Source organism: Lontra canadensis, unplaced genomic scaffold (assembly GCF_010015895.1).
Source record: "Lontra canadensis isolate GAN:19392208 unplaced genomic scaffold, GSC_riverotter_1.0 scaffold91, whole genome shotgun sequence".
Classification (NCBI taxonomy): Eukaryota; Metazoa; Chordata; class Mammalia; order Carnivora; family Mustelidae; genus Lontra; species Lontra canadensis.
In genome coordinates this window covers 3,549,326-3,693,504 of record NW_022631085.1, presented here as the reverse complement: position 1 = coordinate 3,693,504, position 144,179 = coordinate 3,549,326, and the positions used below count along the sequence as shown (strand labels likewise).

Genomic DNA, 144,179 nt, shown 5'->3' with positions numbered 1-144,179 from the left:
GCACAAGCCAGAAGAGGGGCAGAGGGAGAGGGAGAAGCAGACTCCCCATTGAGCAGGGAGCCCCCATGTGGGGCTCCTTTCCAGGACCTTGGGATCATGACCCAAGCAGAAGGCAGATGCTTAACCAACCATCCAGGCACCCTAAATTTTTAAAATGTTAAACATTTTACAAAAAGTTTGGAAGGCAGAGAAGAAAAGTCACTGATCGTCCTGCTATCTGAACATTGTGAATTCTCTTATAATTTATATATAACTCATTTATATATAAATATAGATCTTTCTGCTATCTCTTTGGTACTCTGCTATTTTCACTTCATATTTATCATTCCTTTAAGATTTATCTAGTTTTATTTTTTAAATTCTATTTATTTTTTTAAAAGATTTATCTCGTTTTAGAATGGAGGTCATGTTGTTGTCACTGCCAGGTCAGAAGGGACATAATGAACGAGAGGTACTGTGGGTACTTCGCATATGAGAAGAGAAAACTTGAACTGTTACAGTTTTCTTTCTACTGAGTCTTGCAAATTTCCTGTGGTGTGTGTTTTTACAACTAGGTATGAGTATTCTCCAAGAAAAGGATGACATATTTTTGGACCTGAAACAGAAATTCTGGAATACGTACAAGGTAAGACAGACTTTGGAAAGGCAACCAAAATCTTTTAGTGTATTTGTAACATTAGATACATTTTAAGAAAACTAATTTTTTTTGAAGATTTTATTTATTTGAGAGAGAGAGAGAGCAGGAGAGAGGGGAGAGTGAGAGGGAGAAGCAGACTCCCTGCTGAGCCAGGAGCCCAATGTGGGACTCAATCCTGGGACTTCAGGATCATAACCTGAGCCAAAGGCAGTCGCTTAACCAACTGAACCACCCAGGTGCCCTTTAAGAACTATTCTCAAGGGTTCCAATTGGTTGGCAAAAGGGTATAGTATTTTGACAAAGAGATCTTAAATTTGTTTTGAGAGAGAAATGAGAAGAAGCTTTAAGAGTGTCTCTAAGTTAGGAGCTTCTATACACGGGTGTCTCTGGGTTTTGGTCAATATTCGCGATGATGCCTGTTTTTTAAATTTACTCTTGTTAGTGACTACAGTTTATTTAGTGAATTTTGAAGCCAAAGAGGCTACTGCAAAATAGGAAAAGCAGAATGTGAGTGATGAATGGAATCGGTCCGGAGCCAATGTTCCCAGGTGTCCATTCTGCTGAGTCCTTGTGAAGGATACCGTTCCCCAAGATTACTTCTAGGCTTAAAGCAAGTCACCTGTTGTACTGTTTGCTCAGGGAAAATATTCACACCCCAGTCCAACAAATATTTATTACCTTATTCAATGGAGATTTATTGAGCAGTATCCGTGAGGCCTGCCAAAAGCAGGGATGCCTTCCATCTCTCGCCAACAGGAAGCTTGATTTTTACTAATCCCAATGAAGTGAAGTTTCAGGATTGTAGAATATATAGACTGGCCTTGGGCTTTGCACGTACTTAATTCCCTATCGGAAGCCGTGCCAAGCCACACCTGCTATTTATTGCCTGTACTCCTTCTGGAATTTTCTATTGACACTGAGCCCCAGCATCAGCATCGTCCGCTTGATGGTTGCAGGGAGATGACAGGGAGTGTGGCGGCCACATGCTCAGGATGGTCCTGTTCCTCCTTTTAAGGGGAAAGAGTATTCAGAACTTGTTACTTCTCCTTGGGCAGAAATTGTGAGCCTGTTGCATCATCTGAATGCGATTTTCTTCGGCTCTATTTTGGAAAAAGGAACATGTTTTCCCACTATGTCATGGATCCTGTGGAGGTGTATACATTTAACATTTAAGAAAAGAGCAAGCGAGCAGAATTGGGGAAGAAAGAGGCTTTAAATGGGGATTTGCAGATGCTTCAAATTCTCCTCCTTTAATGAAGACACATGGGCCATCCTTGTTGGGTGTTGGACGTCATGCTAAGGATCCTCGATGTCAGCAATAGTGGCAAGAGAAACCAGCTGGAGTGTTATGGTAACCAAGTTCACATAAGACACAGGGAATGGGAATAGGGATAATTGGAGAGCTATTGAGGAGGTAGAATTGGTAGCTCTGGGTGAATGGTGTTCGGGGTAATGGGCAAGGACCATCTAGGATGACCCACAGGCTTTTGACTTGAGTCACTCCATGAGTGGTGACTCAATACTTGAGAGAGGACATAGTGAGCCAATTGGAAAAAGAAAGATAGTTGATTTCAGTTTGAGAAATGCTGAATTCTAGATGCCTTTAGAATATACAAAGGGAGGGCCACCTGGGTGGCTCAGTCGGTTAAGCATCTGCCTTTGGGTCAGGTCATAATCTCAGGGTCCTGGGATTGAGTCCCGCATCGGGCTCCCTGCTCAGTGGAGTCTGCTTCCCCCTCTCCCTTTGCCGGCTGCTCCCTCTTGCTTGTGTTCCTCTCAAATAAATAAATAAATCTGGAAAAAAAAAAAAAAGAATATCCAATGGAGATTTCCAGGTGCACAGAGGATAACCCAGAGCTAGGGATATTAGATATGGGAGAAGCTGGGTTAAAACCAGGCTCTCAAGTCAACTTGATCAATGAAACCAAGAGCATGAATGGTAGGAGTCGGAAGACAAGAAGCATCCAAAAAGAATCTGTCACTAAAGGCTTTCTTGTAGCCCAAAGGATATGTGAGTAAGAGGAGAACTGGTTTTTGTTGTTTTTTTTTTTTTGGTGGCTAAGGAGTCAACCCCCTGCCCAATCCACATTCTTTGGATGAAGGTAGAAAGGACACTGCCTAGTTTATCTGTTGCTGACATGTAGGTACTATTTGAGATTTTGGTTGATTTGGTGGTTTTTTGTTGTTGTTGTTGTTTTGTGTTTTGCAGATGGCATGCCATTTCTGTCTCTTTCCACAAGCTAGGGTAGGGGGGCTCAGGAATATTACCTCTTAGAAATTTATCTGATTATTACATTCATCTCTTTCATCGTTTTTTGAAAACTTTAATTTGGAAATAATTTCAAACTGATGGAAACGTAACATGAATAGTTCAAAGAATACCCTTTACCCATAGTCACTCACGGTTAACGTTTTGCCCATTATTACTTTCTGGCCAGATCCATCTACATCCATTCATCTTTCTGTCTGTTTCCCGGAAGCATTTGAGACTAAGTTTGAGACACAGAATTAACCTTTACCCTAGGACATTTAAGTATCTATTTTCTAAGCATCGATTTTCTAAGAATAAATAGTTCTCTAGGAAACTCCAGCAATTAGCAACTTCAGTACATTTAACAATGGAAGTGAGCCTTTTATCTCATTCACCTTCTTTCTGCCAGGTTTGTCAATCGACTATCTGATGGCCTTTATAGCATTTCTTTTAACTTTTAAAGATTTTTTTAAAATTTTTATTTATTTGACAGAGAGAGATCACAAGTAGGCAGAGGCAGGCAGAGAGAGAGGGGGGAGCAGGCTCCCCGCTGAGCAGAGAGCCCGATGTGGGGCTCGATCCCAGGACCCTGAGATGATGACCCGAGCTGAAGGCAGAGGCTCAACCCACTGAGCCACCAGGCGCCCCTCTTTTTCCATTTAGTACAGGATCCAATCTAGGGTCAGGTAGTGCGTTTAGTTGCTGGGTCTCTTTAGTCTCCACTAATTGGGAACTTTTCCTCAGCCTTCTCTTACCTATTACAATACTAATATTTTTGAAGAATGCAGTTCTGCTCCCCCTCCCCCAAACAACAACAACCAACAAAACAGCAGCAACAACAAATCATTCCCTTTTGGGGGGTATTTTGTAATACACAAGAATGTCAGTTAAATTTATTCTATAGTAAGAAATAATAGAATATATTATTTGCCTTAAATCTTTTTTTAACAAGAAAAAAAAATCAAACATTTTAGATAAAATAGAGTCACCTATGGCTCTTACTGCCTGAAATAGTATAAGATATTATTACTTTTTAAAAAGATTTTATTTAGGGCGCCTGGGTGGCTCAGTTGGTTAAGGATCTGCCTTCGGCTCAGGTCATGATCCTGGAGTCCCAGAATCGAGTCCCACATTGGGGGGGGGGGGTCCCTGCTCAGCAGGGAGTCTGCTTCTCTCTCTGACCCTCTCCCCTCTCATGCTCTCTCTCTCACTCTAAGTAAATAAATAAAATCGTTTAAAAAAAAAGATTTTATTTATTTATCAGAGAGAGAGAGGGGAGAGAGGGGGAGGGGCAGAGGGAGAGGGAGAGGGAGAACCAGACTCCCCACTGAGCAGGGAGCCCCGAGATGGGCTCGATCCCAGGACCCTGAGATCGTGACCTGAGCCGAAGGCAGACACTTAAGTGATGAACCACCCAGACACCCAAGTAGAACATATTATTAACAAATCATTTCATGAAGAATGACAAATTTAAAACTTGATCGATGATCCTTTTATAAACATAAACCCGTAGCATATGTTGTGATTTTGAAAGCGGCTGTTTAACAGAAATGGTGCTGATTCTGGACGCCTTTTCATTCTGGACCTGTGACTATGACTCCTATAATCGCCTCACACCTCCAAGCTCTTTGCACTGCTCCCACCCTCTCCTATTGGAGGGACTTTAAGGAGTCTGATGTAATCGGCTTAGTCTGAAATACAATCTCACCTCCGGGTTTTATCTGCCTGGTATTTCTTAATCTTCTGCATTGCTTCTTTGTGATTAAAAGGCATACTAATTGAGTTTTTCTGTATTCCAGAGTGGTCTGATGTACTGGCCTTTTGTGCAGGTGAGTTTCCAACTACTCAGAATGCTAACTAATGGGGGCGCCTGGGTGGCTCAGTCACTGTCTGCCTTCAGTTCAGGGCATAATCCCAGGGTCCTGGGATCCAGCCCTGCATCGGGCTCCCTGCTCGGTGGGAAACCTGCTTCTCCCTTTCCCACTCCCCCTGCTGTGTTCCCTCTCTCACTGTCAAATAAATAAATAAAATCTTTTAAAGAAAATTTTTTAAAAAATGCTAACTGATGGCAGAGGTGGACATGGAGCTCTAGAACACTCTTTCTTTCTGTTACAGCTGACCAACTTCAGCCTGGTTCCTGTTCACTGGAGGACGGCTTACACGGGACTCTGTGGTTTTCTGTGGGCCACCTTCCTTTGCTTTTCACAACAGAGCGGTGATGGCACATTCAAGTCGGCTTTTGCCTTCCTTCATGTAAAGGAGGCCAGTGCCCTTGAAAGGCCCCCCAAGGAATGAGAAGCCAAGGACTCCCTAGCAATGCCGATTTCCTCCATTCCTTCCTTCTCTCTTCCTTCTTTCCCTCCTCCCTCCCTCCCTCCCTCCCTTCCTCCCTTCTGCCCATGCAGTGGCTTGCCTACAGATAAGAGTCTACTTACCAGTTCCATGCCCCATTTTGGAGAATGACTCTCACAGAGACCCCATTGTTTCATTATCCATGAGTACTTAAAATTTTATCCAAACCTTTTTTTTCCCCCCATTCTGGTCTGAAAGCCTCACTTCTCTAATATTTTTAGTCCTCTAACTCTTTGGTTAATACTGGTAACAGTGACGTCATGGCACTTTGCAGTTACTCTGATTTCTATGCTTATATTTTAATGCTGATTGATTTAAAGAACCTGTTTTGATCATTTACACTTCACATCTAAAATCTCAGGTTACCCCCCACCCCCAACACATACTTTTGGGTCAGTTTAACTTTTATATCAAAAGTAGTCCTTAGAGAAAATTTCTATTTACATAGAGCTCAATCGAGGAGAAGACTTCAGTCAAATTTTTTTCTCTCGAAATACTTTATATAATAATTTATGGTTATACTGATGGTCAGTTCTGTAAGTGCATTTTATACTGTCAAAAAACGGTATCTGATTGGTGTGTCCCATATGGAATGTATTTTTCAGAGATCTTCTACTTTTGTAATTTCTTAGTTAAGTGCTTTTTAATGTGTTCTAATTTTGAGCCTATTCAGTTGACTGAAGGACCCCATTTTACTAGACAATAAGAAATTTACAAAATTTCTGGCTTCTTAAAGACACATATTGAATGAAGTTTCTAAGAAAATGAACAATTTTTCTTCCTCTGGAAGGAAAAACTCTACTCCATAGATTTCCAGGGGAAAGAGTTACCCCAAATTTCACACTGAGATTCTATTTTTTAAAAAATCAATGCTTTCCAGGAGTACCTGTGGCTCAGGTGGTTGGGCATCCGTTTCTTGATCTTGGCCCAGGTCTTACTCGCTCAGTCATGAGTTTGAGCCCCAAGCTGGGCTCCACGATGGGCACCGAGCCTACTTAAAAAACAAACAAACAATGCTTTCCAATAAATCGTTATCAGTAATCTTTAAGCTAGACATGAGAAACTGGATCCAGACTTTCAGATTTACTCAGTTTGTCTAACCTCAAAACCAGTGGATCTAAAAATGATAGGACTATCTCAAGAAGTTTCAGCAAACTTCACCTAAGAATTGTACCACAATGCTGCTGCTTCCGGTGAAGTCTTTTTTTTTTTTTTTTTTTTTTTTAAGATTTTGTTTATTTGACAGACAGAGATCACAAGTAGGCAGAGAGGCAGGCAGAGAGAGAGGAGGAAGCAGGCTCCCCACTGCGCAGAGAGCCCAATGTGGGACTCGATCCCAGGACGCTGAGACAATGACCTGAGCTGAAGGCAGAGGCCTTAACCCACTGAGCCACCCAGGTGCCCCTTCCAGTGAAATCTTGTACAAATTTTAAGGTGGGAAGCACTGAAATGTTAATAATACATTCATCTTGCGAATTTGTATTTAAGATTAATTGAGAACATACCCTTCAATTTTTTATGCACCTAATTCGTAATATAAATTAATGTAGGTTCTAAGTATCTCATGTCTCTGATTTATCTGAATTTAATCGGTATTAACCTATATTACCTTACTGGGACAATAGTAAGGAATTTTCTAGATAGCTTCTAAAATAATTTGTTACCTACACTGTTTTGAAAGTCACTAATGTCACGGAAAAGCGGTTCCATCATACTTAAGACAAATTCTGTCATTAGAAATTGCATCTTGAGTAACTATGCGAAAGTACTAACTGGCAATTTATTATATGAGCTTCAATATTACTTTTAGGATGGAAGAGCAGTGTTTGCATTTTGTGTCAAAGTCATTGGGAAAACGGACCTTGTTTATATTGTCGAGAGGAAGAAGGCTTATTGTTCATAAATGAGCACACCTTCATCCATCTCTACCTAAACCTGTGCTACTCTACGCTGTAGAGAATGTACAGCATGTGTTCTCCACATTTCTGCAAGTACGTACTTAGGATTTTTATGCAATAGTGCTTTTGTGTTTTTGTGGGTGAAATGGAAGGTATTCCAACGAATGCAATGTTTGTCTATTTTAAAAAGCTGCCAGTCTTGGTATAATATACTCTGAACCTTCCTGGGTTTGCCACTGAGCAGGTGGCCCCTACCCTTCCTCCAGATTTTCCTATTTTGTTAAGTGTCTTTAACTTGGTTGTGTGTTGTTTCACCAGGTTCTTCTGGCCCCTGTGCTTGCTCAGGCAAAGGGAAAAACCCATTATTCATTGCCCTTGACAGAGTGGAGGCAGACTGGATTTTCAATTTCCAGTATGTGTGGAAAACAAAAGGGAAATTTGAAAGGGGAATCTGAGAAATGTCGAAAGCATTTAAAAAATTTTGAACATTTTTTAAAAATTTAAATTAAATTTTAAATTCAATTTAAAATTTAATTTCTATGAACATAGAATGTATTATTGGCTTCAGAGGTAGAGGTCAGTGATTCGTCAGTCTTTTATGACACCAATGCTCCTCCCATCATGTGCCCTCCTTCATGTCCATCGCCTGTTACCCCCTCTTCTCACCCCACTCCTGTCCAGCAACCCCCAGTTTGTTTACTACGATTCAGAGTCTCTTTTGATATGTCTCCCTCTGATTTCATCTTGTTTTATTTTTTTTTCTCTTCCCCTAGATCCTCTGTTTCAAAAGCATTTAAAAAAAAAAAAGCTTATAAGATACTGAATTCTGATCCTCCTGTAAGTTAGCTTGAACTCAGGGATCACAAATCCTGCCATAGGTCCAGGCTTTTGGACTAGCTACCCTGTGGCTCAAATAGCGTCTCCCAGCATTCCTTTTTTCTGACTACCTGATTGTCACTGATTGTCACCACTGACCACCACCACCAGGGAAGCTGTCTCCTTGGCCCTGCTACCATTAAAATTAAGAGTGCTCCCATCCCATCTTATTGGATGCCTGGTTTCCATCTCCAGGCCCAGAAATGGGCCTCTTACTTAGATAAATCAGAAACGATGTCTCAACTGAAGGGAGAGCTTTCTGTCCACACAAATGGATGTGACCATTGTTATCATCCACCAGTATAACCGTAACCATAACCATGATGATAACTGTGTGGAAAGAATCATGGCCTATTCCAAGAATTATGGACTAGAAGTAAAAAGATTAATAATCAAATTCTCAGGACATTTAGTTCAATTCATCATTCAGTGCTTGAGCAGTGCCTGTAACAAGTGGTCAATAGAAAAGCTTGGATATTACCCAAGCAAAGCCACCCAGCCGTAGGTTACTGGCATAAGCAGTGGGTGCTTTGAAATCATGCTGCCTTGGGTAATCAAGGAAGGCTTCCTGGAGGAGATGCCTTAAGCTGGGTCCTGAAAGGATGGAAAGTCACAAGACTAAAGGCCTGTAAATTGGAATGGGGATGAGGATCAGATGAGATGAGATGAGATCTTGAAAGAGAAAGCTGAGAAAAAGTCTGTAAGTTCTAACATAGAGGGACATTTCCATCGACCGTTCCTCAAGCTTGGGTAATGTAAATGGTCCTAGCCAGCTTACTTGTGTTTAAATATGATGTAACACCTGCAACTTTTCAGTCTTTTCATTTGTAGGAGAATTAATAAAAGTGATTCCCTTTTATCTATATCATGGTTGCTTGAGACAGAATTAGGGAATGTGAGAGTTTGTGTATGTTTAAAAATGTCCCGATACTGAGTTTGAGAAAAGCGTGCAAAAATATTTTTCTTGGAATCTGTGTAGTAGGTGATTTGGTAGACAAAGTAATTGATTATTTTTCCTAAAGATTTATTTATTTGTTTGAGAGAAGGGGGTGGGGAATGGGCAGAGGGAGAGAGGGAGAGAGACTCTCAAGCAGACTCCGTGCTGAGCACTGAGCCTGACTCAGGGGTTGATCTCAGGACACTGAGATCATGACCTGAGCCGAAATCAAGAGTCAGATGCTTAACTGAGCAATACAGGTGCCCCCCAAGTAATTAATTATTGACCCCCCTATACAGTCAGAGAATTTGGCCTTTGGGGAGGTCATACAAATGAGGGGATGCTTCAGGAAAACTTTTTCTCATTTGTATGGATGCTTTGGGGGCCAAAATAAAAACTGTTTCACGACCAGAAGGTATAAATACAGATAGGGTTCAAAGAGGGAAGAAGCATTTTCACATTCTAGGACTTCATTAATAATTATAATTTTGGTTCTTTAATACATTGAAGAAAAATATATTCCTTTCACAATAAAATCTGTAAAGAGATCTAACTTTGCCGTTTGAGGTTGTATCTAAATAGGGTCCCCAGATCAACTATATTAACCACAACCAACCAAATTAAAGGTAGGTAGTCTCTTCAGTTGAGGTACATTACCCAGAACTACAATTTCTAACTCATGTATCACTGCTTGATACTTTACTTGTTTACTGTCCTTCTTCTAAGGATTGTCATCCCTTAGACTTTGTTTGAAGCTCTCAAAAAATATTTTTCCCTGGGGCACCTGTGGGGCTCATTCATTGGGCATCTGCCTTCGGCTCAGATTCTGATCCCAGGGTCCTGGGATAAAGCCCCGCATCGGGCTCCCTGCTTGACGGGAAGCCTGCTTCTCCCTCTCCCACTCCCCATCCTTGTGTTCCCTCTCTCACTGTGTCTCTGTCAAATAAATAAATAAAATCTTTAAAAATATATGTATATATATATTTTTTTCCCTGTGTGGGCAATTTGCTTTTAATTCAGTGGCACTTTATGTGAATTTCTAGAGTATGTGCCAAAACAAATTCTATCCAGAACACACGCAACATATTCTGGAGGCAGCTTTCATTCGGAAATTAGGTTCATCTTCTGAAAGTATTAGAACGTTAGTAGATTTTTGTGTCTCAAGATTTAGACTTTGCATTGGCTTCCTTCAATCTACTTTACTGATAATGTTTGGAACCTAAAGGAACCAAATCACAGAAAATGCAATTCATTTTTTTTTAAAGGCTTTATTTATTTCTTTTGAGAGCGAGTGAGCAAAAGACCACAAACGGGGAGGAAGGGCAGACGGAGAGGGAGAGGGAGAAGCAGACTCCCGCTGAGCAGGGAGCCCAATGCAGGGCTCCATCCCAGGACCCCGAGATCATGACCTGAGCTGAAGGCAGATGCTCAACCGACTGAGCCACCCAGGCGCCCCAGAAAATGCAGTTTAAAAACGATTGAAAGGGGTGCTTGGCTGGCTCAGTCGGTTAAGCATCTGACTCTTGATCTCAGCTCAGGTCTTGATCTCAGGGTTCTGAGTTCAAACCCCACACTGGGCTCCACGCAGGGCATGGAGTCCACTTAAAAAAAAAATTGGAAATTTTCCTTTTAATACTGTTAATGGCCAATAAGTGAAAGGGGGAAATCTGGAGTTCAGAGATCAAGTGTGTGCTTGGAGTTTAAAGGTTAACAGGAAGAGCTGTGAACGGTAGCCAACCAAGGGGAACAGAAGAGAGTAATTAATAATTGAGTGACATTTTGGGTGTATGTCAGTTCAAAGCGTTTCTTTTCCCAGTTCCCTTCCCCTCCCTAAGTCTGTCTTTCCTTACATGAATCTTTTTTTTTAAGATGTTATTTATTTATTTGACAGACAGAGATCACAAGTAGGCAGAGAGGCAAGCAGAGAGAGAGAGAGAGAGGGAAGCAGAATCCCTGCTGAACAGAGCGCCTGATGTGGGGCTCGATCCCAGGACCCTGGGATCATGACCCGAACCGAAGGCAGAGGCTTTAACCCACTGAGCCACCCAGCTACCCCTCCTTACATGAATCTTAATTCATCCACATATTCTTCTTTCGAATGGCTACACCTTCGACCCCTGCCCCCAGCCATGACCACCACCCTAACCCTCCAGGAGAGAATAGGGCCATGACAGGGACCAGAGCACTGAAGCGATGTGGCAGCCTTGCTTTTTAGAGGGTCGTTTGCAGAGACCTCCTCTTTGGGAGAATTCTGAAATGAGCAAACATACGGAGGCAGCTTCTACTTGCAATTAGGCTCATCTTCTGAAAGTATTAGGAACTTAATGGATTCTTGCACGCCCCAAGACTTAGACCTTGCGTTGCCCATTTTCTTTTCAGAGCTGCTCTCTTTCCTCCAGGTGCCCTTTTCCCACAGTCTCTCGGGCTATAATGCTGTGTCTTCCAAATTAGCTCTCATTTCCTCTCTTTGCCTCTCAAAACTCCCATTCTCTTCATGTGGGTGATTTCGGCTGGATGTAGAGACGTCGATTATTAAACTCATTTGCTGAAATGTGGATGAGAGCCTTTCTAGCCGAGTTTTTTGTTTTTTAATTGGTCGCACAAATCTCGATGGAATTTCATGAACTGTTGCTGGGGTGGGAAGGGAAGAGGATGTATTTTTGGCAGAAGACTTGGTGATACACTTCCTGTTACGCTGTGCACTTCCCACCGGCTCAGAGCTGGCCGGACAATGATGCTATGAACTTTCCATAATGGGTGGCCGTGATCTATTTGCATATCTGTGTGTCCTACAGATCGTGGGCTTCCCGAGGGAAGGATGTATTTCTCATTTATATTTGTATCTGAAGTGTCCAGCACACAGCAGAAACTCAGTTAACAGTGTTGAATGAAGTTATGTAGTTTGTGGATTTCTCATCTGTTGTTTTTTGCTGGTGCTGAGAAATCTGCAGTGATCTCACCTTTTTTTTTTTTTTTTACAAGATGGCTATTTATTTATTTGAGAGAAAAAGAGAGGGAGTTGGGGGGAAGGGGGAGAGGGAGAGGGAGAAACAGACTCCCTGCTGAGCAGGGAGCCTGATGGAGGGGGTGTGTGCGGGGGGGTGGGGTTGATCCCAGGACCTTGGGATCGTGACCTGAGCCAAAGGCAGACACAGACTGAGTCACCCAGGTGCCCCCGGACTATTACCACTTTCATTTTCATCCCATTTGCAGGCAGCTCTCCTGTCTTAGGCTCAGCACAGCCTAGACCTTCAACCTGTTCCATCTGTAGGCTCAGACTTTCTGTTTTCTTCTGGATGCTTATGACTTGCGGGCTTTGGTTTCTCCATGCCCATCTTGCACATGTCCCCAGAAGGGCGTCTCTTCACATCTCTACAAGGCTGGATTGTCTTTGAGAATAGGTGGAATTATGGTAGTTGGACTCTCTCTAATTACTGAGATACCTTTTGTGGTGGTTAATTTTATGTGTCATCTTGACTGGGTCCAGGGAGTTCTAGATATTTGGTCGACCATTCTGGGGTGTTTCTCTGGGGGTGCTTTTGGATGAGGTTAGCATTTAAATCAACAGAATGAGTCACGCGGATTACTTTCCCTAATATGAGTAGGCCTCATTTCATCCATTAAAAGCCTAGGTAGAAGAAAAAAGGCTGATGTCCCCCAAGTAAGAAAAAAATTCTTCCTCCTGCCTGCCTTCAAACTGGGACGCTGGCTTTTCTCCTGCCTTTGGACTCAAATGGACACACAGGTCTTTCTGGGTTTCGAGGCTGCTGGCCTTCAGATAGGGACATGCCATCAGCTCTCCTAGTTCCCACGCCTTCAGACTCAGACTGGAACTAAACCATCAAGCTCTCCTGGGTCTCCAGCCTCCAAGTCACATGGTAGAGGAACTTGCCTCCATAGTCATGTGAACAAATTCCTTATAATAAAGCCATATGTACACACACACACACACACACACACACACACACATGTACATCCTATTGGTTCTCTTCCTGACCAATACCCCCTTGTCTATGTACATTAATATTCCATAGTTCGTGGTTCATGCATTGTGGTTGTCTGTGGCCCATGATCACCAGCTCGTAACTTACAGAATTACAATGAACATTACTTTCTGGGACCCCTGAAATCATACCGTGTAGGTGGTCACCCACCCTTCATCTGTAGCCTCTCTATTAGGACCACTAATTATATAATCTGAAAACAGAGGTTCGGCCAGATAACCAGATAATTGGCAAATAACTGACTACATACTCACTTAACTTCACAGTGGATGGAATGTGCGTGTTGTGAGTTGTGTCAATGTTGGGGGCGGAGAATGGATTCTAGTTAGACTGTAAGTCCTTTTGGCGCTCAGACCGTTAAGGGCTCCATGGGCTCCCTGCTCTCCCTCTGCCTGCCGCTCCCCCTGCTTGTGCTCATTCTCTCTCTCTCTCTGTCAAATAAATAATAAAAATCTTAAAAAAAAGTACAGCAAATGACTCTGCCTATATTGTGTTATTGGTGCTATGAATATTCTGGGAAATATGTAAAGGAAATGAGATTCACATCCTGTAATCTTCCCTAATCATCTTTATTGGTAATGTGAAATTTATGCCCTTCCTTTGGATTGGGATACAAGTTGTCCTTATCTGTTTATATGTGTTGTCTGTCACTGAATTCTTTCCAAACATTTGGCTTACTTCCACGTATGTATAGACATACATATTCTCACAGAGCTGAAAACTTAGAATTGAAATTTTTCCCAACTGGTTTCTCAAAAGCCATTCTTTTTGAGCATAAGTAAAAAAAAAAAAAAAATTGCAGTATTGGGGTGCCTGGGTGGCTCAGTGGATTAAAGCCTCTGCCTTTGGCTCAGGTCATGATCTCAGGGTCCTGGGATCGAGCCCCACATCGGGTTCTCTGCTCTGCAGGGAGCCTGCTTCCTCCTCTCTCTCTCTGCCTGCCTCTGCCTACTTGTGATCTCTGTCAAATAAATAAATAAAATCTTTTTTAAAAAATTGCAGTATTATGATTCCTCTTACTAATACTTGAACTTCAAGTTACTAAGGCTACTTTTTCCACCACCTAGTGCTGACATGGCTCCTTTGGTCTGCAGTCCGCTATTTTCTTCTTTTGTGATTTAAATTCTTTCCTACTGTCTTGATGGAAATAGATTTCCCTGCACACAGTCCAGGAGAATGTGTTCGTTCTCCACTGAGAATATGCATTTGAAAAATGTGTTGCATTGCTTTGGAGTTGAGTTCAGCAAACATTGGTATGACTGTCCTGTTTGTGAATGTGTATACTCACAGGCCTCCAAGGTCACATAGATCTTTTCTGTGGCTACTCTTGCCATATTTACTGTATCTTCATTTAAGTTTCCTTTCTGTTGTTTCACTATTAGAATCAAACTGTTGTGGGGGGCACCTGGGGGGGGCTCAGAAGGTTGAGCGTCTGACTCGTGGTTTTGGCTCAGGTCATCATCTCGTGGGTCCTGGGAACGAGTCCAGCATTGAGTCCAAGCTCGGCGGGGAGTCTGCTTGGAATTCTCTCCCTCTTGCCCTCCTCGAACGCACGTGTTCTCTCAAATAAATCAATAATTTTTTAAATAAATCAGTAAGTTTTTAAAAATATTTTATTTCTTTATTTGAGAGAGAGAGCAAGCAAGCAGGGGAAGCAGCAGGCAGAGGGAGAGGGAGAAGCAGGCTCCCCAGTGGGAAGGGGGGACTCATCATGCAAGCCTCGATCTTAGGCCCCTGGGATCGTGAACTGAACCGAAGGCAGCCACTTAACTGACTGAGCCATCCGGGTGCCCCAGCAAATAAATAATTATTTTTAAAAAAGAAACTGTTGTGGGTAGAAGAGAGAGACACACACAAAGAAACAGACTCTTAACTCTAGAGATCCCACTGATGGTTCAAGAGCTGTGGGTGAAACAAGAGACGGGGATTAAGGGGCGCACTTGTCCTGATGAGCACTGGGTGATGTATGGAAGTGCTGACTCACTATATCATACTCCTGAAACTAAAATTACACTGTATGTTAACTATCTGGAGTTAAAATAAAAAAAAAAAAACACAACAAAAACTGTTATGGGTATAATGGAAATAGTAAGCAGCTATCAGGAAGTGAACTTGGGAGTACCGGAGACAGAATTCCCTTCTCGGTATACAACGCTTGCCTTTTAATTCTAAAATGTAAACGGGGATTGATCATATGGAATTAAGTTACACATAAAGTTCAGGTTTGTTAAATTTTCGTGTATCATTCTATCTGAATATATTCTGTATAAGAGTTGTGAACTGAGGGGTGCCTGGGTGGCTCAGTGGGTTAAGCCTCTGCCTTCGGCTCAGGTCATGATCCCGGGGTCCTGGGATCAAGCCCCACATCGGGCTCTCTGCTCAGCAGGAAGCCTGCTTCCTCCTCTCTCTCTCTGCCTGCCTCTCTGCCTACTGTGATCTCTCTCTGTCTGTCAAATAAATAAATAAAATCTTTAAAAAAATAATTTTAAAAAAAGAGTTGTAAACTGAAAAATTGAAATAAAAACGACTAAACCAAAGTGAAAATATTCCCTGTTCACCTGATTTCTGTAATAGAAGACTTCCAAATTGAAGATCAGGAGAATGTTCTTAACAATAACAAAAAAATTGTGTCAGTATAGGCTCTTGTGCATTTTTGGCCAGTTTTCCTTTTTTGCTACTAAAGGAAAGTGGGGGAAAAATCAGTTTATGCTGGGGCTGAATGCCAGAAAAAAATGCTTTAATAATACTTAGATGTCTTAATAAAGAAACATGAAATATTATATTAATATACTGAACAGTAAGATAAAAACCCACCAGGCAGAAATTATCATCTGTCACATTTTTGCAGACTGTTTTTTACTCCATTATGATAAATAATAGGAAAATGAATCACGATTTCCAGGATTTTGGCCAATAACAAATTTGTGAGGATAGGGTTAGAGAATTTCCTGCAGGTGATGTGTGAAAATTTTGAATAGAATTAATGACTGCGAATGGTTTATTTTATCCTCTGGGAGAAATGATAAAAAGTGATATATACATCTTGAGTCATTTCTCAACGGTTTGGAGCAGTGATGCTTTCACCTGAAGAAATGAAAAGCTCACAAGGAAAACAAGAAACTATATAAAATAGTCAATTGTAAGGTGAAGACTAGAGGAGGCAATTTTTAACAGCAAACGCAGAGAAAGAATGATGAACGGTACTCGCCAATGTTGAAAGTGAAAAATAGACGATTCCTTTTTCCTCCCCTACACTCCCCCCTGCCGTAGACTGGTTTCTGTTTCTTCATGGTTCTATCAGAACGTCTGGCATTTGCTCATGAGTCCCCTCTTAGGATATTGTGTCTTTGCCTCTTTTTTTAAAAATCTGAATTCTGCTCATAAATCCACTTCCGGGGGTCGGGGCGGGGGGATGGCTAAGTTAGTCTTCATTCCTGTGCTGGCTTCAGTCAGTATAGGCTCAGAAGGCTCTCCCTGCTGTTTTTTCCCCCAGGGTTAGGGAAAATAGGGCTTGTGCACACAGGGTAAATTAGTGGGCTGGGCCACTTTGGAGCCACAGACATGTCCATCTTGCTGGAAGGCAAGCACGCAGGCAAAGAGAACCACCCTTGTAGATTCTGCTCACGGATCACCGCGGGTGTTGGCTTAGGCAATGATCTGCACCATCTTCCAACATGGGTCTAGCCCCTCCTTGCTGGTGAGGTCAGTGCTCACACTGAAGCCTTTCAGTGCTCATTCAACTCCTCTCCAGACACGGTCTCTCTGTTTCGAGCCCTCCTCAGACCTCTCTGCTCTGTCTCCCCGTTCCATTTCACTTCCATCTGCCTACCTCCCAGGGCATGGTAATCTGAGTCTCCACCGATTCTCTACAAATCTATTAATCAGTGCCAGAATTTACGCTCTGAGCCCTTTGGGACTCGACTTTTGATTCTCAGAGGTAAATTACTAGACCGTAAGGGATATTTGAAAGTCATCCTTCCATGATAAGTTTCCAAAGCCCGTTTTGAAATCCAGGAGCTAATGATTGATTGACTTCTGGGTCATCTCTGCTTTTTCACTGTGTCTTCCTTCCCGTGAGCTGCTGGGGGAAGGGAAGGGCCATGGACACCATACATGGTGGTGGGGAACTCAAAGCAATTCACTATAGCACCTACTACTCATTCATCCATCTATCCTTTTTTCTTTCTTTCTTTTTTTTTTTTTTTGTAATAGGCTCCAAGCCCAGCGTGGACCCCAAAGCAGGACTTGAACTCAGGACCCTGAGATTAAGACCTGAGATCAAGAGTTAGACACTTAGGGGTGCCTGAGTAGCTCAGCGGGTTAAAGCCTCTGCCTTTGGTTCAGTTCATGGTCCCAGGGTGCTGGGATCCAGCCCCACATCGGGCTCTCTGCTCAGCAGGGGTCCTGCTTCCCTTCCTCCCTCTCTGCCTGCCTCTCTGCCTACTTGTGATCTCTGTCAAAAAATAAAATAAAAATCTTTAAAAAAAAAAGAGTCAGACACTTAACTAACTGAGCTACCTAGGGACACTTTCCATTTATCTATTTATTTAACAAATAATTAGTGAACTGAGTACCTACCTACTCTTTGTTTTACAATCGGTGCTCAAAGCCCAGCCCCAGACACCTTGCCCTGAGGCCATCTCTGCCTGCTCTGACTATGCCTCTAGCTCTTCTCTTCTGATTCTCAGACCATGTACCACCCAACCCAATGCTTAATAGTACATTATTGTGTCTTTTAAGTCATCTCAATTATTTTCTTCTCCCAACAAAACTGAAGCTCATTGACGTTAAAGACTACATTTTAGATTTGTTCTGTATCCCTCCAACCCAGCGCCTTGCCCAATGGCGTCCAAGAAATATTGGTTGAGTTCTGTGTAAATGGGTACTGACACTGGCATTCCTTGCATTCATGCAGAGAAAGCTCCTGAAATTTGAGAAAATGGATTTCTTTGATTTTGCTAGCTAGTATAATAAATAATATGCCATTAAATCTCAAGCTGCTGGCTGGAGAAGGAAGAGGAGAGAAAGGCAAATGGTTCTCAGCTGGGGATGAGTTTGCCCTCCAGGTAGGGTTGTCAGATTTAGCAAATAAAAATAAAAAATACCCAACTAAATGTGAATTTTAGATAAACAATGAATAATTTTTTGGTCTAAATATGTCCCAAAGGTTGCATTTGGGGCATATGAATAAAAATGATTTGCTGTTTATCTGAAATGTATATTTAACTCTAAGTTCTGTGTTTTATATGGCAACAGAACACCTAGGGGTTATTTGGCAATGTTTGGAGATGTTTTGGGTCATCACGACCTGGGGATGGGGGGACGTGCTGTGGGCATCTAGTGGGTAGAGGCCATGGCTGCTGTCAGATGCCCTACATTTCATAGTTAGCTCCCACAACAGAGAATTATCCTGCCCCAAATGTCTATTGTATCACGTTGAGAAACTGTTCTACAGCATATAAAGAAACTAGTTCCAGGATATTTTGTCTTTGGGGCACTGTGAACATAGCGCTGAGGGTCTCTGGCCTTTTTAAGCGTTTATAGAAATGTTTGACACTTGGAATGTGTGGGTATAGACACACATATGCCTTTCAGGTATATCCATATACATATATGTAGACACACACAGAGGTACGGCTTCAAAATACAAAAACTCTCAGAAAATTAAAACGAATAAACTTATATGTCTTTAAAAAATAACATGTTTTGGGGCACTTGGGTGGCTCAGTTGGTTAAGCAGCTACCATCAGCTCAGGTTATGATCCTAAGATCCTAAGGTCCTGGGATGAGTCCCGCATCAGGCTCCTTGATCAGCAGGGAGCCTGCTTCTCCCTCTGCCTGCCGCTCCCCCTGCTTGTGCCCTCTCTGTCTCTGATAAATAAATATTTTTTTAAAAACAAAGAAGATTTTAAAAAATCATGTTTGCTAATCATCTGCAGCTCAAAGCACATAATTCTGGCATCTCTATTCTTTAAATGTATTTTTAATTTAAATTCAATTAATTAACATATAATGTATTATTCATTTCAGGCTATCATGTATATTAAATATGGGATGTGGGTGCATTTTAATACATTTAACAGTATGTAAGGTAAGCTTCTAAAAGATGGGGCGTCTGGGTGGCTCAGTCAGTTAAGCGACTGCCTTCAGCTCAGATCATGATCTCGGGGTACTGGAATCGAGCCCTGTGTCAGGCTCCCTGCTCACTGGGGAGTTGGCTTCTCCCTCTCCCTCTGCCCCTCTTCCCTGCTTGTGCTCTCTCTCTCCCTCAAATGAATAAATAAAATCTTTTTAAAAAATAGAACAAAAGAGAAAACATACTTCCATAAATAAATAAATAAATAAATAAGTAGGTAGGTAGGAGTCCAGGTTTTACGGAGGTTTAAAAATAGCTCTGCTGAAGTCCAAAATAGTGTTTCTGGGTTGGTACATGGAAGGAGAAGGATGAGGTTTCAAGATAGAGAGGATACCAGAATGTTAGGTCCACTTAAAGATTATAGCTGAAAGAGCCATAGATGACTGGTTTGAAAGCACAGGGTAATTAAGGACAGAAATTAGAGACAAAGGGGAAAAAAGAAAAAGCTTTTCTGGGGACCTCTGGCTGGCTCATTGGTAGAACAAGCAACTACTGATGTCAGGGTCATGAGTTCAAGCCCTGTATTGGGTGTGGAGTCTACGTAAAAGTAAAAGCTTTTCTGCATTACCACAAATAATAGGAAATAATTTGTAGTAAAGTGGCCCAAATCCTACCCTCCTTTCTAGTCATCCAATGGGTGAGCCATTTTACGTCACTCCCCCAAGAATTAACCCCTGCAATAGCTCTTCATCTCAAGCTGAAGAAAAGCCAAGATTCTCACAACAGTTCGGAGATCTAACTCCAAACCACACACCCTAGTGTCTTGTCCCTGTGACTTTTGTTCTATGTCTTTTATCTTTTCCTCACATTGTCCAGGAACATTTATCACCCTTATTGCTGTATAACAAATTTCCCCCAAATGTAATTCCAACAACTGACATTTTTCTTCTTTCATGGAATTTCTGTGGGTCAGAAATCTGGGATTGGTTTAGCTGGTGGCTCTGGTTCAGGGTCTCTCATGAGATTACAGTCAAACGTCAGCCGGAGCTGCAGTTCATGGACAACACTGACCAGCGCTAGAGGATCTGCTTCCCACCTCACTCTTTTTCACTGTTGGCTGGAGGCCTCAGTTCCTCATGGCATGTACTTCTCCACAGGGAGGCTCCCAACATGGCTTTCCTTAGAGTGTGAGACCCAAGAGAAAGAACACTAAAGAGAACGCCAACACATGCTATTTAGCTCTTAGTTGTCAAGACACACTTCCACTTCTGCCACACTCTATTCTATACTCTTCTAAATCCAGCTTTCAAGGGCATGAATACCAAGAGGAGGGATCACTGGGGGCCATCTTGGAAGCTGGATTCCATATGGTCTTTGCATGGGCTCTTCCCTATGATAACCTCATGGCCAATTCTCTCAGGTTTCTCAATTCTTTGCTCTGATGTATCTTCTCAATAAGGTCTTCTACTCCCACCACCCTGGTTAAAAGGGTCACCAGTCCCCGTTCCCCTTATACTCTCCCAATCCTTCTTACTCTGATCAACATTATTTTTCAATGGCACCTAACATCTTTTACTACAATATATAGGTTATTTATTTATTACATTTATGTTTGTTGTATGTCTTCACCATTCTCTTCCCTCAAGTTCCAGGTGGACAGGGGTTCTTTATCTATCGTGCCCACTGATGTATCTCAAGCTCCCAGAAAAACACCTGGCATATATTGGGTACTCAACAGATATATTTTTTTAAGATTTTATTTATGTATTTATTAGAGAGAGAGAGAGAGAGCACAAGCAGGTGGAGCAGCAGGCAGAGGGAGAGGGAGAAGCAGGCTCCCAGCTGAGCAGGGAACCTGACGTGGGGCTCAATCCCAGGACCCCAGGATCATGACCTGAGCTGACGAAAGCAGACGCTTAGCTGACTGAGCCACCCAGACACCCCACTCAATAGATATTTTTGACCAAATGAAAGAATAAAGAGCATAAGCAGAAACAGTTTATTTAAAAAATTTAGAATTTTCTGATGTCTCAGATAAATAAAGCATGTATCAGAGACTCTTTATCTCAAAAGGGAAACTGGAACTTAATCAAGTTTAGCCTTCCACAGGGTAGAAGATAGAAATGAGAGATAAATCAGAAGTCTTTTAATAGATGCATGCGGGTGAGAATGGACAATTCTGGCCCACAGAGTGCTTTTTATGGCACCCACAAGGTTGGAAGACTTGGAAGATTTCATATTAAAACTCTGGGTTTCTGGCATCTTCTGAAAAATGGGAAGATCTGGCCCCATGGTTGCTGTGGTCTCCATTAAGCGTTGTGCAATAGTATCTTTCCATTAGGAAGTTCACCATCGACTTCCACTCCTATGGTCTTACAACGTGCCCGATGTATTTATTTCCATCACCCACCTGGACACTGTACTGGGAGGGGGCGATTCCTGTTTCTGATGATACACTACATTGGTGACATTGGCCAGAAAAACCACACATTGAGCTTAGTTGATAAAGAACATAAGACAATGAAGGGACACAGTTCTGTGACAATATTTCCTGCATCTGTCCACTGGTGTAATGAGGGACCTATTGGTCAGAGATGGTCTAATTCCGTCTTGCTCACTATTTAGCACATGATATATTAATAGTGGTAACATTTGATGTGGTACAGTATGATTCAGATTTTCTATTCCATTTCTCATGGCAACAACAAATGTTTTCCTTCTGAGTCAGCATTACCTAGATGCTACTGCTGACCAAAATTAGACCATGTATTCTCAACCACATAAATATGAGCCGTTGAGGATTTTCTTAATATTGATGGCGTATGTGGGTCATATAATTAGCCTACGTTTATCGTTCTGTGATCTATGTTTGGCTGCTACAGAGCCAGAAGGGGAAATGCAAGAGCATTTTCTCTGTTATGCAAGCATCATTACATTATAATGAATAGGTAATTTAAAATTGGGCTGATGAGTCATATTACAGTAATCCAATATTTCCTTCGCAAAGTCCCTGAGGTTTATACAAGGAAATCTATTCTATTCTAATAACAACGGGGATGATGGAGCTTGTGCCTTTCAGCACCTCAGTCTTTATTTACTAGTTGTGTGAACCTGAGGACAGAGTTCAACCTTCTGTAGCCTCAATCTACTCACGATTAAATGAGATTAATGATGTGGAAGCTTGAAGGACAGTACCTGAACACAACAGGATCATTCCAGGTCAGTATATTTTTTAAAATAGAGATTGATTCTTAAGATTCACTAAATGATAGATGAGCCCTTCTCTTGAAATTTATTTCCCTGTGTAGTAGGGGATTACATATTGGGTGCACAGAGGATGGTTCTGGAATAGACACAAATGGGGAAAAGAAGGAGATTGATCTTTTTCCTTCCAGCTCTCAAGCCAGGCAAAAGGGACCATGACCCTTTATTTGGCATTTCTTTTCTGAATTGACAAAAAAATTATAGCAGACCCCTAAAACATGCACTGGAGTAAATCCCATTTTAAATCCCAGCCTATAATTCATCTGTATCCAGCTCACTTATCTTACTAATGCCATGAAGCAGCAAGAGTTTATGTTTTCACGTTCCCCCAAAGTCTTTCTTTTTCTTCTGGTTGAAATGATTCCTATAACTTTATCACTTTGTATTCCCCATTCCAATCGTGAACATTAACAAAGATTTAAGCTATGGCCCAGCTGCCCTAGGACGCACGAGGGAACTGAGGTAAGAGGAGGACCCTGTTCTCAATAGAGAGACTTATGAGCAAAACAGAGCTACCAGGTTGTTTGTTTGTTTGTTTAAGATTTATGTGTTTATTTGAGACAGAGAGAGAATGAGTGGGGGGACGCGCAGAGGGAGAGAATCCCCAGGCAGACTCCCTGATGAGCATGGAGCCCCATGCAGGGCTTGACCCCACAACACATGAGATCAGGACTGGAGAAAACAACCAAGTCCCACTCTCAATCCACTAAAGCCACCCAAGCACCCCTTAGAGCCACCAGTTATTGTGTGCCCACAGACTGCTGACAGGGCTCTGTGCTACACCTCAAGTACTAACAGCCAGTGGTGTAGTGAATAGTTACTAAACACTTCTCCAGCATTCACTCTCCACTCTCCCTCCCACTTTCTGTTCAGGATCCTCAGGGATGCTAAACCCAATTCGCAGGGGAGCACATGACCAGGGTTAAGCCAATCGGTGCACTTCCTGCCCCTGGTGAGTGAGTGGTTCAGAGATGGCCACGTGACCCACCGTGGTCCAATTAGAGTGAACTGCCTCCCTTTTGCTGGGAAAACCAGCACCAAGGCCTGTATGCTGTCGTTTTCTGGTTTGGGTGTTAATACTGGACGCCTGTAACTGCCGTGACCCTTTTATCAGCATGAAGGCAGGGCACATAAAGAAGCAGGTAGCACGGCAGGAATCTCAGACGAACAATGAGGATTTCATCATCTCCGGACCAGCCTATGCTGAAAGCCTACCCTATCTCCCGGCTTCTCTGTTACAGAAGCTGGTGGATCTTCGTTATTGTGTAAACCACCGTGAATTAGGTTTCCTGTGCCTTGAAGGAAAGCATCGCACATGATCTCATAGTAAATATCAGGCCCATTTTCAGAGCTGAGCAAACAAGAGTATTTGTCTCCATCACCATGCCAATACATAGCAGAACTATGATCTCTGTCAAAGTTCGACGGACTCCAAAATCCACGCTCTATGACTGTACGTCCCGCAATTTTAATGCAGTATAAGAGGCAGATGAAAAGTACAGTAGTGACAGAAAGGAAGGAAGGATCAACTCCCGTGTGTGCGTGGTGGGCGTGGAGATATTCCCGGAGGAGGAATGACGTGTTCAGAGGCATGCACAGAGTGACTGGCTCGTGACATACACCGAATCAGTGTTTTCTGTTTTATCTTCTTTTACGCTTCTGAAAAATACACATTGCTAGAGAATCCTAACCTGAGGGTCCCCATCTCTTCATGGGGCCTTGAAGACAACACAGGGAACTGAAAGTAAAGTTACCATTCTAAAGCAGAGTTGCACAGATTAATTCAAACATTCCTCCTTTACCATTCATAAGAGCTATGTCAGACTACGGTGGCTACCGCTTGCTGCTTGGTCTGCAAGTCCCGTTGTCCCTTTAATGTCACTTTGGTCTAGACCTTCTTTTGATCTCACTGCCACTGTTCATTGTTTGTCATGTAAAGCCTTGCTACTCAAAGTATGGTCCACAGACCAGCAGCCTCAACATCACGTAGGAACCTCTAAGACTCTCAGAACCTCATCTAAAACCATCTGGATCAGAATGTCCATTTTAGCCCATTAAACTTTGAGAAGCACTTTTGTATTTTACCGCTAGAGCCTCCCAAATGATGATCCCTGCCTCTTATTTTATGTCACCTCCACTCCCCACCCTATTTTCCTGGGAACCATCAAATGACATTTCAGAAATACCGACTATGCCTCTATGTTCCTTCCATGGTCCATTGTGGCCTTCTGGATAATCTCTACATTCCTTTGACCTAGGATGTGACTAGGTCACAAATGCGACTCTTTTCTGCCTGGGGAGTCTCATCTCTTGCTGGCCTTGACTCCTACCTATATGGCAGCTTAGTTGTGGAACAGCTCAGTGGTTGAACACACAGGCCTTCGGGTCATATAGACTTGGGTTCAATATCTGGCACCACCCGGGGTGACTTTGGAAATCTCACTTAACCTCACTGAGGCTGTCTTTGTCTGTTAAAAAGAAGGGGGGGAAAAGGCATGTGTGTGGGTATACAAGTAAAGCCAACTCACTGGCTTGTAACATGCATAGAACCCAGAACTCTGAGCCTGGCACAGAGCAAGCCCTCAATGGAGCAGCCATTTTGGTTTGGACTTCCCCAAACTCATTTGCATCTTTTTTGTATCTTTGCACTTGCTGTTCCAGCTGCCCAGAAATCTTTTGCTCTTCACTTGATCATTCCTATCCATACCTCAAAACCTAGCTCAGATGTCACCTCCTCCAGGAAGCCTCATTTGCCACCTTTGCCATCGAAATCAGTGCTTCTTGGCATTCGTGGCTTACCTCTATCATGACACTCTTCAGAGGTGCCGAATTACACAGGTATTTCTTTAATAAAATGGGAAATCATATATATTAACAAATGTAGCTTGTTTATAGACAGAACCTAACAAAACAGGGCATCCCCAGGGAAATAAATATACAAGGTCTTGGTTGAAATGTTTATGTTCCTTCTCATGAGGATGTCCCAGGATGCACTTTGTGACATACAGTTTTAAGAACCTTGTAACTGATATCCAACAAGAGGGTTCCTTGTTGAGAGAAGTGTGGGAAACACAGGGACAGGGTTACACAAAGCCAAATAGTTCTCAGAGCTTCTAAGTTGCTAATATTTGTAAAGAATCTCCAAGAAGGTGATACATTATGCACTGGCCAGCTGCCCTGGCCCACAGTTTCTGCCAACTACTGAACAATACTTCTTCATGGCTGAAACCTGGAATCTAGCACATTCTCTGGCACTGAATTCAGGCTCACAATTACTTGTTGGAAGAGTAAATATGAAATGTATATTGCATTGTCCCTGGGGAGACATCGCTGGAACTCAAATTAGTTCAACGGTAATAGAAACAGAGAGGAAGGGACAGGCTATTGGTTAACCAATGTCGAACCACTCAGGCTAATATCAGCAAGGTTTGTAGGTCGAAATACACATTTTCTGGCTTGAATGACTGGCTGGAAGAAAAATGTCATCTGCTGTGGCTGGTTTTGGAGAGAAGGGATTCGATGTGAGGTGCTTCTGGGACATTTAGTCTAGCGGAGCTGTCCAACAGAGTTGCTTATACACATCTGGAAATACAGATCTGTGAAACTGTGGCTCCTCTACTCACTTTGCTATTAGGTTTAGGTCAGCCTTTTTCTAGAGAGTACGTGACCTGCCTCGGGACTGATGGAAAATGGTAGAGAGTAGAACTGGGTCTGTACCTACACAGCCAGTGTGGACAGGATACAAGGATTTTGCTCCCTGGATGGAGCAGTATTGTAGAGCATCTGGGAATATCAGCCTCGTGTACAGATGGGGGCTCCCAATCATTCCACATGGAACCGTCAGGTGCACATAGAACAGCACAGAGCATTTGTGTTATGACGTGCCTGTGAGAGCTATACACAAATCAGGGAGTTTTTAATAGACTTCTCTTCCATTTACTTAGTTCATTCATTCACTCAACAAACATTTACTGAATACCTACTATGTGCCATTCTGTATTCCAGCTCTGACGATTTGCAAGTGAATAGAGCACAATTCTACTCCATGGATAGACTCATGTAAACATGTAAACTGTAATAAGCTGTAGTACACACTTTTTGTATAATTATTTTAAAAAGATTTTATCTATTTATTTATTTGACAGAGAGATGGAGAGTGGGGGAAGAGAGCGCATGGGTGGGGGAAAGGGCAGAGGGAGAAGGAGAGAGCAAGAGGCAGATTCCCGCTGAGCACAGGACCCAACCCTGGGCTCGATCCCAGGGCCCTGGGATCATGATCTGAGCCAAAGGCAGACACTTAACCGACTGAGCCACCAAGGCATCCCCATGTAGTACACAATTCTGGTGAGTATAACCTGGCAGGACATCTCTGGAGGACTGTTTAACAAAAGGCATCAGGTGCCCTTGACAATGTATATATCCTTTGACTCGGCAATTTCACGTTTAGGGACTCCTCCTAAGGACAGAAAGGATGTCTCCAGAGCTTTCGCTGCAAGACTGTTCTCACAGTTTTCTAGATCATTCCATGAAGTTGGGGATAACCTGAATTCCTCAAAACCAAAGAGATAGGTTACATCAATGATTCTGCAGGCAACGGGAATGCAATGGAGGATTAAGCACATGAGGGGCACTGAATGTGTGTGTGCTCCAGGGTAATTTTAGAAGCAGTGTGGAGAATGGTCTCTAGTCGGGGAAAAACAGAGAAGATGGTTTTTGCAAGAGTCTAAGTGAAAGACGACGCAGAAGTGAGCTAAAACAAGGCAGTGGGAATGGAGGGGACAGCTGGATTTGGGAGAGCTGTCCACGGTAGAATCAGTAGAATATGTTGACCAACTATGGTCGGGGGTAGACCACAGCACATTGGAGAGTGAGGTACTGAGGAAAAAATGTGAGATTTCTAATTCAGGTGGAGCAGGTTTGGGCAAAGACCTAAGGATCTGATCTTGAAAATGTTCACATCTTGAGGTTATAAACCTCTTTTCCTGGGCACTGCCATGGTAATTCCTTGAATGGAAAGGAAAGCTTTGAGAAGTGATGTGAAATGTGGGTAAGTGGCCTCTGGGACTGGCGGGCTGAGATTGAATGCAGGTCCTGCCTTTTACTGTAAGCAGTTTACTTACTTATTAATGAGGAATTCTCTGAGCAACAAGCCTCTATGTCACAGGATACTGTTTGGAGTATAGAGTTAAGTAGAGTAGGTCTTGGGGTGCCGGGGTGGCTCAGTGGGTTAAGGCCTCTGCCTTCGGCTCAGGTCATGATCCCGGGGTCCTGGGATCGAGCCCCGCATTGGGTTCCCTGATCAGAGGGAAGCCTGCCTGCTTCCCTCTCTCTCTCTCTCTGCCTGCCTCTCTGCCTACTTGTGATCTGTCAAATAACTAAATAAAATCTTAAAAAAAAAAGAAGAGTAGGTCTTGTAAAGTGCCCAGTTTGTAGTAACCAATCAATAAATGTCAGTTAAAAACAAAACAAAACAAAAGGGGTGCCTGGGTGGCTCAGTCAGTTAAGTGTCTGCCCTCAGCTGAGGTCATGATCCCAGGGTCCTGGGATCGAGTCCTGCATCAGGCTCCCTGCTCCGTTTCTCCCTCTGGCCCTCCCCTTCCCATGCTCTCTCTCTCAAATAAATAAATAAAATCTTTAAAAAGTATTAAACAAAACAAGAAACTAGAAAAGCGCCATAATACAGAGAGAGTCCCCATGCACCCTGGGGATTTTTCTCCGACTCCCTCCATACCCTACACAGGAACATAGCCTTGGCTTCTCTCATAATAACTTCATGTCTCAGCATGGCTGAAACACCTGATGCCCTCCCCTTGAGCATTTCGTGCAGAAGCACCAGTCCCAGCTCTCCAACAGATGCAGGATTTCAGGTCTTAAGTCTTGGGTCTATATTTCCTTAGCTTCTTTTCTCTCTCCTAAGCCTCCTTCAAGAGTGTGCTTGAAAGCACACAGTGTGCTTTCTGGAACTCTCTTTAACTCTGTTTGCTCCTCTAAATCCATTTCCCTTTTTTGTCAATTTTCCCAAGACGGCTGGGTATTTCCAAGAGGTGGCAGGGGCAGGGGTGGTGGAACCCGGGAGAGGAACAAGGGCTGCGGATGGAAATCAGAAGCCACTGGGGTCGAGGCCACCGCAGAGGATAGTTTTAAGTAGGAAGGGGTGAAGAATGAGAAGAGAAGAGCTAGAATGGGATCAAGACCGGAGAGGGATCACTGAAAGCGGTGAGCGATGGGGGCAAGAGCTCGTAATGGAGATGGAACCGTGGGGGCTGGAACCAGGATGAGCAGAAAAGAGGCGTTCTGGGAGGCAGGTGCGGTGGGCATTTAGAGTAGGGTCTGGTTTGCAAGGCTGTAATTTTTTTGGAGGGATCAAGTAGGATGAGGATTGAAACAAAGAGAATGGATATAACAAGAAATGGGGATCTTAAGCCATTTCAGTGGAATGGAGAGAGGCGACTTGCCCAAAGATTATGAACTGGTCAGCAGTGTAGCGAGGACCCCACATACACTAGAATGTTAGTACTGTCTCTTGTGTGTTTTGGAAACTAAGGATATGCTATTGCATTGTTCAGGAGACGAAACCTTAAACCCCAATCTCATACTTTTATGCTTAATCTGGTATTCACTTCTCCTTAAGCTGGGAGGAGGTCTGTCAACACATTTGGTCTATTGTACCCCATCTGTATTTATTTGAGATGCCTAACAAACACATCCAGATTTGCTTTATGGAAGCTTATGAGCTCCTAAGACATTGATCACAGGCTTTACAAACAGAGAACTGTGGGATTCCCAACTCTGCATGGAGAAAAGTATACAGTTCTGCTTTGGAACCAACCCTCCTGGGCCCCCAGCCCTAGGCAACCACTCACCTGCTTCCTTTCTCTACAGAGTTTCTATAGACGTGCTTCCTCTATAGACAGACATCCCAGGCCCTCCATATAAATGGAATCATGCAATACACATGTGGTCAGTTACGACTGGTATCTTTCACTTAGCATGGTGTTTTCAAGATTCACCCATGTTGTAGCATGCTATCGACACTTTTTATGGCCAAATACTATTTTACCTTAAGAACATGCCACATTTTATTTGTCCATCGTCGTTGACGGACTTTTCTGCTGTTTCTAGCTTTTGGGATCTCCAGAATCGTGCTGCTATGAACGTTGGTGCACACGTTTTTATATGGTCGTATTTTTTCATTTCCTGTGGGTGCATAGCCAGGATTGGAATTGCTGGGTCCTATGGTAACTGTGTTTACCCTTTTGAGAAAGTGCCAGGCTGACTTCCAAAGTGGCTTCTCCGGGGTACATATCCACCTGAGTCTGTTTTAACAGATCTCTGCTTTGTCTTGGAGACCTGAGTAAATGCCCTCAAGGTGAGAACTCTGACCCATCAGCCAGCACAATGTAGTAGTAGGAATAATAATACAAACAGCAAAGATGATGACAGTTGTTTTGGGGCCCTCCGATGTCACGACATGCATGTTCTCATTTTGCCATTGTGGCAGTCCCCCCGCACAGTGTCATTAGAGGCTGAGAGGTAAAGAAAGTGAAGCTCAGGGAAATGAAGTGGTATGTCACACAGGGTAACACAGCTGGCAGGTGGCAGATTCGGGGCTGGAACTCAGATATTCCAGATTTCAAAAGCCTGTGTTTTTGAACAACATGCTGTTCCGGATACGCTCGGGGTTGCGTCCATTTACAAATTGTTAACATGCCGAATAAAGGATCCAATTACCAAGATGATATTGCATTCTTTTCCCTTTCAATCAACCCAAATGACAGTTATACAAGTGTGTGGCACTGGCCCTTTGTAATCATCCAGCATCCCCTACGAGTCTGGCATTCCCAGAAGAGAGAGGCGCGGAGCCAGGATGGGAAGCCAGGGCTGGAAGAACCACTTAATAATTCCACGCAGATGGTTACTTCAGTCAGTTACCGACCTTGAAGCATTACCACCCTACACTAACACAAACAGACAGGGTTCTGGGCACGGCTGTGGCAGAGCTCCTTCTGTCCCCTAGGATTACGGAATTGTATTACTCACACATTTTTAGAAACAGAATTCATCCGCCTTTCAACGATGCGACAGCACGTGCTCAGTAGAGATGACTGGAGAATTCAGAAAATTAAAAAGGAAAAGGTTTCCCCCAACTTTCCACTCTTAGAAACAACTACTGTGAATATCATTGTGTATTTGCTCATAGTCTTTTTATTTTCCATGCATTAAAAACATTATTCTTTTTCTGATTATAAAAGTAACACCTATCCCTTCTGGGAACATTAGAGAATTCAAACAAAACATTATTTGTTATCTTGACGGTCCATAGGTAGTCACTCTTAATGCTTTGGTATATGTCATTTCAATGTTTTCTTTTGGGGCACCTGGGTGGGCTCAGTTGGTTAAGCATTTGCCTTCGGTTCAGGTCAGGATACCAGGGTCCCAGGATCGAGTCCCACCTTGGGCTCCCTGCTCAGTGGGGAGTCCACCTCTCCCTCTGCTCCTCTACCCACTTGTGCTTGCTCTCTCTCTCTCAAATAAATAAAATCTTCTTTTTAATTTTTTAAAAGATTTTTATTTATTTATTTGACAGAGAGAGATCACAAGTAGGCAGAGAGAGAGGGGAAGCAGGCTTCCCGCTGCGCAGAGAGCCCGATGTAGGACTCGATCCCAGGACCCTGAGATCATGACCTGAGCCGAAGTCAGAGGCTTAACCCACTGAGTCACCCAGGTGTCCCTCAAATAAATAAAATCTTAAAAAAAGTCTTGTTTTATTGGGTATGTATATATGTGAATGGATAACAAAATTGGATCACAGCATTTTTCATTTAATTTCTACTATTATCACTTTATGAAATACTTAATATGACTGAGATCACAGTGTACACTTGATCTTAACAAAAGATCAAAAACAATAGCCCATACTTTGCATTACACTGTGTTCTCTACTCCGTACTTTGCATTACACTGTGTTCTCTACTTTTCCTTCTTAAGTTTTGGTGAACATTGTGTTACACTGTTTCCCCGTGACATTTCAAACTCTTTGTAAACATAATTTTACATTAAGTACAGAATTTATTTAGCCATTTCCCTTTTGTAAGATACTAGACTTTTCCCACATTTTACAGAAATTATAAGAAACACCTTGTGCGTATTTTTCTTAATATTTCAAATATTTCTAGGGTAGATTCCTAGGAGTTGGATGATTGGATCTAAGAGGTCTGGCTATTTTTTCTTTTCTTGTTTTTTTTTTTTAATTATGACATTAATTTTAATTTAATTTAATACAGAAAATTAGAATAACATGACAAAGATCCCTGAACCTACTGACCATTTTGTCTTTAATTTTATTTATACACCCTTTTGTTTAGTTTCTTTAAAAAAATATTTCATCTATGTATTTGAGAGAGAGAAGGATTGTACACATGAGCAGGGGAGAAGCAGGATCCCTGATGAGCAGGAAACCCGTTGTGGGGCTCAATCCCAGGACCCTGAGATCCTGACCTAAGTGGAAGGCAGATGCTTAACTGACTGAGCCATCCAGGTGCCCCATTTAATTAGTTTTTAATACTGAAATATAATTTCCACACAGTAAAGGGCATTTATATTAAGTGATTTTCTCAATGAATATCCATCTTCACATATATATTATATCCATGTAAATCATATATTCGTGTATGTGTATACACACACACACACCCCACCATGTCATCAATCATTTCAGTACATTTCTAGTATTTTAACGAATTCCTCTTCTTGTGTATTGTTCAGTAGCCCCCTTAAAGTAGCCACCATTCTGACACTTATCACTATAGATAAATTTTGTCTGTTTTTGAAATTTACATGGACAGAATCATCCAGTATGTACTATTTTCCATCTGGTTTTCTTGGTTTAATATTAAGTCTTTACAGGTCATCCCTTTTTTGGTAGTAGTTTGGTCTATTCCATTGATGTGGCTATAATCCCCCGAAATATGTACATATTGTATCGTAAGTGTTAGTGAGGATGTGGAGAAATGAGACCCCTCCTACATTGCTGGAGGGAATGTAAAATGGCTCAATCACATGGAAAGCAGTGAGGCTGTTTCTCAAAAAGCTAAACATAGAATTACCATATAACCCAGCAATTCCAGTCTTAGGTACCTTAAAATAGGTACTCGAACAGGTATTTCTATGCTCATGGTCACGGCAGCACTACTCACCATAGCCAAAAGGTAGAAACCACACACGTCCATTGATGAATGGATAAACCAAAGGGGGCGTATTCATACATGGCGTGGCTGTCCAAAGGAGGGAAATATTGATTCATGCTATGGCATGGAGTACGCAAACAGTATGCAAAGAGCAAGAAGCTGGACACAAAATTCACAGAGTGTATGATTTCATTCATGTGAAATGCCCAGAACAGGTAAATTCATACAGAAAGAAAGGACTGGGGGTTGCCAGGAGCTGGAGGGAGAGGGAATATGGGGTCACTACTTAATGGCCGTGGAAGTTTCATGAAAGTGTAATGAAATGTTTTTTCTTAGTATTTTTCTTTAAGGTTTGTGTTTTGGGGTCTTAGCAAACATAAGCTTCTACTGCGAAAGAATAAAGATATTCTTCTATATGATCTTACAAATTTTAAAAATTTTGTTTTTTCTCATTCAGGTCTTTAATCTACGGGGAATTTTATATATGATATGTATCTATATGTTAGGAAGTCCAAGGTTGACTTTTTTTTTTTTTAGTTCTCCATTTGGTTAGGCAACTCATTTAGTGAAGAATCTATCCTTTCTGTACTCATTGGTAATGCCTCCTCTGTCATATACCAGCTTTCCATATATATGTGGGTCGATTTTGGGGCTCTTGATTTTCTTCATATGTCTTAAAGTTTTACAATAGGTTTTTAAAAAATATTTTACTTATTTGATACAATTCTTAAGCTTCATTTATTTTTCCTGTCTAACCAGACCAGGATCTCCCAAAGTGGAGATGACAGGCATCCTTGTTTTGTTCCTGACCTTAATGATCAGGCACAGAGAGTCAATAGTAAATGTCAAATGTTTGCTGTTGATTTTTTATAATGACTCTCTAGAAGGTTAAGTAAATGATCTTCTATTCTTAATTTGTTAAGAAAAAAAGACAGACATACATTTGCTGATTTTTTCAAATGTTTTTTTCTGTACCCATTAAGGTCATCCAACAGGTTTTTCTTTTAATCTGTTACTATGGCATAATCTATCAATAGATTTTCTGATTATGAGGTCATTTCTACATCTTTTAAATAAACCTCATTTGTTCACAATGTATTTTAACATTTAGAACATTTGTACCTGTGTTTATAGGTGAGCTCACTCTAGAATTATTTTACTGTGCCACTTTAATCTACGTTTGATATCAAGGTCATATACTATCCTCATAAAATGAGCTCTGAAATAATTTTTATGAAATAAGGATTATCTGTTATTTTGTTAAAGCTCACCTATAAGGGGCACGTGGGTGGCTCAGTGGGTTAAAGCCTCTGCTTTCGGTTCGGCTCAGGTCATGATCTCAGGGTCCTGGGATCGAGTCCCAAGTCGGTCTCTCTGCTCAGCAGGTAGCCTGCTTCCTCCTCTCTCTCTGCCTGCCTCTCTGTCTACTTGTGATCTCTGTCTGTCAAATAAATAAATAAAATATTTAAAACAATTTTTTTAAAAAAAGCTCATCTATAAAACTGTGTGGGCCTGATGCCTTTGTGGGACTAAGGAGGAAAATACATTTTTATATTAAGAATTCAGCTTTTGGGGTGCCTGAGTGGCTTAGTTGGTTAAGCAGCTGACTCTTGGTTTTGATCTCAGGGTCCTGGGATTGAGCCCTGAGTCAGATTCTGTGCTCAGTGGGCAGTTTGCTTGAGGATTGTCTCTCTCCTTCTCCCTCTCCCCACCCCACACTTGCTCTCTTTCGCTAAAATAGACAAATCTTAAAAAAAAAGAGAATTCAGTTTTTGAAACAATTATTGAATTTTTTTTAACTTCTTAAATACATTTTAGTAATTTACTTCTTAAAGAAAGTTATCTATTTCAACTGGGTTAAAAAAAACCTTCCTGTATTTGTATCATGTATCCCTTTTCATTCTTAATTTTACTCATGAGTGCCTATCCTGGTGGGTCTTGAGAAGTTTGCTTTTTTTTTTTTTTAATTTTTATTTATTTATTTGACAGGCAGTGATCACAAGTAGGCAGAGAGTCAGGCAGAGAGAGAGAGGTGGAAGCAGGCTCCCTGCTGAGCAGGGAGCCCAAAACAGGGCTCAATCCCAGGATCCTGGGATCAAGACCTGAGCCGAACTGAAAGCAGAGGCTTTAACCCACTGAGCCACCCAGGCACCCCGAGATGTTTGCTTTCTTTACTAGTAATATTCCCCCCAAGGAATGAGCTTTTGGTTTTATGAATCACCTCTACTGCTTCTTATTTTTCTGTTTTTTAAATTTATGCTCTTGTTATTATTTTTTCTACTTCACAGGTTTTTTTTTAAGATTCTATTTATTTATTTTAGAGAGAGAGAGTGGGGTGGAGGGGCAGGGGTATAGGGAGAGAGAGAGAAACTGAAGCAGACTTTGCATTTAGCATAGAACCTGATGCTGGCTTGATCTAATGAACCTGAGATGGTGATCTTGGCCAAAATTAAGAGTCAGACTTTAATCAACAGAGCCCGCAGGGCACCCCATCTGTTCTTTTTCATCAAAGTCTTTTTGAGTTGAACACTTAACCCATTTTTTTTTTTTTACCATTTTTAAGGGTATAGTCAGTGGTAGTATACTCATTCATTTGTATGCAGCCATCACCATTCATCCCCCAAATTATTTTCATCTTGTAAAACTACAAATCTCTACCCATTTAACAGTAACTCTCTATTCTTCCCTCCCCCAGCTCCTGGCAATCACCATTCTACTTTCTATCTCTATATTTTACTCCTCTCAATGGCTCATGTAATTGGAATCACATGGTATCTGTTTATGACTGGCTTATTTCCCTTAGCATCATGTCCTCAAGGTTTATCGGTGTTGTGACATATTGTAGAACGCCCTTCCTTTCTAAGGCCGAATAGTATTCCATGCTAGACCATGTTCTGCTTATCCATTCATCCTTACCCACTTATTTTTAGCCTTATTTTTTTTTTTTGGAGTCAGTTGGAATTTATTTTTTAACCAAATTCAATTACATATTATATATAATTTATTATAAATTAATAATAAATTATAACTTATTACAAGTTATATATAATTTATTACTTAATTATACATAATGTATAATTAAGTAATAAATTATATATAATATATTGTGTAATAATTATATACTATATTATATATACTAATATATACAATATACATATTATATATACTATATTATATATTTTTATTTATATTTATAAATAACTTTATTATATTTATTTTTTATTTTATTATAAATAAAAATATCTTATTTGTCATATTTATTTATATATAATATATATTTTTTCAGGGGTACAGCTCTGTGTTTCATCAGTCTTATACGATACCCAGTGCTCATTACAACACATAACCTCCCCAATGTCCATCACCAATTTTTTTTTACTGTAGGCACTGAAGGCTAAACATTTACTTCCACCAAAACTTAACAAGTTTTGATATATGGTACTTTCATGGTTATCAGCTCTAAACAGTTTATGATTTTCATTCTTATTTCCTTTTTCTCCCATTATCTATCTATCTATCTATCTATCTATCATTATTGATAATAACTTTTTTTTTTCCTAAGACTTATCCGCTCATTTTGAGAGAGACAAAGAGTGTGTCTGTTGGAGGAGAAGCAGAGGGAGAGAAGCCTCAAGCAGACTCCCTGCTGAGCACGTAGCCCAGTGTGGGGTTCGATCCCTTGACCCTGAGATCACAACCTAAGCTGAATCCAAGAGTTGGACACTCAACTGACTGAGCCACCCAGGTACCCCTATTGATAATGACTTTTTATGGACACTTACTACCAGTGGCTAAATACTTTTGTTAAACGACTAGGCCATGCAACACTTCCACAAGCTAAACGGATATAAAAATCACCCCAGATGACATCTTAAAAGCAACAACAACAAACAAACAACTCATATCCTCCAGCCTCCTTCCCACTCCTCCTGCCATAGAGAACACCGTATCACAGCAGTGTAAAAATCAGTACGATAAAGAGGCTATGTCCGGATTCAGTTGCTGACCAGGCCCCTTGGTAAGCGTGGGACTTGGAGCAAATCATCTTTTTGCATCTCAGTTTCATGCTCTGTAAAACAAGGCTGAGAAAAGAGGATCTGTTTCACAGTTATTAGGAAGTTTAGCACCCTGCCCTCATTCAATAAACTCTTCTTCATTTTTATCAATCTAGCTGCTGATTTTACTTTGTACTCCTAATGCTTCCATGCTGTGTTGCTAAGATAAACCTCTGAGTTTCTGGAAAGTAGAGATCCGTGATCCAAGCAGCTTTGTTATATTTGTGTCCAAAATATGTTCATGTCTCTCTCAAGTTCATGCAAACACCTAGGGAGTTGACACAGGGCATCGGGGTAACAAGACTGTCCCATTCCACATTCTAGTTACATGCAGAAGCAAAGCCCAGAGATTCTCACAAAAATGCACCCGACCAAGCTCAGAACCCCACAGATTCAGGACCACACTCAGGCTTCTGCACACTCCCCACCAAAGATGGATCCATCGCCCACAGCTAGAGAGGCGCTCACCAATCCCACTCAAAACCTAGCAGCCCGCTGACAGATCACAAAGCAGCGCAGTGTCCCGGCAAAGCATCACCACCGGCTTCAGCACAGGCGGGGGCTATGTTTTTACTTCTTTGGGTTGGTTCTATTTTAGTTGTTGTTTTTGTTGTTCTTCTTAGAGTTATCATCTGCCCCTCTTTCTCTCTACCCAACCCCCCAGCCCCTCTCGCCTCCAGTGCGCATGCGCCCCACATCCCTCCCCCCCGCCTGCTGGGTACCAGTCGGCGCTCCCCGGCCCTGACGGCGGAAGAGATGGAGCAGCGTCACGAGCGCCCGGCCCCTTAAAACGCTGCTGGCTGGAGCCGCCTCCCTCCCTGCAGCCCGCGGCAGGGATGGAGTAAAGGGGGACCCGTCGACCTGCCCGCGGGGATCAGCGATGGAGTTAAAGCAATCTCTGTCCACCCATCTGGAAACCGAGAAGCCTCTGAGGCGCTATGGGGCGGTGGAGGAGACGGCGTGGACAGCGGAGGGACTGGGGAGAAGTGAGTACTCGGTTGGAAGGTGGGGGGAACCGTTGCGGATCCGTGCGCTGGAGCCGGTGGTCGCAGGAGCGCAGGGATCGTGGGGGAGCGGACCAAGGGGAGCGCCCCCGCAGCGGGGCTTTCAGGGCTAGGGGGATGCGCAGCGCTGCGCAGCGACGCGCTCTTCCGTGAACCTTTTGTTAAGGGGGACCCTCCAGACTGGGCTTCGCCGGGAGGCTCGGGAAATCTCAAGGCAGCAAGCCGGGAGCCTGGGCTGGACTCAGTAGTCCCGGATCCGTAAGCTCGCAGCTGGTCTTGGAAAGTAAGGTCTTGCCCGCAGCCGAGAGAGGAGAGTCGGTTCTCCGCCTGGGGTGCGCTAGGACGCTGGAGCGGTCGGACCATCCTGGAAAGCGCCCACGTCCCTGGAGGGGGGAGTGTCCGCTGGGTTTCTGCCGTGTTTCTCCCCCGGCGCCGCGAGGTTTAGGGCACACCTGAAATCCCCAGCTTTTCTTCCCCCGCCTTCTCCTGGGTCGCGGGTGGGACGGAAAGGGTTAGGGGAAGGTTAACCCTGTGCGCACCCTTCTCCTTTCTCCCTTGACTCATTCAGTCTTTGGTTTGGGTATAATCCTAGAAGGCACTTCTGAAACGGGCCGACTTTATTTGCCGAGTCTGTCTACGGTATTTAGGTGTCCACAGTGTTTGCAGATAAACCAAGGATTTTTGTTTTTCATGAATAGGACGCAGAGGTTAAATATCCTGCTTTCGAGTATAGAGGCAGCCGCAAGGGCCCCACAGGGGCACCAGCCCTCCCTGCAAAGCCAGGGCTCTCTGTGGTGCCCCTGTCTTTTCACTGCTCCCCCTAGCACGCTGCCTCCTGCCGGGCTGGGAAGGGCCTTTCACCCTTCTCAAGGACCCTCAGCTTCCTGCCTTGGCTCTGGGTAACCGTGCTCATCTTCAATCGCAGAGCTACCTTGGATCAAAGTATTGAGTGTGCTCCTGTTTTGACTTGGTAGAAGACGGTGTGGGTCCATGCATGTGTGTGTGTGTGTGTGTGTGTGTGTGTGCGCGCGCGAGCGCGCACTCCTCCACACCTGTTATGACAAATTCAGAAAATCTTCCTAGAATGGCTCAACTGTATTCTGGTTCTCAAGGGTTCAAGTGGAAATCACAACCAAATGCCTTCATTCTGCACCTGGCACCCACAGTGCTCCCAACCTCTTTTCTTGCTCCTTTAAAAATCTGGGTCCTTCCTCCTCTTTCCTCCTTTCAAAACCCGTTGGCTTTGGTACTTTGGCGTGACACCAGGGCTGAGGGGCTCTGCCTCCTACAAGCTCAGAATAATCCCCACAATGGCTGCCTTTTATTGATAAGACGGACATGCACCAGCTCCTGTGCTAAGAACTTTAAAGGCATTATCTCATTCAGTGCCCACAGCTACCTCCCGGGTGAATTCTGTGACTCCCCATCCGCAGCTGGAAAAAGCATGGCTTGCTAGGAGCCGTGAAGGTGAAGTTTCAGAGTCAGGATTTGAACCCAGAGCCCCTCTCTGCTTTTAACGTGAAGGTTTATTGCTTTTACAGTTTCAGGAAGCTCTCTCAAATCTGTGTGAGTCTCTGAACACATACAAATACACGACCACCCTTTTGGTCTCTGGAGCCCCCAGTGGCCTTGAAAGAATGCTGGGTCCTTGCACAGTGGAAGCCGTGTTCAAATACGCTCTGGGTTTGAATGCTGGCTCTGCCCCTCGCTGCCTATGTGACTGACTCAAGGCACATTTCTAAGCCTTACTCTGCCTCTGTTCTCTGAAATGGGGATGGTAATAGGACCTACCTTATAGCTCCACTGCAAAAACTCAGTAAGAAGGTATATGTCGAGCTCAAGGTTTAAGAGCTCAGTACGTGTCAGCTGCTTCAATTATTTTATTACTACATCTGTAGAAGCAACAGATTCCATCCTTCCATCCTTTGCAAGGCACTGCATAAAGAACACTCTGGACTCAAACTGCCATGATGGTCAGTTCCCTAATCATTCTCTTACAGCTTTTTATTTTCTCACCATTTTGCTAGGACAGTTTTCACATGTACAGGAAAATCACACTGAACACCTAATGTAAAGCATTTTAGCTCCTGAAATTTTTATCCTTCTGAGTCTCGGGCTGCAAACCATTAAAAAGCCTAGTAGAAAGGCTTTCTCATCTTCTCTGTTCCAAACCATCAAAGACTCTGACTTTTGCTTCCTATTCACATACAAGACTACAGTTTCTGGTCTCCTTTTGCATGGATCCCCAAATCTGCTTTTTTCCCCTCCCAGTCGAACTTGAAATATTCTTAAGGCACCCATCCAGAGTCCCCCTTTTGAATCATAAATCTGCAGTTGTTACCTTTAGAAAGCTTTGATCTCTGGACTTTTGTCTGCAATCTGACCTTTTTTTTTTTTTTTAAGTCTTTTTTTTTTTCTTCTTAAAGATTTATTTATTTATTTGAGAAAGAGAGAGCATGAGCTGGAGGGGCAGAGGGAGAGGGAGAGAGAGAATTTCAAGCAGACTCCGTGCCCAGTGCAGATCCCCACGCAGGGCTCAGTCCCCAAACCCCGAGGTCATGCCTGAGCCGAAACCAACGGTCAGACACACAATCAGCTGAGCTACCCAGGCACCCCTTAAAAACAATTTTAAAAGGGGGGAAAAGATTGCAGAACTGGTCATTTTCAGGATAAGTTGTATGAACTATTATCTTCAATTTTAACTATAGTTTTTAGATGGAAGATACATTTCGTACAGCAAGAATGGAAGTTGTGAAATCTGGTTAAATGGGTCCAAACCGGTTCTAACACTTTGTTGCTCTGTCACCCTGGGAAATTGGTGAAACTCTCTGTGTGTCAGTTACCTCATCTGTAAAATGGGGATATGTTGGTTTGAGACGTTGGGAGCTTCTCCAAGGTGAAATTCAAAATTGAACCCCCACACATGGAGAGGAAGGAAGGAGAGACAGAGTCAGGATGTTCCAGAGAGACAGGTGACAGGTGTAATCAGCAAGGAAATTTATAGGTGGCCGCAAGGCAAGGAGATCTCCATACCTGCCCACCAGAATCTTAAATAGTTTCATGCAGGCCTGAATAGGGTTCAGTTATATATACTTCCAGAAGGTCCTGGCAACACCTTACTCTTTCAAGGCTGTGCCCTTGGAATAGCTCCCGCTGTGAAAATGCTTGTACATTTGAAGGACAGGGGAGGGAGTGCGGAGTCTGCAGTTGCTCCGGGGGCCAGTTCTTGGGTCAAATGGTGGTCATGTCCTCTCCATAACCTCCCCCAACAGGATGATAATCATAATGGTCACTTCAGGCTGTCAGGAGGTTTAATGGAATAATGTATAAAATGCATTTAGCACAGAGTCTGGCACACTGTAGGCGCTCAGTGCTATAAGGTTGTCGTGATAGGACATAAGCGGAAACTGCCCAACAGCATGGGAGAGGGTTATTCCAAGCTCACCAGTCAGTTCTTGCTTGTGTCCATTGCTTTGTAAATCGCAGGTAATGATTGTGTATACACCACGTTCCTCCTCATGGGAATGTATGGAGGAATAGCTTTTGAACCCTTGCAAACCACCTGGTATTTTCTCCTTTGAGAAGGATTCGAAGCAATTGCTTGCATCCACCTGAGACAGCATTTTGCCCCTAGCAGTGTGTTAGTTTGTTTTTGTTTTTTTTCTTTTTATTCAGTTGGAAAATGGATAGTGACATTTCGGTGTGGTTCGATGTATAAAAATATTGCTTTCAACCAACTGTAATTAATTGAGACAGACACAAAGACAAGGTGACTTTTGAAAAAGCATGGAGCTTTTTAAAAGCACAGTTGTCTGTGGTTGTAGCCATTTCACAATAGGTTTTCATGTCCCCTAAAGGGTGATCAAGATTTTGGACAGGGGAAATGTGGGGTGTGGGGGTGGGTGGGGTAGGCACTGGCACAGCGGGGAGGAAATGCCCTTAGAGGTAAAAGCATTGGCAAAAGGACAGAGGTAGAAATAAATGAGCTGAGAGTGGGGGACTGGAATAAAGCAGAGAGCTGAAACACCAGGGGAGGTGACGATTATTTAAAAGTCCAAGGGTGTGTGCTGACTAGCAAGCAGGTCATTCCACTGGCCAATGTTTCAGGTATTAACAGTGCGGGGCGGGGGGTGGAAATAACATGGATTGCCGGCGATCCACGTAATCAATTCTTGGCAAAGGTTTCATGTTCCTTTCATCTGTCTGATTAACTATGCTAATTTTATTATCTCAGTTTTATTTTGTTCTGCCATGATTTCTTTTTTCAAGTGTACAGACTAGTATGTGCACTTCATTAAAAAAACTGAAATTCATCTGAAATAGAAAAATAAAAAGTGAAAAATGACCTTAATCTGTTCCTCCTGCCCATTCCCCATGTATTCATTCAACAAATAGGTATTGAGTGCTTTGTGACTGCCAGAAAATGTTCTAGGGGCTTCGGTTACAGTGTTGAGCAAGGCAGACAAGGTTCCTGCCCACGGGGAGCTTCAGTTCAGGGAAGTGAAGGGGTCACATAATACACAGGCAAACAAATAATGTAGCTCAAATGGTGTTACATGGGAAATAATAGGGGAGGAATATTTCCCATCTGGTGGTCAGGAAATGCTTCTCTAAGAAGGTGACATTTTGCCAGTAAATGTCAGAGATCAAATGCAAAGGTCCTTGCCGTGTTAGAGGAAGAGACAGAAGGCTAAGGTGGCTGGCACCCAGTCAAGGAAGACAATGGAGATGAATCAGAGGGGAGCCTGACTGGGTAGGGACTTGTAGGTTGTGGTTACCAAAAAAGAAAAAAAGTACATATTTTATTCCTTTTATGGAGGAAGCTACGGCTGAGTGTTAAGCAGGAGACTAACATGAGCTGGGTTTTGTTTTTTAAAAGGTCACGTAAGCTCCTGGATAGAGAATAAGACCACAGGAGCAAGTGAGGGTCAATGTAATTATCCTTTGCTGTGGTCCTAATTTTTTCTTCATCAATCCCATTGATAAGTGGTAGGAATTTCCATGAGTGTGAAAGGTATGACAAGGGGTAGGGCAGCTCTGGCTGTCTGGTGGGAGACCAAGCTCTGGCTTAATATTGAGGAAATGTGACCATCTCTACTCTAGGCTGGATGGACAGCAAATGTGTAATTTATAGCAGGAACTATGTAGCAGGAATGCGAAGATTATGAACTTGATCGTTATCTAGTATGCACGTGGATCAAACCCAATTACTTATGTTTCTCTGTGTTCATACTGTTGTTTCATTGTTTTAAATTTATTTATTTGAGAGAGAGTGAGAGGGAGAGTAGGAGCAGGAGAGAGGGACAGAAGGAGAGGGAGAAGCAGGCTGCCCTTGGAGCAGGGAGCCCCATGATCATGACCTCAACCAAAGGCAGGTGCTTAACCCAGATGCCCCCGTTGTTTCATTTTTGCAAGCATTTCCTTCTTATGTGTTAATTGAAGAAAAAACTATTTGTGCCTCTTCTTGGTCTTTGATTAGTTATTAAAGACTTATTAATAATAATGGTAGTTAATGAGCTCTAGCTGTGAACTTGAGCTTATTAAATTCTCATAACAACCCTATTATGTCAGCTGAATTCTCACTCCCCTTTTACAGGTGGGGACATCAGGGCTTCAGGAGGTTGAGAAACTTGTTCAAGGTCCCAAAGCTGGTACGTGGCAGAACTCAAGACCCCTGCCACTCTAGCCGTCTGTGACTGTAAACGTTCCTCGCCTGTGTCTGTTATGCCTAGCATAGATGCTGCAGAGAATAAAAATGAGATAAGACACAGCCCCCTATCCTTAGGAAGCTTCCAGATTTGGGGAGCGTGGAGACACAGAAGTAAAGAACAGCATAATCTCTAATACCAGTAACAAGAAACGAATGTGAAATGAAGGGACAGGGGGAAGATGAGGAAAGAGAGCTCTGATCTTTCTTGGGGACCCCAGCGTGACAGCAAGGAGTGTCTGCACTGGGCCTGAAGGTTAAACAGGGTTTTGACAGGATATTAGTGGAGAGAAGGGCATTTCCGTGAGCTGCCCAGCCCCAGACAGAAGTGGGGATCCCTAAGGCCAGGGTCCATGCACTAGGGTCGTTTTTTGTTTTTTCCTGTTTCTTTCTCATTGGCTCTTGAGTCCTGGGACTCAGGTCTGTGTGGTTCACGGATGTCAATCTCTATTACCTGGATGAGCCTGCGAGTTGGAGACCAGCACTGGCAGATGCTAATCGTGTAGCCGCGCAGACCAGTGCTCACAAAGCTCCCACAGGGATGCTGCCCAAACGGTTCATTCATTCCTCCACTATTCACTTATGCAGCAGGCTTGAGCCCCTGTGGGGGTGCTAGCTTCAGAGGCAGACAGAGGAAAAAGACCCAGGCCCCACCCTTAAGGAGTTCTCAGGTTGTCTGTGTTCCAGGGCTCCTTCTGCTGCATTTTCGCCTCATCATCTGAGCCCAGTCACCTACCTTCCCTACACCTCAATTTCCTCCTCTGAGAAACAGGAGTGTACCGAATACCACTGAACTGTTCTGGGGTCTGGGAGAGAAAGTGGTTCTTAAAGCAGCCTGAAAAGATGAATAGTAATTCGGGCTCCTTGCTCAGCGGGAGCCTGCTTCTCTCTCTGCTTCTGCCTGCCACTCTGCCTGCTTGTGCTCTCTCCCTCTCTGACAAATAAATACATTAAAAAAAAAAAAAAGATGAACAGTATTTCATTAGTGATTGCAAGGAACAGCATCCCAGGCAGAGGGAACAGCATGTGTGAAGACACAGACTGAAGCAGCAGGACGTAGAAGTCTCACCACACTGAGACAAAACTTTCCTGCAGGGTCCAGGGGGGCACATAAGGACCAGATTCTTAGAATAAGTTTGAATGAATCAGAGTCAGACTTACTAATAATTACTTTTTTCTTAAAAATGTCTGTACAGGGGCGCCTGGGTGGCTCAGTGGGTTAAACCGCTCCCTTCGGCTCAGGTCGTGGTCTCAGGGTCCTGGGATCGAGCCCCGCATCGGGCTCTCTGCTCAGCAGGGAGCCTGCTTCCTCCTCTCTCTCTGCCTGCTTGTGATCTCTCTCCGTCAAATAAATAAATAAAAATCTTAAAAAAAAATGTCTGTACACATAGGGATGATTAAAAGAGAAAAAAACAATTATTCTAAGGGAAGTAGAAGGGAATGATTATAAAAACTAACCCACACAGAAACTTCCTACATGCCTGCTTCGTGGATGTGTTTATATACATCCTCTAGTTCACTCCTTACAAAACACCTTGTGATGTGAAGTACATGGAGATTATTTATTCCATTTTGAGGAAATTGGGACTCAGGGAGGTTAAGCAACTTGCCTAAGGTCACTCTGCCCATAGAGGGCAGAGCTGGAACTTGAACCCAAGCCTGAGTGACTGAGTCCTGCTCCCTTCTTGATGTCCTGGGAGTGGCTGGGGTTCCTATTCATTCAGACGGGTAAGGTCAGTTAGTGCTTTTAGTACAGCTTCGTGTTTCCTAGAACTGATTCTGAATTTTTGGGCAACAGAGGGGCCGATTAGGGCCGTGTTTGAGAGTGGAAGCGCTGCCTACATTTGAATCCTGGCTTGACCCCTCATAAGCTCTGTGGTCCTGGGCTGCTTCCTTAACCTCTCTGAAGTTTGGTCTTCTCCTCTATAAAATGGAGCTAATCACAGGACCTGCCTCATATGGTAACAGAGAAAATCCAAAGAGGAAGAGGAGTCATGAGGGCCGAGGTGGGTTGAACAGGGTCGCTACACTCAGCCAGAGTAATCATGCCAGGTGTCTGTAGCAGGACAAGGGACAGAGGTAGCATTTAGAAAGTAGCATTCAGAAAGACTTGTCTGGTAGTGGTTGCACCCTGGATGGAAGGGCAGGGAAGCTGGAGGGTTCTGGAAACATCTGGTCATGAGGTCACCTAGGCTGGGGTCTAAAGCAGAGGCAGTGGGCGGGGAGGAAGGGGTGAATCAGATATCCTAAAGGGAGAAGACATTAGTATTCGATTACAGGTAGGAGAGAAGGAGGGTCTCCCAAGAGCCACAGTGTGGTAGGGAGGGAATAACAGCTGGCATCTGTACTGCCCACTCTCACTTTCTTTTTTTTTTTTTTAAAGATTTTATTTATTGATTTGACAGAGAGAGATCACAAGTAGACAGAGAGGCAGGCAGAGAGAGAGAGAGGGAAGCAGGCTCCCTGCTGAGCAGAGAGCCCGATGCGGGACTCGATCCCAGGACCCTGAGATCATGACCTGAGCTGAAGGCATCGGCTTATAACCCACTGAGCCACCCAGGCGCCCCCACTCTCACTTTCAACAGGGCTCCCAGAGGTGTAGGCATTGTGTGTATGGGGAGAATAATGACCCCTTACATTCATATAGCACTTCCTAATTTATACTTTTCCTGTGTTTTCTCACTTTTTACAAGAAAGGGCTAAGAGCTAGAACTGTCATGTCCTTTGGGATGTGGGTTAACAGGTTAAGGACTCACCCCAGGGAAGGGGTACAGCCAGTAAGGACTGAGCAAGGACCTAATAGTCTAGGTGGTTTGCCTTAGACCAGGGTTTCCAGGTGCATTTTTGTTTGTATAACATACAACCAACTGCATTATAAATGGTATGTTTTTGGGGCACCTGGGGGGCTCTACTGGTTAAGCACTGGACTCTTTTCCATTTTTTTACTGAATTTTTTTTTAAGATTTTATTTATTTATTTGACAGAGAGAGATCACAAGTAGGCAGAGAGGCAGGCAGAGAGAGAGAGAGAGAGAGAAGCAGGCTCCCTGCTGAGCAGAGAGCCCGATGTGGGGCTCGATCCCAGGACCCCGAGATCACGACCCAAGCCAAAGGCAGCGGCTTAACCCACTGAGCCACCCAGGCGCCCCATTTTTACTGAATTTTTTTTAAGGTTTTATTTATTTATTGTCAGAGAGAGAGAGCACACACAAGCAGGGGGAGCGGCAGGCACTGGGAGAAGCAGGCTTCCCACTGAGCAGGTAGCCTGATGCAGGACTCGATCCCAGGACCCTGGGATCATCACCTGAGCTAAAGGCAGACACTTAACTGACTGAGCCACCCAGGTGTCCCAAGCATCTGACTCTTGATTTAGGCTCAGGTCATGATCTCAGGGTTGTGAGATGGATCCCTGCATCAGGCTCCTCACTGAGCATGGAGCCTGTTTGAGATTCTCTCTCTCTCTGTGTCTCTGCCCACCCCTTCCCCCACTCTCCTGCCTCTCTCTCAAAAAAAAAAAAAAAAGAAAGAAAAGAAAAACTCAAAACAACAACAACAAAAAAGCAAAGAAACCCAAATGGTAATAATTATGCCTAGATTCTGTAACATCAAAATTGCAAAATGATCACAGTTCTGTGCATTTATTTGAAATTCCTGAGTAGGTCAGTCATTCATTCACCCACTTGCCCATCTACCCATTCATTCCCTCATCCATTCAACAGCATATTTATTGCTGGCCTCTTATATGCCGATTATTGTGCTAAGCTCTTGAGCATATTTTATGGAGTAGCATTTTGAGTAAGATGTTTACAGTTCCTGCCTTCAAAGTGATTTAAGGTCTACTGGCAAAAATAGAATTACCATATGATCCAGAAATCCCACTTCTGGGTATATATTTGAAGGAAATGAAAACAAGATATTGAAGAGGTATCAGCACTCTCATGTTCACTGCAGCAATATTCCTAACAGCCAAGATATGGAAACAACCTACATGTCCACCAATGGATGAATGGATAAAGAAGATGTGGTGTGTGTCTCCAAAGCAGTATTATTCAACCAGGAGAAAGAAGGAAATCCTGCCATTTTCCCTTTGAGACAATGGATGGTCTTTGAGGGCATTAAGCTAAGTAAAATAAATCAGACAGAGAAAGACAAAGACTGCATGATCTCACTTATATGTGGAATCTAAAAAAAGAAAAAGAAGAAAAAGCCAAGTTCAGAGAAATGTAGTAGAGAAGCAGTTGCCAGAGGCTGGGGGATGAGGGAAAGAAAGCGGTTGGTAAAAAGGGTAAACTATCATTTATAAGAGGAGTAAGGGCAGAGGATCTAATGTGAAACCTAATGACTGCAGTTGATAACACCATATCCTATAATTAATTGAAATTTGCTAAGAATGGAACTTAGATGTTCTCTCTCTCTCTCTCTCACACACACACACACACACACACACACACACACACACACGAGATCAGTAGATCAGGTGATGATGGATATGTTAATCCCTAGATGATAGGAGTTCTTTCATACTGTATCTCCGTAACAAATCACCACAATGTCCACTTTAAAGATCTTACGATATCGTCAGTTAACCTCAACCAAGCTGAGAAAAGGGGGTCTACAGGGAGCAGTCCCTGTTTCCAGGGGTGCTGAACCAAAGGACCAAGAGATGAGGTTGTCCCTCTTAGTCCTTTGGAAACAGGATTCAGGTCAGTTGGGTGACCCAATGCGTTCTTCGTGAAATGCTGTCCAGAGATGAATTCAGTTGTTTTGCTAGATGTGTATTTCTGAAGCCCTTTGAGAAGATGAGTCCTAATGGGGTCAAACCACATTTTATGGGCACATCCAAGTGCAGGGATGTGATCCCGTCTTCTTGCGAGAACAATGATCGCAGAAAACCCTGGATGTCATTTGTCGCTGTTCAGTGCTGAAAGTGCAGCATCGACCACATTGGCCGGCACTTAGAAGCCTCCCATTCAATCAATCGTTGCCTAGTTAGGGGGCTGTTAATCCACAAAGACTGAGGTGCAAAGGATTTAATCATGTTTTGCAAACCTCTGAAATCATCAAACTAAAGAGTAAAGTTAGCTGGAATCTTGGTCTGAATCGTCTGCCTGTCCCCTAGTTTAGACAGTTTGCTCCCGAGGCTGTAGTTAGATGAGCAAGCGTCCTTGCTTTCCTGCTTCCAGGGAAAGAGGCAAGATTTTCAGATCAGATACAAAATAGCAGGAATAGGCACTGGTTACTGCCAACTGGCCCTGTACTAACAGTGTCACGACGGGCGTAGGCTTGGCTAGGTGCTTAACGTCTGAGTCACATCTCCTTGACAATTAGATGTCCACAGAGGCGGGCACGCCGCTCAGAGTCGCTCCCATCTTTTTGCAACCACAGAACCAAAACCCAGCATGGCCACATTAAATATACTGAGCCATTAAAAGGCCTTTTAATTTCATGCAGAGAACAGAGTCATCTTAGACGCCGCTGGTGGAACTGTTTGGAGTGTTCCAGGCTTTTTTGGAAAGCCACCGGATAACATCTATTAAAATTTAAAATGCTCAGATGCTTTGACCTAGCAGTTCCGACTCCTGGGACTCTGTCCAACAGAAATAAAAACACCAGCAAACGAAAACATATGTGCACAAAATTTTTTTAAAAATGGACACAAAATGAAGGCCCATCAGTAGCAGGATACATGAATAAATTGCTCATCTATTGTGCAATGTTCCAAAGCCATTAAAAAGGAAAAAAGGTAGAGGAAGACCAGTTGTCTTAGAAGTACGATTGGGGGAGGAAAAGGAGAGCCAGGAAAACCTGTATAACAGGATCTCATTTTTGTAAAACAAAATTCTCTATGTCTCTGTCTCTCTAGCACATACAATATATAGCATTTATGTGCATGCATCTGTGTGCGATTCTATTAGGAAGAGAAAAACACAGAAGGATGCATAGTAAGTTGATGCTATAGGCTACCTGGGGGTAGGGCTGGAGGCAGGGCTGATGTGAGGGAAGGAAGAGGAGGTGGGAGCCGTCAGCCAGGGAAAAAAGAAAATTAAACAGCTATTTCCCTGGCAATAAAAAAAAATCCTCTGATAATATTAACATACTTATCTATTTGTGCAAAGTTACACATAAGTGGGGTGAGGGAAGAAGCATCCTAACTTCAGAAAGGTTAAAATGTGCTGGGAAAGGTGGGTCCCAGAATTGAGAGAGAATTTCCTCGGACTTAATCCTCACCACAATCCTACAAAGATCAAGCAGTTTGTGCGTGTGTGTGTGTGTGTGTGTGTTATGTGTTTGTGTGTACAGATATATATCCAGGAGCTTAGAGATGGAAATCTTGCCTCATTAGTCAAGAGAGAAGGGATCTGAATCTCTAGACTTTCTGGTTAAGAAGTTCATACCTTTTCCTCTACGATTATTTGTAAATGTCCAAGCATATTAAATTCCATTGCAATTTCACATTTTTTAAAAAAGGAAAGGCGTCTGCAATAGTTTGTGGAGCTCTATTTTAAGAATCTGGGTCATCACAGGGTGGACCATGTTCCTTTAGATCTTCTCTCTTTGCACTTCCCAGTTTCCCCCTGGTGGTTCCCAGCGCTGAGAAATGAAACCACTCACTCCCTATAATCCTGGTCTCAGAGACAAATTTGGGAAACAGGCAATAATCAGGAGAGGCGGAGATCTAGAGGCTTTCCTCAACTCCTGTGTTGCTTCCTGGGTTTACTCTGCTCAGGATGCTGTAACAAAAGGCCACAAACTGGGGGGGGGGGTGTGTGGTTATGAAAAACAGAAATTTCTTGCTTATGGTTCCAGAAGCTAGATGTCCAAGGTCAGGGCATCTGCGGATTCCGTGCCTGCTGGGGACCTGCTTCACAGATTGTCTCATCGCTGCGTCCTCCCATGGCCGCAGGGAGTTCTCTAGGGTCTCCTTGATCAGGGCACTAATCCATTCATAATGACTTCACCCTCAAGACTTAATCACCTCTCAAAGGTCCCACCTCCAAATACCACCACCTTGAGGGTGAGATTTTTCACATATGAATTTGGAGGAGGGAGGGCAGAGACATTCTAGTATCCTCCTTAGTCCTGGAAGGAATTAAGACAGCTGGAAGCTGGAGATCTGTCCAGGCCCCCACTCTAGGGGTGAAATGCTTTTACCAGGTGGCCCTTAGAAAGTGGCCATCATTTGGACAAGGAACAAAAATGATTCCCATTTTGGTTCCATTTGGTTTTTGCATGCCCAGCACCCCAGGTGACGAGTTCTCCCACTGGGGTGTTTGCAGTGCTGTGTTCCTGCTGGAAACCAGCCGCCCACTGCAGCAGGGATCCGTCCATCTTCAACCTGTTGCAACAGACCTAGGGAAGGTGTCCCCAGAGCACGTCCTGCTGGTTAAATCCGGTGCAAACGCCATCTGCCATCCACCATCTATAAGAGCGGCTCAGCCCCGGCCCAGGACGGCCCCGGGCTGGGTTCCAAGAGCTAAGACGTCTGCTTTCCTAGGGATCGGTTCTGCATTAGAGCAGGGTTTTGTTATTTCCCAAATGCTTAGCCAGGACTGGTTTAGTTTTATGTGTCTTTCTTCTCTACTGAAATAGAGATTTTTTTTTTAAACTGAGATAAAACTCACATACCATAAAATGAATGCTGAACACTGAAGTGCACAAGTTAGCAGCACGTAGCACGTCCAATGTCTTGTGCAACCCCCGCCTCCAGCGACTTCCAAGAAAGCGTGTACCCATGCAGCAGTCCCTCCCCATGCACCCCTTCCCCTAGTCCCTGGCAACTGCTTTTTGTCTCTATGCAGTTACCTTTTCTGGATGCTTCAGATGAATGGAATGGGGCAGTGTGTAAGCTGGCTTCTTTCACTGAGTGTAGTGGTTTTTTAAAAAAGATTTTATTTATTTATTTGAGAGAGAGAGAGAGCACAAGCAGGGGGAGCAGGAGGCAAAGGGAGAGGAAGAAGCAGACTCCCGCTGAGCAGGGAGCCTGATGTCGGGCTCGATCCTAGGACCCTGAGATCATGACCTGAGCCGAAGGCAGATGCTTAACCTACTGAGCCACACCCCCTCATTAAACCTAATTACCTCCTTATAGGCCTTACCTCCAAATACAGTCACATGGGGGGTGCTAAAGCTTTAAAACAGGAATTTGGGGGGACAATTAAGTCCCTAACAACAGACTTATGATTTTTGATTGGACATCATGTTTTAGCATCATGAAGTCTTAGGGCTGGAGGGAAATTTGTGGAGTTCCTTTGTCCAGGATTTCTCAACCTTGGCCTTACTGACATTGACATTTGGGGCTGGATCACGCTGTACTGTGGGGGCTGTCCCAGGCACTGTAGGATGGCCAGCAACATTTCTGGCCTCTGCCCACTAGACGCCGAGTAGGACCACCCCCTGCACTCCTGCCCAACTGTGACAACAAAAAAACTGTCTCCCAACATTGCCAGATGTTCACTAGAGGGGAGGACTTGTCCCCAGTTGAGAGGCGCCGTTCAGATCTAATTCCTTTTTGATACAGACACCCTAATTTTGTGATGCAGAAGATTCCAAAGATTTTTCTACCCCATCTCTGCACTTTGGTCCCTAGGTTTCTGGCCTCTTTTTCTCCACATGCCTCACAGTTTTCCGTTCACATGCACAGAAAGTACTGTCGATAAAAACTGTATGGGCTGTGTTCAGGAGTAAGCCAAGAGAAACTCGATTATGAGCTCCCTAAATCCTAAAGAAATCTCCCCATGCAAAATGGATTCGATTTTCCTCAAGGCATTCCTCCTGAGAGGATTTCTATTCACTACAAATTGAAGTGAAGAAGAAATTGTTGCTTACACTGACAACAAAGAAAATGTTTCAGGGAGATAAACATCAACTCTTAACTCTGCTACCAAAATGAGGGGGATTTATGTCAGCCCAGAGAACATGGACTCGAAGTTTTCTCTGGAAAGCTCTGTCCAGGGACTGACCATTTTTTTTCTCTATTACTGCCCCGAAGAGTGCACAGACCATAATGAAAGGGACCAAGAAAACAGCACAATGGGTAACAGATGACATCTCCATTCTTGTGAACTGAAATGAGCCCTTGGTTTGGTGGGGTGGAGAGGAGATGGAACACATGGTTCTTTTAATATACCGGATGAATTTCTTTAGTGAAGACGTGTCCTGAGAAATCAAGTATTCCTGATGATTTGGGTGTCCTCTCCTCTTAAGAACGACTGTGTGGGGGCGCCTGGGTGGCTCAGTGGGTTAAAGCCTCTGCCTTTGGCTCGGGTCATGATCTCAGGGTCCTAGGATCAAGCCCCGCATTGGGCTCTCTGCTCAGCGGGGAGCCTGCCTCCCTTCCTCTCTCTCTGCCTGCCTCTCTGCCTACTTGTGATCTCTGTCTGTCAAACAAATAAATAAAATCTTAAAAAAAAAAAAAAAGAACGACTGTGTGTATGTATCTGCTTATTCAAGTGTTTATGGTTCTATTGCTTCTTTAGGGCATAAGACAAAAATTGTTATTTCTGGAGATAGCCTAGCTCTGTGTGATTCTCAGCTCTGACTGTACATTAGAATCCCTTGAGTAGCTTTTAGTACAGTTAGCCCACTTCCTCACCTCCCTTTTTTATAAAGATTTTATTTATTTACTTATTTACTTGAGAGAGAGAGTGAGAGTGTGTGTGTGTGTGTGTGCATGAGTGACGGTGGGGGGAGGCAGAAGGAGAGGGAGAGAGAAAATCTCAAGCAGACTCTGCGCTGAGTGCAGAGTCCAATGTGGGGCTTGATCTCACAACCCTGAGATCATGACCTGAGCTGAAATCAAGAGTAAGATGCTTAAACGACTGAGCCACTCAGGTGGCCCCCTCCCCACTCCCTTTTCAACGGACGAGATATCCCTGCCCCACAAGGACAGTGATTTTCCCAAATGCTCAACCTGCGCAGAAGCAGAACTTGAACCCATTTATCCTGTCTGTTCAAAAGGAGCTAAGTAAATAAGAGTTCCCTTCCTTTTTAAAATACTATTTTATTTTATTTATTTGAGAGAACGAGGAAGCATGAGCAGGGGTGAGGAACAACAGGAGAGGGAGAAGCACACTCCTGGCTGAGCACGAAGCCCCATGCAGAGCCTGATCTCAAGGCCCTAAGATTATGACCTGAGCCAAAGGCAGATGCTTAACGAGCTGAGCCACCCCAGGCGCCCCCAGAGTTTCCTTCCTAATAAAGGACTTCCTCCCCCAGACCCGAAAACTCTCAATAAAATAAATTACTAAATCCTCAACTGTAGCTCTGTCCTTGCTCTTGGCAGAACAATTCAACCCACGAGTCCTGTTGCCCTAGATCTGCCATCCATTTCTGAATACAAAAGACACTACCGCTATTATGATTAGCAAACATGGTTCTAAAATTTGTCCTGGATCAAGAGTGGTCAGTGTCAGGTGGACCAGCCTCTCCATTAACGTAACTCCTTTTCTGAAACACAATCATCTGTATTTAGAAAAGATAATTGTTTGCTCGTTCATGTTTCTCAAAGAAACAGCCGGCTACTATATGATGATGTGGCATTAGCAGGAGAAATTCACCCACAGTTCTAATGGGGCATAGGACAAGAGGGCATATTTGAGGGAACACAGAAAAACATTAACGTATCTTTGTTATTGTTAAAAGGTAATTTTCAGGGGCGCCTGGCAGGGGGGCTCAGTTGGTTTAGCAGCTGACTCTTGGTTTCAGCCAAGGTCATGATCTCAGGGTGGTGGGATCGAACACCACGTCCACATCTGGCTCCATACTCAGTGGGCAGTCTGCCTGAGATGGTCTCTCTCTCCCTCTGTGCCCCCACCCCCGCTCACACACTCTAAAAATACATAAATCCTTAAAAAAAGGTAATTTTTAGAAAAAGGTAAAATCATGACTCTCATGATGATATAAAAACAAAGACATCACAGGGTACTGGGGCTCAGCTGATTAAGCGTATGATTCTTGGTTTCAGCTCAGGTCTTGATCTCAGGTCTTGAGTTTGAGCCTTACACTGGGCTCCATGCTGGGCGTGGAGCCTACTTAAAAAAAAATTTTATATAACAGGGGTGCCTGGGTGGCTCAGTGGGTTGAGGTCTCTGCCTTTGGCTCAGGTGATAGTCCTGGGGTCCTGGGATTGAGCTCCGCGTCAGGCTCTCTGCTCAGCTGGGAGCCTGCTTCCCTCTCTCTCTCTCTGCCTGCTCTCTGCCTACTTGTGATCTCTGTCTGTCAAATAAATAAATAAAATCTTAAAAAAAAATTTATACACGCACACACACGCACACACAGAAGAGAAAAAATTTTCAAAGACCTACATGGTGAAGATTTTATTCTGCTCAGTCCAGTGGGGAACCAAGTAGATGTTACAACTTGAATTCAACACAGTCTGAAGAAGAGACTAATATACAGATCAGGAATATTGACCTGATGGGGTAACGGAAAGTAAATCTGGGTTTTCCTTGAAGGAGAGGTAAGTCAGTCGGACCTCTACTAGCTGGGTGAGGATTTGCAAGTGCACGAGCATTATTTTTGCCTCATTATACTACTACTTACAGAGCTGTAAAGCAGCTCAAAGACAAGGAAAGACCAGAATCAGATAACCCGGGAGGCGAGCCCTAGGTACATAATCTCCCTTCCAAGCCCTTTCCCCCTTACAGGACCCACGCGCCCTCCTCAAGAGGAAGCAGGGGGGAGACCAGGTTCTGAAATAACCAGCTTTCCCGCACAGAGAAAGCGACACGTTTTCAAGAGTTAACGGTTAGGAAAATCATCCTTGAGAGCTGAAAATGATTTCAAATGAAACCTGGTCCGGGGAAAGTCTGTACTTGCAACGAGTCCAGAGGGGACAGAAAAATAGGGAGAACACAGTCTATTAATTATCCAGACATTGATCTCTTGATGCCAAACATTTTATGGACTTTGAAAGCACCATCCCGATGTTCAGCTTGATTGAAGCTGAGAGAGGCTAAGTAGCTGCTTGGGAAATGAAAATTATCTCGTGTGTGTGTGTGTGTGTGTGTGTGTGTACACATATATGTATATATTTTCAAGTTCATGTATGTATGTATATATTTTCAAGTTCAGGGTCATTACCATATATCCTGTGACTGAGATCTACCAACCCTGCCTGGTTAACAGATCTTCCTTTCAAAGACGACGCTGTTAAACACGGGAATTGGCACACACTAGGAATTCCGTGCGTGTGCCGAATTGCATTGCGGTAATTGATTCCTAAGCAACTGAGGCATGTTGCTTCCTTTCCAGGAGGAGGTAGGGATACCGGGCAGGATGTTCACAAGCTTCTAAAAATGGCCCTGAGAAAGAAATCACTTTGGCCTCTGTGGGACTGAAATCGGGTGTCTCGATTTACAGTATGTACTCAGCTGCCACTTGTATTATCTAAAAATAAAGCCAAGCAGCTTGGAGTTGGCAAGGGAGTCCAAACCCCTTGGTGTTCCTTTACTTACTAGCTTGACATACGCGGCGGCTCCGTGTATAAGATCTGGAGACTCCGCACAGAGGCAAATCGGAGGCAGGGTTTAAAGATAGAAATCCGTGCATCCATTTGTCTTTTTGCCACATTTATGAAATCCGCCATCTGGATGCTCGTGGTCCAATAACATGATCTCTCATATGACCGGAGGCCTTTTCTCAAAGGCAGCATTTCCTAAGCCGTGTTCTGAGAAAGAGCAGCTGGTAATAGGTTTTCTAAGAAAAAGGGAGGACTCTGGGCCGTGAGCTTGGGAATTGCTGGGTGAAATTTAGTGGCGCACAGATCTCGATGGTAGGGATCTTCAACAGGCTAACGCCCGTTGTGAATTTCAAAGGTGCAAGACGTGCCTTGGGGCTGGTGTCCTGCCCTCACTTCTGCCTGCTCTGCTGCTGACCAGCATTTTTATCCCCCTCCTTTTTGGCTTATCTTCTCTTTCCCCAAAACTTCCCATTGCCTTTGACACCAAGGGCAAACTCCTCTACCACAGATAGATAGATAGATAGACAGACAGATGGATAGATGGATGTATAGATTTTTTTTTTTTTTTGAGAGAGAGAGAAAGAAAAGGAGAGGGGTAGAGGGAGAGAGGATCTTAAGCGAGCTCCACACCCAGGGCTCGATCTCAATCTCATGATGGGAGCTGAAATTAATTAAGCTGGGCACTTAACTATCTGAGCCTCCTGAGTGTCCCACCTCTACCATTTTTTGTTGACTGTTCTTACTTATTTATTTAAAGATTTACTGGCGCAAGAGCACAAAGTCAGTGGGGAAGGGGCAGACAGAGAGGGAGAGAGAGAATTCCAAGCAGAACTACCCGCCTAGCGCTGAGCCCGACTCAGAGCTGGATCCCACCACCCCGAGATCATGACCTGAACCAAGATCATATTCACTTTTTGAGAATAATACACCCTGCCTGGTCTTCCCCATCCTCCTTAATCTGCACCTTCTCTCCCTCCCGACAGACTTATTTCCCTCCATGGTCTGCAATTCACCTCTGATCTGGGGATCAGCCTCCTTCACATCCTCATCTGTAAAATGGGACTAATACGTCCCTACCTCATCATAGTGATGGAGAGTAATCAGTGGAGGTGAGGCACTGAACACAGTGCCCAGCACGTGATAAGGGCTTAATCATAGCAACTGTTATTATTACTGTTGTCGATATTGTTGTGAGTCCCTTCTTTGTGCCGTGCCACCCTCCTTTCTTCTTGTCTGCTTAAGCATGCTCCTACCTTGCCTTGGTGGCAGGTCCAGTGATCTCCCTGCTTTCGCAGCTCCTTTCCTGTGGCGTGCACAGCGGATCTCTGCTCCTTCTGTAAAAGAAAACACCAACATAGCCCCCAGGTCCCACCCAGACTCTCTCCAAGTCCCACCTACAAAGAATACACATGTTGCCAAGGTTTCAGGCTCCCCTCCTCCAGAAGCCCCCCATATTTTCTTCCAGTCCCTCCGTATTTAGAAGAATTTCTTCCATTTCTGACCTCCGGTTATACTTCCTGTCCTGGGTCCTTGATCTGCCTCACCCCAATGATCCTAATCTCCCCTAGAGCCGGAAACAAGCCTTACCTTTGTTTTAATCTCCCTCTAGCGTTTCGGCCAGGGGTTGGCAAACTCCATACGGGACTAGATAGAAAATATTTTCGGCTGCACAGGCCATACAGTCTCTTTCAAAACGATTCGGCTCTCCTGCTGGAACCCCAGAGCTGCCGTGCACGAGAACGCCCGAATGAATGGGCACCGCCATGTTCCTTAGAAACTTTATCTCTGGACACCAAAATTTGGATCTCGTGCCATTTTCCCACGTCATGAGATTTTCTTTTGGGATTGTTTTTCTCCCCAACCGTTTAGGTGGGCGTCTTTGGCCTGCAGGCTTGTCAACTCCTCGCCTAGACAAATGCCAGGCAGAGAGAAGGCGGTCAGATCCCAAGTGACGGTTTGTTTGCTGCAGGAGAAGAAAGTTCTGGCTGCTTTGCCTTTGTGGTTGTGCTTGCTTCTTCCCAGTCACCAGTGGCAGGCTTTCGGCTTGCAGAGCTTGTCCTGCAGCGGGGGAGAACATGCTGCCCGAGAGACCAGTTGGCGTGGTTTGGTATTTCCCTCATAGGTGCTCATCTGGGGGATTTCCGCACACAGGAGATAGGACCGTTTGACAAGCCAACAGAAATCGACTCTGGATAACCGAGAGGCTTTCCATGTGTGGGGGCAACCCCCTGATCAGCTTAAGGGGCTGCAAACAGAGTTTAAACAATGAAATAAAAGTGAATAGAAAATATGAGGATGCATCTAAGGTACTAAGGGTAAATATTAATTTGTGTGATTCTTTTTTTTTTTTAATTTATGATTTGACAGAGAGAGGTCACAAGTAGACAGAGAGGCAGGCAGAGAGAGAGAGAGAGAGGGAAGCAGGCTCCCCGCTGAGCAGAGAGCCCGATGCGGGGCTCGATCCCAGGACCCTGAGATCATGACCTGAGCCGAAGGCAGAGGCTTAACCCACTGAGCCACCCAGGCGCCCCTGTGTGTGATTCTTTTTTTTTAAATTTTATTTATTTATTTGATAGACAGAGATCACAAGTAGGCAGAGAGGCAGGCAGAGAGAGAGGGGGAAGCAGGCTCCCTACTGAGCAGAGAGCCCAATGTGGGGCTCGATCCCAGGACCCTGGGATCATGAACAGAGCCAAAGGCAGAGGCTTTAACCCACTGAGCCACCCAGGCAGCCCAAATCTGTGCGATTCTTATTTACTTCTGCTTATGAGCGTATGTGGATGCCGGGACCACTCTGTGTGGGTCTCACTCTGGATCCCATTTATGTAAGCTTGCAGAGCAGAGAACCTTAAGGAGAAAAAAAGGAGTTTATTGGAAGCACGTGGAAATTGTTACAGAATAATAATATTAAAAAAGGCTAAATAGCCAGGTTTTGAAAGGAAGAGGACCCATGATCACTACCGAGTTCTGGGTACAAAATCAATCAATCAATCCGAGTGGCAGAAAATTCAAGCTGACTCAGCATGCCCTTTCCCGGTTTCAAACTCCAGACACTGTGCTCAAGATTCAAACACCCAAGGAGAGGACAGAGAGACAAATTTCTGAGTTAACCAGTATCAGCTGTGTTGCTTGAAAAAAATCTTGAAAAGAATTGAAAACTCCCGAAATGAGAACCTAGAAAGGCAAGCTGGACCCTACAAACTTTCCCAGTGTCTCCTCCCAATACTGACCTTTGCAACTACCCTCAGGCAGTGGACCCTCCCTGGTCACGGTCACAGGACCAGCTCCATGAGCCAACAGCGGTTGGGGGAAGCCACGCTAAGGTCACAGACAAATGCATATGTTAGTGCAGCTCGATCGGTACCCAAGCTTGGGCTAACAAGGGTGTGGCATCTTGACTGCCGGTCCCAGCACACAGCACTCCACGAGGAAGAGAGACTCTCACAAATACAACAGAGATGCGCGGCCAGGGAAAGGACAATGGGTTTGCAGAGCAAAATCTCTCCATCCCTCAACAGATGACCTCCTCAGTCGGGAGGCTGCTTTTCCCTCTCCCATAAAAGTACTAGGTTTTTTATTCTGATAACAAGAAGATTAATGCCCATTAATATTTTTTTACTAGATCATCAGTTTATTATAAAAGGATATAATTTAGGAAGAGGTGATGGAAGAGATGTGTAGGGCAAGGTATGGGGGCGGGGTGGCCAGCTTCCAGGGGCCGGTCTCCCTGTTTGTCCACATGTTCAGCAGCCCAGAAGCTCTCTGAACTCTGTCCTTCTGGGGTTTTATGGAAGCTTCATCACCTAGGCACGGTTGAGTCATAGTCTTTTTTAATTAAAAATACTGCAGATTATCCAAGAAAGCAAATGTCATTTAAAATAATGCTGCCACCCTCAGATAACCACTGACGACATCCTCTCAGATGTCCCTTTGTCCTCCTTCCTCTCCTTCCCCTTTTCCCACCCCCGCCCCTCCTTCTCAACCTCCTCTGAATCAAAGAGAGACAAATCACAGTTTGGAATCTGGTCCCTTTTCTCACACATTTCCACGGTTTTAGGGTACACCCCCCCCCATGGACAGGAGGGAGGGTTCTTCTTTTTTTTAGTGTTTGGAGGCAGAGCGGCCTGCAGCTCACAGCAGGTGAAAAGGGGCAGCTCTTTCTCAGAGAAAATAGTCCTTGACAAATTAGATGTAACTCACAAAATTTAAAGCCACGGTAACGAGAATGGGAGGCAACAGAAAGTCTAACTTGACTCAATAAACCCACATTCTGATCCTTTGTGTACAAATGGCTTGCTGGGCACTGGGAGAGGGAGGAAAACCAAGGTGAATAAGGCAGAGTTGCTTCCTTCCAGAAGCTCACCTTCTAGTAGGGGAGAGAATGACAGACAATGGCCCATGCCAGCCAGTGGTAAATGCAGGAACACAGGGGAAAATGCGATTAACATGCAGCTATCAAATTGGTTGGTTCTCATACATTTTCATTTCACAAATAGGCGGCATCCGGTCTGTCTTGCATTCCGGCCTCGCCTGGATCCCCTCCTGGTTGGTTGTTTTACTCTCAGTTCCGAGAGTGAGGAACCTATTCTGCGGGGGCCTTTGCTTGGATTCTCACCTGGCAAACTCCTCCTTCTCACGCTTTTAGGTGTCCAGTATCAGTGCCCCCCCACAAAGGCTTTCGCTCAGTACCCTTCTGTCTTGCCAGTTTCCTTCCCATCACATGGTTACTCTATCCCTTACTCCTGTTACAGAGGGGCTCACACCTGCTCTGTTTCTCCAGCGCTTGGCAAGGGCTCAATTATTACTGGTTGAATGAATGAGAAATAAGTAAATGCGTCCAATGGGAGAACACACTTGTTGAAAAACAAAATCCAACCGAATACATTTTAAAGATCTTACGGGCTTTAATCAACGATTCAGGCAGCAGCCAATCTAGTAGATAGAACAGAGCTCTGAAAAGCGGTACAAGGCAAGAGATTTTATAGCCAGAAGGGAGCAGGAAGAAGAAAGTCGTACTAGACAAAAAAGTGGGTTGGTTATGGCATGGTTACTGTCTTTAAGGGGATGGCACAGGTTTGCCAGGTAGAGGATGTAACTAATCTATCAGGCAAGTCCTGATTGGTTTAAGGTTCCGTTTCTGGGAGAGCTAAAACTGCAATTAAGTCAAGTCTCAGTCTGGGGATGTGGGGCCTGGCATCAGTGATTCCATTTGGGGTCTACTGTCTAGTTTCTAACACACTCCAATGAGAAAAGGGAGCTGAGACTCATCGTCCTGATTCAGAAGGGGTAGCTCTGATTAGTTAATAAAGGGAGACGCTAAAGGAGTGTGGGAGGCTGGACTGAATCTTGCAACAGAAAAAGAACATTAATGGGAAGAGTGGTGAATTCAAATCAAGTCTGTGATAGGGAACAGTATTGCACCAATGTAAATTGTAAGTAGACTCCACACCCAGTGTGGAGCCCAATGTGGGGTTCGAACTCACGACCCTGAGATCGTGACCCAAGCTGAGATCAAGAGTTGGATGCTTAACCGACTGAGCCACCTGGGCATCCCTAAAATTCTTCATTCGACACACGTGCCATTGTTCTGGAAGATATTAATACTGGAAGAAACTGGGTGAAGAGGACATGGGAACTTTCTGCAGTATGACTACAACTTTTCTCTAAGTCTAAAATTATTCCAAAATAGAAACTTCATTTTAAGAAGGGAGGGAGATGAGAAGAAGCAAAGAAGTCAGTGTGTGGGTATGACCAGTGGTGCAGAAGCTCTCTGAAATTGTGAATATTAATGTCTTGTTCTGACCTTTGTTTAGAACTCCTTCCAGAATGCTGGGATAGGGTGGGGCTTTCTGTTTCTGGCTCCATGATAGTCAATCCAGAAAGGCTTATCTGTGGTTAGTAAACTCATTCAAGTTTTGGAGGTATGGGGTAACACTTAAGAGAAGGAAGCAGAGGGACCACATGGAGCTTTCTGTTCCCTCCTGGGCAGTCACCTGTGAGGGGTCACTTATTTTCAAGGCTGGAAATGAATGAACAAAGAAGTCGACCACACTCAAGAATACGAGGAAAAATACTAAAAATGTTTTTTCTTCCCATGTGCCAAGTTTTATGGCCTAATTTTGTATTTTCAGAGAAATATCAGGTCTCCTCATTTTTAATCATGTTTTAAAATTTTTTAAAGATTTTAATTATTTATTTGAGCGAGAGAAGAGAGAGCCAGAGCATGAGCAGGGGGAGGGGATAAGGGAGAGGGAGAAGCAGACTCCCTGCTAAGCAGAAAGCCCAATGCAGGGCTCGATCCCAGGACCCTGAGATCATGAGCTGAGCTGAAGCTAGATGCTTAACCGACTGAGCCACCCAGATGCCCCTAATCACAATTTAAAAAAAAAATATATGAAATTCTCTAAATAATAAAGCCTAATTTGACGCTAACTGAATAATGACTAACCCTATTTCTCCAACACTTGCCGAGCACCTCAATTCAGTCTAGGACATTTATCAAGGTTCTACCGAGTGTATAGGACAACAGCAGTGGTAATTGAAAAAACATGAAATCCTACCTCTGGGATCAAATAATTTTCAGTTTGAGCCTCACATTGGGTGTATAAGGAACGTTCCTTTGAAGCATTCATCAACAAGGCAATTTAACCTCTATAGTGAAGCCAGGAGCTTCTGGCCTGATTTTCCTTCCATTTTCTCAGAAAGGACCGTAGTTAATGTTTGACTGTTCTTTATAGAAGAGGGTCTTTTGTGATATCAAGAGTGTTTTATTTTTATTTTTTTTAAAGATTTTTATTTATTTATTTGACAGAGATCACAAGTAGGCAGAGAGGCAGGCAGAGACGGCGGCGGGGGGGGAAGGCTCCCTGCTGAGCAGAGACCCGATGTGGGGCTCCATCCCAGGACCTGGGATCATGACCTGAGCCGAAGGCAGAGGCTTTAACCCACTGAGCCACCCAGGCACCCCAAGAGTGTTTTAAAAAGTTTCAAAAAAAAAAGGGCACCTGGGTGACTCAGTCAGTTAAGTCTCTGACTCTTGGTTACGGTTCAGGTCATGATCTCAGGGTTGTGAGATCGAGCCCCATCTCAGGATCCAAGCTCAGCAGGGAGTCTGCTTAAGATTTTTCTCTCTTCCTCTCCCTTTGCCCCTCCCCCTGTGCACAGGCACATGCACATGATCTCTCTCAAATAAATAAATAAACCTTTTTAAAAGTCTCATAAACAAGTATACTGCTCATAAAATGAGCTTGCAAAATTAATTCCTTTGCATTGCAATAATAAACACATGCAGTATACTTGTTTAAACGTATTTTGCAAAGTCAAGCTATACCTAATCAGATCAGTGTCAAAACTTATGTCTCATTTTGTTAATGCCTAACTGATTTTTTCTTCTGTCGTCTAACTTGTAATCATTATAAGCTTAGCCATGGCCAGTGATTAATTATTAACTGCATTGATGGAGAGCAGTCATGCTTGAATGTGTCCTTCTCAAACAAGCCACTGGAAGGGACCAAGAAGAACTGTCAAGTTTCCAGCCCTACTTGCCTTCTATCGGGTCCGTTTCTCTTCCGAAGTACATACTAAAATCACCTATGCCCAGACAACATCTCAATCTGAACACAGATTCTAATATCTGGGAACATGCAATAGGCTTCTGGCCATAAATGACTTTGCGTGAAGCTACAAGATCAAGATCACTACTCTGTTATACTGTGAACATGGTGGGGACTGAGCAGGAAAAAATGGAGCTCAACACTCAGCAAATTACATTCGAAAGACTCTCCTTTGAACAGAGCAATAGTTCAGTTAGTGGAATCTGGTTACAATAAGTATTTTGTGAGAAATCACTTACATGGGCTCCAAAGCATCTACAATGTCTTGCAACAAAGAAGGCCTGAAATGAATAGGGGAAGAACAGAAAAATGTCACCTGAAAAATGCACAATGATGGCCACCACTAGGGTGTTCCAACATCTTGATTGGCCTGGGACTGCCCCCAGTTGAGCACTGGTAAGTCCTGCATTCCAGGAAACCATCAGCCCCGGAGCAAACTAGGCTAGCTGGTTGCCCCTACTCCCTGCTTTATGGAGACTGCAACATAACAAAGTGTTTGCTACCCAATGGTGCACAATACAACTGGTCACCCCCTGCTTATCCCTGACACGAAAGGCCAGGTACTGTGATGCTGGGGGTAGCTGCTTCAAGAACATGGCCCCCAAGGAGAAAAATATATGTATGGAATGAGCCGGTATATTGGATGCACATGAACCAAGTCAACAAAGCAACCTGATGTTAACTAGATATCAAGATAGGAAAGAGCCTTATTTTAAGGAACACTCTTCCCCCGCAATTCCGGGTTGTGAGTTTGAGCCTCACATTGGGTGTATAAGGAACGTTCCTTTGAAGCATTCACCAACAAGGCAATTTAACCTCTATACTGAAGCCAGGAGCTTCTGGCCTGATTTTCCTTCCATTTTCTCAGAAAGGACCGTAGTTAATGTTTGACTGTTCTTTATAGCATTTTCTGGCTAACCAAGTTGACATTTTCCTTTCTCTTCAGGCAGTGGAGACGTAAGAGATTGAATTAATTTTGTGGTATTTATTGCAGGGGGCGCAGGAGATGCTGTCAGTAGGCTTTTAAAAAGTCTTTTAAAAGTCATACGTGCTCATTATAAAAATTCAAGCAATACAGAATGTAAAAAGTAGAAAGTCAGAGCCATTTCTCACCCTCAAACTACCCCCAGATTTGGTGGACATGTATTACCATAAGTATTTCTTTAAGGAAAGGAATTATATGTAGTAAACATAGCCTGATTTTTTCACTCAAAATATCATGGCCAACTTCCTATGTCAATAATACAGAACCAGCTCATCCCCCCCCTTTTTAAAAGATTTATTTATTTGACAGAGACACACAGAGAGAGCAAGCAGGGGGAGGGGCAAAGGGATGAGGGGGCAAAACGGACTCCCCACTGAGCAGGAGCTGGACTCAGGGCTGGATTCCAGGACCCCAAGGTCATGACCTGAGACGAAATCAGGAGTCTGATGCTGAACCGACTGAGCCATCCAGGTGCCCCGTAGCTCATCCTTTTTGATGACTGCATAATTTTCCAATGTCTGGGTACCCCTAACCAGTTCCCTACTGATGGACATGTAAGCCACATGATATTTCTACTCTTATTGTCAATGCTACAGTAAATATCTTTTTTAGTTTCTGTCACATCTATCCCATTATTTCCTCTGTTTAAATTCTTAAAAGTGGAATTGCTGGATGAAAGGTGTTCTGTTAGGTTTAGATTGTGAGAGGTACGTAAGTCTGAATTCATTTTGTGGGGTTCATTTTGAAACTGTATTAAAATTTCTTAATGATGCCAAAGGAAAATATGATTCAAAGTGAACATGATGTAGTAGAAAAAGTAGCAGACTAGGAGCCAAATTCCTTGGTCCTTGTTTACCCCCAACCTAAATGTCTGACCTCTGACAATTCCCTTAAGCTGACTCTTGTCTCCCACTCTATCTTGTCTCATGAATCTTCCAAATAATTGACAGAGTCATCTTGTACAATGTGAGTGTGACCCCCTGTTTAAATCCATTAGGAATTCAACATTGCCTTCAGGCTGCAGCTGAATTCCTTTCTAGCTCCCGAGCAGCTTGCCTTTCTAGCTTTCTTTCCTTCCACATACCCTACCAGGGACCTTGGATCCAGCTGCCAACATTTCCTTGTATTACTTGCAAGGCTTACAGTTTAACATGTTTCCAGGCTGTGTTTGAGGTTGTTCCCTCCTTCTAGAATATGCAGTTCCCACTTCTCTGACCTATTAACTCCTACTCATTCTAAATAAATAAATAGCCTGGGCTTCTTGCCTCCTTGGAAGGAATTCCTGATCTCCCCAAGTTGAATGGGTATCCCTCCTTTTGGCTTTCATGGACATAATGTATTATCCCATGCGTTCTCTGTAATGTAGCACTAATCATACCGCACTATAACGGCTGTTTTGTCTGGGTCACATCCCTCTTTAGAGGGCAGAAACTGGGACCTGTTCATCTTTGAGTCCCCAGTGTCTATCACAGTGTCTGACACAAGTAGGTGTTGGCTAAATCCTTGCAGAATAAAACAACTGATCTGACAAAGAAGTGATTAGATTCAGTGATACAAAATTCTGTGATTTTATGAGAATTAAAAATTGACAGGAGCCCGAGAGCAACCACTAAAGGAATAACTCAAAATAGTGATAGGAATCCTTGGTAGCTCAGTTACTTAAGCATCTGCCTTCAGCTCAGGTCATGAACCTAGGATCCTAGGATTAAGTCCCGCACTGGGCTCCTTGCTCACCAGGGAGTCTGCGTCTTCTGCCTGCCTCTCTCCCTCTCTGACCAAAAAATGAATAAAATCTTAGAAACAAAACAAATTTAGATGGTGGAAAACAAACAAACAAAAGAATTAAAATGGCACACTAGAAAATAGAAAATAAAAGAAGTCATTAAAGGAGCAACAGAGGAATAAAAAGAAGACACAGAGAAAACAAATAGCAAAATGGCAGGTGTAAATCCAATCACATCATAATCACATTAAAGGGACACCTGGTGGCTCAGTCTTAAGCTTACCTTCCGCTGAGGTCATGATCCCAGGGTCCTGGGATGAGGCCGGTGTGGGGCTCTCTGCTCAGTGGGAAGCCTGCTTCTCCCTCTCCCACTCCCCCTGCTTCTGTTCCCTCTCTCGAGGTATCTCTCTGTCAAATAAGTAAATAAAATCTTTTTTAAAAATCACATTAAATGTAAATGGGTTAAATGCTCCAATCAGAAAGCAGAGATTGTCAGACTGGATGAGGGGAATGGGGAAGACCCAACTACATGCTGCCTATGAAAGACAAATGTTAGATTCAAAGACACAGACAGGCTGAAATGGAAAAGATGGAAAATATATATACCAGGCAAACACAAGAGAGCATGAATGGTTCTACTAATGTTGAACAAACTAGACTTTAAGACAAAAAAAAAAAATCACTAGAGACAAGGAGGGACATTTTATCATGATGAAAGGGTCAATACAATAGGAAGTTCCAACATTTATAAACAGAGATGCATCTAACCACAAAAGTAGAAGGGAAGAGTAGAATGAGTGGTATGTGTTTTCAGAAGCATCCCTTGGAACCTCTCCAAGTTCTTTTCTGTATTCCATTCAAAGGCATCATGCTCAGGTGCACCATAGTGGGGTCTCTGATGCAGGAAAGAAATCACAGCAGCATCAGTAGGAAGGAGCCTAAGGGAGGAGGCACCATCATTTTTAGGTGGGGCAGTGGGAGGGTGTTCGAGAGCCCATTCTCAACATCAGCACCCCTGGTCCCCAGACTTTCGTTCTCTTCTTCTCTTCTCAGGTCTCTGTTCCCTTGGTTGCTCTCCAATTTGCCACATGGCACGTCTCATTAGCTCTGGTCTTGATGCCACCAACCTTCCATTTTCTGCATCAAATGAGCATATTTTCTACTTTAATCCCTGTCCCACTTTCAAATGGATAGTACCACCTTCTGGGGTGACTAGGAAGCCCTAATTTAAATGATTGCTTTAAAATTCCCTTAGCCTTCTCCAACTTCTAAGAAAGTGGACTCCCAAGAAGACGTCTCTGAGGGGGTTGAGGATTCTCTGATACAAACTGGGAAAGTCCAGAGAGGACTAAACAGCCCTACCTAAGGAAAAAAACCTAAAAACTACAGGCACAGGGAGCTGGGGGCAGTGCTTGGGACCCGGGAGCCAGCTTGGCCAGAGAGGGGTGGGGGACAAATCTGGAGAAGATTCAGGGAAGTATCAATGATATATGAGGAAAAGAGATGCAAAGCAAGAGGACATTTAGATATTTGCTCTGGGATGAGTCAGATAACCATCTCTCCCTAAAGCTTCAATTAAAGAAAAAATACATTACTTCCTGTTGGAGTTGGGTTTGTTGTCTTTGTTTTTCATTTTCATTTTTGATGTTATGTGCCAAAATCAGCCTGAAGGTTGTCAAAGCAAGAAGCAAGGGTGGGCCACATTGAGACTAGGCAGTCAGTGTGACCGGTCAGCAAACCAGCTTAACACACCGACTACTGGCTGAGCACCTACCAGCTCTGCCTAGTTACAGGGTTTCCAAGATGAATGACCCACTGTGCCTGCCCTGAAGGAATTTATGGGCTGATGAGAGAGACAGCCACATTAATACATAATTATCTCATATGTTAAGTACCTCATAAGAGGGAAGATCTGGGTACATTGGGAACTCAGAGACTTCTGGCCCAGCCTGGGGAGCCCAGGAGGGCATTCAGAAAATGACCCCTGTGCTCAGGTGACCGGATGAGGAAGGAAACCAACAAAGTCACAGAAGTGCAAAGCAGAGTAGTGCTTCCGGAAACTAAATGCAGTTCATTGTCAAGAGAACGTACCTTGCATGGGTTCTATTCTTACCCTTCCTTCTTCCCCTCCCCTTCCTCCCTTCCTTCCCAACCACCCACCCACCCTCCTTCCCTCGCTCCTTCCTTCCTTCTTTCCTTCCTTCTAGCTTGCACTCATCCATTCACCTAAGAGAGTTCATTCCATGCCCTCTGGTTTCAAAACTTGCCGCTAGAAGCCAGGAATAAAACACGGGAGAAAGGAACCTACCCATGGCTCTCAATGGAGCTAATGATACCAACAGAAATCTAATTTCCACCTGAGTTAAGTGCTCTGCAGGAGAAGTCCAGCTGGGGCTGCCAGATAACAATGCCCGGTTAACTTTGAATTTCAGACAACCAAGAAATCATTTTTGAGGTATAAGTACACCCCATGCCACATCTGGAACATACTTATACTAAAACATTGGTTTGTCTGAAGTTGGAGTTAAGGGCGGGTCTGGGGCACAGGCACAGAGGCGGTCAGAGACTGTGTGCGTGAGACCTGTAGAAAAGAAGCCTTTGCCTGGGAGAGGAGTCCAGGAAAAGGAAGGTGCTTCTGGAGGAGGAAACCGCAGGAACCGGAGCAGCAAGCAGCCTGGACAGAGAGAGCATTTGAGAGAGAAGCCCCCCCCTGCCGGCCCCCCGGCGGGGGATGGAGGATAGAGATTTAATTCACTGGGACGTGGAGAGAGAAGCAATTGAAAAATGAATAAATAGATCATGTTTTTAAGGAGGGTGCTATAAATGTCAGGTATAGTGACTCAGGTTATTGATTCTACAAGATTAGTCAAGGGGCAGCTGTGCGCCGGACTCGCTCAGCCCTTCTGTTGCCAGATGTCAAATAACTCAGACGCGGGGGCTGGGAAGCGGGCAGGCCAGGATTCTGAAAGCAGCAGAGTCATCCCTCAGTGCGTGGGACTTGGCCTGTAAACACGCATCCACAGAGAGTCTGAAAACCTGGACAGGGTTCTGGGAGGCCCATTTGTTTCCGCCTGAATATAACGTGCCGCCTAACCCATCCGGCTGAGGGACACCACTGTGGAAACCTCTCAGGAAAGGAGAAGCAAACGTTCCTGGCCATGTGGCTACAAGGCCAGGAGGCGAAGAGGACGAGTGATCGGGCGCCTGGGGGGCTCAGCCGCTGAAGCCTCTGCCTTCCGCTCAGGTCATGATCCCAGGGTCCTGGGATCGAGGCCCAGGTCGGGTTCCCTGCTCAGTGGGGAGTCTGCTTCTCCATCTCCCCCTGCTTGTGCTCTCACGCTGTCTCTCGGACAAATAAAAAGTAAAATCTTAAACAAAAACAAAAAAGAGAGAGAGAAAGAAGATGAGCATCCTGGACCCGACCTGCTGCTGAAACCATAGGGTGGCAGGTGACTTGAACCAAAAAACCCAGTAACTGTGCCTCCGGCCAATTGCCTGAAGCAACGGTTCCCAACCAGGGATGAAGTGGCCCCAGGGGACATTTGGCAATGTGTGACACATTCTTCCCTGACCCCCTCCCAGAGATAGATAGAGACAAAGAGGGAGACAGAGGTAGAGGCGGGGTGGTGGGACCAGAGGGAGAGAGAGAAACCCAAGCACACATCTGCACTGAGCACGGATTGGGGCCCAATCTCAGGACCCTGAGATCATGACCTGAGCCGAAATCAAGAGTTGGGGGCTTGACCTACTGCGCCACCCAGGCGCCCCCGGAGAGTCTTAATTGTCACAACTGGGGCTGAGGGCGTGCTGCTGGCATAGACACATACTGCTAAACCTGTGATGCCCCGGTCAGCCCCCCTCCTCCCCAACAAAGACTTATTCGGCCCCAAATGTCAATGGTGCTGAGGGCGAGAAATCCTAGCAGGGATGCACCGATGTGGGGAGGAGGGGAAACGTCATTCTGAATCCAATGGCAGGAACGAGGTCCTGTGCCTCCTTCTAATGGCATCATGGGTGGCAGGGTCTTTGAAATACCTTTAAAAAAAGTCGCCATGAGTCACTGTTAACAGCAGAAGCAGCCGGGTCCTAACAGGAAGGCTGAAGAAGCCCTGGGGGCAGAAGGATGTGGAGGTGGGGGATGGGGCATAAAAGGTGCTTCTCTTTCCACACCTGCGGTGGCCGCCATATCACAGGACCGCTGAACAGCCCACCCTTGGCTTCCACACAGCCTCTTCTGGTAAACCTTCGCTGTAGCCTTAAAGAAGATCACAGTAACTTCTCACCTCACCCGAAAAGATGCACTTTGGGAGAATGCACGTACAGACGGTCACCCCATGCCTCACTCTCCCCTCTACCCCACACCCCTCCTTAACCCCCGCTCCAGCCGCAGCAAGTGCCCTAGTGGTGAGGTTGTGGGTTTTCACATAGGGGGATGCCCCAGCATCCTGAAGCAAACATGGGGTTCTTTCTGTGTGTGTGTGTGTGTGTGTGTGTGTGTGTGTGTGTGTGTGTGTTTTAATTTCATGCACAAGAGTAGCACAGAGAAAACCTAACACTCCCGTATCTACTGTCCAGATTTGGCTACTACTGAGATCTTTACTTCACATCAATTAAAAAAAAAAAACACCTTAAAAATTCAGCTGAAGATCCTTCTTTTTCTTCTCCCCCCAAAGATTTTATTTATTTGAGAGAAAGAGCAGCGGGAGGGGCAGAGAGAGAGGGAGAGGTAGAAGCAAACTACACTGAGCAGGAAGCCCAATGTGGGGGCTCGATCCCAGGACCCTGGGATCATGACCTGAGCCAAAGGCAGATGCTTAATCGAGTGAGCCACCCGGGCACCCCTGAAGATCCCTCTTTCGTCCCCTTTCTTTCCAAAAGTGACTCCTGTGTCCTTCGTATCATGCTTATGTTTTTACTGTATGATGTATATATCCACAATATATCATAAATATGGGATATCACACTGTACATATCTTTTGCCACTAAACATTATATTTCTAGGATTTATGCACATTGACACATATAGACCAATTCTTTTTTTTTTAACTGCTCGAAGTATTTATAGTATATGAATATACCACAAATTCTTCACCCAATGTCCTATTGATAATATCGGGGGGGTGGTCTTGACTTGCCCCGATTAGCAAACACTGCTCTCATGATCATCCTGGGATGTATCTTTTTCGGCCCAGAAGCAAGAGTTGAGGCAGGGTATTTATCTGGAAGGGAAAGGGCTAAGCACAGAGCATGCCCATCTTCAGTTTTAGCAAATACCGTCAAACTGTTACCCAACTGTGACTGTACAAATTCACATCCCTCCCAACAGGGTATGAGTAGCTGTCTTTTTTGTAATATCCACACCGAGCAACCATCAGCTCTCAAGATGATTAAAAGTTTGCCAGTCTGATATTTATTACTTTTGCATTTTCCTGATTACCAGTGAGGTAAAAGATCTTTCTATATGTTGTCTGGACATTTGAATTTCCTCTTCAGGGAATCCTCCATTCCTTTCCTTTTTTTTTTTTTTTTCCTCCTTACCATGTTGTTATTTTACTTGGTTCCTGATCATAGGTATATTTGTGGGTGATAAATACCTTCACTCAGTCTGGCCTGTCTGGGTTTTGTTTTTTTTTTTTAACATCTTAGAGACAATTGTGCTGTGCATGCAGTTGTTAAGAAATAATAGAGAGATCCCGGTCTACCTTCCACCCATATTCACCCAGTGGAGAACTGTGCATAACTATGGTATAATATCAAAAGCAGAAGGCTGACATTTATCCAATCTGTTGATTTAATTCAGATTTCCCCAAATTTATAAATACTGTGTATATATATTAGTGTGTATTTGTATGTTAAAACTATATAGTTTTTTTGAGATTTATTTATGTATCTGAGAGAGAGAGAACGTGCATGTGTGGGTTGGGAGGGCAGAGAGGGAGAATCCTCAAGCAGACTCCATGCTGAGTGCAGAGACCCACATGGGGTTCGATCTCATGACTCATAAGCCGAAACCAACAGTCAGTCGTTCAACTGACTGAGCCGCCCAGGCGCCCCAATTTTGTTGATTTTTCTCTATTGTTTTGATGTTCTTGGTTCACTGATTCTGCTCTTATCTTTATTATCTCCTTCTTTCTGTGTTCTCTGGGTTTTTTGCTATTTTTTAAAATGTCCTTGAGATAGGAACTTAGATTATTGATATGAGAACTTTGTTTTCTAGTATATTTAGTGCTATAAATTTCCCTCTCTCTACTGTCTTAGCTGCATTCCATATATGTTGACATATTATATTTTCATTTTCTTCTTTTTTCCCTCTTTGCAGTTTCTTTTTTGAACCAAGGATTATTTAGAAGTATATTCTTTAATTTCCAAGTGTTGAGAGTTTTTTTTTTTTGTTACATTCCTGTTACTGATTCCATTATGTTCAGAGAACATAACTTGTTTGCTTTCAATTGTTTTAAATTTGTTAAATTTGGGTTTGGGGCCAGGATGTGGTCTATCTTGACTAATGTTCCATGGGCACTTGGGGGAAAAGTGCGTTCTACTGTTGTTGGCTCAAGTGTCCCAGAAATATCAGCTACATTGAGTTAATCAATAGAGCTCTTCAATTATTCTCTATCTTTGCTGATTCTCTGTCTAGTAATCTCATCAGTGGGTGGAACGGACAGTGGAGGGTTGAAGCCCCCAGCTATAACTGTGGATCTGTCCATCCTTTACACTCTGTCAGTCCACTTCATATATCTTGACGCTTTAATGTTTGGTGCATAAATAGGGCTGCTATATCTTCTTGATGGACTGACCCTTATATAATGTCCCTCTTGTAATCTTCTGTGCTCTGAAGTTTACTTTATCTGATATTAGTATAGTCACTCCTTCTGTCTTTTGATTAGTATTTGTATACCTTTTTCTGTCATCTTACTTTCAATCTGCCTATGCTGTTGTATTTGAAGTGAGTTTTTTTGTAGATAATATATTGCCGGATCATGTTTTTCTATTCATTCTGCCAATTTGGGGGGCTACTTTAGTTGATATATTTAGACCATTTACATTTAAGATAATTATTGATGTGTTAGGACTTAAGTCTTAACTCAATTCTGCTAGGAATCATTATGTTCTTCACTGCTACGCACTCAGTTAAAAACAAATAGAAATCAGTTTCACTTAAGAATGTTCTTGATGGGTGGCTTAGTCGGTTAAGCATCTGACTTCAGCTCAGGTCATGATCTTGGGGTCCTAGGATTGTTCCTTGCTCAGTGGAGAGTCTGCTTCTTCCTCTGCAACCCTTCTCCACTTGCACTCACTCTCACAAAAATAAATAAATAAAATCTAAAAAAAAAAAAAGAATGTTCTTGGTGAAGCAGTAAGAATTACTAATTTCTTGGGGCACCTGAGTGGCTCAGTGGGTTGGGCTGAGTGGGTTGGGCTGCTCGGGTCAGCATCTTGGGGTCCTGAGATCGAGCCCTGCATCAGGATCTCTGCTCAGCAGGGAGCCTGCCTCCCCTTGTCTCTCTGCCTACCTCTATGCCTACTTGTGATCTCTCTCTCTGTCAAATAAATAAACAAAATCTTTTTTTTAAGTTAAAAAAATTATAATTTCTTTTGACTCTGGACCCTTGAGTACGTGTATTTTAAATATTCTGGATAATGGAATGCGAAGGACATATAAAGCACTGAAGGAAAAACACTGCAATTGTTTGAACTAAACTAGCTACTTTTTTTTTTCTGTGTAGAGTGCCATTTTTATTTAAAAGAATAACTGACAATTTTCAAGGCTTGGATGTCTGCCAGACAATTTCTCAAAAGTGAATGAAGTGAGCCTGTCACTTCAAGGAAAACAACTGAGAATATTTGTTGCCAGTGAGAACACTTGAGCTTTCAATAGATGATCATCGTTTTGGAAAACTTGCCTCTGTTCCCATGAGCTTGACAGCTTCCCAGTACATGACTTCTTGGATGACACTGGTAGTAATGTGAAGTAATGTGATTTTTCTGACGAAATGCGTCAACATTTAGAGATTAGCATAACTCAATGAATCGATATTTTCTAAATGACCAATGTATGACATTAAAAAATTATGCCTGGTTAAAAGATTTCTTCAAAGAGTAAGATAGACCAATGGATTTTCATGTAACAGTATAAGAAGTTCATTGATAATAGTTTCAGAATCCACATTGCAACTAACCCTGAAGATACTACTTCGTGAGTTTTGGTCTAGTAGAAAATAAGATTATCCACAATAGTCTGGAAGGCTATTAAAACTACAATAGACAATGACAGAGACAGCCTAAGTGTCCATCTACTGGTGAACTGATGATGGGGTATATATATGTACAATGGAATATCACTCAGCCGTAAAAAAGAATGGAATCTTGCCACTGACAATGACACATTCCAATGACTCTGGAATTAGAGAGTACCATGCTAAGCAAAGTAAGTCAGTCAGAAAAAGGCAAATACCACAAGATTTCACTCAAATGTGGAATTTAAGAAACAAAAGAAATGAACAAAGGGGAAAAAGAGAGAGAGATAAACCAGGAAGCAAATTCTTTGGAAAATACAGTTGATGGTTACCAGAAGGGAGGTGGGCAGGGGTGGACTGGGGTAGGTGGGTGGGATGGGTGAAACAGGTGATAGGGATTAAGGAGGGCACTTGTCATGATGAGCACTGGGCATTGTATGGAAATACTGAATCACTATACTGTACACCTGAAATTAATATTATGCTGTATGTTAACTGGAATTTAAATAAAAACCTTTTAAAAGGCTATTAAATTACTTCTCTTTGCTAACCACATAATCCGTGTAAGGCTGGATTTTCTTTATGTGCTCCAACCAAAACAAAATCACAACAGACTGAATGTAGAAGCAGATATGAAATTAGCCAGACGTTAATGCAAAACGGTGCCACTCATGGAGTTTTTCTTGTTTTGGAAAACAGGGGTTTTTTTTCCTAATTAAAAATGTTATTTATGTTAACATGTAATGAGTTTGTGGCAATTATTTTTAAATGAATTAATAAATATTTCTAAAAGTTCTCAGTCTTAGGTTATTTATATAATAAATGTTGATAGATATATAAACAAAAACTCTTTGAGTCCTCAGTAATTATTTTAAAGCGTTGAGAACTACTGATGTATGGCTTGAAACAGAGATATAATTTTATTTTATCTCATGTGAATAACTAGTTTCACCAGGACTTGGGAATCTATCTGTCTCCACTGATTTATAATGGAACCTCCTGCCTTTAGCACATTTCCATATGCTTGCATGTCTAGACCCTTTTTTATTATGTTTTTCTATTTCTCTGTCTATATGTCAGTTCCACGGTATCTTCATTACTGTTGCCTAATATTATTTTGCTATTGGGGAGAATTTGCCCATTTACAATAGAAGTCTTCCCATCTATGACCAAGGTATATATTTCCATTTTTCTCTTTATGTTCTCCAGTAAACTTTCATCACTTTCTCTCTGAAGATTTCACATATCTTATTAAATGTATTCCTACAAGAACTATAGTTTTATTTGCTGTTGTGATTTTTTAAATGAAATTTTTAATTAATAGTTACTGGAGTATAGGAATCTTACAGGTTTGGGGGGATATTAATCTTATAACCAGCAACCTTACTAAACTCTTTTTAATATAGATGCTCTTGAATTTTCTTTGCAGACTATCATGCAATCTGCAAATTAACACTATTTTGTTTCTTTCTGTTTCTTATACTTTTTTTTTCTCATCTTATTGCATTGGCTCATCCTTCAAGTGTAATGTTAATAGTGGTGATGTTGCGTTTCATCAAATGCCATGACTTACTGAATCTGAATTCCTGATGATGAAGAAGGGTGTCTGTGAAAGGGCTGTGCAGGTATGCTCTTACGGTCGTGGTGTGTGGTGGATAAGGCATTTTAGCATGGTGGTTAGAGTGTGGCTTTGGGAGTCACGCGATCTGAGTTCACATGATAGTTGTGTCTTGTTCTAACTCTGGAATCTTGGCAATCATTTGATTTCTTACAGCCTTGCTTACTTCACTTGTAAAAACGGAATAAAAATCGGGGTACCCAGGTAGCTCAGTTGGTTAAGTGTCTGATTCTTGGTTTTGGCTCAGGTTGTGATCTCATGGGTGGTGGGATCGAGCCCTGGGTTGGGCGTGGAGCTTAGTGGGGAGTCTGCTTGAAGATTCTCTCCCTCTACCCCTTCCTTGATTCATGCTTTTTTTTCTCTCTCTCTCTCACAAAGGAATAAATAAATCTTTTTTAAAAAGAATAAAAATAGAAACTTATGGTGTTTTTGTGAAGATGATATAAAATAAACATCGGTTTTTGTTTTGAGCCCCTCTACCTTGGAGAGGACAATTAGTCTGTTACTGAGTTCCCACTTGGGCAGTGGTGGATTTTGTCAAGACAACTGAGTGCATTTTATTGCTCTTTCCCTTAGGTCAACTATACAATTGTCTCTTCTATCTTACATTCAAGTTCAAGGTAGTGAATGTGCCTGTTCTATAAATATTTATCTCTTTGTGGAGATCCCTTGAAAGGAAGGAAAATATTGGGATAAAGCAAACTTAAAATACTTTTTCCTAAACACATATCACAAGTGTCTGTTAAATCTTGACAACTCAGCACCAACTCGAAAGACTGAATTTGGAAATTCATTTCACATTTCAGAAAGGCCCTTTGGCAATATTTAACAATATTTTAAATGAACCTCTCCTTCGCCCCAGGAATTTCCCTTTTTATTTGTGTTTTACACATATTTGCACGAATGCATAAAGCTCTCTGTAACAGAACTTCATTATATTATTGTATCTAGTGATGAAAATGTGGAAACAACACAATGTCTATCAATAGGGAAGTGATCAAACTTTGGTAGAGCTTAGCTTTTTTTTTAACTTCTTCTTTTAAAAAAATTTATTTGAGAGAGAGCACAAAGGGAGAGAGATGGGGGGAGAAGCAGACTCCCCATTGACTGGAGAGCCTGACTCTGGGCCCTGATCCCAGAATTCCGAAACCATGACATGAGCTGAAGGCAGACACTCGACTGTGTCACCCAGGTGCCCCAAACTTTTTCTTTTTTTTAAAGATTTTATTTATTAGAGATTGAGCAAGAGAGAGAACAAGGTAGGGGAGGAGCAGAGGGAGAGAGGAGCAAAGTCCCCACTGAGCAGGGAGCCCAATGTGGGACTCGATCCCAGGACCCCTGGATCATGACCTGAGCTGAAGGCAGCCACTTGACCAACTGAGCCACCCAGGCACCTGGTAGAGCTTTAGAGCAAAGTACTACGTAGCTATATAGAAAAGACTGCAGTAGATCTATTTTGAAAATCAAGGAAAAGGTCTTCAAGACATGTCAATTAGGTAAAAACAAAAAACAAGTTGTACAACATGTACATTCCCATTTCTGTAACAAATAAAACCAAGAACCCTGCACACGTGCATATATGTATATGCCTGCCCAACTATCACCAATGGCTGGTTACCTCCAGGAGAGGCTTGGGCCCGGATGAGAGATGTCAAGGGAATACTCTCCTTTCCTTTCTTAGTATACTTCTAGAATGTTCCATTGCTTGTGTAATTCTACACTTGATCTTAGCCAAAAGGCCGAGAAGCGATTATTGCTTGTGTAATTCTAAAACATCACTGGGACCCTGAACCAGACCTTCTGGGAAAGACAGATATGTTTCCTTGCAGGATATAATCCACTGCCATTGATATGGGCACAATACCTACAGCTACCCAGCCTGCCCCAAGTGGCAGAGTGACCTTGAGTAGGAACCAGCCTTGAGAGAAAGACAAAAAAGGCCAGGTCCTACTCCGAGGAACTGCCCAGAGGTATGGGATGATGCTGAGGCCACATCTTCTCTATTTCTAAAGGAAAAAGTCTCTGCCCCACATGGACTGAATTGGATGCCTTGATGTCAGTACCCACAACATGAACCCAGGAAGTGAGCAGAGATGCTCTTCCTGATTGCCTAGGGTCGGAAGTAGGGAGTGAGATGTCCTGGTGGCCACCAGAACCATCTGCTGATATGGCTTTGAGTCCTGTCACATTCTGTGGAGTAACCCCCTTTGGAGGGGCAGCCTAGGACAGAGGGCTGATCCTGGAAGAAGCTAGTTGCTTTCTACACAGAGCAGCATGGAGCTGAGCCAAGCTCACATTTCAAGGGCACCTGTGGAAGCAGCCATGACTCACTGCCCCCTCCAGTTTCACACCTGGAGGAGGATATCACTGACAGGGAGCAAAGAGAGGTGACTTCCGGGGGCTGGGATGTAGGAGTGTCCTATATTTAAAACAAAAGCCGAGAAACAAAAAAGGTTCTACAGGATTCTGAAATAGCATTTACTGCCTGTGTTCCCAGTTACAAAATTAATCCATGTGCCTGATAACATTTCTAGTTCCAGTTATTTTAATTGGGCATTTATCCTAAGTCAGACACTGTGCTTTAAACTTTACATACATTATCTCATTCGGTCTTTGTAACAATTTGATGGGAGAAGTCCTAATATTATGTCCATTTTACTGACACAAAAACTGGGGAAAAAATTATAAAATGTAAGTGGAGTATCACCCACAATTCCACCTTCCTAAGTTAACCAACATCCTGATGCATGTTTTCTGTCCAGTCATTTCTCCATATATTTTTCCCCATGCATCTAATAATAGGCAACTCTTCACTTTTCCATATTCCACCTTTTTTTACTTGGTACCATATATTGCAAGCATATTCCCAAGTAATCAAGTATTTATTCTTCAATAACTTGATTTTAACCAGCCCCTGCAGCTCAACATTTGACATTTCCAGTTCTTCACATTGTAAAGAAGGCTGTTATGAGTATATATCTAGTGGATTAGTCTTTCATGAAAAACCTGAGAAGGGTAAATTCTTTTTTCTATGGATGTATAACTAACATATAACATACTGTTAGTTTCTGGTGTACACCATGACGACCCAGGATTTGTATATATTGTGAAATGATCCCACTCATCTAATGCTCGTCCCCACACAGAGTTATGCATTTTTAAAAATTATTGTCGTGAGAACTTTTAAGACCTACTCTCTTAGCAACTTTCAGATGTACAATACGGTAGTATTAACTGTAGTCACCAGCTGTCCATCACATGTCCAGGACTTACTTCTTTTTTATTTTTTTGAAGATTTCTTTATTAGAGAGAGAGAGGGAGCATCTCAAGCAGACTCTGTGCTGAGCGCGGAGCCCATCTCGGGGCTCAATCTCACGACCCTGAGACACTGACCTGAGCCAAAATCAAGAGTCAGACACTCAAATGACTGCACCACCCAGGCAGCCCAGGACTTATTTCTTTTATAACTGGACCTTTCTACGTATTGACTCCTTTCACCCATTTTGGATAAGTTAATTGAAAGGAGAATTCCAAGTGTACGTGCTTTTCTTTCTATAGAAGACGGCTCTGCCTGGCTGAGTCTAAGCCTGGATCAGATCCCAGCTCTCCACTACTCCCCAGCCCTGCAATCTTAGACAGCTCATTTCCCTTTCTGGGACTCCCTTCTGTATCTGTAAAACAGGGCAATGTATTGCTTCCTTCTTGGAAGGCTTGCCCTGAGGATAACTGGGTAATTAAGGCTTACGTCTTTATTAGGCTTAGGGAATGACTCTTACCCTCTTCCTGCCTCCCGATCTCCACAGGACAAGACCCAAACCATCCGTCAGGATCCAGCGCCAATGCCACCCCCTCCATGAAATCTTTAGTCTCTTCCTGGCTAGAATTATGTCCTTTCCCCCCTTGTTCTTTTCTTCTTTTTGGTTTTAAATGGAAACGAAACTCACAGAGTATAAAACTAACCCTTATACAGCGTACCCCTTAGGGTGCTTAATACATTCACAATGTCATGCAGCGGTCACCTCCACCTAGTTTCCAAACATTTTTATCACCCCCAGAAGGAAACTCATCACTTCTCATACACCCCCTCTCCTGGACTACTCTGTCTCTGTGGATTTGCCTGTTCTGTGTATTTCCCCCTGAAAGAAGTCATACAGCTTGTGACCTTTTTTGTCTGGCTTCTTTCACCATCTTTACTTCTCTGACATTGAAAATACTTGTTCTAGGGGCGCCTGGGTGGCTCAGGTGGTTAAGCGTCTGCCTTTGGCTCCGATCATGATCCCACGGTCCTGGGATGGAGCCCCGCATCGGTCTCCCTGCTCAGCCGGGAGCCTGCTTCTCCCTCTACCTCTGCTTCTCCCCCTGCTTGTGCTTTCTCTCTCTCTCTGGCAAATAAATAAACAAAAGAAAGAACGGGAGGGAGGAAGGAAGGAAGGAAGGAAATAGTTGTTCTACACTTGCTTTTCCTCTTTTTCCTCATGAATTTCTCTCTCTCCATGGGCTTCAAAGCTCCTCCGCCCCAAGATGTCCTTCTGTGTGTTCTCGACACCAACCCCCCAGACCCTGCCATCCAGCAGGCGGTCCTGCCCAAAGGAAGCCCCGAACCTGCTTCACTGAACTGAACAGGAAGTGCGGCCCTGTGCAAGTCCCCCGCCTCGGAGGCTAAAGAATTCAGGGAAGACCCCGGAGCATAACAAATCATTACTCACTGTGACTTGACTCAGAAGCCTGGCTGGCTTCGTCCTCACTGGCACGATCCCTCCGGGCTGCTCTTCCGGTAGACCCTGCCCCTTCCGGTAGACCCTGCCCCTTCCGGTAGACCCTGTCCCTTCCCGTAGACCCTGCCCCTTCCAGGGGCCCCGCCCCTTCCGGCAGTCTGACCGCAAGTCCAGAGAAGGGTTTCAGGCCCCGAGTTAGAGATGGCTAAAGTTGAGCTCTTCCGCGTGCAAAGTGGAGACCCGGTCGCAGGAAGAGCATCTCCTTTCCGGCTCATGTTCTTTCAGTGGCTCCCTACTGCCTCCACCCGCGCAGCTGGGGGACGAATGGATTGTGCGGGTTCAAGCCTGGGACCACGGAGTGGGGGTGCCTCGGTGGCTCGGTCGGTTAAGCATCTTGCTTCGGCTCAGGTCGTAATCCCAGGATCCTGGGGCAGAGCCCTATGTCGGGCTCCTTGCTCAGCGGGGAGCGTGCCTCTGCCTGCCACTCCCCCTACGTGTGCGCTCTCTCTAATAAATAAGATCTTAAAAAAAGAGAGAGAGAGAAACTGGGATCATGGGTTTCTAGCCGTTTCTTGGCTGATGGAACCCTGAGACGGTGTGAAGTGGATGGATTCAGGATAAGCTTTAGGAGTCCAGTTAGCAGACCTGCGGAGGAAGAAGAGAGAGGAACCTCCAGCATTGTCTCTTGCCTAGCTCAAATCCTCAGCTGCCCGCCCTGTGTTCTCCTTTCCTCTTAACAGCTAACTCGTTCTTGGAGTTTCACATTAACGGTCACTTCCTCAGGGACAGCATTCTTTCTTTCTTTCTTTTTTTTTTAAGATTTTATTTATTTATTTGACAGATCACAAGTAGGCAGAGAGGCAGGCAGAGAGTGGGGGGAAGCAGGCTCCCTGCTGAGCAGAGAGCGGATGTGGGGCTGGATCCCAGAACCCTGAGATCATGACCCTATCAGGGACACCCTTCTGACCCCTAAACTAGGCGAGGCCTTGATGCCTCCCCCTCTCCCCGTCCAAACACATATGTACTGTATTGTAATCCTGGCCCCTGTGATCGATGAGGACGGAGGGAGGCCCTATCCTTTTCACCTCTGTGTCTGCAGCGCTGGGGTCAGCATCGGGCATGTAGTTGGCACTCACTAAACAGTGCATGCAAGAATGGCTGTTGTCACCTTCAGTCATTGCTAGGTGTTTGGAAGGTCCAGGGCAGGAAGCCATCAGCCCTGCAGGCTATAAGATGATGGTTGCATTCCTCAGGGCTCTCAGGTTCAAGCAACACGATGAATTCAACTGCCTTAAGCTAAAGAAGGAGGTTACTGGGGGCACCTGGGTGGCTCTGTCGGTTGAGTGTCTGGCCCTTGATTTGGGCTCAGATCATGATCTCCGTCTGGGGGGGGGGGAAGTCCCACCCAGCAGGGAGTCTGCTTGAGGATTTCTCTCCCTCCTTCTCTGCCCCTCCCCATCCCCCGCTTATGCTCACTCTTGCTGTCTCTCTCTCTCTCAAATAAATAAATAAAATCCTTAGAAAAATAAAGAGATTATTGGCTTGTGAATAGATTTCAGGCATGGCTAGATCCAGGGGTTCCGAACCTCATCGGTTCAGTCATGGGTCAGCCGGACGGAGTGTTTTCATCTTCTCTCTATTCTGCATCTAGCAAGTGTTAGATTCATTCTCAAGACAGGTGCTTTCCATATGGTGACACCAACCGCTCCAAGCTTAGGTGACCCATCAGCTAGCAATCCCAGCAGGGACAGTCATCTTCTCCGGTGGTTTCACTAAATGTCCTGGGACTGACTCTCTTTGCTCCAACTGGGATAATCCGTCCATCTGAACCAATTACTGTGGCGGGAGAGAGAGAGGAAGAGGTGGCAATGGAATATTTTGATTGGTCAGTTTCTGGGTCACGTGTCCAGTCCTCCAAAGGAAAATCAGTAAATGCACAGTAGCTGGGGCAAACGAAAGACGTCATTCAGAGGTCACTGGGCTTGAGGAGCTGGACTCGGAGGCTGGAGGCCTGATTCTGACGTCGCCATCAGTTCGCAAATCTCTGATTCTGACGTTGCCATCACACCCATTCAAATGCCAATAAGTACCAGCCCCGGGAAGACATTGCTCTCTTTTTCCATCCCCCTTGCTTACTTTCTTCAGAAAATGGTTTGGATGATGTCTGAACCGTTTCGACCTGATGTGACTTACAAGGAAATTATGCATGTGTTTTATATCCATTCCAGTCATTTCAGTAATTGGTTCTGAGACACTGTTTATCTCCCCCAGCCCCATCCCAAGTATAAACTGCCATTTCCAGCTGTTTCACTGGAGGAAAACGGGGGAGGATGCCTGTTTCCTTCTCGGGAAAAGAGAAGGGACGTAAACAAACATCCACCAGAAAAACAAAACCAAAGCCTAAAACCCAGTTTGCCGACTCCCAGATTGTCCATTTTAGGCATATTCAACTAGTCTCTCCACCTGCAAACCAGCTAGCTAGTGCACAACTGAGGGAGTAATTAGAAATCCAGAAAATCCATTATTTGAGAGGCCCATGCTGATGATTCAGAGAATATAAGAACTGGGAGACTATTTTGCCTTTAGCTGGGCTACACGTGAGGATCCTTTCGGGTGTAGACAATTGAAACCCATTCGACTTAGCCAAGGGGATATTGTTTAGGATTTGGGGGTTAGTTAGGATTGCCCAGAGGAACTCAACATGAGCTATATATCTGTATCTCTGTATCTATCTATGTAGATAGATTTCTCTCTATATATAAACGTATATATATATAGTTTATCATGAAGAATTTGTTCATGTGATTATGGAGGCTGGAAATTCTCATGATCTGCCATCTGTTTATTGAAAATCCAGGAGAACCAGGGTGTAAATCAGTCTGAGTTCAGAGGAAGGCCTGAGAACCAGGGAAGCTGATGATGTAAATACCAGGTCTTGGGCAGGAGAAGATGAGATGTGCTGTCCCAGCTCAGTCAGTGAAGTAGAAAAAGGAAGGGGTGAATTCCTCTTTCTTCTGCCTTTTGCGCTGTTCAGGCCTTCAACGAATTAGAGGCGGCCCACCCACACTGGGTGAAGGCAATCTCTTTTTGCCCCTTAAACCACACAGGTTGGAACTGTGAAGATTCTCTTTTATGAGGATATTTTTCAATAAATGCAGTACAGTCCTACAAATGTATTTTCTCTTCCTTATGATTTTCTTAATACTATTTTCTTTCTAGCCTATTTTATGGTAAGAATACAGTATATGACACATATAATGTATGTTATTGTTTATGTTACTGGTCAGGTTTCTGGTCAACAGTAGCCTATTCCTAGTTAACTTTTGGGGGAGTTGAAAGGTATACATGCATTGGACTATGTGGGGAGCGGGGGGTCATCACCCCCTAAGCCCTGTGTTGTTTGAGGGTCAACTGTGTGGTGCTACTAAGTAAATTTCCAATGACAGTGAGATCTTGTTACTGTCACCTCTTCTAAATAAAACTGAGATGGTCTACCCCATAGCACAGCACAGGTTAGGGGGCCAGAGTCCTGGGGTTTGAAAACTGGATCCAATATTCAATGACTATGTGACTTCTTAGGCAAATTAACCTGCCTCCATGTCTTAGCTTTTTCATTTACCAAATAGGTATGATAATAGTACCTACCTGATAAATGGGTTCGGGCCATTAAGTGTGTTAATATAAGCAAAATGTTCAGAATTCTGCCTGGCAAATAGTAAAGACAATAAATAATGACTATTATCCTTACTGTAAAGTTTATTTCAATTATGGCTTGGATTATTTATCAGATTATACGAAAAAAATAGAAAGTGCTAGAAAGAGAAGTTTTGTGAGTATGGAAAAATAGGGCTAAGTAACCATTACTAAGATTGAATATATCATTGCAGTTGCCTTTGAGGTTATTGCTTGAATTCTAGATAGAAATTAATTTTACAACTTTAAAACCTTAAATAGGAGTTTCTTCTAAACAAACTTGTGCAGATAATTAGCTTTTCTGCTCATGTTACCTGGCAAGGAAGACCAATTGTTTTTGTTTTTGTTTTACCAAGTTTATCAGCATAAGAAGTTTGGAACTTAAAAGCTTTGACATCCTCGTTTGTTTGTTTGTTTGTTTGTTTTTAAGATTTTATTTATTTACTTGACAGACAGAGATCAGAAGTAGGCAGAGAGAAAGAGGAAGAGAAGCAGGCTTCCCACTGAGGGGAGAGCCCGATGCGGGCTTGATCCCAGAACCCTGGGATCATGACCTGAGCTGAAGGCAGAGGCTTTAACCCACTGAGCCACCCAGGTGCCCCGACATCCTCGTTTATAAAAGACAAGTAACAGAGTTGCTTTTCTTAAAGGGGGTCTAAAGGACCCTCTTTGGAGAAGGGTTTGCAAACCTTTTCTTAAAGGGCTAATAGTAAATATTTGTGTCTTTTGAAGCCATATGGTGTCTATCCCAACCATCCAACTCTGTGTGAAAGCAGCCATAGACGACACATAAACAAATGGGCACATGACTATGTTCCAATAAAGCTTTATTTATGGACACTGAAATTTGAATTTTGTATAATTTCCACATGTCATGATCCAGTCCTTTCCTTTCGATTTTTTCCCCCCAACAATTTAAAAATGTATCAAAACCAGTTTTAGCTCCCAGGCTGCACAAAACCCAGAGGGTCTAGATCTGGCCCTCAGGCTGCAGTTTGCAGACCCTGCTTTAGGAGCCGGGTGTGCAGGCTTTCTGGAGGAAGGCAGGTGGGAGACACTAGGACTGCCCTTTGCTCCATAGCTGGGTTACTCTAGTGGCATTTTCAGCCCCTGCTGCTCAGCCTCACACGTTTTTGGATGTTGAGTGGGGTGCCTGGGTGGCTCAGTCATTAAGCATCTGCCTTCAGCTCAGGTCATGATCCCAGGGTCCTGGGATCAAGTCCTGTATCAGGCTTGCTCCGCAGGAAGCCTGCTTCTCCCTCTCCCACTCCCCCTGCTTCTGTTCCCTCTTTCCTTGTGTCTCTGTCAAATAAATAACTAAAGTCTTCAAAAAACAAAAAACAAAACAAAACAAAAAAACACAATTAAAAAAAAAAGATGCCAGGTGTTAGTGTGACTCTCTACAGGAATCTCCCAAAATGTTTAAGCAAAAACAGGACACAGTAGATTCTATTTTTCCAGGAACAGTTGACTCAGGGTTTCAAAATACCTCATTTGTTGCTGCCCATCTCTTGGCTCTTGACCTCCTTCCATGAAGGCTTTGCTCTCAGGATCCACGTGACGGCAAGGTTCATGTCCAGCAGAAAACTGGACAGAGTTTCTCTCCCTGCAAGAGTTCACATAAGAGTTCTGGGCCGGATTCCTTGTGTTTTGTCATGGGGCCCCTTGCCCATCAGAACCAGCCCCGGTGGCTAGGGACACAGAATGCTATGCCACTCCACAATCCCCAAGACTGGGGGCCGGTGGCCTCATTGGTTCCCCAATGGATGTTGGGGTCTTATTACCAAAGAAAGGCGAAGCATGCAGGGAGGCAAAATCAACAGATGGCCACTGCATGTCAGAGACGTCACACGATGACATTTAGAGCTGAAATGCCCTGATCAAAATGAGCCCGCAGCAGGAACTTGCCCTTTAAACTCCCTCGTCTCAAGGAATTGCTGGTCTCCCCTTAGGGAAAATGTTCTTTGCGGGTTCCAGCTTCCCTTAGAGCAGACCCTCTGGCTTGGCACAGCTGGGACTATGGAAAGTTTTATTTTTCATTTTCCATGCATTCGAATGGCCTAGACTCCTAGTACTCTGTTGATTGAAATTCTGTTTGGGGGAAGCAGTGACTTGAATAGCTAACAGGCTGGATCAGCCCCTCGTCCCTCTCAGGCAAGGCAGACCCAGTCCAACTCTGTAGCTGTGCTCCAAATAGCCCCTTCCTGACGTGGGCACTGCATGATTCATACTGGAGTTTTCCAGGCTCACGGGTGTTGTTGACAGTTTCTCCTGCCCTTCTCTACCCCATGGCATTGAGCTTTTCCTACCTCTTCCCAAATACCTTTCACTACTTCATGTTCACTGTGGGGTACTCTTCATTCCCATGCCGTTTTTCTCCCCCAACTTCTGCCAGATCCAGACTTCAGCCCTCAGTTCCTGGCACCCACTTTAAGAGATGCCAAGCAGCGGGGAGGTGCCTGGGTGGCTCAGTCAGTTTAGTGTCTGCCTTCAGCTCAGGTCATGAACTCGGGGTTCTGGGATCGAGCCCTGCATTGGGCTCCTTGCTCAGTGGGGAACCTGCTTCTTCCTCTCCTTCTGGAGCTCCACCCTGCTTGTGCTCTCTCTCTCTCAAATGAATAAGATCTTTAAAAAAAAAAAAAAAGGCACCAAGCAGGTGTAGGGGAAGAAAAAAAAATCTTTTTCTTCTACGCACATTAGGGTCCTGGGCTGGGGGGTCTGTAAATTAAACTGACAAAAGATGGATTTACAAGAGAGGAATGAACAGAAGTTTGTGACCGTGTGTATTGCACATACACACGGCCTCCATGGTGAGCAGCTCATGGGAGTGGTTAGAATTGGGACAAAAGAACAATAAATTTTTAGAGAAGTGACAAGTCACTTGACTTGGAGCTGCCAGGCAGTACATCGTGGGGAGATAAATGAACGTGGGAAATTCATGTCAGGGAAGGGCTAATTTTCAGCAGAGTTTGTTTTATAGATTTGTCTGGTAATGATAACGGTCTAGAGTTCTCTCTGGTGATTAACCTCTGCCCTTCTTGGTAGTGAGAGGAAGGATACACCTCTGCAGACTGATGTCCTGCTTTTAGGCAAATCAGGGAAGGGCAAAGAGCTTTCTTTGTTTCTCATTCATTTGCTTTTTTTTCTTGAATGCCTTTAGCTCAAAACAATTCTTAGGCCAAGGGGGCAAATTTGGGGATGCCACATTCTGCTGGCCTTCACAAGGAACCTTCTGGATGCCCTCCAAGGCTAACTGAGGACTGGGCTGGTGTTTCGGACTCCACCGGGTGTGCCTAGGTGTACGCCCCAAAACACTCTGCCTCCTCGTGATTTGAATGCCACACCCCAGGCCAGTTGGCCGGGTCTGTGGGAAGAGGATGGGATGCCGGTGGGCTGTGGGCTGTCCCACTCTCAGAAAGATCCACAGGACTGGTTGCTGCTGAGTGGGGAAAAGCAGCAGGCATGTGCCTAATTGCATTTGAAATTATTGCCTTTGTTTTATTTTATTTTATTTTATTGCATTTACTGATTGCTTGCAATGACCAGGCCGTGAGCTAAGCACTTTGAACGGGTTGTGATGCATTTAATCTTCATCCTCTGAGGCAATGGCGGGAGGTTGGGCTGGCTTCCCCGGGCTGTTCCCTCCGCTGTGTGCTCTCTTCCAGGAGACAGCAACTGTGGAAACCACCACCAGATCTCCTCACTGCCCCCGTGAAATGGCCTTCAGGAATCCAACCCTGATTTTCCACCACGTCCTCTGGCCCTTTCCCATCGCTGCCTCCCACAGTGCTGCTCTCCTTTCTCATTTCACTCCAGCAACATGGACCTTCTCTCTGTTCTTGAACATGAAGCTTGTAGCCATCTGAGGGCTTCGGCACCCACAGCTTTGTCTGCCAGTAGAGGTCCTTCCTCCCATCTTCTCAAGCCTGCTCCTCTTGGCCATTCGATGACAGCTCAGATGTCATTTTCTCGGAGTAGCCTTCGCAGACCCCAGTGTCAGAAGGGGTCCCCCATCCATCGCTTGGTAGCTCATAAGCGCATATTTCTCGCTATGTAATCCCGTCAACTTAAAGGATACTGTCTATCTCCCTTGCTTGTTGCCATCTTCCCCCAGTAGGAAGGAGGTTTCATTTCCATAGGCCAGCTTCTGGAACATTGGCTGGTGTACGGTAGTTATGTTGAATAAACAGAGAGTCACCCAATGACATGGGAAGCCATGTCATTTGTCCAAAACTCCACAGAGGAAGGGCCCCCCGAGGGGACAGAGCGCTGAGTGTTCAAAAAGGATGAATGAACTGAATGAAAAAAATCAGAACCTATGAAAAGAATACGAACTGGTTGAACCTCTGCCTTGCTTTGGTGTCCAGTTTTGTTTTGTTTTGTCTTAGTTTTGTGTGTGTGTGTTTGTTTTGTTTTGTTTTTTTGTGTCTTCAGCTTTTCTGAAGTCAAGTTGACCCTTGGAAGTAATGCTCAGATTTTTGCGTCTCTTGAAGCATTGCTGGGGGGAGCTGGCTCGGTGCCACCCCTCCAGTTCAGGCGGGGACACACAAGAAATTCTGGGTTTTTGCTCCATTTGCATGTGATCCTCTTCATCTTTTAACATGGGAATATTTTTCTTCTGATTTTGAAAATAACACCAGAGTCTACCCGCAGGGAGGTGTACGTAACTTCCTACCTTGTAAATGTGGGCTGTGCTTGGTGACTTAATTCTGAAGAGGACAGTATGGGAAGTAGTGGGGCGGAGGGCAAGAACAGCCTTCCAGTGGAGGGATCTGACAAATACTACTTGGTCAAGGTCAGTATCAGCATTGATAAGTCATCTTGAGAACATGTGTCCTTGATAGAAGGTGATGAGAATGGCCCATTCCCTCTGTGGTCTTCCTCTTTCGAACCCATTGCCCCAGTATAAAGATCAGAGAAATAATCAGACAAATCTCAATTGAAGGACATTCTATAAAACAGCTGGTAGGTAGCCCTCCAAACTGTCAAGGTCATCATCCAAAACAAGGAATACTGTCACAGCCAAGAGGACCCTAAATGTTGTGGTAACCTGAATGGAATCAGGAATAGAAAAATGACATTAGGTAAAAACTAAGGGACTCTGAACAAAGTCTGGATTTCAGTTAATTAAAAATATTTTTTAATTAAAAAAAAAGTCCTAAATATCTTGCCTTCATGATTGATCTCCCTGGTGGGGCCATGACATACTTCTCATGCTGGACTTCCCATCCAGAATCTCCATCTCCACGTTGGCTTCTCTTTCCTTCCTCTCCCATAATCCAGCTCTGCCCCTGGCATCCCAGTGTGCCTTCTGTGTTGGTGAATGTTGACCTTGGCCTACCCATGCTCGCATGCAGTCCTTGCACTGGCTTCCTTTACTGAGGCTCTCTGACCCTAAGACACCTTGAATCACACCCAAACCTATTCATACATGGTTTATCCCATGCTATTCCCCTCTCTGGCATTCTTTGAATGAAAATAATGTTCTCCAAGCAGTTTATCCCTAAGTTTCCAGCCAGTGAAGGATGAAATGAGCCACATTACTTCCAGGCTAGGCAATTTTTAAAAACTGAAATATTACTTTAGACAGTTGCAATTAATTTTCCTCTAGATCCCAATCATTTTAGCCCCACCAAGCATGGTTTTAAGCAGCACCATCTGGTTCTCTAGCCATCCTTGCGTGACCTTCGCCCTTCACCTACTTCTGAATTGGTTTGTAAATTGCAAGTGTTAGGGAGTCCTAGTAGAGATGCATGAATCACAGCTCAGGATAGATTCATAATCATCTATATTCATGAAATCGTTCTGAGACTGCGGGCTGGAGGATTTTTTTTTAAATGTGCTTTGAATAATAGAATGAACCTGAAAAAGTGCTAAAAAAAAATTAGTTGCCTGTGCAATTTTATTTTTTATTTTCTAAAGATTTATTTATTTATTTGAGAGAGAGAGAGCATGAGTGGGAGGGGCAGAGGGAGAGGGGAAGAGAGAATCCTGAGGCAGACTCTGTGTTGAGCATGGAGCCCAATACGGGGCTTGATCTCAGGACCCTAAGATCACAGCTGGAGCTGAAATCAAGAGTCAGGTATTTAACCAGTTGTGACATCCAGGCACCCCATGTTTATGAAATTTTAATTAGACAATCATCTTATTATTAATACAAGGTTATCAATTTCCACAGTTTAAATTTGACATCTCTACCAACTCCACTGAATTAGTAAGAATATCTGATTCTCTTACATGGTCTCAAAGGACTTTTGAAACCAACCCAAGCCCTTCCACTTGGGGCTGGGAGAAATATGACAGAGCTGTGTGGTGACTCATTGAAAGTCACATAGAAGTGTTGGAGGGAGGATGCCAAGTAATGAAAAATGACATTACACATTGTCAAATAACCTGCCAGAACTCATGTGTCATCTCCTTCAAAGTCCCACCTTGATGGTAACACACACATTATTCAGATGAAAACCTTTCTAGAAATCCTCCTTTGAATCTGTAGTCCCAGTCTGTGTTGAGATCTTGTCAACAGCCCAATAATGATAAAGCTTTGCCTTGGAGAGGAAGTTTGATTTTTTGGAACTACCCAAAGTCGTTCCAAGCCAGCTTGTGCAAATAAAGTGGGTAATCAGATCATGCGAATATAAAAACATGAATTTAAATGCGCTAAACTGCTTTTCTTCAATGGCTCATAAGCTGATTTGAAAGTAATTATCAAAGAGTTTGTTTATTACTATCTCTCATTATTCCAGAAAGGATTTAATAGTCATGTAAGAGTCTAAGAAGTTTTAAAAGGCTTGAGGAATGTTGGTATTATTAGAAACATAAAGCATTCCAAGATGATTCCTTGAAGGATAATATTCTAGAATATTTGTTTTTAAAAAAAGAATTTATTTCCATTACCTTAGTATCACTCCTCCACCTCCAGGCTTAATGTTGGTTTTGTGGATGATGTAGTTGGGGCACAAGATTTTTGGTGTTTCTCATCCTTCCTAAGAAGGCATGAGATGGGATGGTGCATGAGTGGGGTATTCCCAATGAACAGAGTTCTGGGACGGAAGGTAAAAGGGAGAGGGGCTCCCAAGGGACTGATCTCCTCTGTGCTTTCCCACCATAGCTCCAGCTGTGATGGCGTCTGTGTTGGGGTGCTGTCTCTTTTGATGATGATGGTGATGGTGGTGGGGATGGTGTGGTTGTGGTGATGGCAATGATGGTGGGGATGGTGATGATGATGGTGACAGTGATGATGGAGGTAGTGATTGTGATGATGGTAGTCATGGTGATGGTTATGGTGGTGATGATGGTGGTAATGGTGATGATGGAGATAGTGATTGTGATGATAGTGGTCATGGTGATGGTCATGATGATAATGATGGTCATGGTGGTGGTGATGGTGATGATGGAGGTAGTGACTGTGATGATGGTGGTCATGGTGATGATGACGGTGATGATGATGGTGACGGTGAATGATAACTGACACTCATCAAGATCTAACTTGGTCTTTTTGATGTGCTAGCCTTAAAATCTCTGACTCAGCCCTCACTATGACCATTGTGTAGTTTCTATTATTGTCCCCACTTACAAATGATGGATACTGACAGTAGGTTAGCTTGCATAATCCCTGCACCAACTGTGCAAATAGTATGGAATGAACAAATATTGTAAGCAAGTATTGTTAGACCCACTTTAGTGAGAAAGAGGAAACTCAAAAGAATTTAAATTACTTGTCCAGGGGCAGTAGCCAATAAAGGGCAGAGCCAACATTCTGAGTTGAGCCATGTCATCAGCTAAACAATGCTGTGCCATAGCTGCTGGAACTGAGCTGGGTGACATGGACAATGGCCAGTGAGCCAGAGAGCAGTCTCTCTGCTTCGTTGTCCCACATCTTTCACTGAGGTCCCCACCCTACAGACCCTAGTTTCTTCCCTCAAAGATGATAATGACCTGGTCCTAGGACCCTCCATGTAGGTTTCTTCGGCCTTCTCTATTACATAGACTGTGGTAGGCTCAATAATGGCACCTCCAAGATGCCCACAGCGTAATCCATGAAACCTGTGCATATTACCTTCTATAGCGAACAGGAAGTAAGGTGTTCCTAGGAGCTCTCCTGAAAAAGTGGATCTAAACCAGTGATTCTCAGCCAGGGACACTTTTGTCCCCCAGGGGTTATTTGCAAATGTTTGAAGACATTTGGGGTTGGTGGGAGGATGCTCCTGGCGTCTAGTGGGTGGAGGCCAGGGATACTGCCAACATCCTACAATGCATAGGACAGCCCCCTTAGCAAAGAATGATCTGGCCCTAAATGTCAGTAGTGCTGAGGGTGAGAGACTCGGGTCTAAACAAAATGCTTGGAGGCTGCTGAGCAGGGCTGAGATTAAACCCTTGCCATAGCTTTGGTCTCTGACTTTTCAGAGAAAGCCTTCGATGTTCTCATGTTCTACTTCCTTACCCCCATTTTACAGATAAGGACACTGAGGCTTAAAGAAGTTAAATCATTTGCCCAAGGTTGGCAGTTAGAAAGGGGCAGAGCCAGGGCTTAAACCCAAGTCGGCTTGGCTGTGGCTCGTGTTTCTTAACCCCAGTGCTGGGTGCGCATTCTCCTAATAACTTTTGCCATTTGGACAAGTCAGATGTGGCTGAGAAAACAGAAACTCAGGGAAGCTAAACAATGAGCCCAAAGTCACATCAGAGACTAAGAACCATAACCAAGGTCTGGAGACAAGTCAGCTTCCTCGGCTGCAAAACCTTCCTTGCAGGGTGATTGTGAGTATAGAGTACATTCCGGAAGGCCTGGTGCAGTGGGAGGGATGATTACATGCAGGACCCAGCGGCATCCTCCTTCACGAGGCAGGCTGGGGGGGGGGGGCGCGGGATGGAGCAGCTGGGAGTGCTGGAATTAAAAGCAGTTACTGCATCTTCTTGGGAAATGATGACTCATTAAAAGCAACCGCCTGTTTCCTATAATATTCCCGTTATAGCGAGAAGGCGAGATGCTTGGTGCATCCCATAAGGCAGTGTTTGGGGGTTGAGATGAGCTTCTTTCCTCCATGAATGATTGATGACAATAAAAGGCAGGGGTGTCACCAGGAGCCTTAGAAGTGCATCAGGATATAGTAATGAAGCTCAGATATATTTCCCCGGCATTTAAGACTAATGGGTCAGAAGACGTGCATGGGTACACTCAGTGGTGAGCCAAGAATGGCTTTCAACAGAGGGTTGCTGGGAACCCTCTGGACCCTGCTTCCAGGGCAGGTGGAGTTGGAGGATTGAAGTCTTACCTAGAGGGACAGAGGAATGGCCCAGATGCAACCTGTTGATCTCCAGATCTGAGGATCCTCACCCTGTCTTCTTCCCCATGTCAGTCTGGCTTCTTCCAGGGAAAGGACATGTGAGTGTAGTCAGAATGATACCGAGCACCCTTTATCATGCCAGGCGTAGCGCCAAGCACTTCACATCTTATGTCCCCTCCCGAGCAGCAGCTCTGTGAGATGGGAGACCCATTTTACCCAAGAGGAAACTGAAATTAGGAGGATTAAGTGGTGAGTCTGGATCACACACTCGGCGATAGACGCAAAACTTGAACTAGAATCTGTCTAGATCTACCATCAGGGATTGGCTGATGGTATACTAATGACCTTCCTCCCTGACATGTAAGGTCCTTCCTAAAGGTCAGCTCAATGAGGGCAAGGATCTTGTCTGTTTTGTTCCATCCCCATTGTTTAGAGAAGTAGCTGGCACAAAGTGGGTTTCCAATGCATACTTATTAAAGAATAACAAGGGCAAATATCACAGAGGGAGTTAGAGAGAGAACTTGTTATGTGCCTGGCACTTTCGCAAATTACCTACGAAATGGGTATGATTGTTCCTGCATTGCAGATGAAGAAACTGAGGCCCAGAGTCATCAATGGATGAGACCAAGGTCAGCATAGGAGCCAACCCTGAGACCCCAAAGCCCATGCCCATAATGATCCCCTTCGCTTGCTCTCTTCAAAGGCTGACCTGGCTCCCACAGTGCCTGTATCCACCAACTCTTTTCCTTTGCTCTTTGTTTCTTCTTCTTTTTTTTTTTTTTAATCTACGTTGATTTATACCTGCTCATGCTAAAATTCAAATAGAGCCAATAGCAATGCACCAACATCAGCGTCTTGGTGATGCTGGCAATGGGGGGGAACTAGGTGAAGGGTATATGGGAAGTCTCTGTGATATCTTTGCAACTTCTCTAGAAACTTAAAATTATTCCAAAATGGGAAGTTTATTTAAAAATTCAAACAATGGAAAAAGTTGTATTAGGTGGGAGGGGCTCCTTGTAACACTGAACCCCCCAACCCCACAGGCAATCCCCAAGGCCCTTCTCTCAGGTGTCCTTCTGAGGGCATTCTAAGGATGCTAGATACTTCATAAATGCTCGTTGGGGCTGAGATTAGTATGTCCACTCACGTAATTGCTTCCATGATATGAGCTGGGTTGGAATAATGACTCAGTTGACTGATGCATTTTTGGGTGACAAAGTTGACACGTGGTTGTGACTTTTCCTTCAGACTTGTGTTCTCATTCCATTTTCCAGAGACAACTCCGGAGTGGAGGCCTACTGCTGTTTGTCAAGGGACCCTCAGAACCCGATCTTGTGTCCGGTCACACCCTGTTGGACATGGCTATGAGACCGAATGAGCTCTAATACCCTTGCAACCCAAAGGGCTAGAATCCCAGTGTATGACTGCTTTTCTAGGGTGGGTGACTGGGGTACCCCCAGTGGTACTCAGATGCTTCTAGCATCAAACAACATCAAATTACATGGTTGCAAAATCATTTTTTTTCCTCCCCCAAGTATCAACATTTATGATTACTAGAGAAAGCTTTGCCTTTAATATCTCCCCGGTACTTACTCACTTTCTAGGACTTGCTAATCCACCTTGCTGAGAAGGAAGAATTTGGCTTCAATCTGAGCATTTAGCCGGAATTTAACAACATCGCTTTGTTTCCATTGGAATTATTTTTATGGCTACTTCCCAATTATGCTAAGTAATAGTGGATTATTCTTTATGGATATGATACAAATTTCCTTTAAGGAGCTTATTTGAATGAAAAAAAAAAGCCAATCTAAAGAAATATTGAGTAAATGATAATATTGTGTCTCTACTTGGGCAGCTTTAGCAAAATTCCATAAGCTATAGGGCTTAAGCCATACATACTGACTTCTCACGGTTCTGGAGGCTTGGAAGTCTAAGATCAAGGCACCTGCAGACAAGGTGTTTGGTGAGAGCTTCTCCCTGGCTTGTCACCGCTGTCTTCTCGCTGTATCCTTGCATGGGGGAAAGCAGAGAGAGAGAAAGTCAGCTCTGCAGTCTTTTCTGATAAGGACACTAATCCCATCATGGGGCCCCACCCACATGACCTCTCTAACCCTGATTACCTCCGCAAGAGCCCATCTCTTAATACCATCACACTGGGGTTTAGGATTTCAACCTATGAAATGAGTCAGGGGAGGGTTGGGGTGGGGGTGGGAACAGCCATTCAGGCCCTTGCAAATGCATGCAGTGATGGAAGTGTGGAAATGCTTGTCTGTAGCCCTTTGATCTGCAACGTGGGTTTTGAACTCAGACGCAGGTCAGAGTTCCAGCTCCGGCACTCACTGCTTCACTGATTTTTAGCCCATGATTTACGATCTCTCTGAGCCACATCTTAGCAGTCTGTAAAGCAAGGGTAATAGTGCTAGCATATGGTACCAGGTGCGTGAAAGTTAATGAAGCAGAAAGAAGGAGGGGAGGGTCCGGGGGACGCTGGGCTTAAAGTCCTGTTTGGACCCATGGTTGGAAAAGACAGACTTGGGAAGGCTTCTCTGGTCCCCGGCGTGGCTTTACCCATCCTTGCCCACATTTGAATCCCAAGCTTCTAGGAGATGGCCCGCCTTCATCTACGACCACCACCACTGCTCCCACCCCATCCCTGGACTGCTTTCAATTTTCAAGGTATATGGTGAGATGTGTAGGTGCGTCTCAGTCATGCCCAGTGCTCAGCTCTTATTAGCTGGTGCTGCAGGGCTTGTGAGCCATGCGTTTCCCTGATGTGGCATTTGGGGATAAAAAGATGGATTTAGCTGCCTCATCCCCCAGAAGTGACTCAGCTCCCGGGAGCTCAGTGACGGCAGTCCCAGTTGGAGCCCTGGGGACCTCCTTGCTTTAGTGCTTGCCTCTCTCTCTATACAGCAGTCCTGGAGCCTCATGGGCACGTCTTCTCTAGCTTGTCTGTCATTTTTTTTTCCTTTAAGATTTTTTTTATCCATCTGAGAGGAGAGACAGAGAGAGAGCACGAGTTGGGGGGGGTGGTCAGGCAGAGGGAGAAGCAGACTTCCTGCTGAGCAGGGAGTGGGACTCAATGCAGGACTCGATCCCAGGACCCTGGGCTCATGACCTGAGCTGAAGGCAGATGCCTAACCCACTGAGCTACCCAGGCGCCCCGCTTGTCCATCTTCTCCCAGGATTTGTCCTCATGGACACGCTCATCAGCAGCTGTTGGATGCCTGCCCTCTAGCTGGAAAATGGTGTCGGGAAGGTTTCCATCACGCCAGCTCTGTTTGCAAGTTCAGACTGAGAAGCAGCCGACTGTGTGTGACGCTCATTTATTTAAAACTTGTACCAGCGTTTCTCAGGGTCTGGCCTGGAGACTTTGTACGGAAGTTCCCTGGACACGACTCCCCAGCCCTGTTTTAGCCTAATCCCTGGGGGGAACCTCTGGGGGTAGAAGCAGAGAATCCGTCTTTTTAACAAGCTACTCAGATAATCACCACGCCTGCTAACACTTGAGAACAGCGACTCCCCATATGCTCAATTTTCTCTCTTGTCAAGATGATGATGATAGTTCTCAAGTGGGGAGGTAGTTCTTAAATGAATGTGATTATTACGACAAGGACTCTGGAGTAGGACACATCTGACTGGAAATTTCAGCTCTTCTTATTCCTTTTCTTTTTTTTTTCTTTAAGATTTTATTTATTTATGTGACAGAGAGAGAGATCACAAGTAGGCAGAGAGGCAGGCAGAGAGAAAGGGAAGCAGGCTCCCTGCTGAGCAGAGAACCCAATGCGGGGCTCGATCCCAGGACCGTGAGATCATGACCTGAGCCGAAGGCAGAGGCTTTAACCCACTGAGCCACCCAGGCGCCCTTTATTCCTTTTCTTGAGCTTCAGCTTGCTTTTCTGTGAAATGGGGGTGCTATTAAGTAGGGCTGTTTTGAGAATCAAATAAGGTGATTTGATCCTAAAATCCGATTAATATTCAATCAATGTTAGCTCTTTTTGTTACTGGGTAAACCATTTTTTTTTTAATCTTTAAACAGGAAATTATAGTATCTACTCTCTAGGGCAGGTGTTTTTCTGTAAAGGGCCAGACAGCAAATATTTGAGGTTTTATGGACCATGGGGTCTCTGTCGTTGTTAAAACTCTAGCATTCTGTACTTGTAAAGTGGAAGCGGCCATAAATAATATGTAAATGAATGAGCATGGCCAATGCTTCAATAAAACTTTATTTGCACAATCAGGCAGGGGGCCAGTTTTGGCCCATGGCCATAGTTGCTAACCCCTCACCCAGGATGCTGTGAAGATTAACTGACATGAGGCTTATCGTGAGCCCAGCACAGTGCCTGCTCCTTTCTCCAGGAGAAGGAAAGCACTCTCAAGCGTGACTTTTCAACACAGGTATCAGCCCTATTCTCGGCCCAAGGTCAAGGCTGAATGTTCATCTCAGCACCTGGAGACTGGCTGTGCCATTTCCTCCATCCTCCCTCGAGGAGGGAGGTAAAATGCCAATCCATGGGGCGTGAGTAAGTCTTTGTCCCACATTTTGCCCCGGGGTACGTGGCCATTTTCAACCTCTGTCCATGGAAATCAGACTGCGCATCTCAACCACAAGTGAGAAATGAGGATACTTATCTCTGCGGGGTGGTTAATGACACACTTTCCCAACCACAAATGTCTTTAGCCCTGGCCCAGAGGCTATATGATGTGCTTGAGAGAGAGAGAGAGAGAGAGAGAGAGATTGAGCCCTGGGTTTGCATTCTGTCTCTGCAACGTTCTGATTGTGTGATGTTGGCCAAGTCCCTTCCTTCTCGAACCCTCTGATTCATCAGGTATAAAATAGGGATGGAGTGAGATCATATAAAGCCTCAGCACAGCGTAGAACATGGTAGCTACTGGAAAAGGCAGGAAGAGATGTTAAGAGATAAAGAACTCATTCAAGGTCACACAGCTACCACTGGCTTCAGACCATGGATCTCTACCTCTGCCCCTCCTCCTGGCTGCTTCCTGGGACCCCGGCTGCTTCCAGCGAGGGTTGGCTCCAGGAGCAGTGATCAAGGCTCCCCAGACGTGGCCTTCAGGGAATTTGCAAGCCCATGGCCGTTCATCCCTGTGCTGGGTTAAATAGTGCCCTCCCCCAATTCACATCCACCCAGAACCTCAGAATGTGACCTTATGTGAAAATAGGGTCTTTACAGAAAAAGACGCAGAAGGACATGCAGAGCCACAGGGAAGATGGCCCGTGAACATGGAGGGCAGAGGTTACAGCCACAGGCCAGGGATGGCCAGGAGCCACCAGGGTCTGGAAGTGGCAGGGAGGGACCCTCCTCAGAGACTTTGGAGAGAACACAGCCCTGCTGACACCTTGATTTGGGATTTCTGGCCTCCAAGACTCAGAAAAAATAAATTCCCGTTGCTCTGAGCCAACCAAATTTAGTTCATCTGTTCCAGCAGCCCTGGGAAACTAAGACACTGACCTTGACTCTAAGATGAGGATGGACAGCAGGAGTTGGTCTTAAAACATTGCCAGCCCTGAGCCTTTGTTTCCTTATTTGTTCCACAGAGAACATCTTGATCCTGCTGGTTTATGGTGAGGACTAAAAGAGAGGGCAGGGCAGAGCAGGCTGGTGGTGATGGCCAAGGGCATGGTAACCACACATGGAGGCTGACTGGCCTCTGTTAATTCCATCCTCGCAACTGCCCTAGGTGTCCTCACATGACACAGGAGGAAACTGAGTCACGAGATGTCAACTAACTCTCCAAGGCCACACAGGTAGTGAGGGGAAGAGCTGGGACTCAAACCCGAGCCATCTGACTCCTGAATGTGTCCCCACCCACCCTTGGTCCCTATAACCCTCTATTGCCCTGTGTCCAGAGTCCATGCTCTTTCAACCTGGGCCTCCAGCCTGGTTGGAGCTGGGCACACAGTAACACTCAATTAACATTACTGCTTTTATCCTGTGTCTTCCCTCCTCCCTCCTTCCTCAGTTCGGCCCTCAGTGCCCCAGCCCCAGAAGCCATCCGGTCTCGGAGAGGGGTGGCCACAATAAGTCCCCAGATCTGATTCCAGGAGCCTTGAGATCCTGACTCAGCATGTCACATGGATAATTCCTAAAATTCCTCCTTGGACATCTGTCCCTCTTCTCAAGTCCCAGTCCTGAGACAGTTCCTCTGATCCCCTTCCCTCTCCCTCTTCTTTCTGACTCTTACCCCTTCCATTCTCCCTGTCTCCCCTTCCACCCCCGTTTCCACCCCCAGCCCAGCCTGACCACAGGCTCGTCTTCAGGACATGCCATGCTTGGAGGGCTGTGGGAGGGCATAGAGAATAGCTTGTCCTCCATCTGCCCACCTCCCCACCACCCATCTAGACACCCGGCCCTCCTCCTGGCTCAACACCGCACCCTGTCCATGCTGGGAAACCTGGGAGTTCTCAGAAAGTATAAAGAGAGGGAGATGTTCCTCTGAGGGGCTGAGCCCAGTGGAGACGAGATCTCCAGCAGGCCTAGGGTGGCCATACCACAGTTTCTTTGCCCTGACTCATTTCTTGATCTTGCCCCTTGGTTTCTCTCTTACAAATTGCAAATTACCTCCGAGAGCATTGGGGAGGCCATTCGTCTCAAGGTGGGAATCACTGGTAGGTCATGGCCATCCTCCTGCTTCCTCAGCAAGACGGAGAGTTCTGAGGGGTGGAGGGGAGGCTTATGGATCAGACGTGTTAGGGGGCACATGAGGGAAGGCAATTTACCCCAAACCTGGTATCCAGTGGAGAAGCGAGGGTCAGGCGTTTCCCACAGATGAGAAAGCAGCCGTGTGGGCTTCCGGCAGCGGGCAATGGTTCGGGATCCAAGCCGGAAGTACTCAACTTAAGGGAAATCTGCAAATCACAAATCCCCAGCCCCTAGGTCAGGGGTCCAGATCAGGGGTCAGGGCTTCAGGTTGTAGGAGGGAGACAGGTAGAGAGAGGGCAGCTTTCCAAACCATCGACTTGGAGGTAAGGAAAAAGACGCCAGGTAGCAGAAGGTGCTGGGCATAGAAGGAAGGAGCAAGATGTGGGTTGTGTGCAGTGGGCCTCAGTTAGAGCAACGTTATGTCCTCCCCTCTGTCTTTTTTCTCCACCCATGAAAGATCTTGGGATACTGCAGCCTTTAAAACCAGCCATTCACGCCAGCAACGTGGCCTAAAGTCACCTCCAAGATGCACGCAAGGACTGAGCGTTGAGGATGCTCGTCACAGGGCTGATTATGGTGGGGGAAATGGAAAACAACCTAAACGTCCGGGGGCTGGTGGAGTGATTCACGATACAGCCACAAATAGAAGACCTTTCCCGCTGCTGCGGGGGGGGATCATCCAAGGATGCGGGAAAATGCTCATGATATGTTACGTGAAAAGAACAGGTAATGAAGTGTGAGACCCCAGCTTTCTATGGAACTGGACCTGGGTAGTGGCGGAAATATAGGTGTACACTGGTGTGGGTGTCTGTGGACATTTTTAACGACTCTAACATTTTAGCATACATTTTTCCAGTTTTCTTTTTTTTTTTTTAAAGTTATGGGTGTTGGGGCATCTGGGTGGCTCAGTCAGTTGAGCGTCTGCCTTCAGCTCAGGCCATGATCCCAGGGTCCTGGGATCGAGCTCCACATCGGGCTCCCTGCTCCACGGGAAGGGAGATCATGAGATCATGACCTCAGCTGCTTCTCTCCCTCTGCTCTCTGCTAATGCTCTCTCATAGCACTATCTCTGTCTCTCTCTCAAATAAATAAATAAAATCTTTAAAAAAAAAAAAGTATGTGTATTTACTCCTTATTGCAAGTTAGTACCCTTAAGAAATCTTAAACTACATCAATTTTATCCGCCTTCCCATCCCCTGATAACCACCGTGTTACTGTTTTCTACAAGTCTGACTTTTTAGCTTCCACATGTAAGCAGAACCATACAGTACTTGTCTTTGTCTCACTTTCCTCACTTAGCATAAGGTGTTCAAGATCCATCCATGTTGTCCCAAAGGATATCCTCCTTCCTTGTGGCTGAGTACTATTCCATCTGGAAACTTCATTTGTAATGAAATGCAAATGTAATGAAATGTAAAATTCATTAGCAATGAAATTCCATTTTGTTCCACATGAAAGCATGTAAAAAATCCAGATGTATTACCCTAAATATGCATACCATGTATATAACATATAATCATCTAGTTATTCTAATCATATAAATTATCATATATAGTTATATGATATATAGTTATTCTAATATACAGTTATTCTAATCATATAAATTATCATATATAGGGGTGCCTGGGTGGCTCAGTGGGTTAAAGCCTCTGCCTTCGGCTCAGGTCATGATCTCAGGATCCTGGGATCGAGCCCCGCATTGGGCTCTCTGCTCGGCAGGGAGCCTGCTTCCCCACTCTCTCTCTCTGTCTGTCTCTCTGCCTACTTGTGATCTCTGTCAAATAAATAAAATCTTTAAAAAAAAATAAATTATATATATATGATATATATATAATTTATTTTATTTTTAAAAAGATTTTATTGATATATATGATATATATGATAATTTATTTTATTTTTTTAAAGATTTTATTGATATATATATATGATATATATATATATGGGAAGAATGTACATCAAATAAATATGAGGCAGGAAGAATTTCCATCAACATGTGGATTGTGATTCTCTCTGGGGTTCTCTCAGTGGGGGGTATGGATGACTTTTTCCTTCATTCTGTATGACCTGAATTTTCTACAACAAACTCGTATTCTTCCTATTACTATTCCTTACCTTACTTAGTATTCCTGTAAGATAATAGTATTGCTGTAAAAGAATGATAATAAAATGATTTTCTGCCTGAAGTTGCCCTTGGTCTTGAAGCTGGGACAAAGAGAGGCTCAGGAGCTGGGACCAGGCAGGGACCGTAAAGCCACGTGGATACCCGCGAACTGGTTTGGTGAGCCCGTCTGAGCCTCCTCTTGCCATCCTAACAGGATTCCCATGGAAAAAGCGTGTTTTCTGGTTTCCAAAGGTTTGACTCCTAAATGCACAGGTGCGGCTCAGAAGGCCATCTGGGTGCCCTCGGGGTGCGCCCAGGGAGCTGGGGCAAGGCTGCACCCTGTACCGAGGACAAGGACAGTCCTCAAAAACCGAGTGGCCTTGGGTTCTTGACACCCACGTTTCGTGTCTCCTGCGCAGATCAGCTGGACATCATCTCCATGGCAGAGACAACCATGATGCCCGAGGAGATAGAGCTGGAGATGGCGAAAATTCAGCGCCTCCGGGAAGTCTTGGTCCGCCGGGAGTCTGAGCTCAGGTTTATGTGAGTGCCTCGGGAAGGTGGCCGAGAAAAGGAAGTGGCGGGGAGGGAAGGACACCCAGAGAAGCTACCGGAAACAGGCGCTGGGATAAAGGCTTTATGTATATTTAACTGCCTAAAGGAATGGGTATCAGAGTCTTCCATTTTATGACTGATTGATTGATTGATGATTTACTTGGGGGGGCGGTGAGCACAAGGGGGGAGGGGCAGAGGGAGAAAGAGGGAGAGTCTTAAGCAGTCTTGGTGCTGAACACAAAGCCCAGTGCAGGGCTCCATCTCACAACCCTGAGATCATGACCTGAGCTGAAACCAAGAGTTGGAGGCTCAACCGACCAGACCCACCCAAGTACCCCAAAGAGCCTTCCATTTTAAACAAGACCTTGAAGTTGGGATTGAATTCAAGCCAGTCTGACTCAAAGACTCCAAGAGCCCAAGCTCCTTCTATGTTTTTTTCTGAGAAGAGAAAAGGGAAGAGAGATAGGCAGACACGGGGAGCCAGTGGTGGTACGTGTGTCCGTGTCGTTAAGACACAGCCTCTGGGTTCAGACAGTTAAGAGATCCAAAAAAGTTGGGAGAGTTTGGGGCAGGTTCTCTCTGAGCTTCATTTCCTTGACTTGTGAAACGGGGGAAATGATAATACCTCTCCTGGGGTCACCGGCAACCCCGGAATCGCATGATTTGACCCAGCCTCCACTGGAAAAAGCAGCAACATCATAGCTTCCAGGCGGGCGCTGGAAGGTACACATTCCATTCTTTATTTCACTGATTTCACTGAGGCCCATTATGCAATAAAAATACAAATAAAAAACACCTTCCCTTTGATCTGGGGATAAGCGAAACTAATACATACATGAATGTGGAGAAACAATCCTTTCCTCCTCGTGGGTTTTCTGTTTTTTGGGTTTTGGGGTTTTTTTTTGTTTTCGTTTTTCAAAAGAACTTGAGGAAGGATTGGTTGTGTGGGAGAAGCATTGACTAAGACCAGGTGTTTGACTAAGTCGGGTGATTCCAACCCCCAAGATAGCCAGGACCGGACAGGAATTTCGGGTGCCTGTGGGTCACCCAAGTACAGAGGAGTGGCAGAAAGTTCTGGGTCTTTGCATGGGAGACCACAGAACTAGACACAGATTCTCAGGGACAGCCCCTAGAGAGGCAAGTAATGGGCAGAGTCACCCCATGGAAACGAGTTAGAAACAGCCAGGATCCGCGCATAGGATGGGGCAATGCTGACATCTCCGTGCAGACCCTCCTTCTGGATGGACTCCGGGCAAAGGGTAAACCCAAAAAGTATGGAATGGTTGACAGTTCAGTGGCAGCAAGAGGGTTGGGGATAATCACAGTCTCTAAATAATACAGGTGTGCCTTAGAGGTATTGTGGGTTCCGTTCCGGGTCCCTGCGGTAAAGCAGAACTCGCTATAAAGTGAGTCAGGTGAATTTTTTGGCAGACAATGAAGTTTGCTGCATGGATGGATTCTTCTTTTCATGAACAATTTCTCTGCTGCATGTGATGCTCCTTGACTGCATTTCACCTACAGCAGAACTTCTCCAAACCGGAGTCAGTCCTCCAGATCCCGTCTTTGCTCATCCACGAGAAGCAGCTCCCTATCTGTTGAAAGTTTTATCAAGACATGGTAGCAATTCAGTCCTATCTTACGACTCCAGTTCTCATTCCAGTTTTCTTGCTAGACCCGCCACATCTGCACCGACTTCTTCCGCCGAAGTCCTGAACCTTCCATTTGTAAAAAATGCGTGATCTCGAGGTGTGCCGGTACATGCAAATTAAGTCTTTCTTCCTCCTTTCTACCTTTAATCCCCATTCATAAAAATGACCTATGCTAATAGTAATGGTTTTTATTAATTCTGACGGATAGTTTTATGACTGTTCTTCTATTACTTAATATATAACCTTTAATTGGGGCACCTGGGTGGCCCAGTCGGTTAAGCATCCACCTTTGGGCTCAGGTCATGACCTCAGAGTCCTGGAATTGAGCCCAATATTGGCTGCCCTGCTCAGCGGGGAGTGTGATTCTGCCCCCCCTTCTCTCTCTCTCAAATAAATAAAATCTTTAAAAAAAAAAAAAAAGAAAAAAGATTCTGTCTCTCCCTCTACCAGTTTCCACTCTCAGGTGAGCTCTCTCTCTTAAAAAAAAAAAAAAAATAGAAAGAAAGAAAAGAAAGAAGACGGAGAACCTCTGAGTTCCCTTCAGGCCCCTGGGTGCTCAAGAAGGAGCAAAGGTTGCTTTTGGGACTGTAGGAATAATGGCTGTCACTTTGCATTTACTGACCTTTGCATCGCGTGTGGGTGTGTGCATGCTCATTATCCCCAGCATCTGGCCCAAGCCTGGCACGTTGTGAGCACACAATGACAAGAACGACTAGCGTGTAGGGTCCAGCTCTGGGCCAAGCACGGCCTGACATTCTTGACTCACTGAATTTCCCCATCGTGCCCACCTAGGGATAAATTGAAAGCAGCTAGGCTCACCACTGTACCACCCACGCCTCAGTAGATACTGGAATAAACCAAGTTATTCAAAGGATACAGAAGGATGTCAGTGTAGTCAGGACCTAAGAGGGGGCTCAGTGCCATTCTCCAGGGGAGGGGCCGGCTCCCCGGCCCCCAGAGAATGGGGAGACTTGTTAGGAGCCTGTAGACAATAGTGGGATCTATTGACAGCTCCCCCACCAGGCCCAACCCGGTATAGAACCTTGCCTGGAGGTGTACCCACCTTATCAAACTCCGAGGTGCACGATGGACCCAGGGACCACGGGATGGAGATCACTGCCGACTCAGACCTGAACAGGGCTAGCAGGCCAGGTGGGGGCCATTCTTGAATTCAGTTTCCCATCTCTTTCTCGGAGCCAGGCCCTCACACAGCTATAGGGCTCCCATTCTCCCATCCCTATTAGAAAAGAGAAAATCGGAGGTTAAAAAATTTGCCCACGGTTGCATTAGCTAATCAGAAGCTGAGCTAGGAGGCAGTGATCCCAGAGTATTGATTCAGTGAGTGAATGAGGGAAGGGAGGAAGGAGGGTGGGGAGGAAGGATGGAAATTCTTTACGGAGTATACACCACAAGGGTAGGAATCTTTTCATCTTCCTCACTGTTCTATCTTCCCAGCCTCTTGAATAAGGCTTAGCACTTATTAGGGAAATTAATATTTGCAGAATGTGCACATTCCATCCTTTCCCAATAGCTTCCCTACACACACACACACACACACACACACACACACACACACGAGGGCCCCTGGCACAGTGTAAGAGGGAAAAAGAATTTCAGACCATACTAAGCATTTGCAGGCTCAGGCAGGGAAGCTCTGAGTGACAGGAAGTTGACAGCCATTGACTGAAACTGTCCCAAGCTGTAATAACCAGGATGAGATTGGTTTTGTCACACCTGCTCCAAAGTAATCAAGTTAATACCCATCAGCTCCTATGGAGACTATGTGAGTCAGACCACATTTCACGGTTGCCAGTGTCTTCTCACTTTTACTGTCTCCTGCTGTATTGATTGTTTTAAGAATGGGCCCAATGGCTGCTGCCCCAATACCCCCAATGTTTAACATTTTTCTTTCATGGACTTCCATGTTCTTGTCTTGCTGGTTCAACCTCTCTTCTTGCCAGGATGGTGAGGAAGTAGAAGAGTGAGATTTACCTAATTCCCGGGGAACCAGCATGGATTCAGGAGAAGTAGAGTCAGGGGTTGTCCTGGCTCTCTTGTGTCCTCAGTGGATGACCTTGGGCACATGACAGAGCATAGAAGAACTGCTGTTTACTCTTTATTCCCTCTCTCTTTGCCCAGCACTTCTAGAATGTGAGGACAAACTCCTCGTTGGACATCCACAATCCCACAATTATACAATCCCAGGTTGGGTTTTGTCTTGCTCCGCCATCTTGAATTAAGTGTGGTAGAAATGGAAAGGATTTTACTGAGGGACACTCAGTGAACTGGACTCCATCGGGATTTTTCCAAACTCTTTCTCTGGAGAGAAGCAATTTCTTTGGAACCCAAAATGATGAGCTCTAACTTAGATGGCCAGGTTTGCAAGTTAACCTCCCAGGAATTCTTGGCAGTGCTCTACAAGGTTCTCAGGGGGCACCACAGTCAACATTCAGTGAACCCTTCCTGCAGGCCAGCCCTGAGCCCACGTGATCACGCCATCTATGAAAAGTACCTATTAATGAAAGGACAAATCAGGGCAACCCCCTATTTTTTAAAAAAGATTTTTATTTATTTTTTGACACAGAGAGAGAGAGATCACAAGTAGGCAAAAAGGCAGGCAGAGAGAGAGGGGGAAGCAGGCTCTCTGCTGAGCAGAGAGCCCGATGCAGGGCTCGATCCCAGTACCCTGAGACCATGACCTGAGCGGAAGGCAGAGGCTTAACCCACTGTGCCACCTAGGCTCTCTAGGGCAACCCCCTATTCACCTTGACTAAGAGCCACAAGGTCAGGCTTGGGGAAGGGCTATGAGTTGACCTTGGGGGGCACGGCATTATCTTCTCCACCTTCCTCAGCTTCTCCTCTGGTTTACAGGTTGCTACATGGCAGCTGGAGCTCTCCCACGTGAAGTCTGGTGGTTTTATGAGCTTCATTTGAATGAGTCAGTAAACCCCACCGTATCACAAACACACCCCTGTACTAGGTACCAAATGTCCAGGAGGTAAAGCCTGGAGTCTGCTTTGTTCTCTCCGTGAGCCTCCGTACCACCCACCTCCCGTCCCTCTGCCTCTGCCCTGGGCCCCTGCCACTCCCTCTCGCCTGTCCCACCTGGGCTGTCGCCAAGCTCAGACTCATTTTCTCACCTTTAATTCCAGGCACTGAATCACACCATTAGCTTTTCCTAACTTAGCAGCCCGTGCTCGCCCGCCTGGGCTCTCCTGCCGTCTCAGAACAATACCGGCCCTGCCGTTTCTCTGGGCTTCAGATAATTAAGAATCTTACGCCTCTGAGCAGGGGCAGGGGGTGGTTATCTTCATTTTACACCCGCTTGCCGGATTTTCATAAAAGGGATAGTGGCTTGCCCTGGGCAGTGGCGGGTTTTAATCAGGGAGTGTCAGCCCCACAGTGGGGAGGGGAGGCGGTCTTGTGCCGGATGGATTTCAGGAGCATAGCACTCACTTTCTGCTGTTTCCAGAGCCATGGCCTGAACCCCAGTCACTTGGTTTCATTAAGTAGTACCAGCAAGGTGGAGAGGTCAAGCCCTAGGATCCAGATGTCAGGGAGTCCGGTGGGGAGGGTAGAAGGCACATGGATTGTGAACAGCAGCGTTCCGAGTACTTGCTAGGCTGAGCAGCATTCTAAACATTTCATGTGCGTTGACTCATTTAATCCTCACTACAACTATAGAGGTAGGCAGCAGCCATGTCCCACCCTGCTACTTCTCATCTTATAGAGGAGGTGGAAACTAATGCACAGAGAGGTCGAGTAACTTGCCTGGGGTTCCCCAGCGTCCATTAAGTAGCAGATACTGGTTTCTCCCAAGTATTCTGGGTCCAGTGTCCATCCCAACCACCATGCTATGGGGGTCTCTCAACTGACTTTGAACCCAAGTTTCTTTCTTTTTTTTCCTTTTAAGACTTTATTTATTTATTTGACAAAGAGAGATCACAAGGCAGGGAGGCAGGCAGAGAGAAAGAGGAGGAAGCAGGCTCCCTGCTTAGTAGAGAGCCTGATGTGGGGCTCGATCCCAGGACCCTGGGACCATGACCCCAGCCGAAGGCAGAGGCTTTAACCCACTGAGCCACCCAGGCGCCCCTGAACCCTAGTTTCAACTTGTAACCAACTGTGTGGCCCTGGAGCAGATTTTTAGCTGTGTTTCACCTTCAGTTTCTCCCTCTGTACAGTGGGGCATTGACGCTTTTCTGGCAGCAAGACAGCCGGAGATGAAAAGAGAGGACGCGTCTGAAAGTAGGTGGCTTTTCCTCCTAAGGAAATAAGCAAATCCTCTCTTCACTGTTAAGGGCTGTGCTTTGAAGGAGCACAGGAGATCAGGGTGCTGAGTCATCCCCAGAGAACACCCAGAACACACTCTCCCCGGGAAGCTGGGGAGCGGCTCTCCACCAGTAAGACCAGCTCCACCCTGGGGCCTTGACTTTATTATCACCCGTGTTATTTTTAAAAATGTTTTATACACCTGCATTTTTTTTTTTTTTTTTTTTTTGTCTTCAACGAGCTGGCGATTCTTAAGTCCGTTAGGAAGAGCTTCAAGCCAAGGGCAAAACGAAGCCTGTGCGTTTATGTAACTTGACACATCTTAGCCACGTTCGGGAATTCTGCCTCACACCCGTTGCACACCGGGTTTTAAATAGCATCCTCTAAGAACAGGTCACTGTTGACGGAGCCACTGTAGGTATCAGGTGGAAAGAGATGCTCTCAATGCAGAAGATCTGAAAAGCATTTTTTTTTTTTTTTGGACAAAATGTGCATGGATTTGAGGAGTTCGGGGTAGGGGGAAGGAAAGAGGGAGGGGTAGGGAAATGGAGGGAGAAGGAGAGAGGATGGAGGACATTGCAGGTTGGACCTCTGAGTGGAAAGATCCTCCCGAATTTGTAAACATGCCAGGAGGTAGGGATGGGCGTGGGAAACTGGGCTGATCAAATGGAGAAAGATTATGTCCCCTGCTCGACAAGTTTCTGCTGTTCCAAGTTGCCTTTTGCAGTCAGAACACACTTCAGGAAAGGAAACTCTTCTCTCTGGGAACTCAGACGGCTTACCATCCAGGACTTGGTTCTCTTACCTCCGAGGATCTGAGCGTCCTGTGTGCTGGTGAGCTGGGAGGGAGATCACAACAGTAGGCTCTTGTGATGGTGAAGTTCATGTGTCAGCCTGACTGGGGCTGTGGGGTCGCCAGACATTTGGTTTTACGTTATTCTGGGGAGTCCATGCGGGGGGTTCTGGGTGAGACGAGACATTTGGATCAGTGGACGGAGTAAAGCAGATTGCCTTTCCCGGAGCGGGTGGCCTCGTGCAACCCACTGAAGGCCTGAAAAGAACAAAAAGGCTGAGAAAGCGGGAAATTTGCCTGCTTTCAGCTGCGATATGGATCTTTTCCTCCCTGTGGACTTGAACTGAAAAATCAACTCTTCTCGGGGCTTGAGCCTGCCAGCTTTTGGCCTGGAGGTATACCATCGGCTCTCCTGCTTCTCCACGTGGCTGACGATAGATCTTGGGACTTCTCGGCCTTGATGATCAAGCGAGCCCCTTCCTTATAAAGAAATAATCAATCGCTCAATCAGTCAATCAAATCTCTTATTGCTTCTGTTCCATGGGAGAATCCTGACTACCACAGCCCTGTTTATTCTCAGAAACTTCCATCTGGATGCCTTCTCTGGCTAGCAAAGACCTAGGAAGTTGGAGAAGGCTGATTAAGATAAAGGGATATTGGCTCTAGCACTTTGTAAAACAATCTGGAATTACCTAGTAAAAATGAGCATGTACTTACCTCTACAACCAGTAGTTTCTCCCCTGGGGATACCCTGGAGCGGCTCTGTATGACTGGGTGAGCCCAAGCTCCATGTGGCTGTTTCAATTTAAATTCATGGAAATAAAATGAAAAGTATAGTCCTTCATTAGTGCTACTACATTTCAAGGGCTCGTTCATCGACTAAGCCTAATGGCTGTTCTATTGGAAAGCATCCACACTGTTGTACATGTCCATCAATCTAGCACTGCCCTAAAGAAACTCTCATTCGGACACTCTGTCTCGGTGACCGAGCCACCCGGGCACCCCGACCTGTCCCTTTTTAAAGGAAAAATGCTAAGAAACGGAAGCAAGTTTATGATCTTTGATATCTTTGCATCAATGTCTCAGATACATCGAACCCAGTATGTCCAAGTCCAAGCTCAGGAGCCCCGTGCCATCCCCCAGGCCTGCCCCCACCAAGCACAGCTCTGCAAGCAGCCCGGCACCACCATCTACCACGGAAATGCCAAATGCTGAAGTCAGACATCATTCTTGACTCCTTCCAATTTGCCGCCTTGCGTATTCAATCCATTCCCAAACTGAGTCCATTTTACCCCCTAAAGTAGTTTTAAAAACTGTCCACTTTCCTCCATCGTCATGGCCAACACCCAAGTGCGCATTCCCACCCTGTCCCTGATCTCAAGAACCTCCCAGCCTTCTACCCAGCTGCCCTCCGGGCCAGGATACCACAGCCACAGGGAGCCTTTGGAAATGCAAGTCAGACCACGCTCCCAGTTTTAAACACTTTCCAGAATGTGTTACTGTGATTAAGCCTACCTGATACCGCCAGGTCCATTCCTGTCTCTTCTGCTTTCTGTTCTCCCTTCATCGTTCCTCTGCCCCAGCCCCTACCCCTGATCTGCACCCCACACACACTCCACGCCCTTTCCTGCACACTGAGGCCATTTTCTATGCTGTTCCTTCTGCCTGGACCTCTTCTCCCACCATCCTCTTTGCCTGGTGGACTTTCCCTCTCCCTCTAGAGCTCAGATCCAGGGAAGGGAAGCCTTCCCAGGACTTCCCGGTCTGTGTCCAGTGTTATCCCCCAACCACCGTCCTTTTCTTAGAAGACTTTCCCTCCACTTAGATCTCCATGCATTGACGTGAGTATGTGCTCACTCTCCTTCTCCTCCCAGACACTGGGCTTGCTGAGAACGGAGGCTGATCTGTTTTCACTCCCAGCACATGCCCAAACTCAGAGCAGGTACACAGTGAATACTTAACATCATCGATGAACAAGAGCTCATCTTCCCGCTTCTCCCAGTGCCTGACCCATTGCAAGGGCTCCCCTGGGGCTGGAAAGTCCAGGTAGTGAGAGGGGCCTGGCCCTGTGAGGGTTAGACAGATGGTGGATCCAGTTCACAGCATTCCAGCGGAATGACAGCATGACACACAACTTGCCGTGTAGACACTTTGAGAAGTGTGTTTCCCATGGCTGCTGTAACAAAGTCCCACGGAGCTGGTGTCTTAAAATAAAACATATATGCTCTTATTTACACTTCTGGAGACCAGAGGTCTGAAATTGGCATCACTGGGCTGAAATCAAGTGTCCGAGGGACCACGCTTCTCCTGGAGGCTGCAGGGGAGAATCTTTTTCCTGGTGTTTTCCAGTTTCTAGAACTGCGTTTATCACAGTCCTTGGCTGGTGGGGCCTTCTGCCCCAGTCAAAGCCAGCAGAAGGGAATCTTTAAATCTCTCTCTGCTGACATCATCCCATCTCCTCCCTCTTCTCCACCCAAATCTCACTCTATCTCCCTCTTATGAGGCTGCTTGTGAGTACATTTAAAACCCGCCCGAATAACCCAGAGAAATCTCCCCATCTCAAGATCCTTAATGTAATTCCACCCGCAAAGTCCCCCATATTCCTGGTTTCCAGGGATTAGGCCATGCATATCTCTGAGGGACATTATCCAGCAGGCCACATTAGGAGAGACCGATAGCAAATCGCATTGGGGCTCAGCATCGAGCTGGAGTCTCAGTGTGGCCATGATGGTGACAGATAGGGCCGTGGCTGAGCTGAGCAGAGGGGAAGGCACCCTCTACGTGGAGAATGTACATTGCTTGATCTTATGCTAAATTCTCATTATTTTTTGAAATCTCCCAAAGAAGTGGCATCTTATGAGACAAAGAGGGAGAGGGAGAGGGAGCGCCTTGGTAATGCACACACGGCGGCCTGACAGTTAAGGGTTTTCTCACTCTCCCTGCGTGTTTCTGGAGCAGTGCTGATTTGAATGGCAGCAGAACTTGAGAAGGGCTCGGCGGTATCACTCGATGATCTCAGCGGAAGGTTCAGCTTTTCCTAAGCGCTCGGTGTGGAATCAGATAACACCGGACTGGGCTGGCTTCATTTCCACATTGTCTCTTCCCATGAGAGCCAGCCCTCCCTTGATATTTCCCAGGCAGGATGCTCACAGAGAAAAGGAAGGACGGAAGGTACAAACGGCTTAGAGGGTGTGCCTTGGTGTTTCCTGTCCATGAGCTTTGCTGGTCCCCATCCCCCAGGAAATGTAAATATCCTGATTTACATCTTTCACTTTATTTAATTGGCTGCTATTCGCTGAATGATCAGATACGAGGATTTTTTTTTTCCTTCTGGAATTTTGACCCACTCTGGGTCTTTCTTTCCTCCATCTCCTAAAATCCTCAGGGGTTTTGAATTATATAAAGTCAATGCAAAACACTCCTAGTTGGGGTTCTGCCAGTGGGAAGGAAGCCTGTGTTGTCACTTCTGGGTGTCCTCATCTCGGACAGCATGGCCTTCTGATCAAGAGAGAGACCTATACTTGTTCTAGGTTAGATTATACGTACGTTGGAACTCTAGCTCTGCCATTTCCAGGCTGTGCAGTCTTGGTCAAATATTTAACCTCTCTGAGCCCCAGCTGTCTCACCTGTCAAACGGCGATGGCTCCAACATTGCACAGGGTGGTTATGGGGAGTAAAGGAAGCCATTTATACATGAAGTGCTCAGACCAGTGCCTGCCACAATGTAAGCGCTCAGGAAATGTGACTTTCCTTTGCTTCTAGAAGTAGTCGAGTTTGGAAAAGAACAGACATGTTTGTAAGAGCAGACGTTGGGCCTGCACTCTTGGTGACTAGTCGTACAGTTATGTATCTTGAATAGGGGGCACGGGAGAAGGGAGGGAGATCGGGAGGTAGACTGAAGGTCTCCTCCGTGACAAGGAAGTTCAGATTGGAGAGAAGGCTCTGGGTACTTGAGATGTGTCTCAAGACAACTGAAGGACTGCCTGGTAGAAGAGGGAGACTGTTTCTTCTTTGTGCAACCAGGACCAAACACAGATGCCGCTGGCGAATCGGGTTACCATCTCAGCCTGAGAGAGGGCACCCCAAACACCTGAAGCTATAAAAAGTGGGATACTTGGGAGATCTTGAGTTTCCACACCTGGGGATGTTCAAGTGTTGATTTATTCCTTCCTTCATGCGGCCGGCATCTATGATATTATTACCATGGGTCAGGTCCTGGGAACGTGGGAATGAACAGTGTAGATTAGAGCTCTGTCTTAATGCCATTTGGGGGAGGACATAAAAAAAAATGCATGACTCCTGGGGAGGATACAGAAGCTTCAGATGGGTGATGGGGAGGAGGGACAGTGAGTGCCAGGATACTATGCTCAATTCTTAAGGTCTCTGTCTCTCCTTACACCCCTCTGCAGGCCAGAGCTGACTGGTCCAGACTGACTCGGAGTCTCTCTCCTTGGGATACATACAGGGAGACTGGGCCAGTTCGGTGATGGATTTGCAAACCAAAGTCAGTGGATGAGCACAGAAAGCCTGTCTTTGGGAAGGAAGGAGGATAGCACAGCTGCCTCAGAGTAGCAAACAAGAGACACTGTCGTCTCGGAAAGCAGAGGACGATCTTGGCTATGATGGTCCCATTCCAGTCCCCAAGCAGCTCAGCTGAACTGGGCCTTTCTATAGGATGTTGTATCTTCTTACCCCCTGGGTGTCTGCTGTCCGGACCCTTGAGAAAGGCCTCACACTTGTGTGGCCGCAGCCTGGGGAAACCCCAAATCTTCCGCTGTGCTGTTAGTGAATTTCAGGGTTTCCCTCCTCTGCTTTTCTCTGCCCCCAGGCTTGGTTCCCTGCATCCTGGAACCCCATCCACATGGGTAGGTGACTTGGATGCTTCACCAGTTTCCATAACGACAGAACAGGACAAAGCCCTATGCTACTTCCACAGGTCATCCAAGGAGTTGTCAAGCTAAACATCCAGAAAGGGCTTGCACTGAGCCCTTCACAGCTATTTACTTTTTTTTTCTAACATTTAATTTATTTATTTGACAGACAGAGATCACAAGTAGGCAGAGAAGCAGGCAGAGAGAAAGGAGGAAGCAGGCTCCCTGCTGAGCAGAGAGCCCGATGTGGGGCTCAATCCCAGGACCCGGGGATCATGACCTGAGCTTAAGGCAGAGGCTTTAACCCACTGAGCCACCCAAGCACCCTCCTTTTTTTTTTTTTTTTTTTAAAGATATGTTTCAGGGAGGGACAGAGGGAGAGAGAGAATCTCAGGCTGACTCCATGCTGAGCATGGAGCCCGAGATCAAGGATGTGGGCCAAAACCAAGAGTCAGATGCTCAATTGACTGAGCCACCCAGGTGCACCCACCCTCCCAGTCTCACGCAGAGCAGTTTCACCTGCTTCCAAAAAACCATTGTGCCAAAAGACACCTGGGCTCTCAGACACACTACCCCAGCTGTTTGTCAAGTTAAGATTCTAAGCAAAAACTCTTTCTTCCCCAAGATAAATCTGGGCACCAGCTGTCAAAGTGATAACATTTCTCCCCACTTTTTTGGTTAAACTATCTTTCATCAGATGAGCTTGAGACGATTTCTGTTCCTTCTAGCCCATGCTGGGAGGGTCTGTTGAAACCATAGCTCAGTCAGGAACCCCAGAATCCCATTCCCTGTCTGTTTCCGGGTTAAAGGTGGGAGATCCGAGAGGCAGACAGGAAGTGCAGTGTTGATTCACTGAGGGCTGCCATGTTTGGATGAGGAGGCAATCAGAGAAGACATGGAGGTTCCAGCTCCTCCTGACTTTTGCCAACTTCCCAACCAGCTTGTCATCCCCAGGGCTGGCCCTGCTGACCAACAGCAGTCCTCCATCTCTTAGACCCTTGGAAGCCAAGACAACAGCCTCCCAAAGACCCCTCCACCTGCCTTCCCTCTACAGCCCCACCTTGCTGGCTGTATGTACCTGACTTCTCATATGGCTGGTGACTCCCCTGGTCTTCCATCACCCCTCCCAGACCTGCATGTCCCCAACTCCTCCCACGATGGTGAAAAGTCCAGTTCCTACAGTGTATCCCTTGCCCCATAATTCATGGTGGTTCTGCTTTCCTGAGGGAGCCCTGAGTGACACACATCCAGAGCCTTTCCAGAAGAGACTCATCTTCTTATTTTCTTTTCCTAATTTTTTCTTGATGAGAATTGGCCTCAGTCTGAAAGTGTAAAATCTTCCCAGCATTAGCATGGCTCCTGGAACGGCAATAGGTACCTCTCTTTCCAGTTGCTTCTAACCGTGATCAGAATCAGAATGAAATGTGTTTGTGGTCTCTCGTGGCTCATGAAAATCCCAAAGCCATCTGTTGTCTTCATCCTCGTGTCCGTTATCAAAATACACTGATTAGGCTTTTAATTGAACCTGGTGCCGTATTTATCGAGAAACTCACAACAATTAGCTTTCTAAAAGCTTATCACCGGAACCCGAATATATAATCATTCAGCGACAGTCACTTTCAACTTGCTCCATGGCCTACCTGTGTTTGCCCTCGAAAAACCAACACATAATCTCCTTTTTTTGTTTTCATTTTTTCAAGCAATCAAGTGAGCGAGCTGAAAGTTGGCAGTTAGGGAATTTCTGAGCTTCTTCACCAAACTGCAGAGGGATTTGGGGGATCAGAATAGAATAGGATCAACGTGGATTCTAGAGCCAGATGGTGCAGGGAGTCCCTCCCAGCCTTACCACGGACGGACTGCGGAAACTTTAAGCTTTGAGTCCCTCATCTGTAAAACCGGTACAAATATAATTCACACCCTTCGGAATGAAGAATAAATGAATGAATGTGCAAAAAGAACTAGTATAGAGCCCAGCTCCTGTAAGCACTTCTCACATTGTCATGAGAATGCTTATCTGTGCCTTCTGTGACCCCAGGAGGGAGTCGTGGACCTCGAGTTTGGCCCGAGACAGAAATGGTGCAATTATAAAATGAGATCTGAATTTCACTTTGAAAGCAGCACTTTAGAAAATGCCCGAATAAGCTAACATTTTGGCTTCCCGTGAGGTTTCCCCAGATAGAGCTTGGTGAACTGGACCAGGTTATGAAAAGGGACCTCTGCACCCTCCTTGCCCCAGCAGAGGGTGATTATCCGCTGTCGCTCCTTGTCTCCAGGTGCTGGTGCTGCCTCTTAGACGCACTAGGACTGGCCTTTCGGATTCTGGGGGAAAATTCCACCTACTGCTAGCACAATTTAGAGAGGATGTGTCTCAGGCTGTGATGATCTCGGATTAAATTCAGGGAGACTTGCCCAGGGCATCATTAACTGCCTGGAGGAGTCAGTCCTCCAGCCATCTGTCGTCTGCCATCCCTCTGTCTGGTTTTTCCTTTGGTCACATTGAGCCATCTTGAGAAACTTGGAGAGGTCCTCTCCTCTTGCTGCGTTGGCACGGTGAATGAGAAGCACAGCGTGGTCAGGGGTTCAGCTTTGGGGCTGAACCAGCACCACATTTAGAGATGGTACCTGGGTTGAGATGTTGGCTGTGGGACCAAGTGCTGCTGGGGAAAGTGACGTAGTCAGCAACAGCTAGAGGAAGCCTAATGGAGTGATCAAAGGTCAAGAGCTTTATTTGGGTAAGAGCTGATATCCCAGCGGAGCAAATTGCTTACCTTCTCTGTAACTCTTTGGTTTAGTGTTTGATGTTTTTGAGCAAATACGCATCCTTCTTCCATACCAATTTTCTGATTCTCTGACCCCAACTGAATATCCAACCATTTAATTCAGTTTTGACACCACCTACCTGGAGTTAGGGTCGGATCCCACAAGTTAAAGGGCTCATTCCCTGCCAAGACTGCACTCACTTCAGATGCCTGTCACAACTTCCAGGCATGCCTACACTTCTGTCCAGCCAACTACAATTTTGGGGTTCCCACATCCCTCCCCCTAGATTGGATAATTTGCTAAATTGGCTCAGAAAATTTAGGAAAGCATTTTGCTTGTGTTGACTGGTTTATTTTGAAGGCTACACCTCAGGAACAGCCAAATGGAAGAGAGGCATGGGGCACAAGACAGGGATGGTGGGGTGATGCCGAGCTTCCATACCCTTTCCAGGCACACTAGCCTGCCCAGCCCATGTGTGTCCACCAAGCCAGAAACTCCTTGAATCTCACTGTTCAAGCATTTTTATAACTTAGTCTGCATTCCTTTCCTCTCTCTTCAGAGTCTGGGGAGGGAGGTAGAGACTGAAAGCTCCCACCTTCTAATCACAGGTTTGGTCTTTCTGGTAGACCAGCCCCTCCATGACACTAACGTGTAGTTCCACTCTGATCACCTCAGTGGCAGGAACTCAGGCGTTTGTTCTCAAGGGGATCATTAGGAATGACAAAAGACACTCCTTACCTTCCAGAAATTCCACCCAGGGTTTTAAGAGCTCTGTGCTAGGAGCTAGGGACAAAGACCAAATATATTTTATGATAGTTCCACTGGGATACTTCCCAGACCCACAGGTGGAGGCCTGAAACCACACAGACCACCAAACTCTACATGTATACCATGCTTTTTCTTAAGACATACATACCTATGAGAAAGGTTCATTTATAAATTAGGCACAGTAAGAGATTAACAGTAGCTAACAATAAAATGGAACAATTATAACAATACAGTGTATAAAAGATATGTGAATGTGGCCTCCCCACATCTTGGAGCTAACCCTTGTTGAAAGCATTTGAAGAGACTCCTGATGGCAGGGATGGGACAAAGGACGGGGTCCTGGGGCAGAACGGGACAAGCTGGTGTGTCTGTGGAGCACTACTAGTCAGTGTGTTGTAGTGACAATTGTCAGGGCTCCAGAGTCAGACTGCCTCCTTGCAAATCTTGCCTTCGTCCTTTGTCAGCTGTGTGATATTGGACAATTTATTCAACCTCTCTGAGCCTTCTATAAAGTTAAGAATGATAATACCTGCCCTATAGATTAAATGAAACAGTGCCAGGTCCAGTTCCAGACCGGTCTGTGCTCAGGTGAAGGCTAGATGCTGTTAGTACTAGACCAGCGTGCAAGATGACTGTGGCTGTGGGCAAGGTAGGTTTGGGAGAGGAGCTGGTGCATTGGTGGGAACTCAGCAGATATCGGAGAAAGGACTGCGCAGGAGGGCCCCAGCACCACCCAGAGGGGGGTCAAGAATAGAATATTGATACCCGAATGCAAAGCAGGATATGTAATTGGATTTCTCTGGGGGGTGACTCACCCCCTTTGATAAATGCTGTTGCCCTCCTGAGGTCTCTATCATGCGATTTGGAAAATTTTCCACCTGCACTTGCCGTCTCGAGGTCTCATTTTAATGAAACTCCAGGACTGTGTGTACTCTGTGCCCACCTGCCTGCCTACTTTTCTTGATCACAGGCTGACTGCCACGTGTCAGGCACAGGTGACATTCGAGAAACACGGAGGGAGGAGGCAGGGTGCTTTAAAGGGTGCACATGGGCGATTTAGGGAGAAACACAAGTGCCCAGGTGATTATCGGGGGTGGGGGGAGGGGAAGTGGATGGGCGGTGGTAGGACATGGGGTCTTGGCAATGAGAATGTAAGAGCACCCGACCAAGCCCAGAGGCATTGGCAAGGCCATCTTGGGGGCTGCTTAAAAATTAGTTTGAGGTGAGCATGCTCTGATCCCGGCAAGACTTGAAGGGAGAATGGGCTTGAAGACTGCAGGTCAGGATTCGCACAGACCTGCAGGTGGGCTGCTAGCCCCAAATGGGCTCTCCCTGGCTACAGAGGAGGCCAAAGAGATAAAAGAGATAAAAAGGAGGAGTTTCTGCTGTGGTTACAGTGACCCAAGGCTGGCGGGATTTGGCTCTGCAGAAAGTGGTGTCCTGTGGTAATTTTAAAACGAAAACAAAATGTCTTAAAAAAAAATTTATCTACTTATTTGAGAGAGAGAGAGAGCACAGCAGGAGGGGCAGAGAGAGAAAGAGAGAATCTCAAGCTGACTCCACACTGAGCACGGAGCCCCGTGCAGGGCTCGATCCCACGACCCTGAGATCATGACCTGAGCCAGAATCAAGAGTCGGATGCTTAACCAACTGTGCCACCCTGACCCCGCAAAACACAAAACGCTTTAGAAGTCATCAAGATACCACACCAAGCGTCTTTTCCAACCACAGTGGCTTCAGATAATACACGCGTATGGTGAAAAAAAGAAAACGCAGAGAAGCAAATGAAAGAAATAAAGTTTCCTTCAAAATCATCATCGTAACATTTTGAATGGAGTTTATGCATAGGTACTGTGCAAAATTGGATCCTAACCTTTGTGAACCATTTTTATATGGTTTCTTCTCTGATATCAATCACGTCTTTCCTGAGCGCCATTTTTAATGCCTGTGTTATGAATTCCGAAATGCATACATCCCACATTTAAGTCAGCAGTCTGCTATTATCGGTGGATACTTAGGTTGCTTTTTGTTTTTCGTGATTGCAAATAAGGTTGTCCTGAACATAATCACTGCTAAGTTTTCATGGTACCCTTTAAACGACCTCTTTAGGGGTGCCTGGGTGGCTCAATGGGTTAAGCTTCTGCCTTCGGCTCAGGTCATGATCTCAGGGTCCTGGGATCGAGTCCCACAGGGGGCTCTCTGCTCAGCGGGGAGCCTGCTTCCCCCCCTCTCTCTGCCTGCCTCTCTGCCTACTTGTGATCTCTCTCTCTGTCAAATAAATGAATAAAATCTTAAAAACAAACAAACAAACAAACATCCTCTTTAGGATGAAACCTTAGAAATGGAATCAGTCGGCTCAAGAGCTTAAATGTTTTCAAAGCCCTTAACACAGTTTTCCAATTGTCCCCAACTTTCTCCACCCATTAATCCATGGGCCGTATTTGCTATTTTTTTTAATAATTTTTCATTTTTTAATTAACATATCGTATTTGCTATTTTTGCTTGAGGCTTTTTGTCCCTGTCTTCCCAGGCTCCCACATTGCAAGAAACCTGTCAACAGAGGGCTCTCCAGTGGCCATGGGGAGAGATGAGTCTAGGAGAGGCAACAATTATTCTAACTACTGAGGCCTTCAGGACACTTCCCTCTTCCGTCCCCCGCCCCCCGCCCCCACCCCTGGGCTTGGAAATGAACCTGTTGTTGAAACTCTGGCCTCCCTCTTCTCATAGGATTGCCAGAGAAAACATGGGATTCCATGTTAGATCTGAATTTCAGATAAACCACAGATTCTGTCTTTAGAGCAGGTATGTTCCAAACAAATATTGCCTGGGCTGTTCTTATACTAAAAATTATTCAATACTTATCGGAAAATCCAATATAATTGGGTGCCCTGGTTTTTGTTTTTTGTTTGCTAAATCTGGCAACCCTAACCCCTTGGCATCTTCCCTCATCAATTCTCTGTTGGCTGTATTTTCTCAAGAGGTCCTCTTGAGAAAAGCTTGCAGGTTGGCTGGCCATAACTTTGTAACGGTTGTTGAGTTCTTCCTTGTAGAGGTGGAAAATTATATATGGAACTACGTGCTATTACTGGGCATTTGTAGTGATTCTTTTTCTCTCTTCCCTTCTCTTCTCCTTCCTCTCTCCCTCTCCCTTCTCCTCCTCCTCCTTCTTTTCCCCTCCCATCCTCACTAGTTTGAGCCTTCATCTTTATCCACGTCTTTAATTCTTTTTTTAAAGATTTTATTTATTTGAGAGAGAGAGAGAGAGCACATGAGCGGGAGGGAGAGGCAGAGGGAGAGAGAGAAGCAAACTCCCTGCTGAGCAGGGAGCCCAGCGCGGGGCTCCATCCCAGGACCCCGAGATCATGACCTGAGCTGAAAGCAGATGCTTAACTGACTGAGCCACCCAGGCACCCTATCCACGTCTTTGATTCTTGGTGAACCACTCAGCCAAAGGACTCAGGGCTAGGATTAGAGAAACCCAGGGCCAGAACCCCTCTCCTTTCCTAGTTTGCTGAGCCGTCCAAGGGAGAACATACATCTCAGTCTAGACTCTATCTTGGTAGGAGACTGGGGGACAAACATAGTAAGTAAGGAATGAAATCTCAGAACTTTGTGTCTCCTTTAGAGAGACAGAGGACACACAGAAGGACAAATATGGTTGCAGAAACTGCCAGATCGCAGTAGCTGGTGCCTGCAGGCAATCTGTTGGCAAACCTTCTATGCTTTGGGCACAGCCCTATACCCCGCGGGAGCCTGGAGCAGAGAGCGGGCTGGACCCTTAGTGAAAAGCAGCAGGACCCAGGAGAACCCCACCAGCTTGCTGCATGGCCTTGGTGGCTGGCCTGGGTCCTCAGTGGCTGGTGCAAGTGAAAACTGAGTCAGGAAGCCCGGCACACAGTAGGCTCTTAGTAAGTATTTTCTGGATGACTGACTTATTAGATGAGTCCACAGATCAGTGCATCCAGGATCACTATTCCCCTCTCTGGATTTCTTCATCCATATAAGCTGAGAGCTCTTCCAGGCCCCGCAACTTGATTAGTCTCTGATTAACGCATGGTTCTTTCTGAAGATCAGGACGCAACGAAATGTTTCTACAAAGAACCAGCCAGTAAAAATCTGAGAGTCCAGCAGGCCACAGTACAGTCTCTATTCCGATGACCTCTGCTGTAAAGCGAGAGCAGCCAGTGACAGCACGTGAACAAATGGGCATCGCTGTGTTCCAGTAAAACATTATTTATAGGCACTGAACTTTGAATTTCATGTAATTTTCATGTGTCCAGAAATTTTATTCTTCTTCTGATATTTTGCTATTTAAAAATGTAAAAACCGGGGCGCCTGGGTGGCTCAGTGGGTTAAAGCCTCTGCCTTCGGCTCAGGTCATGGTCCCAGTATTCTGGGATCAAGCCCCACATCGGGCTCTCTGCTTAGCGGGGAACCTACCTCCTCTTCTCTCTCTCTGCCTGCCTCTCTGCCTACTTGTGATCTCTATCTGTCAAATAAATAAAATCTTAAAAAAAATATACAAAAACCATTCTTACGAACGGCCGGCTGGAAGGCTCAGTCACGTAAGTGTCTGACTCTTGGTTTCGGCTCAGGTGGTGATCTCAGGGTCGTGAGATCGAACCCCCTGCTGGCCTCCGCGCCGAGTGTGGAGCCTGCTCGAGAGTCTCCCTCTCCCTCTGCCGCTCCTCCCCCCCCCCCGCATGTGTGCGTGCTCTCTCTCGCAAATAAACAAAACAAAACCCAGAAACAGAACAACAACAACAACAAAAAAAACCCTTCTTACCTCATGCAATGTACCAAAGCAGACGATGGGCTGGGTTTGGGCTGTGGGCCATAGTTTGTCCACACTGCTCAAGATTCATGAACAAACCTGTCCTCTACGAAGTCTCCTGAGCACTTTAAACAGAAAGTTCAGAGTGAGGGTGCTCTTTTTTCTTGGTGTGTACATACAGGTCCCCACATCTGCCAGACTGGCTTGTACAGACCCATTGCCAGGCCATGCTTTCACTCTACAACCTAAGATGACTCCCATGGTCGTCCTTTGTAACCCAGACCCACCAAGATGTCCTGTGCTGGTGGACGCTTCACTGCCGCATCCTCGGGGACACCACCCCTTTCTTGAGTCAGTATTTGAGTGAGATGCCTCCTTTGCCTGAGTGCCTGGCACCCACCCTTCTCCCTGACCATCCAGGCTGTGCTCCTGTACGTGGCCCTCAAGCTGAGAAAACCGCTCCCCTCCAGCTACTCTGGTATCTGTCTTCCCTGAACTCCTCCCACCATATGGCTTGGAACCTGCATATTCCCCACTGGAGAGACCAGACTGCCTAAGTTCGAGTCCCTGTCACCTACTCCGTGACCTTGAACAAGTTCCTGACATCATGGGAGGGGTGATAATAATAGTACCCACCTGGGAGGGTCGTGGTGAGAGTTAATTGAGATGTTTTGTGTAAAATGTTTAGGCCAGGGCACCGGGGTGGCTCAGTTGGGTAAGTGCCGTCAGCTCAGGTCATGATTCCAGAGTGCCAGGATCAAGTCCCTCCTTGGGCTCCCTGCTCAGCAGGGAGCCTGCTTCTCCCTCTCCAGCTCCCCCTGCTTCTGTACTCTCTGTGATAAAATTAAAAAAAAAAAAATTTTTTTAAGGGAGTATTTATACAGTAACAAAAGATCAGAAATACCCTTCCAGGCCTAAAGCAAAATTCACCAATATTGTTGATAATTTTTTCAGGTCAATTGTTAATTGACATGCAACATGCACACAGAAAAGGTTACAGACCCCCACGGTTCAGTGTGATGAGTTTTTTCAGTGCTAGTCATTTCCTTTGACTCAAAAGGGAGCTGGTCTAGAAAAGGGGACAGAAGAGTCATCTGCACTTCAGGGAGGTGACGTGACATTCTTTTGGGAACAGAGGGTGGCATCTAGGAACGAGGATCGGGTTAGGGTTACAACTGAAGGAGAAGCCACTTAACACCCAGACCTTGAACTTGCCTCAGGGAGCAAACAGGCAGCTTACTTCTCAGTCATGCCTCACAAAGACGTCCCTCTCATAGATGTGTCACCTAAGCCCATGGCAGGCACCTGTCTGGGCCCTTGATCTCCGACAGGATGCGGAAACGCAGCTGAGCCCACGGGCTCCCTGGAGATGTCTCAGTGCTTCTTCTCCCTCTGGGGACAGCATCTGAGCTCATTAATCCAAGAACACTAAAAAGATGCCCACATTCATCATCTCCAAGCCATTCGGTTTAAGGAAATGGAAATAGCTCACGAAGGTGAGGCTCTTTCTCTGACGCAGGAATGTTGGCAAAGATTTTTCAGGAGTGTCTGCGAGGCAACAGCCAAGGCTGGAAGGGCCAATGAAAGTGGCCTTCTCCTGTGCACCTACTAGATGTGTGTGAAGCTCAGGGCTGCCTGCTCTAGGCCCTAAGCTTTCTTCACGTTCATGCAACCCCAACACAAGGGTGTTATTCCTTTTCCAAGTGAGGGCAGAGAGCCCCAGAGCAGTGAAGGGACCTGCCCACAGTGTACAGTCATTGAATGGTGGAACTGAGATGTGCATTCAGGTCTGGCTGGCTCTGGGTGCTAGTAGAATATGGCCCCAGGGGTCACCTCATTTTATACATGAGGAAACTGAGCTCCTGGAGGGAGGAATGACCTGCCTGAAGTTATTATGGTATAGTAAGAAGAAAGGGCACGGCAGCCCTGTGCCCCTTCCCCGTACCTTACTCTGTGTTTCCTCCTCCTCAGGCTGTTCACCTGTATCCTTTGTAATATTGTTTATAATAAATCAGCAAATGTAAATAACTGTTTCCTCGAATTTCACGAGCAGTTCTAGCAAAGTACTGAACCTGAGGAGGGGGTCACAGGAACCCCAATTTATGGACAGTTTGTCAGAAGAACAGGTGATTGGGGCTGGCAATCAGTATCTGAAGCAAGGGTAGGCTTATGGGACAGAGCCCTTAGTCTTGGGGTCTTGCTAACCCGAGGCAGCAAGTATCAGAGTTGAGTCAAACTGGAGGACACCTGCCTACAGTTGAACATCCGTCAAGAACTGGAGAGTTGCTTGGTGCGGAAAAATGCACACATTTGATGTCAGATGTGTAGAGTGTATAGAAAAACAGAACTTTCCTTTTGGGAGAGGTTCGTGGTGGGACTTAGGCTGGGGTCCAGGCTCCAAGCGCTAGACTCATCTCTGGATGAGTGTTCCTGCTTTTTACCCATCCCCAGAATGCCAAGCATCCACAATTTATAAAAGAGCCAGATAGGGCGCCCAGGTGGCTCAGTGGGTTGAGGACTGCCTTTGGCTCAGGTCATGATCCCGGACTTCCAGGATGGAGTCCCACATCGGACTCCCAGCTCCTTGGGGAGTCTACTTCTCCCTCTGACCTTCTCCTCTATCATGCTCTCTCTCACTCATTCTCTCTCAAATAAATAAAATCTTTAAAAAATTTTTCTTTAAAAAAAAAAGAAGAAGGAGCCAGATAAATATGATTTTTTAAAAGTTGGGCTTCTCCTCCATCAGTCTATTTTGACCTTCACATGGCAGTCTCTGCTGGATTTCCAATAGGCTCCAGACCATGCTATTTTCAAAGATATTTTGTACAGTAGGTGCGTTATTATTCTGACAGAGCTTGATCGCCTTTCCAGCCCAGAGCTGGTAAAATGACCGATTTCCTCCACCGTCCCAGCATGAAAGGCTGGGATGGAGAATGGCACGAGCTGGCTTCTTTTCCCTGCTGCGTTCATCAGGTTCTTGGAGATGACATCACTCACTCTCTCTCTGTCTCTCTGGAACAAGCTGGCAATAGTAGAGTTTGGTTTCCAGGACTTAGCTCTCTTCCTGCAGAGAACTGGACTAACATGCCTTATTCAAAAGGTCCAGCCAAGCTTCAAAAGTGCTTTGCATGAACTAGTGAAATCCTTTCGTAACAATATAATTTAATAGGACTGAAATTCCGTTCATGCTTTCAATGAGCAGTACATATATTTGTTTTAGTCAAAGCACACATATCCATGCACATGTATCAGTGAAAATGTCTTCGACTCTAAGTAACAGAACATTCCCTTAAGAGTGTCTTAAATCTTAAAGCTCCTGGGTGGCTCAGTCGGTTAAGCTGTGACTCTTAACTTCAGCTCAGGTCATGATCTCAGGGTGGTGAGATCAAGTCCCATGTTGGGCTATGAGCTGGGCATGGAACCTGCTTAAGATTCTCTCTCTGCCCCTCCTCTCCCCACAATTTTTAAAAACCTAATGTCTTAAATCTAGGATGGCCAACTGTCCCTGTTTGCCTGGGACAAAGCAGTTTCCCAGGACATGGGAATTTCAGGGCTGAAGCTGGGACAGTTCCAGGCCAACCAAGACAGCTGGTCAGTCTCCTTAAATCATAAGGACATTTAACATTGCCTTACCAAGAAGTCTGGATGCAGGTGATCTGAGCGTCAGCAAGGTACCTCTTAGCTCCCTTCCCCTTGTCACTCTCGCCACAGTGACTGCAGAAGCGTCAGGACGAGGAGGTGGGTAGCACTCGGGTCTTGGATCATCTTTCCCAGGAGCGCCCCCAAGCAGACTTCCTCTTCCATCTCATTGGCCGGAAGTGGGTCTCATGGCTACCTCTAGCTGCAAGGGAGCCTGGAAAAGTGGATGTCTGGCGAAGGCAGACGGGATTGGCATCACTCTTGCTGCAGACTGAATTTTCCCTCCCAAATTCCTATGGTGAAGCCTTGATTTCCAGTTTGATCGTACTTGGAGGTGAAGCCTATGGGAGGAGCTTAGGTCATGAGAGTGGAAACCCCATGAATGGGATTATGGACCGTAATGACACAAGGGACCCCAGAGAGATGATTTCTTTCTTCACTATGTGAAGATTTAGCAAGAACATGGCCATCTCCAAACCAGGAAGGAGACCCTCACCAGGAGCCAAACTTGGCTGATATCTTGATCTTGGACTGCTTAGCCCTTCAGAACTATGAGAAATTAACGTTCGTGGTTTAAGCCACACAATCTATGGTGTTTTGTTATGGCTTTGGGCATGTTGCTTCATTTCCATTTCCTCATCTGTAAAATGGGGATAAAAACAGCTTTCCCATAGGACGCCTGTGACGCTATAGATGAGTTTATGTGTAGAAAGTGCTGAGACACTGCCTGGCCCATAGTAAATGTTCAGTACATGGTGACTTTTTGTTTTTGAGAATAAGAGCAGGATTGAATAGAGATTTTTATGGGGAGCTGTGTCATGACTCCCCATGAGAGCCTCTGAAGAATTCCTCACCTGTTAATGGTGGTGGATTTGAGTGTGTTTGGGAGAACTCAAAATCATGCTGACTGCAGTTTCAAGATGGACAGAGATTGAGTGCGAAGGCCTCTCAGAGCAAGTCTGCCATACTTGAGTTACAGAAAGGAAAAAAGACTGGCATGAGCTACATGGAAATACTTGGAGTGGAAGAGTGGCCCCTACGTGCACGGGAGGTCAAGGTCATGCATCATTTTAGTTTCCTTCTTCATATTGGTGTTTTCTAAAACCTCTGCAGAGGGCAGTTGTGTCCTCTACAATTAGATAAGAATTTATTTCAAAACTTTGATATAGAGGAAAATACCCAATAAGGATGATTATTTTTAATATTGAACACGTTCCATTTATCACCTATTCCCCCAGCATCATTTTCTCTTTCTCTCCCTGCTTCTTTGTCATAGCAAGTAGTTGTACTAGACACAAATTACTGAGCACTTTACGTGTCCCAGGCATGTGCTCAGCACTTGACATGGGCAGCAAGACCGTTATTATTCCCATCTTAAAGATTTCTTTTTTAATTTATCTATTTGACAGACAGAGATTACAAGTAGGCAGAGAGGCAGGCAGAGAGAGAGGGAGAAGGAGAGTCCCCGCTGAGCAGAGAGCCCGATGCGGGGCTCCATCCCAGGACCCTGAGATCGTGACCTGAGCCGAAGGCAGAGGCTTTAACCCACTGAGCCACCCAGGCGCCCCAATTATTCCCATCTTAAAAAGGAGGAAAGTAAGGCTCAGAGAAGTTCAGCTGCTGGTGCATTGGCCCCTTTGAAGGAGAGCTCTTGGGTACCAGGGCTCTTACCTCTGACCACGGTCTGTCTCTCTTTTGTCCCTTTCACTGCCTTTCTTTCTTTCATCTCTTGAAAATGATCAGCCAGGTAACTGTCTCAATTCTGTAGTCATAACCCATGATTTTTCAGCATGAGAATGACTGACATTCAGACCAGATCATTCTCTACTGAGGTGCCACCCTGTGCGTTGTGGGACGTTTAGCAACATCCCTGGACTCTACCCAGGAGATGCCGGCAATGATCCCCACACACCAGCCCCAGCTGTCACAATCAACATGTCTCCAGACGTCGCCAAATATCCCTGGAGACCAAAATCATCCTCATTAGAGCCACGGATGGAGGCTGATCTCAGCAGTCGATGTGGCAAAGGATTCTGGAGGTCCTCCAGTTGAACGATCGCCGACGAGAGCCCATGGGAACAGGCTGTGCCCTACTGGCAAGTCCCCAAGCTCACTTGAGGCAGCTGCCACTTGCTAGGACATTTCAGGACCGGGCCTGACAAACACTTGGGGGGCCTCTGGCAATAGGGAGATGATTCCGCGACTTATCCCAAAAGCTGGGAGCTAGGATCAGAAGGAGTAATAATGGACACTCCTCGGCCAGCAAAGGGGAGGGGGCCCCATGCTGGTCTGTGGAATGTGGGCAACAGATCCGCGGAAGGAGGTAGGAAGATCAGCGGGCTCAGAGGTGTTGATTTCTAGTCCTTGTCCTGCTCCCACTTGCCGTATGCATTCAGTCGAGTCCTTTGAGAACATGAATGCTCCCCTCTGTGTCTTCCCAGGACAGGAGTAGGATGTGTGCAAACTGGCCCCTCTGTGCCCCGGGCCCCTCACTTTACTCCTTTTCAGAGCATGTGACGTTCTGTTGTATCTGTGTTCACGCTCTGTCACCCCACCTGAATTTCAGCTCCCGAGGGCAGAGGAGCCTCAGATGCTTGGAGCCCACAACCGTCCATAGCAGGCACAGGAAATGTTCCATAAAGACGTGCAGAATGAAAGCAAATACCCTCCACGCCCCACGGGGCAGGGATCTGAAAATACACCTTAACAGCCACAGCCGTGTCAAGCCCTTCGTATGCAGTGGTGCCACTTCTGAGAATCCACGGCCCCCACTCCGAATAATCCAATGTGAAGAAAAAGCCTTGTGTGAATCCATGTGTAGTCAACAGTGGCTCAAATGGCACCCCAAAAAAACACAACCTGAAAACCCCACCTAAGTAGTCAAGATAAGGGGGTAATTAAAGCAGCCCTGAAAAATACACTTGGTGAAATTCCAGATTCATGGTATACAACCGTGTACAACAGTTACAAAACTGTGAAGCAATACTTACCTGGCAGGGGAGGTACCGTGATCACGAAGATGGTTTCCCCAGGGCGAGGCTTATCCATTGCACTCCAGATATGCTGACCCCTGCGATTTCCCCAAATGTGGGAAACTCGAGTGCATAACGTGTGGTAGTGGGGGACTGTGTTCACGCTTTCCCCTGGGAAAAAACAAAACAACTGTAAAGCATGTTGCAAGACTGTCTGGGTAGCCCAATAGCAGAGATTATAGGAGTGAGCATCCTTTCCTGGTGGGAATATCATGCACCATCCATCTGGAGGGCAATTTGCAAGTTCCTAATTAAAATGCAAGTGTTGGGGCACCCGGGTGGCTCAGTCAGTTGAGCAGCTGACCCTTGGTTTTGGCTCAGGTCATGATCTCAGGGTCCTGGGACCGAGCCCCACATTGGGCTCCTCGCTCAGCTTGGAGTCTGCTGGAAATGGTCTCTCCCGTTCCCTCTGCTCCTCTGCCCTGTGAGCGTGCATGCACACACACTCTCTCTCTCTCTCATAAATAAATAAATCTTTTTAAATAAAAAACAAAAGGTAAAATGCAACTGTTCATGTCACTTGACCCAGTGATTACATTTCTAGGAATTAATTTTTCTAGGTATTGACGTGTTTCTAGGAATTTATCCTAGAAACATCCCAGATGTCTGCGCCTCGGAGAATGGTTAAATAAATCACTATAATGGATCTATCACTATAATGGAATACTACACAGCCATTAAAAACAAGGAGGTACGCACACACCGACATGGAGAAATGCCCAAGATATATCATTAAGTTAAAAAAATTGCAAAACATTTTTGTATGATAGTAATGATATCATAACTTATAGTATAAACATGAACATTTTAAAAATCTAGAGGAATATAAACCAAGGTGTTGACATTGTTGTTTTTTTTTTCTAAAGGACCGAGGAAGATTTTTCCTACATTGTGAATTTCTACAATGTTTGAAATGTTTAGCATAGCTGCTAATAGAAAACACTGGGCCTGCAGCATGAGCTCACTCATACGAGCAAAAAGAAGTGAGGATGTGAGGACCAAAAGCAATTCCATCAAGGGGTCATTAATAGTGATTGATCATTTCTCAGATAGTAGGATAACACGCACTTTCTGTTTTTCTTCTTTTTCTTAAGTTGTTATTTATTTAAGTAATTTCTATACCCCACATAGGGCTCGAACTCACAACAGTGAGGTCAAGGGTCCCATGCTCTTCCCGCTGTGCCAGCCAGGTGCCCCTGTTTTTCTTCTTTTGAGGGAGAACTTGTAGGAAGAGCGTGTGAGGACAACATCCTCCCCCAAACACTTCGTTTAAACTGAGTGATGCTCAGGGTCATAGAACATTCTGTCAACATAACCTGCTGTGGGATGGTGTCCTGTCTCCCCAGGATGGATGACATCCAGCTCTGCAATGACATTATGGACCTGAAGCAGGAGCTACAGAATTTGGTTGCCATCCCAGGTAAGCATGTGGGACTCCAGCCTAGTTAAGGAGGTGCCCAGAGCCCCCCGGCCAGCCCTGTCTGTGCCCCTTAGGTCTGGAAGGCTGAGTTCATCTCTGCTCCTAGCACAGCCCCATTCTTGCTATGTGATGCTCACTGTCAGGCGACCCGGCTTCAAGTCTTCATTCTGGCCCCCTCCTTGACCTTGGGAAAGTCACTTTATCTGACTCTCCATTTCCTGGCCTCTGAAAATAGGGTAGTACTAGTCACAGCCCTTAACTCATTGGGTATAAATCTCCTTGTGATACAATGAACATGGCAAGCCATGGGCTTAGCTTCACATCTGGTCCAAAATGAAGAGTCCAGTAAGTATTAATGATTACTACTATTGCTATTCTGTTTAGGGGTGGGTAGAGTATGGGGGTTACAAGCTCTGATTTTGGAGTCCAAACTAGATCTCTTGATTACTAATGAATGACATGACCAGAAGCAACTTACTCCACCAAATTCAGTTTCCTCGCCTGTCAGCTGGGACAATAATGGTATCTACGTCATAGGGTCGTTGTGGAATTGACTGAGAGGAAAAGCATGTACGGTGCTAGACACAGTTCCCATCCTTTAGTAAGTGCTTAAAGAAATTGTTACTGTTGTTCTTGTCATTAACTGAACAAACTTGTACCCACTTTTATGTTTATACACTAATTCTTTTTAACCTGATAGTAGCAAACCTATTACCTTTTGACCTAAGTTCCTTTTTATGGATCATAATTATCTTTTCTAAACCTACAAATATTTAATGAGAAAAGTGGCATATTCAAAAAATTTTTATGAAATCTCTTTTACGTCTTAAGATGTTGCTGTATCTGCTTTGGTAGGTATTGGGTTGGAAAATATGCTTTTGCTTCAAGTATATGGAATAAAGCCAGATACACACACACACACACACACTCACAGACACACACACACAGTGTCTACTCCTGACTCCTAATTTATTTGGCCTCTTTTCCCAAGAGAGATTTCCCTGCCCTCCAGGCTGGGTTAGGTGCAGGAATGAGGGCCTGGCAGGTGCTAAGGGAAGGTGTATTGGGTGCAGAAAATAACCCTGTCTCAAGAATCTTGCCTTAGGGAACACCTGGGTGATTCTGTCAGTTAAGCGTCTGCCTTTGGCTCACGTCATGATCTCAGGGTCCTGGGATCCAATCCCGCATCGGGCTCCCTGCTCAGCAGGGAGGCTGTTTCTCCCTCTGCCTGCTGCTTCTCCCCTACCTGCCTGGGCTAGGTGCTGGGCACGTGACAAAGACAAAATGATTCCCTGCTCCAGCCACTCACAAGTCAGTGGGAAGATGGGGCTTGGCGCTCAGTGGTACCAGCGAGTGGTAGCTATGACTGGTCAGGAAGCACAGTCAAAGGGGTTGTAGGTCCAGAGGCACCTGGGTGGTTCAGTCAGTTAAGCACCTGACTCGGTTTCAGCTCAGGCCATGACTGCAGGGTCGTGAGATCGAGCCCTGTGTGGGGCTCCACGCTCAGCGGGGAGTCTGCTCAGGATTTTCTCTCCCCCTCTGCCCCTCCCCCCACCCCACTTACGCACACTCAATATCTTTCTCTCTCTCTCTTTCAAAAAAAGAGAGAGAGAATGCATTATGGAACCGAGCACTGTTCTAATGCCTTCTCACTAGAACATGTAGGGCTGGGCCATTCTTTGTTGGGGCTGGTGGGGGGCCTGTTCTGTGTGCTGTAAGGTACTCAGCAGCAGCACCCCTGGCCTCTACCCACGAGATGCCTGTAGCAAATCCCTGCTCCACAGCTGTGACAACCAAAGATGTCTCCAGGTGTTGCCAAATATACACTGGCAGATGGGTGCAAAATTGCCACCTAAGGGCCCTTACTTATATTTTTAAAGATTTTATTTATTCATTTGACAGAGAGAGAGCACAAGCAGGGGGAACGGCAGAGGGGGAGGGAGGAGCAGGCTCCCCGCTGAGCAGGGAGCCTGATGCAGGGATCCATTTCAGAACCCTGGGATCACGACCTGAGCCGAAGGCAGACACTTAATGCCTGAGCCCCCTGGGCGCCCCGAGAACCCCTACTTTAGAGTCCAGGACGTGGCTTTGAATCCATGCTGGCCAGACATGTGGCCTTCGTGCGGCAACTTAATTTCTCTGAGCCTTACGTTCCTTGTTTGCAAAATGAGGCCAAGAATGCCAGCCTCCCATGGTTGCCGTGCAGATGCTGTGGGGCGGGAGATGCGAAGCGTGGGAGCCCTCGGTCCATTCCTCTTCTGATGGCAGGGCGGGCGTAAGGGGCCAGCAGATCCTCCAGACGCCGCTGTCCCAGCGATAACTCGAGACGTGCCAGGCATGGTGCGGGCGGACGGCACTCAGATACCGGGCATCTCCTCGAGGGACCAAACTCTTCTAGGATGGCTTGTCGACACGGTTGCATGACTCGATGGGGGACTTGTAATGCAATGTGAACTATATCTCGAGAACACCCCTACCACAGAAAGTCAAATGCCTGACGCAAAGCATCCAAAGAAGGGAGCAAGAAGAACAAGGTCCAGAAATTCGATCCCGGGAGTGCGGAGCTCTGGCTTGGGTCGTTTCTTAGAGCCTCGAGTGACTGTAAGGAACACCCAGGGTGTAGAGCCACCCCTGAGGATGGCCGGTTCTGCTGTCCCGTTTTTATATCCCACTGAGAACCAGTTTCAAATGTAGAAAAACCCACCCCAGCTGATGGCAGCACTAAATGGGCAATTACTGGAAAGGCAGGGGAGGCTTCTGGAGCCCTGGGCCATTGTATGAGCTCTCTGTCAAATTCCCTCAAACAGCATGAAACAACCCAAATTGATTCTTTTAGTTCTGGAGACCAGAAGTCCGGAATCTGGGCCCTGCTCCCTCCGGAAGCTCTAGAGGAGAATCCTTCCTTACCTCTTCCCGCTCCCAGTGGCTGCGGGTGGTCTGTGGTGCTCCTTGGCTTGCGGCTGACTTGCTCCAATCTCTGCTTCTCTCATCCCATGGCTTCTTCCATGTACATCTAGGCGTCCTCTCCACGTCTCCCAGGACAGCTGTCATTGGATTTATGCTCCCCCTAGTGAATATGATCTCATCTCACTAAGTACATCTGCAAAGATCCTCTTTCCAAACCCAGTAAACAGGACATTTTGGAGGGGAGGGGGGTACTATTCAACCTAACACTGGCCTGAAGCTTAACCCAATCTCACAAGGGTTCGGAAACAAGAAAGTTGTTAGAATATTCCCTCCCTGTCTGTCTGTCTGTCTGTCTCTTTCTCTCTCCCCCTCTGTTTCGGATGAGCCAAGCAAGCCCACACTATCTCCCTCCCATCATCTTCTCACCCAAAAATCCAACTCTTCTATGTTTAGCAGAACTCGTAGGACACACAGATTAGCATAGCGTATCCTTCCTGTAAACAGATCCTCCTAGTTCCAGTAAGACCCCCTTGTCACACATCACTTGCTTGAGAAACAGTGACAAAGATTTACAATTCTCCAGAAGGACCAAAACGGTGGGAGCAAAGAGGAGCAGACGGTCTTCTCTGAGCACTGACCCTCTTGCCTTCTCCTCTCTTTCACAGCAAAAACAAACAAACAAAAACAAAACAAAACCCCCAAAAACCAACTTTTAGGGCCTCGGTGTCTTAATTTTCAGCCTCTGAGAACTCTGATGGGCCTAGCAAGGGTTGATTTCCAGGATCACTTTTGGCTCAGCAGAACACATGGGAGCTCCTGAGGCAAAGGAGACATGGGTGTGTGACCACTGGACCAGCCAGGGCCACCTCAGGCCTCAGGGGCTCCAGTCGGGGCCATGGAAGCTTCTAGAACACAGGTGGAAATGGATGGGAACAGGGGTTCTTGGCTGACGCAGTCCCTGGGGTGCCTGGCTGACCCAGAACAGGGATTAGGATGAGGAGGACAAGGTCAGCCAGGTCACCAAAAAATCCAGTAACCATGACAAAGAATATATTAATGCAATATTTAAAATACCGAAATAGGGTGCCTGGGTGGCTCAGTTGGTTAAGTGTCTGACTCGTGATTTAGGCTCCAGTCATGATCTCAGAGTCATAGGATCGAGCCCCGCATCGGGCTCTGCACTCACCAGGGAGTCTGCTTAGGATTCTCTCTCTCCCTCTGCACCTCATCCTACTCACATGTACTCTCTCTGTCAATCTTTAAAATAAAGTAAATACATCTTTTTTTAAAAAATTTAAAATACCAAAATACACACACACATACACACACACAATCCATGATAAACAAAATACCAAAAATTTAAATTAAGATCAGTACCCACACTCAGCAGGCAAAGTCCAAAAGTCCAAAGTCCAAAGTCCAAACTCTCCCTGCGCTGCAGGGGGAGTCCCACGTGAAGAGTGCCTTCCGCCTGAAATATCATTGACTATCTGGCTAAGAATCATGGATTGATAAGGTCATGGGACCAGTTAGTAATAGAGCTTAGGTCCTCAATGCCAGTTCCATTGACTCCCCCAGGAAATCAAGTTTTCCCAGTGACGTTTGTGTAGAAATTCACATATTAAAATTTTCTTTCTTCTTCTGCTTTCCTACTCACCTCTCCCTACCTTCTCCTCTAACTCCTTGTTGAGTCTTTCTGTGTATTCCCTGGACCAGGGCCAAGTGTCTAGATGGACTCAGCTGAGTGTAGGCAGGGGAAGAAACAGTGCTCCTGATGACACATCAATAAAAGTATCAAGCAAAGAGATCAAAGAGAATGGCCAAGAAATTCACACCTCTCCAGCCAGGGTCAGAAGATCATTCACCAGCTCCCCAGTGGTGGATGCAGATGTCTGGCTGGAGAGAATGCCTGGGGCCTTCTCTGCCTTGAGGACTCCTCTGGGACAAGCCAAGATATGTCATCTCACTTCCACTGCCCCCACTGGCCCCTCAGAACTGGAGAGGTCATGGCACCTTCCCCTTGGACATAAAAGTAGTGTCTCCCTCAAACGTTGTCGGAAAGGACTAAAGTTGTGGTTCTCAACCAGGGGTGAATTTGTCCCCCCTCCAGGGGACATTGGACAATGTCTGGAGGCATTTTTGGTTGTCACATCTGGGGTGGGGTACTGCTGGCCCCTGGTGGGTAGAGGCTAAACACCATGCAGTATACAGGACGGCCTTTGAAACAAAGAATGATCCAGTCTCGAATATCAGTGGTGCTGAGGTTGAGAAACAGGACTAAATGGAAACGACAAGCTCATGGAAATACAAATATAACAGCTGCAATTTATGAAGCACTTCTCATTTGTACACTTATGCTGAGATTCGCTTTTCGTTCATTAAATAAGTATTTATTTATTTTGTACCTGATTCAGTAAATATTTAAAAGGGGAGCATTTAGTCATTAAAACAACAGTGACGATATACAATGATAGCTTATAATGGAAGAAGCTGATGGTTCATGAGCCCTTACGAGATACCAGGCAGTGAGCCTACTTTCCTTGGTCTATCTCTCTTAAAAATTTGCAGCAAATTCATGATCACCTATGTTGAGAGACTGGATGCCCAGAGGGGTTGAGGGACATGCCCAGAGTTGCACAGCTAGGGAGAGGAGAAGGTAGGGTGTGAAAGCAGGACCGTCTGGTTCTATAATGGGCGCTCACAACTGTGTTGGGGTGACAGGCCAGGGAGTCCAGTTAGGAGGGCACACATGGTCCAGGAAGAGATGGCCTGGGCTAAGGAGGTGTGCTGGAGAAGATGAGAAGCCCAGTTGGAGAGTCACGTTGGTAAGCATGTGGAGATGTTAGGAATCAGGTGTGTGCTGCCAGCAAACAGGGGGTGAAGCTGGCAAGCTAGCAATTCTCATTGGCAAGTAGGTGGATAATGTTGGCAAGCAAAAGGATCACATCACCAAGCAAGTGTTGGTGCCTGGAGTGGTGAGTGGTGCATGGAGGCAGTTGGAAGATGCCTGGTAGGAGGTGGGGGTGCCTAGAGGCAGGTGAGTGGTGCCTAGAGGCAGGTGGTTGATGCCTGGGGGCAAGTAGGTGGTACCTAGAGGCCAGTGGGTGGTGTCTGCAGACAAGTCGCCCAACACTTTTCATCTTCTGAAGGGGCCTGGGCAGAGGGAGCAGAAGCAGTTTCAAGTTTCTGCCTCCTTTTCTCAGTCATCTCTAGCCCTGACTCTTTTGTTTTCTCTTTGGCCTTCTAGGCTTTGGTATCTGGGACAGGACAAGAGCCATCAGGATGGATGATTTCCTTGTACACATTGGTTGGCCCTGGCTGTAGAGTAACTCCCTCCTACACCCCTCCCTGGGCCCTCTGAGCCCCTTGCTTTCTGCATGAACCCCTTGTTGCATCATTAACCACCTCCTAAGTACCTGCTGCGGGCCCAGCTCTGTACTAAGCCATTCACTAACACTGCTGCCTTGAAGCCCCACCATGTGTCTTTACAGGAAAGGAAACTGAGCCTTGAAGAGGTCCAGTTGCTTCTTCAAGTTCACCCAGTGAGTGACATGGCAGAGCCAGGATCCCAACCCAGGCCCCTGGACTTACATGCTTCTAGCATTTGCACTTGACAGTTTCTTTGCTGGTGTTTTCTTTTTCCCAGAAAAAGAAAAGACCAAGCTGCAAAAGCAGAGAGAGGACGAGCTAATCCAGAAGATCCACAAGCTGGTGCAGAAGAGAGACTTTCTGGTGGATGATGCGGAGGTCGAGCGCCTAAGGTGAGTGGGCTCCCATCCCAGAGCTGCTAGAACGCAGTCCTCGGTCTACTCTCAAACCCATCTTCTGCTGCAGGGACTCATGGCCTGGCCTGACAGGTATGGCCTCAACAAATGCTCCCACATACTGGATCCAAATGAACCCCCAGCCTTCTGGTCTGAGGACCTGTTGCACATCCCAGGGAAACTGGAATCCAGCTCCAGAAAGTCTTGCAAAGGCCTGTGGGTCCTAAGACAATGTTACTTGAGGAGGTGACCAGGGAAGAATTATATCACATGACACGTGGCAGAGCCTCCTACGCATTCTCTTCACTGACCTTTCTCCCAAGGCAAACTGGTCATCAAGGCCACTTCCTGAAACTTCCGTGGGTTTCTACAGAAACCCTGCCCCTTGGGCTGACTTGCTTCCTTGCCTGCCCTCTCCACTTCCCGGCTTTGTTCTCTTCTCCTGCCCCTCCCAAACCCCCTCACCGTCCCCCACCTTGGTGGCTCCAGCTCCACTCCCTAGCTCTCAGGGTCTCCTATTTGCAGATGCACCTGCTACTTGATCTGGACAACCATGGGCACTGGAGGCACAGGGCACCCACTCAAAGGAAAGGAATGTTGATTCTTGAGTATTTTTGTCCTGGAGCCATGCCTTTGGAAAGCCCCACAAGGATCACAGGTCTTCTTCCAACCCAGGAGGCATCTAGCTCTTTATTGTCTGTGTCCTCCTGGGTCCCCTGAAGGCTGGAATGTTCCTCGCCTGGCTCAGCCAGGCTGGGCCTGCTGACTTGTTCCTGATGACCCTTGGAAGAGTTTAGGTGAATTGCTGACACTTACCACAGACCTCATGGGAGCACAGATGTGTATGTGACTTGAGGGTACAGGGTCAGGAGAGGTATTACTCAGCTAGCTGAAACCCCTGCAGAGGTTGGGTCCTAGCATGTCCTTGCCTTTGCCCTGGGATCTCACCTGGGCCCCAGGGAGACAGTTACTCCATTGTTGATACATGTCTGTGGTTCAGAGTAAGTTCTTCAAATGCAACATGAACACACCACCGACACATAACACACACACAAAAAAACATGGGCACACCACCCACGCATAAAACAGAACATACATTCCCCATCCACATGTAACATGCAGTATAAACATATCAGCCGCACATAATACACAGAAGCATACCCACACTCCCCACAGAGCCTGATGCGTGGTCCCACACACTTAACCTCTGGCCCCATTTCCTCAGTTTCTTGGTGCTTTCCTTGCTTACTCTACTTCCCTCTTGTCTTTACATGCCTGTCTCCACAGGGAGCAAGAAGAAGACAAGGAAATGGCGGATTTCCTGAGAATCAAGTTAAAACCTCTAGATAAAGTAACCAAATCTCCAGCCAGTGAGTGCCTACATTCTTCTTCCTCCTTCCCCCATTCAGGAGAAAAGGAAATTTTAAAGGGGTCTGGGAGCCAGAGGGGGGACAACAAAATACTTTCTAGAGATCAGACTTGGGCACATGATAGCAGCAGGTGGGGCCTGCTTCATGGGCATGCCTCCAGGGAAGTTGCCCAGACCCCGATGCCCAGAAGGGCACTGTGCTTGTTTTCATGTTCTGCTCTTGCTATCTTGAGGTTCTTAATAGTTTTGGAACAAGGGGCCCTGCATTTTCATTTTGCCTGGGGTTCGGCAGACTGTAGCTGGTCCTAGCAGCAGCTGTCTCTTATCAATCGTAGGTTTGGTGGATTTCTCAGGAGTTGCATGGCCACTGAGGCAGAAAGGTGGGGGCTGAAGCTCAGGGAAATCCAGCCTCTGTTGATAATCAGAGCAAAAAGTTTCCACGTGAAACAAGTTTGGGAAATGCTACATATTTGATCTTCTGTTTGGTGCCAATATTTATTAGCCTATAAAAGTGGTAACAGGTTCTGCTTCTCTTTTTTGACCCAGTGAGGCTACTTTTAGTTATAGGAAACATACTCAATTCAAATTTACAATAGCACAAAGGGGGATTTGTTGGAAGAAGTGCAACAGGAACCAGCTTCGGGGACTAGACACTGTTAGAATGCCTTCATTTTCCTTCTGTTTCTATTTCTGCCCCTCCACATATGTGAGCTTCATTTTCTCCTACTACATGGATGGGCCTTCTTCCTGGGGCCTAAACTCCAGAACCATAAATTAGCAGCAGCAAGACAACACCATACATTCTCTCTCCTGGTATCCAAACACATCTATCTCAGGGGAATACTCTGACTGGCCCTTCTCAGATCATGTTCCCACCTCCTAGGCCTTCGCCATCATCAAGAGGCTGGGATGCTATGATTGGCCAGATCTGTGTTGCATGCCTGCTTCTGTAGCCCCAGAGATATCAACTGTTGTCAGAGTGAGGGGACTGGAAATCTTGCTAGGAAGATAAAACCCAAAGGCCGCCACCATTTACTATGGCCACAAACTCAGTTTTCCTTGACCATCTACTAATAACCCATGAAATGTGGGGTAGAGTACAAGGGAATAAAGAAAGAAGAAGGTACCCTTCTTCAGGCCCCTAATATCACAAGGCATATGGTCCTTGCCTAAATCCAGCATCCTCAGTGGACTCTCTCTTTCATGAAAAGCCAATCAGAAAAAGTCCACCTAATGGGAGAGAGGAGGAGCAAGGAAAGCATGGTTATGAATAGCAAAAAGTAATCTGGCAAGAAATCAAAACACCCAGTTTTTTGTACCCCATGCAAAGGGCCAAGTGTCCAAATTTGCACAAATCTTCTAGTGCTGGGATCTAAAGTTGAAAAATTAAAACTAAAAAAAAGCCACTGAAATCTCTGGGGTCCCAGCAAAGCAGAGGCAAAACTGCTCAGTGAGGACCTTTCTGCATCCCACAATACATAACCCGCAGTTTTGGAAAAAACAACAACAACAACAAACAACTCTATGAAAATGAACTGTTGATAAAAATTTTAAACCCATAAAGAACTGAACCCCATGAGTGGAGTCAGTAGATACCACAAAGAGAATGTCTTCCCAAGAACTGGAGATAACAAACTATCTAAAAGAGATAATAAACTAAGTATATTTAAGATGATGAAAGAGATAAGAGAAGGGGTAAAACCCAAAATGAAGTAGCAGGATGTCATGAAAAAAGAATTGGTAGATTTGCAAATAATTACGTTTCTAAAAAAACTGTCACAGAAGTAAAAACTTTTAGATTAAACAGAGCTGAAGGGAGAATTCATAAATTGGAAGACAGAGCTGAGGAAATTAACCAGCATGTAACACAAAGAGATGAAGATATGGCAAATGTCTTCCAAAATATGGAAGAGAGAATAAGAAAGTCCAGCTTACTTCAAATAGGCATTCTAGAAGGAGTGATAACAGAAAACAAGGAGTTTTCTGGAAGGATAATATATGACCAATTCCCAGAATTGAAAGACATGAAACCCCAGATTAAAGTGACTTGGACAATATTTCCCATTTATCCATTCACCAAATACTTTGAATGCCAGACCCTGTGCCAGGCTTGGCAGATACAATAGCAAAGATAATTGAATAGGTAAGAGCTAAAGGCTGTGACTGGAAGCTGAGGACTGAAAGTCAGGGGGCTCACAGGGAGGTGGGAATAGTTATTGGAACCATATAAAACACATGCCAGCTCTCCACTGCACATGATCTGTAGAGCTGGAGCAAGGCCTGGCTAGGGGTTGGGATGGGACAGGAGCTGCTGATGGTCAGGGCTCTCCTTATGTCACCTCTTCCTCTCTCCTTTTTCCCCTCTCTTTTTCTGTGCCCCTATCCTGCTGCAGGCTCCCGAGCAGAGAAGAAAGCAGAGCCCCCACCTAGCAAGCCCACAGTGGCCAAGACTGGGCTGGCACTCATCAAGGATTGCTGCGGGGCCACCCAGTGTAATATCATGTAGCCTCCCATGTGGGGTGCCCCCGGGGCCATGGGGACCCCCCCTCCCACCCTCTTGTCTTCATAGCCCCCATTTCACAGGGGCCCAAGAGCTCTCCAAGGCGGAAGGGGTTGAAGGCAAGCCTGTGACTGCCGCCAGGGGCTGTGGGCGTGGCGGGCGGGCCCGGCCGCCCTGTACAGAGTGTAGCAATAGGGAGTCCCTCACTGTCGCATGGCCCCCCCCAGAGCATGCCAAACCCAGGAGTCTGTCTCACTGTTTATCCAACCACCAGGAAAGGTCCTCCCTTGAAAAAGTAGATCTCCACTTCTATCTATCTATATCTAACCTACCGTGCGAATGAACTGGGAGAGGGGCATGATCCCCAGGTGTGTATAGTTGTGACTTTTCAACAATCTAGCACTATGTTGGACACATCCCCCATCCACCCTTCTAGCTCTGCTATCAGGCCTGCCCTGGATGGGCACAGCTCCCGTCTCCCGTCTGTCCTCTCCCAGGGGCTGTGCTCTGGAGGGCTCCACACAGCCCATGTGTCTTGGAGACATGAGGGCCCATCTGTAAAGACTGAGCTTGTGTGTGGTGTTGTGGTTACGTCTCCTGCTTCTTCCCCTCCTGTGTCTGGGCACGGTTCACATCGGGAGTGCGTCCATTTGCTCTTGGCTCTTCCTTCCCTTGCAATGTCCGCCCCAAGTGTGTGGAGCAAAGTGGGGATGAGGGCCTGGGCTGGAGCACAACCAGTGCTCAGAAGAGGTAGCAGAGTGCTGGAGGCTCCAACACCAGGCATGGGAAGATGAGAAGGGGACCCAGAGCAGATGCTGACTCAGGCGCTCTCCACCCACTGGGGGCCACTGGAAGGAGTGCCAGCAGGACACCACTCACCAGCCTAACACGAAGACCTCCGGAAACAGCAGCAGCAGGCGGGAGAGGTGGCCTGACCCAACCGTGTCCCATCGTTCGGTGGTGTATTTTAACCAGCCTAATAATTCCACCTGTGTAACTTGATGTACATTTGCGACAGCCAGCCCAGCACAATCCATGTGACCTCTCTGTGCATGTGTGTGTTGTGACTGGCCTAACGTAGTTAGCGTAACCAAGATTCGCTGATGTGCAACCATCCATCGGAGAAAATAAAAATGGAAACCACGTACACAGGATTTTTAACGTTTTTTACTTTTTCCTTGATTATGGAAGTTACCCACATACCCAGTAAACCTTTTAAAAGTATAGAAAGTATAAAGAAGTTTCTCGTTTTCTGTTTATATCTCCCACAAATTTTCCAACTTGAGACCACGCTGCCCTTGTGGCAGATTTTCTTTCATGCAATTTTTTTTTCCCTACAATCAGCATCATATTGTACCATTTTATAACCAGTTTCTTTTTTCATCTGGTGTTATATCACTACCATTTTCCCACATCATTAAGACCTCTTTGTAACATTAAACACTCTTTACAAATATTTGTAATGGCTGCTTAGTAATCCATCTTGTAGGTAAGCCATAATCTATCTAACTAACCCTACCTTACTATCAGACATTTAAGCTGCTTCTACTTTTTCGGTATTATCGAGAATGTCATGGGGTACCTGGGTGGCTCAGTTGGCTTGGTGTCCGACTCTTGGATTTTGGATCAGGTCATGATCCCAGGGTCCTGAGATGGAGCCCCACGTCAGGATCCATGCTCAGTGTGGAGTCTGTATGTCCTTCTCCCTCTGCTCCTTCCCTGCTCGTGCTCTTTCTCCTTCTCTCAAATAAATAAATGAAATCTTTAAAAAAAAAAAAAAGAATGTTAAGATAAATACCATGGGGAACAAAGCTTCATCTGAATTTCTGATTTTTCCTTAAGACGAAAGTCAAGTTCTTAGGATCACCTTTTTCAAAAACATTTGTGAATCTGAAGGTCTTTCAAGTTATAGCAGCTTTGCCGTCGACACATAGTATCTCAAACTGAGGACCCCGGAGCCTTGGGTTCCCTGGCCCTTGCAGTGGGCAGCACGCCCTCAGTCCCTCCCACTGTTTCAGATGTGTTTGTGCCTTAGTCCAAGCTTTGGCCTGCACACACTTCCTGCCATTCTGAAGCCGAAGAGTCTGCCTTTGGCCACTGCCTGTGCCACCACGACAGCCTTAGGGGACCCCATGGCCTCCTTCACTGCCCTAGACCAAGCATGAAGTCAGACTCTGTGAGCTTCCCAGGATGCTCCCATAACATGGTACCTCAACCAGGTGACTGAAAACAACAAAAATATATACTTCTCACAGTTCCAGAGGCCAGAGGTCTGAAATCAAGGAGCTGACAGAGCCATGCTCCCTCTGGCAGCTCTAGGGAAGCATTCTTCACTGCTTCCTACTCCTGGCAATCCTTGGCTTCATCATCCCAGTTTCCACCTCTTTCCTCATATGATTTTGTCCTCTGTGTATCTGTGTCCTATCCTCTTCTTATAAGGTGCACCTTAAACCCAGGGTGCTTTCCTGTAGATCCCTAGCTTACTGACTTCTGCAAAGACCCTATTTCCAGATAAGGTCACATCCTGAGATAGCAAGTAGACATGAATTTTGGCAGGGGGATGGGCAGGACACATGCTCTTCAAGACACTCCATGGATGCTTCCCACTCTTGTAATAAAACCCACAGGCTGCAAAGGGTCTGCTACTTTTCTTTCTTTGTAGAAAACATGGGTATTGAAGGCTTGACCTCAGACCAATTAGAGAGCAGTTACTCACTGATCTAATGAGCCAAAGGAGATCGAAAGCCTCATAAAAATCCTGCCTCTAG

General features: G+C 45.3%; 2 protein-coding genes and 1 non-coding gene across 4 annotated transcripts in view; all 3 read left to right on the top strand.

Moving 5' to 3' along the window:
- Positions 1 to 5,709, top strand: part of MPV17L (MPV17 mitochondrial inner membrane protein like) — an 8,514-nt gene extending 2,805 nt beyond the window's left edge. Inside the window, exons 2-4 of one of the 2 annotated variants that reach the window (XM_032836247.1) lie at positions 555 to 625; positions 4,688 to 4,717; positions 5,004 to 5,709. In XM_032836247.1, coding sequence (XP_032692138.1) covers positions 555 to 625; positions 4,688 to 4,717; positions 5,004 to 5,183 — 281 coding nt within the window. In that variant the 3' untranslated portion in view covers positions 5,184 to 5,709. The remainder of the gene's footprint in view (positions 1 to 554; positions 626 to 4,687; positions 4,718 to 5,003) is intronic. The other variant, XM_032836250.1, reaches the window with a different exon arrangement.
- A 31,550-nt stretch (positions 5,710 to 37,259) lies between these two features.
- On the top strand, positions 37,260 to 142,565 carry BMERB1 (bMERB domain containing 1). Its single transcript, XM_032836246.1, has 6 exons — positions 37,260 to 37,523; positions 102,761 to 102,884; positions 130,798 to 130,871; positions 137,425 to 137,539; positions 138,830 to 138,912; positions 141,305 to 142,565. Exons 1-6 carry the CDS (start codon positions 37,418 to 37,420, stop codon positions 141,415 to 141,417), a joined length of 615 nt encoding a protein of 204 aa, XP_032692137.1. The 5' UTR covers positions 37,260 to 37,417; the 3' UTR covers positions 141,418 to 142,565.
- On the top strand, positions 129,402 to 129,565 carry LOC116854460. Its single transcript, XR_004380165.1, has one exon. It is a non-coding gene; the product is annotated as a U1 spliceosomal RNA (small nuclear RNA).
- Positions 142,566 to 144,179: the final 1,614 nt, after the last annotated feature.

Coding starts and splice junctions, on each gene's coding strand:
- BMERB1 (XM_032836246.1), top strand. CDS start 37,418: ATGGAGTTAAAGCAATCTCTGTCCACCCATCTGGAAACCGAGAAGCCT. Junction 102,885..130,797: donor GAGTCTGAGCTCAGGTTTAT/GTGAGTGCCTCG, acceptor CTGTCTCCCCAG/GATGGATGACATCCAGCTCT. Junction 138,913..141,304: donor AGTAACCAAATCTCCAGCCA/GTGAGTGCCTAC, acceptor ATCCTGCTGCAG/GCTCCCGAGCAGAGAAGAAA.